Source organism: Ochotona princeps, chromosome 2 (genome assembly GCF_030435755.1).
Source record: "Ochotona princeps isolate mOchPri1 chromosome 2, mOchPri1.hap1, whole genome shotgun sequence".
NCBI lineage: Eukaryota > Metazoa > Chordata > Mammalia > Lagomorpha > Ochotonidae > Ochotona > Ochotona princeps.
This window is the reverse complement of record NC_080833.1, coordinates 79,056,877-79,201,055: the sequence shown is the minus strand read 5'-3', so window position 1 is coordinate 79,201,055 and position 144,179 is coordinate 79,056,877. Positions and strand designations below refer to the sequence as shown.

The 144,179-nt window shown below is 42.0% G+C and overlaps 2 protein-coding genes across 4 annotated transcripts; one reads left to right on the top strand and one right to left on the bottom strand.

Annotated features, from left to right (window-relative positions):
* Positions 1–39,343: 39,343 nt before the first annotated feature.
* CCDC18 (coiled-coil domain containing 18) lies at positions 39,344–120,166 on the bottom strand. 3 transcript variants are annotated; one of them, XM_058659254.1, is made up of 28 exons: positions 120,032–120,166; positions 119,251–119,425; positions 117,229–117,390; positions 113,508–113,614; positions 107,550–107,678; positions 101,962–102,058; positions 95,040–95,161; positions 91,473–91,764; positions 87,990–88,114; positions 85,670–85,827; positions 82,614–82,834; positions 81,295–81,405; positions 79,946–80,077; positions 76,649–76,783; positions 76,456–76,533; positions 72,426–72,542; positions 71,022–71,189; positions 64,836–64,978; positions 61,836–61,999; positions 61,427–61,640; positions 57,605–57,704; positions 55,700–55,816; positions 53,228–53,371; positions 51,431–51,634; positions 49,741–49,878; positions 48,477–48,677; positions 45,786–46,253; positions 39,344–39,439 (listed from the first exon to the last, which is right to left on the bottom strand). In XM_058659254.1, exons 1-28 carry the CDS (start codon positions 120,163–120,165, stop codon positions 39,425–39,427), a joined length of 4,371 nt encoding a protein of 1,456 aa, XP_058515237.1. In that variant the 5' UTR covers position 120,166; the 3' UTR covers positions 39,344–39,424. The 3 variants fall into 3 exon arrangements, with proteins under 3 accessions (XP_058515237.1, XP_058515238.1, XP_058515239.1); XM_058659255.1 differs by having other exon boundaries at positions 45,786–46,097; XM_058659256.1 differs by lacking the exons at positions 119,251–119,425; positions 120,032–120,166 and adding an exon at positions 116,472–116,569 and having other exon boundaries at positions 117,229–117,354.
* Positions 120,167–122,837: 2,671 nt separating this feature from the next.
* Positions 122,838–138,063, top strand: TMED5 (transmembrane p24 trafficking protein 5). The gene is made up of 4 exons (XM_004582044.3): positions 122,838–123,067; positions 129,815–129,912; positions 136,486–136,669; positions 137,309–138,063. Exons 1-4 carry the CDS (start codon positions 122,879–122,881, stop codon positions 137,525–137,527), a joined length of 690 nt encoding a protein of 229 aa, XP_004582101.1. The 5' UTR covers positions 122,838–122,878; the 3' UTR covers positions 137,528–138,063.
* The last annotated feature ends 6,116 nt before the right edge of the window (positions 138,064–144,179 follow it).

The following is a 144,179-nucleotide window of genomic DNA, read 5'->3' as shown; positions in this document are numbered from 1 at the left end:
CCCCAGATATGGTTCTCGAGTGCTAGTTAATGTCATGGCCCTGCCTAATGTGACCCCTATGCTGATCCATCATCATGTCAGGTAATAGGATATCATGCTGGACAAGCCCTGAGCCTTAGCTTTTGCATGAACTGGTGTTTGGTGCTCAGCATTGTTCAGTGATTACAAGTTCTTCAAAGGAAGAGTTACTGTCATTGGGAATCTTTAGGATTGACTCAGATCCCAGAAGCACAGTGGGATCAACCTGGAGCTACCTTAGCAGCGATTCAAAGAACCAAAACCCCAGAGCTCCCCATCCAGGCGGCCAGCAGGCAGAGCCTAGCATCAAATGGTGCACTGGCTGCCCGGGGACAGCTCACCACGTGCACATGGTGGCTGGCATGTGGGATCCAGGCACGAGACACCCCATCCTGAGGCCCACCAGCAGCTGGGAGGCTGCTGGAAGTTTAAACCCCCAGGCCCAAGGTCGCACCCCTCCCCAATCCCATTCACTGCCCAATGAGGGCAGTGGGTGGGCTCCAGTCCTACCCAGTCACGGAGACTTCCTCCCTCGGTGTACTCACCCCAAAGGGAGCAGCCCCCAAACCCAGGCTGTCCCGGGGACAGCTCACCAGGTGCACATGGTGGCTGTCATATGGGATCTAGGCATGAGACGCCCCATCCTGAAGCCCCTCCATTCATTTTCTATTGGATGTTGAGTGGCTGCCACATGCTTTAGCCTGTTACGGAATTCTGGCATGTTATTTCATTCAACCGAACTGCAAGTCAGGACTAATATATATACACAAATGGAGCCTCTAAAAGTTTGAGGCATAAGTGAAGGTCCAAGAGCTAACAGGTGATGTGATGAGATGTGAATTCATTCGCATCTGGTGCTTGCCACTCTTCTACAAGCCTCTGTTCTCATCTGTCTTGCCTTGCCTTGCAGGCCTAGTGAGTACAGTGCTTGGAGGGCAAACAGTATATACCTGCAGGGCATATACTGATGTTTCCTCAGTGGACAAGCCTGGGCCAAACCTAGCATTCAGGAATTATCAGAGCATTTATATTTCAACCAGCAGAAACCAACTCAAACTGTTGCAGGTAGAAATGCTAAGGAGAATGCTGGAAGAATGCAGGGAGAAATGCTAAGAACATAAGGGTGTCTCTCAGGCAAAAGGTAGGAGTGTCAGCAGCTAGGCCTCAGAAGGGCTGGAGGTGGGACAGAAGCATTCCTCATAGGCTCTGTGGGAGAGCCCTGTCTGCTCCTTCACTTTCCTCATAGGCTCTGCCTTTTCAGTTGTTTGTGCCAAATGGCAAATGGCAGATGGCAGCCCCAGCTGTTGACTTCTGCTCCAGCCACATGGAAAGATTTACATTCCCTCTGCTCCCAGCCTCAACTCCACCTTTTCCTAGGAAGGAACTCTGCTCAGCTATAGTCAACAATCTTTCCCCCCAGGCTAGTTCCTAAGGCCAGAGAAGAAGGTTGTAGTTGGGGAAATATGCGTGCAATTCTGCCAGCAGGTAAGGGAACTGGTGAAAGTGATTCATTGTCCAACACGTGCTGGCAGGACAGTTTTCTGGGAGGTTTGGGACCAATCCAGTGGTTCCCTCTTCCTCACTTACTGTTGTCCAAGCAAGCACAAAATGTGCTGAGAATGCAATATCATTAGATCGAAGGTACTGCATGAGACAACGAAGGCATAGGCCCTATCCCGCCTAGGGCATATCACTACCTGAGTTAGGGAGACCTGCCCAAGACAGCCTTGGCTTTGGGTCTTTCTACCCTGGAAGCAGGCGATCCTTGCGAGTGAGTCGTGCTGCCCCCAAGGGACCAGGCCCAGGGTAGGCTGCCATTCAGTGGCTGTACTGGTGGTGTGAACTGGGGACCTCATCTGCCCTGGATCTTATGGAAACAGCTGGCTAGGGACCTCAGACTTCTTTAGCCCCTTGCCACCCAGCTGGGAGCAATGAATCAATTTCCTATGACTTGCTGCATGTGAGTGGGCTCTGTCTCACCAGACTCAGGCAGATACTAAACTGAAGCCCAAGATGGAATGGCTGGAAGTGCTCCAATTCTTGGTGCAGGTGACTAGCACAGTGGTGATCTTTGCAGTAACAGTCCTCCTTTTGGGGAGTCTTTTGGTGTAGTGGGGAAAGCTGCCACCTGTAGCATCAGTAGTCCATATGGGCATGGATTCGAATCCCAGCTACTGCACTTTGTATCCAGATCCCTGCTAATGCACCTGGGAAAGCAGTGGAGAATGATCCAAGTGCTTGGACACCAGAATGTATATAGAAGACCTTTGGAGAAACTCCTGTCTCCTGGCTTTGGACCAGTCCATCTCTGGCCATTGCAGCCATTTGGGGAATGAACCAGCAGATGGAAGAGCACCCTCCACCCCGCTCTGTAATTCTAACTTTCAAATAAAATAAGTAAATAATTTTAAAAAGAGTCCTGGTTATTGGTGAACCTGTATTACTGTGTCCGAGACACAGAGCAGTGCTGTAGCCCTCTGGCTCCTGGCCAGATGAATCTTCCTTCCTTGAGGAAAGAAAGTTTGCTGCGGGGAGGGGAGGCAGGTAGAGACATGATTCTTCTGCAGTTACACAGATGAACTTCCTTGATGCCTCTGTTGACCTTGAAGGTCAGCATAAAAGGTAATCGAGAGATGTTGTCGTATATCTTGTCTGTGACAACATTCCCTAGAAAAACAAGCTTTCTCAACAAGTGATAACAATCAACTTCATTCAAAAATAATTCATTTCACTCCCTAAAAAAATTATTTCATTTATCTGACAGGCAGAGTGACACAAAGAAAGAGAACTTCCATCCATTGGTTCATTCTCCAAATGGTTGAAGTGGTCATGTCTGAACCAGGCTGAAGCTAGTGGCCAGAAACTTCATCCAGGTGGATGACAGGGGCCCAGCACATTAGCAGGAAGCTGGGTTGGAAGTGGAGCAGTCAGGAACAGAGGCAGTACAGGATGCTAGCATCAAGTAGCAGCTTAGCCAACTACACTATAAGACTGGCCCCTTGTCTTTATTTGCAATCACCATCCACATTTTGCTATGACTGCTTACCTAAGAGTAAGCTCTGCCAGGCCAGGGACTATTTCTGTATGCCTTAGACTGGCATCTCTAGGCTTTGGCAAGGTGCTGGTGGTCAAATCAGAGACACTTGATAAAGATGTGTGGGTCATAGAAGAAAGTGATTGCAACATGTAAGCCATTAAGCATTATTGCAGATGACTATAAGTTAACAAGTAAACTTCAGCTGAAACATTTTTAGATTCAAAATAGAGAAAGGTACACAGAACAGAAGAGAATGTATTGTATTAGACTATTACCAGCTTCTCCATGAGAAGAATGTAGACCACTCCCCTCCACTGAACAACCCACTATGGGTTGTTCACACATTCTGGAATCCTGGTGAAGTTGGCTTGTGATCTGTTCATCTCCCTCCCTCTGAAGTGGATGTTCTGCTGTTTTCAGCTATATATAGTCAATGTGGTTAGAAAAGGCCCCCCAGGTATCCTAGTAGGTAAACGGAAGTTGCTGAATCAAACACATCTTAAATGACACCTGTGCTGAGTGCTGTGCCTGGCGTCAGAAGGCTGGGGGCAGGGGAGCAGCCCTGACTTGTAAGAGACCAGTGTGAGGCTTTTTCTCAGCTCTCTCTCTGGATAGAGGCTGAAGCCAAACGGCTGGTTCAGATTCCAAAGATGTTGTTCTTTTACTGTATTTACACATCACGGATACAATTCAGACACTCGATGCTGTTTATGCTGTTTCCTAACAAAACTCCGTTTAGTTTCTGTTGACAATCAGCCCTCTGTTCTCGCCTGCCTGTGAGCCCTGCCTAAAGCAGTCAGGCTCCCTGGATCCACTTGACATGTCCCTCCGCGCTGTAGCTGGTCATAGCCCATCCTACTTCCTTAGTCTGTCCACTATGCCATGACTTCATGTGTTCTCTTTCCTCAAACTTTCAACACTTCCTCCCCATCCATATCTCAGGCAATGTCCTGTTTCCTGTTTTACTGTGGAAGGAGAAGCCAGCAGAAGAAAACTGACACAAAAAAGCAAAGCCCACAGTGACCTTTTGGGACCCAATTCCTGAACCTCCTTCATTTATTTCCCCTCTAATCTCGCTGTTACTGGACTGCTGACCATTTTGGCTCTGATTTGCTAGGCCAAAGTTATTCTAATATGAGAATAGGAAAGAAAAATAATAGAGATGGGGGTCGGTGTGATGACTCAATTGTCAATCCTCTGTCTGCAAGCGCTGGCATGCCATATTGGCACCAGTTCGTGTCCTACTGCTCCACTTCCCATCCAGTTCCCTGCTTGGTTTGGGAAAGCAGCAAAAGATGACCCAAAGCCTTGGATCATGTATCACGTGAGAGATCCGGAAGCCGCTCCTGGCTCTGGATCATCAGCTCTGGCTGTTGCAGCCACTTGGGGAGTAAGCCAGTGGATGGAAATTTTTTCTCCATGTAAATCTGCCTTTCTGAGAAAAAATTAAAAAAAAATAAAGATAAAGAAAAAAGGAAAAATAATAGAGAACTAAGTATGAAAACCATAACGTAGTTTATTTCAATTTGTTTCTGTAGTTCCTATACTTCTAAGAGATTTTTTTCCTCTCAGAGTTTGTAGGCTAGAAGATGGGAAGCAATTTCTTCCTGAAATTTAACAGAATTATCCCTCCCTCAATCCTGAACAGCCTTAGAGCCCTTGCCACAGCAGGCTTAGGAAATCAACCTCAATGCCATCCTCAGACTGCCAGCCAGCCTCTTTGTTGATAGAAGATACTGCGTGTCTGTGTAGAAAGTAACTTCCAGAGGCCAGTGCTGTGGCTCAATAGGCTAATCCTCCACCTACTAACACCAGCATCCCATATGGGTGCCTGTTCTAGTCTCGGCTACTTCACTTCTGATCCAGCTCCCTGCTTGTGATCTGGGAAAACAGCAGAGGATAGTCCAGGTCCTGCACCCATATGGGAGACATAAAGAGGCTCCTGGATCCTGCCTGTTTATGGTTCAGCTCTGACCGTTGCAGCCATTTGGTGACTGAATCTGCAGATGAAAGATCTTTGTCTCTCTCTCTCTCCTCTCAGTAAATCTGTTTTTCCAATAAAAATAAGTATATCTTTTTTTAAAAAAGAAAGTGGTTTTTCAGTTTTTGTTGTTGGTGATAATTTCCCATAATAAGACATATATTTTACATCAAGACAGTTCACACACATACAGTCATATGCATGACTAAAACAAAGGTTTCATCAGACCGTATTTATCCTTACCATACACAGTGAGTCAAAGCCCATGGTTTGGAAAATACCATATAAAGGGATAATTAGAGATGTTACTAGACAAAATTCTTAAGATCCCAGGAACATCTAGGTGAACATTAACCTGGAACCCACTCAGCTATAACCTCTCTTGCCCAAGGAGTGGCCACATGCACGACTGGCTGCTCAGCTAGCAATAAATGACTCACAGGACTATCAACTTGGTAAAAAGTAGAGCTGATGTCACAACAAGGAAGGTAAAAACATTCAAGGACAGGGAACTCTCCTTTCTGCTGTTACTTTCTTGGCTTCAATGAGGATAAATGCCACTATCCAAAGCCTTGGCATTACAGAGCACTGGAACTGAAGCCCTGAGGGCAGGAACAAGATAGGTTACAGATCTCTAAGTGGCTTCCTAATTCTGAGACTTAACTGCTTCCACAGATGTTTACCCATTGCTTAATATGTGCCAGGCACCCTCCCAGGAGATACAGACCCAACAATGAACAAGACAAGCACGGTTCTGATGCCTTCAGAAAGCCAGCCTCCAAGCAGAGGGGACAGGCATCAAACTAATAAACAAATAAACAGAATGCAACTGCTGCTGTGGAAATAACTAAAGTCAATTATAAAGAAAAATAGGGGCGACCTACTATCCTTCTTCCCTATTGTTACTACTAATCACCGCTGCAGAAGCAGTGGGGACATACTTACTCTACAACTTGGAGACCACAAAGGAGGCAGTGTGGGCTGAGCTGGAACAACCACCCTTCCAGGCTGTGGAATAGCAGGGATAGGGACCCTAACTCAGGACAGAGCTTGTCAAACCCTAGCACCTGCCAAGGGCCTGGTGCAGCTAGAGCTGAGTTAGCAGAGGGAGGGGAAGTACCTAAGGTTCAGGCAGGAGGGATAGGTGGATGAAGGACATGGAGACCAGAGTTTAGGCTTTTTTCTTCTTCTTCTTCCTAGAAATCTATAGCCTAGGAGACTAAAACACTACTTAAAATGTCCATTTGACTTCATGTGCTTTTTTTAAATTTAAATTTTATTTTTGATAATGTCTATATAGTTGATCAGCATGAGAAGGGTGGAGGATCAAGGGGAAGTGGGTGAGACCATTGTTGACGCATTTTCTTTTCCTTCTTCCTGCATCTGGGAGAGGGGGGAATACAAAAAGAAGAAACGACACCCAGCCTCCCAACCGCCTCAGCACCCAGGTACGGGAACAATTACCTGATGTCATCCCAGGGTCCCTGTAGGAGAGCATTTTCTGAGGGTTCTGCTCAAGTGGTTGCGATGGTTCTGAGATGCTGTTGATATTGCCGCTCCAAGGATGAGGAAATCCTTCCGAGGTCCATTGGCTCACATAGTCCACTCCTAAGTCTCCATTCACCCAGAAATTTGCTGTCTAGCTTCGCCGGGATAGTTGATCAATTTGTTCTGCCCTCCATCCTCTGCAAACCAATGGGTGCTGTGGCCCAGCCCAGCCCTGCCCACCACACATTCAGCCCTCACATGAACCAGGGGGAGCTGCAGCCCAGTTACAGCAACCCCCAATAACTCCCACTGAACTGGCCCCCAAAGAGCTTTGGGTTTTGTCAATGTGTAGCGATCAAAAATGATTTGGATAAGGAAGTGGCATGGTTTTAAAGGGACAATGGATGCTGGGTAGACAGTGTGAGGAAGGCAGGAAAGAAGAATCATAGGAAATGGTTTAGGAATCCAAGCAACAGAAAGGGGCTCAGATTGTGGTGACAAACTCTGAAACTCCATTTTGCTTGCAATAAGTAGGCAATGAAGAAGTGGTTGTAAATATTAACTTAGAAATTTTACTCATTCTGCTTGTTAGACATACGTTTTCCCCATTTTGGCTAAGTCACTGCAATCCGAGTGCCCCAGTTTCTTTATCATTATTTTTTACAGCGCAGAGTGGTGGAGCTGACTGCTCTTCACAACCCAGAACTTTGTAACTGTGGGTATGTGGGAGTGGTTGGAGGGTGGAGGAAATGGAAAGAGAAGAAACTAAGACAAAGAAACAGTCGGTGCTCAGTGCTGGGAAGACGCATGCAGCGGTACACACTGTAACTCCCTGAGAACGTCCTCGGGCTGGGAATGTCTTAGACCTGCAGCATGGTCACGGGCCCATCTTCTTCAGGGAGAAGACCGATGTATAATCTCCAAGTTCACTTCAGAAAGTTTGACCTAACAGTCTAAGAGACCATCAGTTACATAAGGGTCTCAAAACTCTTAGAGCCAGTGGTCAATTCTTAGGCATGGTATGACAACACATCCTAACCCAGACAAGAAGAAAAAGATGTTTGGGAGACTTTAGAGAAAACTGAGTGGAGCCACTTGGGAAGGCAGGAATTTTGTCTTACAATAGCTGAAAACTAAGAGGCTTCCCTAGCCTTAAGACCCCGGGAATTGCTTATTGATGTCTGTAGCCCGCTCTCAGAGAAAACCTTTTCTAAGTTCTTAGTAAAAAGAACAGTGAAACCGAATGAAAAGTGATGCTTTGTGGAAGCTAAAGTTGAACTAGCCTAGCACCCCGGTAACAGCAAGGAGAGTTGTAATAAGCATCACAAGGAAGGGTGGGAACCTCTGCTTTCCCCCTCTGCTGAGACTCCAACGAGAGCCCCAGTAGGAAAAACGGGGCTCCGAGGCTCAGCTGAGCTGTGGTTGGAGGCTAACCCTGGAGCCACACAAAAAGAAAATGCCCAGGACCTCTAGAGGCCATTTGCATGTTGGAAGGAAAACAGGGAGTTGTAGAATCTCAAGTTAAGCCACTTGGTGCAATGCCAGCGTCCCATTTAGGAGCTCCTCTACTTCCAATCCAGCTCTCTGCTAATGTGTCTGGGAAAACAGTACAAGATGGCCCAAGTGCTTGGGTCCCTGCACCCATGTGGGAAGACTCAGATGGAGTTCTAGGCTCCTGGCTTGAGCCTGGACAAGTTCCAACTATCAGAGGCATCTGAGGAATGAAACAATGAATGAAGATCTCTCTCTCTATCCCACTCTGCCTTTCCAATAAACAGATAAATCTTTTTTTTTTCTTTTTAAGATTTGTTTTTCTTGGAAAGGCAGATGGGCCAGAAAGGAGAGACAGGGAGAAAGATCTTCTATCTGCTGGTTCACTCCCCAAATGGCTGGAGCCCAGCTGATCCAAAGCTGGGAACCAGAAGCTTCCACTGGGTCTCCCACATGGGTGCAAGGTCCCAAGGCTTTTGATTACATTCCACTGCTTTCCCAGGCCACAAGACCTGGATGGGAAGTGGAGCAGAAAGGACATGAACCAGCACTCATATGGGAGGTAGAGTATTGGCCAGTTGAGCCACTGTGTCAGCCTCTATGTTTCATTTTTTTGTTTGTTTAAAGATTTTATTTTTTATTTTTATTGCAAAGTCAGACACATAGAGAGGAGAAGAGACAGAGAAGAAGATCTTCCATCTGATGATTCACTCCCCAAGAAACTGCAACGACCAGTGCTGTGCCAATCCGAACCCAGGAGCCAGGAACCTCCTCCAGGTCTCCCACACGGATACAGGGTCCCAAGGCTTTGGGCCGCCCTCGACTGCTTTCCCAGGCCACAAGCAGGGAGCTGGATGGGACGTGGAGCTGCCAGGATTAGAGCTGGTTCCCATATGGGATCCCGGTGCGTTCAAGGCGAGGACTTTAGCCGCTGGGCCGCTATACCGGGCCCTGTTTCATTTCTTTTTTTTTTTTTTTTTTTTTTTTTTTAAAGATTTATTCATTTTATTATAGCCAGATATACACAGAGGAGGAGAGACAGAGAGGAAGATCTTCCGTCCGATGATTCACTCCCCAAGTGAGCCGCAACGGACCGATGCGCGCCGATCCGAAGCCGGGAACCTGGAACCTCTTCCGGGTCTCCCACGCGGGTGCAGGGTCCCAATGCATTGGGCCGTCCTCAACTGCTTTCCCAGGCCACAAGCAGGGAGCTGGATGGGACGTGGAGCTGCCAGGATTAGAGCTGGTTCCCATATGGGATCCCGGTGCGTTCAAGGCGAGGACTTTAGCCGCTGGGCCGCTATACCGGGCCCTGTTTCATTTCTTAAAACTTCTGAGAAGCTGGTTCTCAAAAGCCTCCTTTTGGGCTCAGTGCAAGACCCCGCAGGTCACTGATGGCTGACCAGCTACTGCTGCAGGTTCATGTCTGTTCAGGTTCTTCAGCCACCCTTGTAAACAGCAAGGAGGTTTTCACAAAGAGGAAGGGCAAAGCCTTCATGACATTACTGACATGCTATATCATGTAGGCATCCATTCAGTTCTCTGAAAGGTCCCAGGAATGAATCACACATGTTGCCTTCCACTTCGGAAACAGGCTAAAACTGGTTCCACATGTCCAGCAGGTTGGCCTGGCTTCCCAAAGCTGCTTTGTTACGTGTCTGTGTGTCTGTATGTACATTTCTCTATGAAAATAGCTTAGCCATGTTTCATTTGCCACGAGCAGTTCTTTGCTTGATGATCCTTTTCATCACCTTCCTAAATGCGTGGCTAGTTCACAGGGAAATTCTAGAGGAGGGGTCCCTGTCAGCCCACAAAAACCAACTAATTAAAATGATTACAAAGTCCTTTAAGAAAAGCTCATTAAAAATCAAGAAACAAAATCAATTTTGTACCAGATGCATCAGGTACTGAGTGGAAATTCTTGCTAAAACATAGAAAATGGGGCCCATTACGGTAGCCTAGTGGCTAAAGTCCTCACCTTGCATGTGCTGGGATCCCATATGGGTGCCAGTTTGTCCCCTGGCAGCCCTGCTTCCCATCCAGCTCCCTGCTTGTGGCCTGGGAAAGCAGTCGAGGACAGCCCAAAGCCTTGGAATCCTGCACTCGTGTGGGAGACCTGGAGGAAGTTCCTGATTTCTGGGTTCGGATCGGCTCAGCTTCAGCCATTGCTTGATGAGTGAATCAGCATATGGAAGATCTTCCTCTCTGTCTCTTCTCCTCTCTGTACATCTGATTTTCCAATAAAAATAAATAAATCTTTTTAAAAAACATATAAAATGACCAACACACGCAGACACACACAAAAATAGTCAATTTAATTATTAAAAACACATAGATTTTGCCAATGGGAGAGATACAAGTGCATGCATGATGGGACTCACTGAGGTTATAATGAAGGGTTGTAAGGAAAGAAAGCGTTGACATTCGTGCTTTCCTGGGTCTTGATTCTGTGTTATTAAAGCCATAGAAGGCCCATCACTTAATGAGAGGTAGTGCAGAAGGTAGGACACTGCCCGAGATGCCCAGCTAGAGCTTCCTATCAGTGCCCATTCTGGGTGGCAGCAGATGCAGTTCAATGATGTGGGTCTTTGCCACTCATGCAGCAGTCCCAGATGCAGTCCAGGCTGCGGATGGTGGCCTGGCCCAGCGCTTGGAGCTGTGGGCATTTGCAGAGTGAATCAGGACAGAAAAGATTCTTTCTCTCTCTTTTTCCATTTTGTCTTTCAAATAAATGAAACTAATATAAACATTTTTTTAAAATATTTATTTATTTTAATTGGAAAGGCAGATATACAGAGAGGAAGACAGATAGGAAGATCTTCTGTCCATTGATTCACTCCCCAAGCAGCCGCCACGGCCAGTGCTGAGCCAGTCCGAAGCCAGGAATCAGGAGCCTCTTCTGGGTTTCCCACATGGGTGCAGTGTTCCAAGGCTTTGGGTTGTCCCCCACAGCTTTCCCAGGCCACACACAGGGAGCTGGATGGGAAGTGGGGCAGTCGGGATAAGAACCGGCACCCATAAGAGATCCCTGCACATGCAAGGTGAGGACTTTAGCCGCTGGGCCGCTACAGCACCAGGTCCAAAACAAAATAAACATTAAGAAAAGAATTACCACAACAGCCTTCACTCTTAGCGCTGAGAGAAACAAAATCAGTGAATTAAAAACAGAATGGAAATGGTGATTTCACCTTCCTGTATTCCTTGACCCTTATCAACCTAATCAACTATGTAAAAGTCACCAAAAAATAAAAATAAAAAAAGAGAAATAAATTCCAGACCAGAGAATATCCCTATTCCCCTTAAAAAAGTTTAACAGAGAGACCAGTGAGCAGTGACTATGTCATTGACTCAGACGAGCGAGAAAACACAGGTGCAGAGAAATGGTTGGGGCTGTGCCGTGCTTGGGAAGTGGAGTCAATGGGACCTCCTGATGAAGTGGAGGTAGATACGCACTGAAGACTCGAGTGTGCTGTGGCAGGAAAAGAGAAGAGCTAGCTAGGGCTCCTAGGTGTGTGTCCTGAACAATGGGGTGTATTTTTTGTGTCATTTATTAGGATGGGGAAAGCCAAAACAGAGGCAGACTTGGGGTGAGATAGAACTGCAGGTGTTTGCTTCCGGCTATTTTACATTTGAGATGCGTGTTTCACAATGAATAGACGTATGGAGTAGGAAAGTGGGTATACAAGTCTGGAACTCAGGCAAAAAGTTGAGTCTAGAAATATCAACTTGAATTACATCAGTCTGTAAAGGTTTTTGCAACAATGGGACCAGATCACCCAAGAGATCGTGTAGAGAGAGGGGCTGGAAACTAGCTCCAGGTAGCCTGCCTTTCAAAAAGTTCAGGGGAAGTAGTCTTTCTTTGTATCTGTAGCTGGTCTTTTTAAATGTTTATTTTTATTCATGTCTACATACTTGAAGGGAAGAGTGAGTAAGCAAATCAGAGAGAGAGGGAGAGAGAGGGAAGGAAAGAGAGAGGGGGGAGGGAAGGGCGGAGGGAGGGGGAGAGAGAAGAGATGAGGACATTCAGAACACCTTCCCTGGGAATCTGAAGCATCACGGAAAAGACTACCTGTGGCTGCTCCAGCTGACATTCTCCCTTAGCCATTTGTTCCCTGCTGCCTGCCAAGGCATCCGACGTGGAATGACATCAGCAGTCTTGCACCTTCCAGATTATCATGTACCAGCAGACCTAGCAAATCACACGTGCAGCTACCACGTGCAGCAGCAGAATTCTAGGCAGCTGAGCCCTGCCCAAGTCCTTGAGCTCCCAAATTAGGAGAGGACAATCAAGTTTTCCACAGCCTAGGACATGGCAACAGGAAACTGACACATCTTTCCTCCTTCTCTGAGATCTTACTTCGCAAACAGTTCTCTCTTGCAGTTTGTGCTACCTTCTCAACACACATGATTATCCTGTTACTGACTTCTTCCTTCCTGGGCCTTTCTCGGCCACTTGTAAGAATGCTCCTCCTTTGAGCCTTTCACCTCCAGCTCCCAATCTTCTTCAACCTAGTGTAAAATCTGGCCTTTCCCTTCCCACAATCCTGAAGTCGATTCCATTGAGTTCATCATGATCTCCTAAGTGACAAAGCCAGCAGAACATGCTCTGTCTTTATACATAAGTATATTAAATTTTTAAAGTTCTCCTCATGAGTTTTTTTTTTAAGATTCATTTTTATTGCAAAGTCAGATATACAGAGAGGAGGAGAGACAGAGAAGAAGATCTTCCATCCAATGATTCACTCCCCAAGTGACTACAATGGCCAGTTCTGAGCCAATGCAAAGCCAGGAGCCAGGAGCTCTTCTGGGTTTCCCATATGGATGCAGTATCCCAAAGCATTGGGCTGTCCTCGACTGCTCTCCCAGGTCTCAAGCAGGGAGCTGGATGGGAAGTGGAGCTGCCGGGCTTAGAACCGGCACCCATATGGGATCCTGGGGCATCCGAGGTGAAGACTTTGGCTGCTAGGCCACCTTGCCGGGCCCCATCTTGATTCTTCTTAAAAAGAATCAAGGAGGAGAGCGGATGGGGCTGCCCTGAGAAAGAACGACAGCAACTGAACCAGTTCACACAGTGGGGGAGTTCAGATCTTTAAAGCACAAGTTTCTTCCGCTGGGATAGAGGAGGAACCTCGGTAGAGATCCTGAACGCCAGGAGGCTGCAGCGTTGGATAACCCAGGTGGAACCAGGTCTGGAGTAGGCGAGAGGAAAAATGCCAACTGTGAAAAGTGGTTCAAGATGGAATTTTGATCCAGCATTTGAGTGACAGCAGCATGATCCAACTCCTGAGATGAGAGCAGTAGATTGTAAGAACAGATTTGGGGTCGGCATGATGGCTCGACTGGCTAATCCTCTACCTGCAAGTGCCACTATCCATATAGGTGCATATCCATGACCTGGCTGTTCCACTTTTCATCCAGTTCCTACTTATGGCCTGGGAAAGCAGAATGACCCAAAATCTTGGAATGCTGCACCCACATGGGAGACCCAGAAGAAGCCCCTGGCTTCTGGTTTCAGATCAGTTCAGCTCTAGCCATTGTGGCCATTTGGGAAGTGAACTAGCAGATGGAAGATTTTTCTATCTCTTCTCTCTGTAAATCTTTCTAATAAAATAAATGAATCCATTTTTTTAAAGAGAAAAATAAAAGGAGGACAGACATGTGAGAGTCTGGAGGACAGTCTGGGGAAGCCTTTAAGCTGGTTCTGCCTACAAATCAGTTGAGGAAGTATTGTTGTGGGCTGGTCCCTGGTTAGGTTTGATTCAGGTTCTTGTTTCAGCACGATGGTATGCAAGGACAATACACAAAGGTCAGCAGAAAAGGAAGGTTTATTTAAAGTGAAATGAACACTCAAGGAAAGATGAAGGCAAACTGAAGCTGGGGAGTGGCAATTAGCCGGGATTGGGTTGTTCTTATACCTGATCTGGGGGCAGATGGAGTGGGACTGGGGAGGATAAGGCTTAAGAGAACATTCAGAGAAGGCAGAATGCGGGCCTGGGCTGTAGTACGGCCTACGCCCTGGCTCTTATTTTGGAGCTCTCCAAAGTGGCATGGCATCTGCGCATGATGGGAGTGGGAGTGTTGGCCATGGTGACTTAGTTACAATAACGTTACAACTAACTAAGATCAAGGCTGCGGTTGGCAGCAGCTGAATTGAACACTTCCCATTGTTGCCCTTTTTCAAGTTGTCCATCTGAATCGCAGGGTGTGGCGCTCCGGTGGTGCAGGGGGCGGGGCCAGGGCAGCGCAAGTGCTGCATCCTCTACTCTTCCCTAGCGGCCTCCCAGCCCACAGCAGTCTAGTTCAATGATGCGCACCACTCTCCCTTTCCCAAAACATCCTGAAATTGGCCGGCACCTTTTCCTTTCAAACACACGCCAGGGGTCGTTCCAGTACAGGTGGTCTTCAGCCTAGATTTTGAGAAGCTCCAGCCTAAATCAGAAGGAGGGGGTGGCTAGCATGTTCTACCCTACACATTACTTCCTCTTTACTTTGTTAGTTTGCTCACAATTCCAGGGTCCATGCTGGGCTCAGCTGGGACACAGCAGGAGCCAGGCTTTCTCTCCCCGTGTGGTTTCAGGGCCCCTCCCTGTTTCTTGGTTCTTTTCACGTCGTCACTGCAGCAGTTTAGCCGGCGTTATTACAAGGGCTTCCCAAAGAGGAAGTTTCTAAATTCCTTCAAGTGGAAGCCTAAAATTAGCAGTGTCACTTTTGCTGTAGGCTACTGAGTGAAGTGGGTCACACACTGAGTTCAGTGTATGAACACTGGGGGATGTGGCTAAGGGGTCATAATGCAATGAATCAGCAAGTAAAATAAAAGAAAGAAAAAAAAAGAAAAGAGGGCTATCGGGACATAAAAGTCTAGTCTGTGTTATACATACCACATGGAATTCTGGCAGAGGTAAGGCAAGAATTTAGCCACTAGGTTATTGTGCTGGACCCACCTTTAAAAATTTTTTTTTATAAGATTTGTTTGGGGCCAGTGTTGTGGAATGGTGGGTCAAGTCTCCACCTTCTAGTTCTGGCATCCCATATGGGCACTGACTCATGCCTCAGATGCTCCATTTCTGGTCCAGCTCTCTGCTTATGAGTCGGAGAAGCAGTGGAGGACGGCTCAAGTCCTTCAGCTCCTGAAACCACACGGGAAATCCAGAAGAAACTCTTGATTCCTGGTTTTGAGCAGCCTAGCTCCACCCATTGCAGCCATCTGGGGAGTAAACCAGTGGATGGAAGACCTCTCTCTGTGCCTCTCTATGTAACACCATCTTTCAAATCAAAGTAAAATAAATCTTAAATATTTGTTTATTTACTTGAAATGTGGAATTATAGAAAGAGTAACACACACACACACACACACACACACACACACATGAAGGTTGGGAAGGAGAGGGCTCTTCCATCAGCTGGTTCATTCTCTAAATGGCTGCAACGGCCAGGCCAAAGCCAGAGGCTTCATCTTTGTCTCTCACAAGGTTGCAGGGACCCAAACACTTGGGTCATCCTTTACCATTTTTCCCAGGATATTAGAACGGAGCTGGATCAGAAGGGGATCAGCTGGGACTCAGCTGGCATCAATTGAAACACCAGCATACAAGCAGAGGTTTAATTTGCTGTGCCACAGTGCCAACCCTAAGAATTTATTTTTTTTTTTTAAAGATTTTTTTATTATTATTGGAAAGCCGGATATACAGAGAGGAGGAGAGACAGAGAGGAAGATCTTCCATCCGATGTTTCACTCCCCAAGTGAGCCGCAACGGGCCAGTATGCGCCAATCCGATGCCAGGAACCAAGAACCTCTTCCGGGTCTCCCATGTGGGTGCAGGGTCCCAAAGCTTTGGGCCGTCCTCAACTGCCTTCCCAGGCCACAAGCAGGGAGCTGGATGGGAAGTGGAGCTGCCGGGATTAGAACCGGCGCCCATATGGGATCCCGGGGCTTTCAAGGCGAGGACTTTAGCCGCTAGGCCATGCCGCCAGGCCCCTAAGAATTTACTTTACATATAACTATTGATTTCGAGGTTGTAGAATATTTCGCTTTAGGTACAAAAGTGATTTTCCTGTCACTATCAGAGTCCCAAGCATCATTTAATGATAGTATTTCACAGATCTACATATTTCTAACTATTTGCCATTGTTCTGTTAGGAAAAGGAAGTGGCAAAGAAATACAGACTTCAATTTGAAGAAGCACAGGGAGTCAGGAAGAGAAACTGGGTACAAAGCAAGATGTCCTACATGAAACGTTTTTAAAGATCTTTTGATGCCCAGGGCTGAATGGATCAAATCATAATAATCACGCCTGAGGTCAAGTTGTTCAAAAAGTACCCAGCCAACTGGCAGCTGCGTCTCCTCAAGGATCATTCTGTGCTGGCCCTGGTTCTCACCGCGCACCCAGGGTACCGTACGTGGGCTCCTGGGTCTTTCCACACATCCACCCCTCAGAGCTTTCCACTCACTCCATAATTATTTATAAGCACGTCTGTCTGCCAGACCAGGATTCCAGGAAGGAGCAGAACACACACAAGCCCTGCCCTTGGCCTTACAGTGAGAGGGAAGAGGTAAAGTAGGTGGATAATACCGACTCTGCAACGGGTGTCATGGAGAAGTCAAACAGGACAGTGCAGACTGTTCTTGCGTGAGTGGCAGGTGCACGGGAGGGGGATCTGAGCAGATAACTCAAGGAAGAGAAGGAGCAGGAGTGGAGCTGCGTGCAGAAGCTGGAGCAGGCACAAGGACAATCAGGCTTACGGTCAGAGTGACAGCAAATGCTAAGCATAAATGCACTTGGCCTTCTCTGAGGGTGATGAGGCTGGCCAGTGTGGTTGGAGGCTAGCAACGGGGAGGCCCAGAAGCTGTTCAGGAAAAAGGCTTCGGAAAAAGCCTTTGGAGCTCTGGAAAAAGGCTTTGGTCTTGCTCCAATGGTGATGGGAATTCATTACAGGATAGACTTGTGGCTTTCTGCTAAATGATCTTTCTTGTTTTTCTAAGCCAACAAGAGGATACTGTTGGAAAACAATCAGATGGCCACCGCATCCACTTGGCTGTGAGTTGGCTATAACCTGGATCCGTCAGAGAGCTTTGACTCAGATTGGACTTTGCTGAAGAGGCTGGTGAGAGGTCAGAGAAAGGAGGAGGTGACTAGCACAACAGGGGAAAACCCAGAGTGGGTGCTGAGGGGAGCCACAATGGGAGGAAAAGGGGCAGAGCCGATCACTGCCGCGGGATTCCGCAGAGAGAGCACACTGGAGCTCTGACACCGTCTCCAACGCAAAGGTCTCACTAGTTACAGATCTGATCAAAACCATTCCAGCAGTTGCCCCTGGACAAGTGATTGGGATGAAGAGAACAGAGGAGAAAATGCGAGAATGTCAATGGAGCAGGTATAGGCAGCTCTTGACAGGCTGCAAGATGAAGGAATGCTGGGTCGGGGGAGGCAGAGGCGAGGGGTTGAGGGGTCCGGGGCAGGCAGAGGGCTCTCAGGAGGGATTAGTTAGCACCTAGAAGGAAGCACCCAGCTGGAGCTCTGCTGGTGAGCACAGCGGCAATGGAGCAAGTGCTTGGCTTCCTGCCCAGCTGAGAGACCCAGACTGAAGAATGGGCTTCTGGCTTCAATCTGGTCCTGCCCCAGTTGTTGTAGAAATTTGACAGAGGGGACAAGAGGATGGAAGATCTCTATATTTCTTCTGGTCTAATGCTGCCTTTGAAATAAAATGAAAATAAAGGAATTTTTTTAAAAAAAATCACAGTACTGGGGCCCGGCACCATGGCCTAGCAACTAAAGTCCTCGCCTTGAACGCACCGGGATCCCATATGGGTGCTGGGTTCTAATCCCGGCAGCTCCACTTCCCATCCAGCTCCCTGCTTGTGGCCTGGGAAAGCAGTCGAGGACGGCCCAAAGCCTTGGGACCCTGCACCTGCGTAGCAGACCTGGAGGAAGCTCCTGGCTCCTGGCTCCTGGCTTCAGATCAGTGCAGTACCAGCCGTTGCGGTCATCTGGGGAGTGAATCATCAGATGGAGGATCTTTTCTGTGTCTCCTCTTCTCTGTGTATCTGACTTTACAATTAAAAAAAAAAAAACTAAAAAAAAAAAAAAAAAAAAGCACAGTGCTGGAAACTGGCATTATGCCACAGCAAGTTAAGCTGCTAGCTGTGACAGCAGGGAGAGACCGTCCAGATGTAGGAGGGGGCGTGGGGTGGGCGGCAGGCTGGTAACTTCTGCTCTTCCAGCGCAGCTTGTTGGGAGAGAGACACTATTTGGAGGTCCAAGGAGAGAGGAAGGATAGAAAAGTAATGATGGGGGGGGGGGGCGGTTGTCAGAGACAGTGTTACACTTCTGTGTTAGCCCAGGATCCTAGCACAGTGCCCAGCACCTAGGAGGCACCAGAAGAAAAAACAAATCAACCAATTCATTTATTCAAGAAGCAAAAAGAGAGGGACAGAGAGAGGAGAGACAGGGCTCCCAGCTGCTGGCTTACTCCTTACTTAAACACCTGCAAACACAGCTAGGGTTAGGTCTAGACTGGCTGAAGCCAGGAGTCGGAGATGCAATCCAAGTGTGCTTGGATTCATTGGGAGGCCCCTCCCCATGTGCCGGGGAGCCTGGTCCCACGGGAGGGTGTCCCTGCAGACACCTCGTCCTAACTGCCTTCCCATGTGTGGTTCACAGTGCTTTCAGGAGCAGGAGATTTTAAAATCAGGGATGAAAAGAAGCGGGAGGGGGGGGGGGGAGAGAAGCACTTGAGACTATATGAGAGAAGGCAGACAGAGTCAGAGAAAAGCAGACAAGAGAAACCCAACCCGGGCGAAGCCAGGCAGCAGAAGCGCCTCCCTGTGGGCCCTGTGTGCAGTGGGTTAAACTGCCACCGCCGCGGTGGACACCTGTCTGAGCACAGGTTGGAGTCCACATGCAGCTCCCCAGTAACGCACCTGGGAAAGCAATAGAGGATGGCTCAAGTCCTGGGGCCCCCGCACCCACGTGGGACACCTGGGTTCTGGCTTCAGATCGGCTCAGCTCTGGTCATTTAGGGATTGAGCCAGCAGAAGCTCTCTCTGTAACTGTCAAATAAATCTTTCTCTCGTTTTTTTTTTTTCTTAACAGTCAATATTGTTTTGACCACTCAACTGCATAAGAGAATAATATGACAAACTGTCACCCAAAAATGATGGTAATAATTAAAAATAATGATTATGGCAAAGGGACAGAGATAAGAAAGGCTGAGAAAGAGGACTGGGATGAAGCCCACAGACACTACATTTACACTGGGGAGAGACCCATGTGCTCACAGCCAGCCCTGGTGCCAAACTGCACACAAGTGGAAACACACGCGTGTACTATCTCCGGGATCATGCTGCCTTTCCAACGCAGAGAAAAGGGGAGCATGGGAGAGCTACTCTCATTGTTTGTTGCTTGTCGCCCCCTTGTGGCTATTTGTATTTCTTGCACGTGGGTCCTAAATTATTGATATTTCAGGTTAAAAAAAATTTTTTTTCTCCAGCACGCATTGGCAGCATAGCTAAGGCTAGAAACTGGAGAAAATATATGTGTAAGTGGTATAATTCAGTTCTTGGGGCTAGCGTTGTGGGCTAGGGGGGTAACATTGCCACCTGTGATGATGGGTGCTAGTTTGACTCTTGTTCTTGTTTTGAAAGCAGCAGAGGATGGCCCAACTGTTTGTGCCACTGTGATGCATGTGGAAGAACTGGGAGAAGCTTCTGGCAGGTGGCTTTAGCCTGCCCCAGCCCTGGTGCTTACAGTCACGTGAGGGGGCTGAACCCATTGGAACACTCTTTACCCACTGCGGAAAACATAGCAAAGAACTCAAGTGCAGATGGAAGATCTCTATATTCTTCCATCTCTCTAAGTTTTAAACAAATTTAAAATTTTTTTTAAAAGATATATAATTCAGTTATTTAAAACAAGTCAAGGGCGCGGCACAGTAGCCTAGTGGCTTAAGTCCTTGCCTTGCACACACTGAGATCCCATACTGGTGCTGGTTCTAATCCCGGAGCCCCATTTCACTTCCAGCTCCCTGCTTGTACCCTGGGAAAGCATTTGAGGACAGCCCAAAGCCTTAGGACCCTGCGCCCACGTGGGAGACCCACAAGAAATTCCTGGCTCCTGACTTCGGACTGGCTCAGCTTCAGCCATTGCAGCTGTTTGGGGCGTGAATCAACGGATGGAAGATCTTCCTGTCTTTTCTCCTCTCTGTATATCTGATTTTCCAATAAAAACAAATAAATCTCTAAAAATATATATAAGCCAAGTGTGTCAATGAAATGGCTGTGAAGAGGGCAACAGCAATCAGGCCAAACGGGAAGGTTTTTGTCTCTTCCCATTTTCCAATATTTTCATTCATTTCATCAAAGTTGCAATGAGTCGATATGAGGCCACTTATACAAGAATGCCTGTAGTCTGAAAGCCATGAGTCCTTCCTATGGCTCAGACATAGGGATGTTCCTTTTATTTATGCAAAGTTAGCTTTGCGCAGAGCTTGCTCATCTATTTTTCTGGTTTTGCCATTTCATCCGGTGATAAACATGACGGGACGATTCTGCATTTGAGTTCTTTACCGTGTTTTCCTCACTGAGTAAGGAGTATAAAAATGGATTCAGCCCCAGCAACCCGAATGGTGTCTTACGTAATTTCCTAGCTTAAGGCATTCTTCAGACTGGGAAAAAAAACAAGCCATGGTGTTGACAAGATTCCTGGGAGATCAGCTGCATTTCTGAGACTGCAGGATTAGGTCAGACCAGGAGAGTGAGACAGCAAACCCACTAGCAGGTGGTTTGGGCTATCCTGGTGAAACAGCACATAAACTGCACCGGATGCAACAGCCGAGACAATGGAAAGACAGGCTGGACTGCAGGTGTTTCTAAGAGCGCATGTCCCAAGAATGACAGGAGTGAGAGCTGAAGGAATTGGAACCAGAGATGTCCACGGTGGCAAACGGAGCAAATGGAGTCAGTATTAACTGAGAACCAGAATATGAAAAGAGGACTGAGCACTGGTGTGACATGATGATTCAACTGGCTAATCCACTAATTGCAAGCACCAGGATCCCATATGGGTGCCAGCTGCTCTACTTCCATCCAGCTCCCTGCTTGTAGCATGGGAAAGTAGTAAAAGATGGCCTAAAACCTTGAGACCCTGCTTCCCTGTGGGAGACCCAGAAAAAGTTCCTGGCTCCTGGCTTCGGATCTGCTCAGGTCCAGCCATCATGGCCATTTGGGAAGTGAACCAGCAGATGGATAATCTTTGTCTCTGTCTCTCTTTCTCTCTGTAAATATCTGTTCCAATAAAAACAAGTAAATCTTAAAAAAAAAAAAAAAGACTTGGTATTGTGATTATTGTGATATGATTTGTATACCCAGGGAGACGTTTTCAGAAAAGCATCAGAAATATAGTTCTGGTATTCAAGGTTGAGTTTGGCATTTGAGAAAAAGACTTAGGAGCTCATGTCTGCAGATGAAGATGTGGGAGTTTACCTGGTCATCATGTAAGCGTGCTGGAGGAACAGAAAGTGGTTTAAGGAACTAGTACAACATGTAACAGTGGACGGAGGTCCCAAGATAAGAAGAATGATGGGTTAAGGGGGCGAGAGATGGCATCTGAGCACAGGAGGAAGATCAGCAAGGCCTGCTGCGCTGCACCAGCAGATGCATTCCACAGTTTCTTTATCCGCTCCTCTCAATGGACACGTGGGTTGTTTCCATGTCTTCACCAATGTGGATTGTGCTGCTACAAATACAGTGTTGCAGGTCACCTTTTTATATGTAGATTTCATGGATATATTGGATATATTCCCAGGAGTGTGATAACAGGGTCATACGGTAGATCAATTTTCAGTTGTCTGAGCACTCTCCATACTGACTTTCATAGCGACTGCACTAGTCCACACTCTACCAACAGTGAAGTAGGGTACCTTTCCCCCCACATTCCTGCCAGCAGTGTTGTTAATAGATTTCAGAAAGTAGGCCAACCTCACTGGAGTTAGGTGGAACCTCAGTGCAGTTTTCATTTATATCTCCCTGACGGCTAGGGAGCCTGAGCATTTTTTCATGTGTCTATTAGCCACTTGAATTTGTTCTTTTGAAAAATGTCTGCTCATTTCCTTCACCCACTTCTTAACAAGGTTGTTTGTTTTTCTGTCACTGAGTTTCTGGAGCTCTTTGTACATCCTGGATATTGGTCCCCTATCTGTTGTGTGGTGTACAAAGATTTCCCCCATTCTGTTGGTTGCTTCTTTGCTTTGTTGACCATTTTCTTTGCTGTACAGAAGCATCTTAGTTTGGTGTACTCCATTTGTTTATTTTGATTTTGACTGCCTGTGCTTTTGGTGACTTTTCTAAGAAGTCTCTCCCAATTCCTATATCTTGGAGAGTGCTTCCTATGTTTTCCTCTAACAGTTTGATGGTTTGTGGGTGCAGATTTAGATTCTTGATCTATTTAGAGCTGACATTGGTATAATGTCGCTCATATGGGTCTTGCTTCTTAATTCTGCAAGCTGCTATTCAGTTGTCCCGACAGCATTTGTTGAATAGACCAGGCTTTTCCCCTGGATTGTTTTCAGTTTTCTTGTCAAAGATTAGTTGTCTATACATGTGTGGGCTCCTTTCTGGTGTTTCTATTCTGTTCCACTGATCTTCTGTTTCTGTACCAGAACCAGGTTGTTTTGATGACCACTGCCCTGTAGCATGTCTTGAGGTCTAGAATTGTGATTCCTCCAGTTTTGTTTTTATTCTTCAGGATAGCTTTGGCTATTCATGGTCTCTTTTATTTCCTGATGAATTTTTGTATCATCTACTCTATTTCTGAGAGGAATGCTGTAGGGATTTTGATCGGAATTGCATTGAATCTGTATTACTTTTGATAATATGGACATTTTGATGATGCTTATTATACTGATCCAGCAACATGGCAATATTCTCCATCTTTTAATGTCTTCTATTTCTTTCTTTTCAAAAAATTTATTCTGGATATGAACTGTACTACTGCAACAATGTTGAGGAATTCAACATGAGGGGAGGGCATGGGAAGAGGTTGGGGGAATCCCAGAGCCTATTAAACCATGTCATAAAAAGAAATAATAATAAAACATTATTTATTTTTAGTTGAAAGGCACATTTACAGAGAGAAAGAGAGACAAAGAGAAATATCTTCCATCTGCTGATGCACTCCTCAAATGGCCATAATGGCTGGACCTGAGCCGACCCAAAGCCAGGAGCCAGGAGCTTCTTCTGGGTCTCCAGTGGAGGTGCAGGATTCCCAGGCATTGGGTGATCCTCTACTGCTTTCCCAGGCCACAAGCAGGGAGCTGGATGGGGAGTGGAGCAGCTGGCTCATGAACCAGTGCCCATATGGAATACCAGTGTTTGGAGGTAGAGGATCAGGCAGTTGAACCATTGTGCCAGCCCCTATTTCTTTTTTTAATGTTTTGACAAAGTGTAGAGAAAGGGATTTGGAAGTAGAGTGGGAGGGAATTGTGGGAAGGTGAGTAAGAGATGCCGGGGTCATTTCGTCAGGCTCGTGAGGTGGATTTGAGTCATCTCAGTTCTCCCAAGTGATGACACCTTTACAAATTGTAAAGTTCCTTGACAGACGGAAAATTTATCCTGTGCCTTGGGAACTTTTTTCTGTATCTGCTATTCTTCAAATGACTTCAGTTCAAAATAATCTTTAGCCAAAGTGTTCTATTTGTGGGAGGCTAAGTCCGTTTGAAAACAGGCAAACTTTCTGTCAATAAACAAATAAAACTTTGTCAGGGAATATCATATAGGCCAAACATTTGTCATAGTTCTTTCATTTTTCTAAAATTCAGAGGAATCAGACACTGTTTGCACAGCTTATTGTATAGACATTTTCCTACTGATAGAATTGTATCTATAGTCTCTTCAAACAGCCTTTATTTCAACATGAGGAAATGGTTTGTTGAGTTCCTTGTTGAAGGGAGAGTGACTTGAACTAAACGCTTCTGTTTTCTTAACATCCCAGACAGAGTGACTATTGTACCATGCTGAGGACATTAACTTCTGACATGCACCACAATGTATGCAGCTATCCAAGCTTAACGAGGTGAATGGAATTATGGCCAGGCTAGGAAAATATTACTGACAATGCATTTAGCACCCAGCTCATTTTGTTATTATTAGGGTAAATTGCTTCTCACTATGGAAGCACATTTCTTTAACCCCTCTGAAGATTAGATAATTGGCATGTTGTGCCAATCTATGAAAATGCCTACTTTGCAATGATACTATCGTCATCCAGAAATATTCAGTTCAGGTCTTCAGATGTTAGTTGGTTAAGTACTGTTGCATAAGTTTTCTCACACATTCTGTATTATTTAAGGCATAATTAGAAAAGAGTTGTTTTACTTCTTGAAAAAGATATTGTTTGAAAGATTAAGCTATGGTTTTATTATCAAGTAAAAAAATTCAGACAAGATGCTGAGTTTATTGGACCTGGCCCTATAGCCTTGTGGCTAAATCCTTGTCTTGCATTCACCGGGATCCCATACAGTTACCAGTTCGTGTCCCAGTTGCTCCACTTCCCATCAAACTTTCTGCTTGTGGCCTGAGAAAGCAGAGCATGGCTTAAAGTCTTGGGACCCCAAACCCATGTGGGAGATCTGGAAGAAGCTCATGGCTTCTGACTTCCGATCGGCTCAGCTATGGTTGTTGTGGCTACTAGGGGAGTGAACCAGCACTTGGAAGATCTTTCTAAAAAAAAAAAAAAAAAAAGATCTTTCTATTGCTCCTTCTCTCTGTAAATCTGTCTTTCCAATAAAAACAAATAAATCTTTTTTTAAAAAGATGGTGGGTTAATTTTTTAAAAAGTGAAGTGGATAATTTTGAAGAACTGGCTAGATACAGATTATATAAAAAGTATTATTGTTGTTATTATTAAAGATTTATCTGTATTGAAAAGTCAGATTCACAGAGGAGAAGTGATTCACCAATAGTCATGGGCACTGGGGTTGGGAGCAGGCCAGACTTGTCCACAAAGGCCAAGACAGAGAGGGCAGACTGTGCTAGGTAAGGACCAGCATCCACTGGCGTATGTGGGATCTGGGTCTGAGAGTGGGCCTGGTGGGAGAACTTGGGGAACTCCTCTGGTAGGCCATCACTCCCGCTGGTGAGCATGAGTCAGGGCTGGGTGTCGCTCAGGACAGGCAGGGCTGCTTCATTTGTCAGCACATGTGTGGGTAGGGTCTAGGGGTAGACTGGGCTGGGCCAGGCCAAACCATAACACACTGGCATGCACTGGAGCCAGGATGTAGTGCGAGTCATGCCGGGCTAAGGTAGGTTACCACAATTACCTATTTGCATGAAAGCTAGGAATGGGGGCAGGCTGCACAGGACTAGGTTTTAGCAGTTACCAGTAGGAGCTGGAACTGGGGGCCAGGCTGTAGTATGCAATGACAAAGGCCAAGACAGGTGATAGGTTGGTCAGGCTGGGTCAGAGCAACCACTGGCACATGCAAGATCTGTGGCTAGGAGGCCTGGTCGGGAAGCTAAGGGGACACTCCAGCTGGACAATGGTTCCCTCTGGTGAATGCAAGAGAAAGAATGGGGGCAATAAACTGGGCTGGGCATGGCTACAGTATCCTTCGACATGGGTGTGGACTAGGTCTGGGGTGTGCTAGACTGGGCTAGGCTCCAGCACCTACTGAACCATGCAAAAGATGAGTCTTGGGGTGGACCAGGCAGGGCTGGGCTGTAGCACCCAAAAGTAAAAGCCAGAATAGGGTGTGGGCTGGCTGGGTAAAGCTGCTTTACCTGCTAGGACAAGAGGTGGGCCAAGTCAGGCTGGGCCAGTATGTCCCATATCCCATTTGGGACAATGAGTGTTGAGCCTAGCTCAGCCCAACAGATCCCACTGTCCAGTTCACACACCAGTGGGAGCAGTGGCCCAACAGGGGAAACCCACAACTCCCCTACTGGGCTTGCCTGCCATCCCAGGTCTTACATGTGCTGGTGGGAGCTGTGACCCATACTGGCACGGCCCACCTCACCTCAGCATACACCAGTGGGTGCTTCAGCCTGGTTTAGCCCAGCCTGCACCCAGTTCCAGCTCATGCTGGTGGGTGCTGCAGCCCAGCCCAGCCCAGCCAGCCCCCAGTGCCAGCCCTAAGGAGAACTGGCTGGTGTTACGGCCTAAGCTGGCCTGTCCTGCACCCATCCTGGTTCTCAGATCTACCAGTGGTGTTTTGAACTGGCCCAGCCTTGCTTGCCCCCAGACCTGACCCACACATATGCCAGTGGGTCCTGTAACCTGACCTGGTCTGGGCAGCTCTCAGCCTTGGTTCTTGCACTCACCTGCAGGAACCTAGCACGTACCCCAAGCTTCTCCCAGTGGCATATCTCATGCACACCGGTGGGTCCTTGGCCATGTGGGTGCAGGGGACCAAAGCTTTGGGTCATCCTCCACTGCTTTCCCAGGCCAAACAGGGAGCTGGATGGGAAGTGGATCTTTTTTACCTACTGAATGATCTTTGTAACTTTGTGGAAGATCAGTTAACCATATATGAATGGATCTATTTTTGTACCCCAAAGTTTGATATTGTGGTTTCCCACCACTAACTGTCTGATTTTGCTTTTATTTTTAAGGTTGTTTGGATTGTTAAATTCTTAAAATGTCAACACAAATCTAAATTGCACTGGCTTGTGAACTTCATACATTTTTTAAGATTTTAAAATTTTTATTTATTTGAAAAGCAGAGTTACAGAGAGAGAGAGAAAGAACAATTTTCCATCTGCTGGTTCATTCCCCAAATGGCCACAGTAGCTGGTACTGTACTAGTCCAAATCCAGGAGCCTAGAGATTCTTCCAGAACTACAATGTGGGTGCAGGGGTCCTAGCAGTTGGACCGTCTTCTGCTGCTGCTTCAGGACCATTGGCAGGAAGCTGAACTGGAAGTGGAGCAGCCAGGACTTGAACCAGTGACCATATGGGATGCCAGCATCACAGATGGCGACTCCCAATGCTGGCACCATGGCATGAGTCTACAGAAAATCCGGCTATGGTCCTCAATCAATTATGTCTACAAATAAAAAGTTTTTTGATCGCCCCTTTATTTATTTTGATTGGAAAGTCAGATATACAGAGAGGAGGAAAGACAAAGAGGAAGATCTTCTGTCCTATGAGTCACTCCCCAAGTGGCCACATGGCTGGAGCTGAGCTGATCTGAAGCCAGGAGCCCAGAGCCTCTGGGTGTAGTGTCCCAAGGCTTTGGGCTGTCCTCGACTGCTTTCCCAGGCCACAAGCAGCGAGCTGGATAGGAAGCGGAGCCATCAGGATTAGAACTGGTGCCCATGTGGGATTCTGGCACGTTCAAGGTGAGGACTTTAGCCACTTAGGCTATGGCGCCAGGCCCCTATGATCCCTTTCAAATCTGGAGTCTTTTAATATTATTTCTTCTTCTTTATAACCCTGGTTAAAACTTCCATTAAATGTTGAAAAGAAATGGTGAGGGGTTAACATTACGGTCTAGAGGATAAAGCTACCACCTGCGACACCAGCATTCCATATGGGTGCTGCTTCATGTCCTGGCTGTTCTGCTTCTCATCTAGCTCTCTGTTCATGCATCCAGAAAGCAAAAGACGGCTTGAGATTTTGGGACCCTGCACCCACCTGGGAGACCCAAATGAAGCTTCTGCTCCTGGTTTCAGCCCGACTTACTGGTAAGTGCCATCCTGTTTTCAAACCAATGAACCATTTTATATGCTCATCAAGAATGCACAAGAGTTTCGATTTTCCTACATCTTAGTCAATAGTTGTTATTTTTTCCTTTGTTTTTAAATAATGGTCATCTTAAAAGGTGTAAAGTAGGCTGTGGTTTTGATGTGCACTTTTTTATTATTGAGACTGAACATCTTTTTATATCCTTATAACCACTTTTTGGGGAAAAATACAAATTCATGCCCTTTGCCCAATTTTAAATTAGGCTTTTATATTTTGGCTGTTAAATTTGAATTTTCTGTATTTTTTTTTAGATATTAATCCTATATAAGACACATGATTTGTATATATTTTATCCTAGCATTTTAAAAAAAGATTTATTTGGGCCCGGCGGCATGGCCTAGCAGCTAAAGTCCTCGCCTTGAACACACAGGGATCCCATATGGGCGCCGGTTCTAATCCCGGCAGCTCCACTTCCCATCCAGCTCCCTGCAGTTGAGGACGGCCCAATGCATTGGGACACTGCACCCGCGTGGGAGACCTGGAAGAGGTTCCATGTTCCCAGCATCGGATCGGAGCGCAACGGCCCGTTGCGGCTCACTTGGGGAGTGAATCATCGGACGGAAGATCTTCCTCTCTGTCTCTCCTCCTCTGTGTATATCTGGCTGTAATAAAATGAATAAATCTTTAAAAAAAAAAGATTTATTTATATATTTGAGAGACAATTACAAAGGGGTGGGGGGAAGACAATGAGAGACAGAGATCTTCCATCTCCTGGTTCATTCCCCTTATGGCTACCAACGGCCAGGGCAGAGCCAATCTGAAGCCAGGAGCCTGGAACTCCATCCAGGTCTCCCACATGGGAGGCAGTTCCACTGCTTTCTCAGCAGTATTAGCAGGAAGCTGCATCAGAAGCGGAGCAACTGGGACTTGAACTGGCACATGTATTGCAGGCTGGCATCCCAGTTGGCAGTTTAATCCAATGCAAAACACTACCACTGCTCCCACTAGACCAGAGTATTTAAAATCAGGAATGCATGTTGAATTTTGTCTGATGATCTATATGCACTGAAAATTTGTTCCTAAAAATGGATTAATATGAATTATTTTGATGGATTTTTTTTTAAAAAAAATTATTTTTATTGGAAAGTCAGATATACAGAGAGGAGGAGAGACAGAGAAGAAGATCTTCCATCCTTTGATTCACTCCCCAAGTGGCCGCAATGGCCAGAGCTGAGCTGATCCAAAGCCAGGAGCTCGGAGCCTCTTGCAGATCTCCTGAGCAGGTGCAGGGTCCCAAGACATTGAGCTGTCCTTGACTCCTTTCCAACGCGACAAGCAGGGAGCTGGAAGGAAAGCGGGACCACCAGGATTAGAACCAGTTCTCATATGGGATTCTGGTGCATGCAAGGCGAGGACTTTCAGCTGCTAGGCTACCATACTGGGCCCTTGATTTACTTTTAAAAACAATTTTATGAGGGTTGACACAGTGGTGTAGCATACTAATCCTCTACTTACAGTGCAACTGTCTCATCTGCACTCTGGTTTCTGTCTTGGCTGCTCCACTTCCAATACAATTCTTTGCTTGTGGCATGGAAAGCGGTGAATAGCTTTAATCTTTAGGCACTTGCATCCATGAGGGAGACCTTGAAGAAGCTCCTGGCTCCTGGCTTTCGATTGACTCAGTTCTGGCTGCTGCAGCTATTTAGGCAGCAAACCAGCAGATGGAAGACATCCCTCTCTCCGTCTCCCCTCTTTCTATAAAACTTGCTTTTTAAGTAGAAGTTAGCAAATCTTAAAAAATAGTAATTTAATGGATATAATTCATATCATTTATGATTCACTCAATTAAAGCATAAGACTCATGGTTTACAACATCCACTGAGTTGTGCAATCACCATCACAATTACTTTTAGGACATTTTGACTATAAAAGGAAGGTCCATGCTCGTTCATTAGCAGTCACTTCCCAGTTCTGTCTGTATGAGTAAGCTAAGATCGTCACAACAAAACATCAGAGGCGGCAGGTTCAACGTGCAGACTTAACCTCTCACAGTTCCAGAGGTTGTAGCTCTAAGATCAGATCAAAGTGTCAGCAGCAGAGCTGAGTTAAGTCTATTTGCAACACCAAACTCCCTAATCAGAGTGCCGGTTAGAGACCTAGCTGCTCTCCTTTGCATCCACCTCCCTGCTAAAGTGCCTGGGAGGCAGCAGTGATGATGCAAGTACATGTTCCTGCCATCCACGGGGCAGAACAGGATGGGGTGTCAGGCTCCTGGCTTAGGCCTGACCCTTCCCTGGCTGTCGTGGACATTTGTGGTGGGCACTGTATAGATGGAATATGTCTTTTATCCATTACGCCACAATGCCAACCCCTCAAACACATCCACTTCTCTCTGTGTATACCCCTGGGTATACCTCTGCATCTTTCAAAAATATTTTTTAAATACTTTAAAACTGATAGGTCATAGCTTATCTGAATGTATCATTCCTTCTTATGCTGAAAAATACTATTTCACTGTATGGAAACACTGTATTTTGTTTACCCATTCAAATGTAGGTGTTCATTTAATTATTTATACATTTCAGCTACTGTGAATAATGCTATTATAAAAATCCATCAGGCTCGGCAGCGTGGCCTAGTGGCTAAGGTCCTCGCCTTGATCCCATATGGCCGCTGGTTCTAATCCTGGCAGCTCCACTTCCTCTCTATCTCTCCTCCTCTCAGTATATCTGACTTTGTAATAAAAATAAATCTTTAAAAAAAAAATCTGTGTACAAGCTTTTCTAGGAATGGAATCCTGTATCATTCATAACTAACTCACTATCTAATTGCCTGAGGAACTATCAGACTATTTTCCAAAAGATTATACTATTTTATATTCATAATAAGTGTATGATGGTTCTAATTTCTCCACCTCCTTATTATGTCCTATGACTGTTGCAGGCCCCGGTCTCCCAAGGATTAACTCCACAGCTTAGCTTGTTTCTCAGAGCATAACAGGATTGGTAATTTTGGCCTGATACATATAGCCACTGGCTTAACCGCAAGTTCCTGCTTCCTATTGTCAAGTTATCTGCCAAGGGATTGGATAAAACTCAAGGGATTTAGGGTGGCCACTAGAGGATTGGATAAACACTGGGAGGAACTGAAGGGATTTAGGGTTGCCACTACTGGGAGGAACTGAAGGGATTTAGGGTGGCCACTACTGGGAGGAGCTAAGCAGAGTATAAAAGAAAGTCTGGAGTTGCAATAAAGATCATTCATTCTGTCATCGACCGGCATTCGGTGTACTGCGTGTTGCCTTGTCTTGTCTCTCTGCGTTGTCTGCGTTGCAACCCTAGTCCCTCCGCTCGGCTCGGATTACGTGGCGACGAGGGTGTTGCCAACATCTGGAGGTTCCCACCGAGATTGAGAAAGAGAGGATACGACGAAGGGTCGTCCCAAGAGTCTGGCCAGCTGATTCAGGTAAGTGGGACGTATTGTAAGTCTCTCCTAAACTGGTAGGAGAGGGAGGTTCATTTTGAAATATAGTCAGGTTTCAGATTTATTTTGAAGTATAGTTAGGTCTTGGTGTTTAATTTATCCGTTGAAAAGGACGATAAAATGGGTTCTGCCTTCTCACGGGATAAATTGGCCACCGAGCTTGAAGAACTTCTACGTCAACTGGGGATGCCAGTTAAATTTAAAATGATTAGAAATTTTGTTAAAGCCATTCAATCTAGCAGTCCTTGGTTTATTGTTTCAGGCAACTTCAATATTCCCGATTGGGAACAGGTTAAGGCCAATTTACAATCTTGTTTACAAAAAGACCCAGATAATTTCCCCATTGTTAACTTTTCTTTGTGGCGCTTAGTCCGTGATTCATTATTTACTGATAAAGTGAAAGTTGAGAGACAGTTAAGAGAAGTACAGACTACTTTTGAAGGAATCCAGAGGTGGGAAGTTCTACGGTCCTTGGAAGCCTGGAACGAGGTGGCCTCAAGTGAAACCACCCCGAGTGAGACCTCTTCTTTAGAGGAGAGTGAGGTCTCTTCTTTAGAGGAGAGTGAAGCCTCTTTTTCAGATGAGAACGAGGCCTCTTCCTCGGAAGAGAGTGAGGAAAAACGAGATGAGGAGGTTTTCTTAAAGCGGAAAATTAAGGATAAAGAGAAGGTTTTCTTAAAGCGGGAAATTAGGGACATTAAAAGAAAGTTAAAGAAAGCAGGAATAGGTGCACGTTCCTCTGGCAAACTGTCCAGTTCCAGACCACCACCATATGTCCCTAATTTTGTGACCCCTACCGCTCCTCCTGAGGAGGAAACCGCAGGCCATTCACCCAATAATTACCCCACGCGGCCATGGAGTGACGGTCTCACTGATCAGCCTGTGGGTGGGGTTCGATGCTTCCCTGTAATAGAGGTCCCAGTTCGAGGGGGTCCCCCTCGCCGGGAGCATCAGCCCCTTCAATTTAAAGACCTCAAAAATGTAAAGCAGGCTGTTAAAGATTATGGTGCCCAGGCACCCTTTACTCTTGCACTCATAGAATCCTTTTCGAGTTTGAATCTTACTCCTAGTGATTGGATGCAATTGTGCCGCTCTGCTCTCGATGGTGGTGACTTTCTCCTATGGAAAGGGGATTTTCAAGATAGGTGCAGATTTTTTGCTGAGCAGAACGCGGCTGGGGGACACGCAGATCGAAGCCTTGAAATGCTTACTGGCACTGGACCTTTTGAGGGCATCCAACAACAAGTTAATTATGACCTAGGAGTTTATGCACAGATAGCAAATGCAGCCCTTGGAGCCTGGAAGGCCTTGCCTAATGCTAATACAGGAGACCAGCTTTCCAAGGTCTTGCAAGGCCCTACAGAACCTTTTCAAGAATTTGTGGACCGTATTATGCAGGTTGCTACTAAGATCTTTGGTAACGTGGAACCAGCAATGCCAGTAATTAAGCATATAGCCTTTGAGAATGCTAATAAATATTGTCAGGATGCTCTCAGGTTCCACAGAGATAAGTCCCTGCATGATTATCTTAAAATTTGCAGACATATTGACTCCACCCATGCCCTTGGGCAAGTGATAGCAGCCGCTGTTCAACACCCTCAGCCCCACCCTAGGGCGCCTCCCAAAACCTGTTTCAGATGTGGACAGCCTGGACATTTTAAAAAACAGTGCCCCAAACTTCCGCGACAAGGAAGATCACCCCCAAGATCCTTGCAGGCCCCAGATCTTTGTCCAAGATGCCATAAAGGCTATCATTGGAGCAGTGATTGTAGGTCCAGATATGATGCCCAAGGCAATCCCCTATCGGGAAACGGGGTCAGGGGCCCGCTCCGGGCCCCCCAACCTCAGGTGTACGGAGCCCAGCAGACACCTGTAACTTCCGGAACAGCGCAGACTCCTTCCAGAGTCCCTCTCCCACGGCGAGGAGCACAGATATTTCAACCCTCCTCAGAGCAACACCAGGTAGCGCAGGACTGGACCTCTGTGCCACCTCTGGAGAGGTATTGACCCCGCTCCTGGGACCCCAACGGATAAAAACAGGAGTCAGGGGCCCCTTACCTAAGAATACCTTGGGCCTGATCCTAGGAAGAAGTAGTGCTACTATGGATGGAATCAGGGTACTACCAGGAGTGATAGATGAGGATACTCCAGCAGAAATAGAGGTCATGGCAGAATCAGCCAAAGGCACTATAATCATTCCACCTGGAGCTAGATTTGCCCAGCTAATCTTGATCCCCAAGGTTCCAACTGACAACCCCATTCTTAAGAGAGATAGACAAGGAGGATTTGGACATTCTGGCCCCTTGGCATGTTGGGTCTCCGACATGCAAACCCGACCCACCTTACAGTTAGATATAGAAGGGAGAAAATTCACAGGTTTACTTGATACCGGAGCTGATAGTACAGTTATATCCCAGGCACAGTGGCCAAGTTCCTGGCCATTAGAGGCCACCCCAACCGTTCTCCAAGGGATAGGAACTTCTCAGCCACAGAAAAGTGCCAGGTTGTTAAGGTGGAAGGATCAAGAGGGACATTCAGGAGTTTTCCAGCCGTATGTCTTACCACATATTCCTATCAATCTGTGGGGACGAGATTTGTTGAGTGCCATGAATGTTGTATTGACCTCTCAGCCTGTGCCAAATATGCTTAATAGACAGAGATACTTTCCTGGAAAAGGTTTGGGCAGACATCTTCAAGGTGACCCCCAACCAGTCTGTGACAGGGTTAAAAATTAGAGGCTGCAATTGAATTGGTAAAGGAACAGCTTGAGAGAAATTAAAAGAAGCCCATTGTTTACAGGCCTTTGCCTATATTTTAATATAACTCACAAAACAGGCATCCCTTATAATCCTCAGGGTCAAGCCATTGTCGAACGTGCCCTGGAAAGTTCAGCTTGCTCAGCTGACCCTTCAACTCCTGTGTGTCTGTGAAGTCAGTTTAAAGATAACTGGGGAATGCTCATCTTTCATTCGCCTTTTATGTAGCTCCTACAGAGCGCCATTGGCTTCGCCCTGCTAATGAGAATAAAGGCCAAGTAAAATGGAAAGATCTGGCCACAAATAAATGGCGAGGACCAGATCCAGTACTAACGTGGGGGCGAGGCTCTGTTTGTGTTTTTCCCCAGGATGAAGAAACACCTAGATGGGTTCCCGAGAGACTTACACGACAAATCTCCTTGGCTCCAACTCAACATGATCCCACTCCTAATGATGTTCTTGCAGGATAGGAGACCCTGACAGCAGTGGTGCAACTTCCTGATATCCTGCCCATGGGAAACGCAGATCTCCAGCTGCTCCCCGATTTACCATCATATATGTCTTACCCCTGTGAAATGGCATTTAACTGGCAGCATGGATGTTTTAGGAACAAAGCGGAATCTTGGCCATGGGGCTGATGGTCATAGCCATGATTGCAGTACTGTTTAGTCTTCTTTGCCGCCTATGCAGGCAACAAGCCTGGGAGCAGGTCATTATTTGACAAACCATGATGGTTTTGGCTGTGGAAAACCCTAACGCTCAAGTTTGGTGAACTTGGTGTGATGGGCAGCCAGAGACGGGTAAGATCTGGCAGCGCTGATGACCAACCTAAGACAGGGATTCCCCAGGTGGGGCTCCCCATGACGGGTAAGGCGTCAACTGACTGCTAGACAACCTAAGACAGGCGTCCATTAAAAAAACAAAAAAAGGGGGACATGCAGGCCCCGGTCTCCCAAGGATTAACTCCACAGCTTAGCTTGTTTCTCAGAGCATAACAGGATTGGTAATTTTGGCCTGATACATATAGCCACTGGCTTAACCGCAAGTTCCTGCTTCCTATTGTCAAGTTATCTGCCAAGGGATTGGATAAAACTCAAGGGATTTAGGGTGGCCACTAGAGGATTGGATAAACACTGGGAGGAACTGAAGGGATTTAGGGTTGCCACTACTGGGAGGAACTGAAGGGATTTAGGGTGGCCACTACTGGGAGGAGCTAAGCAGAGTATAAAAGAAAGTCTGGAGTTGCAATAAAGATCATTCATTCTGTCATCGACCGGCATTCGGTGTACTGCGTGTTGCCTTGTCTTGTCTCTCTGCGTTGTCTGCGTTGCAACCCTAGTCCCTCCGCTCGGCTCGGGGTACGTGGCGACGAGGGTGTTGCCAACAACTGTAGTCATCTAGTTGGTGTGATGCTACCTCATTTTAGTTTGAATTTGAATTTACATGGGTTATGATATTGAACATCATTTCAGATGCTCACTGGACATAATATGTCTTCTTTTGAACAATCTGCTTAGATCCTTTGCCAACTTTGGGCTGTTTTTCTTTTAACCAGTGAGTTGCATTGACACTGACTCAGTGTTAGTTTAACTTTATATTGTTGAACAGCTTGCACTTGGTCATGGTATTTTCTATATACTAAAATACCTAAGTTGACAAATTTTCACTCAGAATTTTTGTATCTATATTTGTTAGGGATGTTGATCCACAGTTTTCTATTCTTGTAAGGATCTTGTCTGGTTCGTTTATCAAGGTGCTGGTTTTATAAAGAATTTGCAAACTATTTCTTCACTTTTCAATTCTGTGGGAAAGTTTAAGTAGAAGAGTTTGTATAGATATTTCTTCCCCAAGAACTTCACAGATTTCAGAACTTACAATTTTCTTTGTGGAAAGCTTTTAAACTTTAAATTTATTCAATAGAGATATAGATATTCACATTATCTACTTGAGAAATATTTGGTTGTCTTGGGATAACACTAATTATAACAATTGCTTTAATTCCCTTTTAGAAACTCTATCTTATGATGATGTCACTTCCCTTATGCCTGACACTGGCAATCTATACCCTTATTAATCTGGATAAAAATTTATGCATTTTATTGATAATGCCAAAGAGCCAGTTTCTGATTTAATTTTCTCTACTGTTTTTATTTTCCATTCCATTATAACATCTTCTTCGTTTGGGAAGCACTACATTCTTCTATTTACTTTCTTAAGATAAAAGCTGAGGTCATTAAGACTTTCTTTCCTTCCTCTTAAAATATAGGCGTTCAGTGTTATTTGTGCCTCCAATTAGTGAATTAGCTCCATTTAACTTACTATGGCTTGTGCTTTCATTCCAAATACAGTTACTGTTTTTGATTTGTTTTTCGATCCATGGTTGATTTAGACTGTATGATTTAGTTTCCCAAAACTTCCCCAAAGCCATTCTGTTATGGATTTCTAACTTAATTCCGTTGTGTTCAGAGAACAAACTTGATATGTCTTGGATCCTTTTTACATGTATAGAATTTTTCTGGTTAGTTTTGATTGATTGCTTTTCTTACTATTGAGTCATGTTTTCCTCCTTCTTTGCATCCTTTGCGATTTTTGATTAAAGACATTCTGAGTTTTCATTCTGAATAGTTTACTTCCATAAATGAGACTCTGACCTCAGGGGAGAAAGCATTACTTTTCAGCAATCATTTAGTATGGACTTAGCTGTGTCAGAAGTTGGCCAAGTTGGCCTCTGTAAGAAGGGAACAGAAACTAGTGCAGGCTTTGCAATAGTTGTATAGTCAGTTCTAAGTATGAGTATTTAACTATGCTGCCAAAGTGTAAATCAGCCAGGCAATATATAAATAAACTTTATTTTCAAGTCAGGACAGGCCACATTTGGCCTGAGGGATTTAATATGCTAATCTCTGGCCTATGTTCACAAGAGCTATCTCTTCTTTTCATGTAATGTCCTTGTTAAGTTTTTGTATCATTGTATGTTGGTCCCTTAAAATAAGTGAAATTTCACCTCCTTTATCTTCTGATACAGTTTCTGTAATACTGACAATTATTTCTTCCACAAATATTTGCTGGATTTTTCCAGTAAAGCTACCCGAGCCTTAAGTATTTTTTATGAAAAAATGCTGTAAATTGCAAATACAATTTCCTTCACAATAAAAACCTATTAGATTTTAAAGTTCCATTTGGTACATATGGTAAGTTGTGTTGTTCAAAGAATTACTCCCTTTTATCTACGTTAAGTCAAATTTAATGGCATAGAGCTATTCTAAATATTCAATAATTATGTGCATAAATGTATGGAGGATATCACACTCCTTTTTCATTCTGAATAGTGATAATTTGTACTATTTTTTTCTTTAATAGCTTTGCTAGATTTTTTTTGCTTAAGACTAATTTATTTGAAAGACAGAATGACTTGGAGAGAGGAGGAAATTTTTCATCTGATGATTAACATTCCCCATGGCTGCATTAGCTAGGTCTGGGTCAGACCAAATCCAGAAACTAGGAACTCCTAAGTACCTGGGTTATCTTCTGTTGCCTTCCCAGGCACATTGCAAAAGCTGGATTGAAACTGGAGCAGCCAGGACTTGAACCAGCACTCTGATAAGGATGTCAGTGTTGCCAGCAGTGGCTTAGACCCCTATATTACAGTGCTAGATCCTGCAAGTATTTTTAAAGACCAAACTTCTAGGTATGTCAATCCACTTTATTTTTTCTGCATCACTAACTTCGTTTTTATCTTCATTTTTTCCTTCTCTTTTAAAATTTTTTAATTCCCTCTATTTTTAAATTTGTTTTTCTTTGAAAGAGTCATTTTTATTGAAAAGCCAGATTTACAGACAGAAGGAGATTTACAGAGAGAAAAATCTTCCATCCTCTAAATCATTCTCCAATGGCCAGAGCTGATCTGAACCAAAGCCACATGCAGGACACTGGCAGGGAAGCGGATCAGCAGGACTAGAAACAGCACCCATACAGGATCCTGGCACATGTGAGGCAAGGATTTTAGTTACAAGGCTATCATGCTGGGCCCTTAATCTGTTCTTTATTTATGGCTTCTTAGAAACTTAGGTCATTGCCCTTTTTTTTAAAGCAGTTTTTTGTTTTTAACAAGACTGAGTTTTTTTTAATGTTGAAAAGTCAAGAGTTTCAGAGAAATAGGGAGAGGCAGAGACAGAGATCTATCTTCCATTCCCAAATGGCTACCATGGGCAGAACTGGCCAGGCGGAGTCAGGAGCCAGGAGCTTCAGCCAGTCTCCCATGAGGGCTGCAGGGGCCCAAACACTTGCATTATCTGCTACAGCTTTTCCCAGGGAGCTGAATCAGAAGTGGAACAGCAGGAACACAAACCAGTGAAGCTATATGGGATGCTGGCATCGCAGGTGGTAGCTTTACCTGCTATGCCTCAATGCTGGCCACAGGTCACTGGTTTTCTTAAAAAATAATTTTTAAATTTAGAGGCAGAGAGACATGGAGAAGGAGGAAGGGAGAGAATGAGAGATGGAAAGCTTCTATTTGTCAAAGATTATAATGGCTGGGTCTGAAGCAGAAGCTGGGAACTCATCCACATACAGGGCAGAATAAGAGAGGCAGTGAAAAAGTGAGAAAGAAAGCAACTCCATGTTCTGGGTCTGTCCTCAAATGTCTATAATTTGGGCTGGGCTGGAATGAAGCCAGGAATGATATTCAGTCTCCTGTATCAATGGCAGGAAATCGATTACTCGAGCAGTCACCACTGACTTCCAAAGTCTGCAAGAACAGGAAGCAGGAGTCAGCAGCCAGAGCAGAAAATGAAACCCAGATAGTCAGAGGGCAAGATGCAGGTGTGTCTTCATCACTAGGCCAGATGCTCGCCCCAGAGTTTATAAATGTAAAGGCTTACATATGCCATATTAATTGTGCGGTGCTATTTTTCTTCCACTATAAAGCCAAACGTATAAACGAAGTCACTAATTCAAAGTCCATTTCTTTATAACAACAAATCATAACTTGTTCATTACATAAATAATTCAACTAGTAAAACAAAAATAATGCAACTACTCCATAAGATTGTAATGAGGATTAACTGAGTAAATATAATATGCCTAGCATAGTTCCTGCCAAATAAAAATAGTCAACAAAAGCCAGCCACTATAGTGTAATTACCAGCCTGTCACATGACTTTTAAATTCATATTATAGATTTATAAAATTAAGTACTACTAGAAAACCAGCAAATAACATGGTAGCATTATTTAAAATTTGAGTTACACAATGTATTTACACATTTTTAACAATGACTTTTACATGAGCAAGCACAAGTAAGTTTAAACCAAAAATAATAAATCTTTCACTTAAAATATAACTAGGTTTTTAGAAGAAAGAACTCTTTAGAAATATTAAAATATAAAATTTATTCAAAAACAGTAAGTTTTACGATGTATGAGCTACAAAAATAAATAAATGCAGCATATTACCAAAAATTCCATTCTCCATCACATCAGCATCTTCTCTTTCATTATAAATTTTCTCCCTAGAATAACACAAAATAAGAGATTAACATCTGAAATATTTTTACATTGACTTAGCATTAAAAATCCACTTCAATATTCAGAAGCATTTAAAATTAGGCTTTTGTCTGCTGCTTTGCTAGGAACATTGGCAGGGTGCTAGACTGGAAGACAAAGAGTCAGGACTTGAACTGACACTGAGACTTGGCATGCTGACGTCATCATTTAACCTGCTGTATCACAATATTGGCTTTTAAATATCTTAGCTTTATGTCTCTTGTTTTAGTTCTAGATTTCTAGTTGAGGGGCCAGTGCTGTGGTGTGGCAAGTTAAACTTCCAGCACTGGTATCCCATATGGGTGCCATTTTGTGTCTTAACTGACTAAAAATGTGATTCATAACAAGTTAATAATGGACTGCACCGATATAAACAGTAATCCTAGTTTTGTGGGGAAAATGGTAGAAGTGCAAGATTGAACTAGATGTCTTATGTATGTATGTAAAGATTTACTTTACTTGTAAGGCAGAAGAGGAGGCAGAGAGAGGGAATCTTCCATCTAGTTTCTCAATCCCCAAATGATCCCAACAACCTGGGCTAGGCCAGGATATAGCTAGGAACTAGGTGTTCTTCTAAGTCTCTCACGTGGGTACAGGAGCCCAGGGACTTGAAATATCTTCCACTGCTTTCACAGGTGCACTGGTGGGGAGCTGGATTCAAAGTGGAGCAGCTAGGACACAAACAATGACGTCAACAAGCCAAGCAAGTCTCAGTGTCAGTTCAAGTCCTGACTCCTTGTCTTCTGATCTAGCACCCTGCCAATGCTCCTAGGAAGGCAGCAGACAACAGCCTCAATACTTGGGTTCCTGCCATTTATCTTGGAGGCTGGATGGAGCTGTTGTTGGTTTCTGGGTTTCACCTACCCCAGAACTGATCACTGCAGCCATCTCAGTAGTGAACTGGCAGAAAGAAGATCTTTTTGTCTTTATCTTTCCTTCTCTAATTCTGACTTAAAATATGAATTAATAAATCTTTAAAAGGTAATTAAAAAAACATAAAAAGTTTAAATAAAAAACAAAACCATTTTCTAGGGGTGGATATTTGGCTGAGTAGTCAAGACACCCTACTTGCATCCCATATTGGAGTACCTAGGTCCAATACCCAGCTCTGGTTCCTGACTCCACCTGCCTGCTAGGGCAGACCATGAGAGCAAGTGATGGCTCAAATAGTTGGGTTCCTGTCTCCGCTTTGTGAGATGTGGATCATGTTTCTAGTTCTAGCTTCAGCATTTTAGGCATTGTGGGAAATGAAGGAGCAGCTGGGAATTTGGTTAATTTGGTTTCTTCGTCCCAAAGAGAACAAACAGAATACTTCTAGTTGGTAATTCTACTAGATTTCCTTAGTGTACTGATATTTTTCAACTTGGCAATAAAACAATTTCATATACTGTACTCTAGTTATTTGACAGCAGAGGAGAGACAGAGTACTTGCCCAAGCTCCCATCTACTGGTTCAGTCCCAGTTGCCTGTGCCCTATGGCCTGGGGCCGAAGGCAGGAATACAACCCACATCTCCTGGGTGGGTAGTAGGAACCCAGTTACTCCAGTCATCACCACTATCTCCCAAGGTCTGCTGGAGTCAGGAGCTAGAACAGGGAATCAAACTCAGGTACTTAGGTTAAACGTCTGCTCACATCTTCTCTTCTGTATAAATCTTCAATACCTCATTCTTATGCAGCTAATATTCATGAATTCTTATTTCACTAAGAAAAGAAAGGCAAGCAATTAATAAATTATTTTCCCACATTTAACTTTATCCTTCCCACTACAGGGGATGAACTACTATTTGTCATAATTTTATTTATTTTCATTTTATTTGAAAGGGAAAAGATAGAGACATCTTCCATCTATTCACATCCCCTTCCTTGGGCTAAGACAAAGCCAGAAGCTTGAATCATCCTGAGTCTCCCACGTGGGTGGCAGGGGCCCCAAAATTTCAGCCATCACTCCTGTCTCTCACAGTGCTCCACACTGGAGGCTGAAATCTGAAGCAGAGCCAGAACTTGAACTCACTGATTTAGGATGCAGGTGCCTCAAGTGGCATTGTTAACCACTGCACCCAAAGCCTGCCCATATCCTTGCTTTGATCCAGCACCTCTTCTTCTCTTTGTCCTTAAGCCTACCGTTTTACTCTTCGTACACTTTCTGTCCTGAATGATTTTGTTTCCTTGTCTACAGTGTAATTTCTATCCATAAAACAACCCTAAAAACAAAACAAAAAACTCTTCCTTGATAATGCCCTCAGTTCTCTGCTTTACTCATTATGTGGAGAGCTGTCTATTCTTGGTGCTTCTATTTTCTTACTTTTCATTCTCTGCCAGATCCACCCTAATCAGGCTGTATTCCCACAATTACTCTCAAGTTATCCTTACAAAGCTCATCCAGAGCTTCTTACTATCAACTATTAATTATCATCTCTGATGTTAGTTAGCAACATCTGACACAGGTGACCTCACCATCCTTCTTGAAATATACTTTTTCTTTTTTACTTGGCATATGAGATACTACTAGTTTCCCAATTGTCCTCCTTCCTCACAGATTCACTTTTCAGTTACTTTTATTGGGTGATCAGCTTCTTGAATACTAAAACTTTGGGTTTACTACTTGGATTAATTTTTCTACTTCCATTTATTCCCTTGATTTAATGCAGCATCTTAAATATGATATTAAATATCATCTCCATACTGATAGCATCTAATTTTTTTAAGGATTTATTCATTTTATTACAGCCAGATATACACAGAGGAGGAGAGACAGAGAGGAAGATCTTCCGTCCGATGATTCACTCCCCAAGTGAGCCACAACGGGCCGATGCGCGCCGATCCGAAGCTGGGAACCTGGAACCTCTTCCGGGTCTCCCACGCGGGTGCAGGGTCCCAATGCATTGGGCCGTCCTCGACTGCTTTCCCAGACCACAAGCAGGGAGCTGGATGGGAAGTGGAGCTGCCGGGATTAGAACCGGCGCCCATATGGGATCCCAGGGCTTTCAAGGCGAGGACTTTAGCCGCTAGGCCATGCCGCCGGGCCCTAGCATCTAAATTTAAAACTTCATCTCATATACTCAACCATTCATTTATCACTTCCACCTGATATCTAGTGATTTAACATATCCAAAGCCAAACTCATGATCCTCTGTAGGCCTCTGAATCTGCCCATCTCCTAGAATTTTCCATCTCAGTTAATGTGGTCAGTTCTTTTGCTCAGCTACTCTGGTTTTAGAATTCTCACAATCTTCGTTGACTTTTCACTTAAAATCAACGTCAAATATACCTTCAAAATGTATTCAAAAACTGATCTGTTTTAAACTTATCTATCATCTGCTTATCTGAGATTACCTTTTTGACTAATTATTAAAATAGGTTACTAGGTGGTTTGGATTTTTATTTCTTTATCATCTATTCCCCATAAAGTAGCCAGAGCGATTGTTTTAAAAGGGAACAGCACCTTACAATCACTTCCCATCATACCTGAAATAAAAGCTCCAGTTCTTACAGGAGCTTCATGATAATCCTAGACCCGCTATCCTATTTCTATCACCCCTCTCATCTCATCTGCTATGAAGAACTTCAAAAAGTGTATGAAAAGTGGAATTAAAAGAGATTTATTTTGGTAAAAAAAATTTTTGATGGTCAGGAAAGACCTGGATGACATGGTATCCCTGTCACAGTCTATCTTTTTACTAGCTTTTATTCATAACACTTATTCCTGCCTGGCATTACAGTATGTTTACCTCTTTATTGTTTCCCCCACAAAAATATAAGCTCTGTGCAGACAGGGCACTGGTCATTTTTATTCCTATACTTTCAAAAAAAAAAGATTTTTTTATTTTTATTGGAAAGACAGATATACTGAGAGGAGGAGAGACAAAGAGAAAGATCTGTCCACTGATTCACTACCCAAGTGGCCACAACGGCTGGAGTTAAGCTGATTCGAAGCCAGGAGCCTGTAGCCTCTTCGGGTCTCCTATGTGGGTACAGGGTCCCAAGACTTTGAGCCATCCTCAGTTGATTTCCAAGCCACAAGCAGGGAGCTGGGTGGCAAGCGGGCGGCCGGGATATGAACCAGCACCTGTATGGGATCCCAGCATGTATAAGGTGAGCACTTAAGCCACTGGCTTACCATGCCAGGTCCGCCTACACTTTTAGTGCCTACTGCATCATAGATACTCAATATTTCTTGAGTGAAACAAATGACAGAATAAGTGACATAGTTAGAAAGAGAAACACAAGGAGAGACAGAAGGAAGGAGGAAAGGGAGGGTTCACTCCTCATACAGCTGCATTGGCTGGGGTTTGGCTAGGCTGAAGTCAGGAGTCTGGAGCACCATCTGGGCTTCTCATGTTCTGGCACGCATACTGGATGCTATTGTTGCAGGTGGTGGCTTTACCCACTGTGCACCACTTGAGTCCCATACTCACTGGATTTTATCAGGCTTTCTCAGGCAAAATCTCACCAAGATAGAGCTACGTTTGAACAACTTCTCTGTAACTTCCCTCAGCCTCACTGACACTCTGAAAACAAGTTTAGTGGCCAACACCACAGTGCAGTGGGTTAAATTGCTGCTGCAAAGCCATCATGCCATGCAACAGCTTGAGTCCTGTCTTTCCCTACCTCCAAGATAGCTCCCTGCTAATGTACCTGAGGAAGCAGTGGAAGATGACCCAAGTGCATGGGCTCCCATTACCTCGTCAAATGGAGTTCCAGGCTCCTGGCTTTTGATTGGCCTAACCCCAGCCATTGCAGCCATTTAGACAGTGAAGCAGTAGACTGAAGATCGATTGATCGATCGATCGATCTATCTATCTATCTATCTATATTTATTTATTTATTTTCAATTACTTAAAAGGCAAGAGTGACTGAGAGAGAAAAACAATGAATTATCTTCCAGCTAGTAATTTACTCCCAAATGCCTGCATTAGCCAGGTCTGTGCCAGGCTGAGACCAGGAGCCCAGAACTCTGGCCTGATGTCCGCCATAAGGTTGTGTAGTTGAGCCATCATTCATCACATCCCAGAAGGCATTATCAGAAAGCAGCATCAGAAGCAAAGGTGCCAGGACTCAAGCACTCTGATATAGGATGTGAGTTTCAAGAGAAACTTTAAACTGCTGAGAAATAGCGTCCACCCTAATTTTTAAAAAATCAATTAGCTAATTAATTAATTTGGAGGCAGAGACAGCTTCTATTTGCTGGTTTATTTCCCAGATGCTTAGCGATGGCCAGCCCTGGGCTAGGGCCAAACAGGCAACTCAGTAAAAGTGTCCCAAGTGGGTGGGAGGGGGCCAACTACTTCACCTTGAGATCTGCTTTAGAAGGAAACTGGAGCCAGATATTCTCGATATTGTATGAGCGTTAACTGCTAGGTATAATGTCTGTCCCTATGCTTGCTCTTCAATCGGGATTAATTAGTTAAATCAACTTTCTAAAGGTCAGGGATACCCAACAATAACATATTCTAACTCACGGAGACCAAGTGAACAGTAACTTACGACAAAACAGAAAAAGTTCACTTCAAAAGAATTCACTTCCTCTTGATGATCTCACCTTGTATTTCGTTGCACTTACTGCTACCTACTTCTGCATCTCCAACCCAGCTATCCTACATTATCACCTAGAGAAATAGGTTTCTAGTAATTATTTAATATATTTAATCTACAAAGTCTAAAATCTACTTTTTCAAATACTGATTTTTTTCTTGAAGACTTTTGAGTCAATTTTCTGTGAATTTTAGGTCTTTTAAAATTTTTTTCCTTATTTTCCTATTTAACAACAAAAAAAGAATGGGTATCACTAAAAAAGATTAGGTTTTCTATATTCCATTTCAACACTTACATTACATGCCCATGACTTTCTCAAGATAAACACACACAAACAAGAGTTTCATGGGGTGTACTGCGTTTAAACACAGGTTCAGCATTCCTAAACCAAACGTCTGAACTATGAAATGCTCCAACATTGGAAATTTTTTTTCAACACCAACATAAGCAGAAAATGCTACACCTTTAAACTTTTTATTACATGCATAAAAGTGCTAAAATATTGTATAAAATTACTTTCAAGCAACATCTATCAGGTATACATGAAATACAAGTAGATTTCATGTTAAGACTTGGATCCCATCCCCAACATATTATAATATACATACATACATATGCAAATATCCCCAGTTAAAAAAAACCCCTGATATCTGGAACTACTTCTAGCCCTAAGCAATTCTGACAAGCGATGCTCAAACTGTCTATGAATTATTCTCTAAGTAAAAAATGATATTTCCTGGAGATAAATTATTACAACTTTTAATATATGAGCTACATACCTGAGTTAAACCAGCACCTGTTTGCATGGAAGACTTTTTCAATAGTCTCACTTCTTTGTTTATGTATCTTAGCATTCCACTAAGAGTATTAAAGTCATTATTCTCAGAACTATCATCTTCCAGGTTAAACGTGAGAGGTTTAAATGACTCTGTGGGGGCATATATCAGATCCTTCTGGCTCTCTTCTAACGCTGACGGCTGTGCTGACTGCATTTTCTTTAAGTCCTGCAGTAGTTCTTCAGAAAGATCTTCATTACCATGACTTCTGAGACTGAGGTCACTGGCACTGATAGAGCGACGGAGCTTTCTACACTTGAGAAAAGAGGCGTGAGCAGATTTAGCAAAGTGTGGATCTTCATTACCAGATGCAACATCTGTTGTAGATGCAAATGGGACTGACAGAAACCTGATGTTTTCTGTTCTTCCATTTCCAGAAATTTTGGCTTGTAATCTGGTTAATTCTGATTCCTATATATACATAAAAAAGCTACATTGTAAGTATTCAATACATTTTTGTTAAATTAATAATATAAAAAAGCTACATTGTAAGTATTCAATATGTTTTTGTTAAATTAATGAATTAATTATTTAAAGATGGCAATCTTTGTTCCAGTACAGAAATTCTTCTTACAGCACTTGAAATTGGCTTTAATCTTTTACTATTTATTTATCAATCCAGATAAAATTCAGGAATGACTAGATTAAATATCAATTTACTATAGATATTACTTTCAAATTCTCACAAATAAAAACAAAATAGTAAGGGGCTGACATTGTGGCTTAACAGGTAAAGCTGCTGCCTTCAATGCCTGTATTCCACATGGGCACTGGTTTGTGTCCTGGTTGCTCTATTTCTGACCCATCTCCTGCTAATGTCTTGGGGAAAGCAGTAGAAGATGGCCCAAACATTTTGGTCTCTTCCAGCCAAGTGGGAGACTCAGATGAAGTTCCTGGCTTTGGCCTGGCCCAGCCATGACTACTTGGACGTGAACCAGTGGATGGAAGATCTCTCCCTTTTTCTCTGAACACTGATTTCGATATAAATAAATCATAAAAAATATTAACAGAGTTGACCCAAAACAGGGTAGTCTGCAACTTAAATTTGTTTGTTCTTGTGTAAGTCTTTAGAATACCAGAGATAAAAATAAAATGTATATTAAAATACATTTTAATAAAGTAATTATCTTATTTTTATTTATTTGAAAGGCAGGGAAACAGAGATAACAACAAAAAATCATTTGCTGATTTATTCCCAAATTCTTTCAACAGCTGGAGCTGAGCCCCGCTGAAGCAGGTAACTGCCAATGTGAATGACAGGGAAGCAATTACTCAAGTTATCATTTGCTGTCTGCCAGTTTGCATTAGCAGGAAGCTGGAATAGGAAGAAGGGAGAGCCTTGAGCCCAGGCACTCTGATGCACTATTTCTATCACAAGGTTTTGTTTTGTTTACTTACTTATTTTTTAGAGGAAGAAGGCAAGACAGAAAGAGATCTTTCATCTCCTGATCCACTCCCCAAATGGCCACAATGGCTAAGGTTGAGCCAATCTGGAGCCAGCAGAGCTTCTTCTGGGTCTCTCATGTAGGTACAGGGGCAGAAGGACTTGGGCCAACCATTGCTGCTTTCCCAGGTCGTAAGAAGGGAGATGGATAGGAAGTGAAACTGTGGGACTAGAACTGGCACCCATATGAGATGCCAGCACTGTAGGCAGAAGCGCTGGCTTCTACAGCGCTGGCCACCAATCTCTAACTTTCTTTAAAGAGCTTGATTGACTGACTTGAAAGTCAGAGTTAGAGTAAGAGGGATCTTCCATGTGCTAGTTCACTCCCCAGAAAGCTGCAATGGCCAATGCTGGCCCATATGGCCAACCCTGGACCAGGACAGAGCCAGGAGCCAGGAACTTCCTCTGGGTCTATCATAGGGGTGACAGGGGCCCAAACACTTGTGCCATCTGCTGCTGCTTTTCCCAGGCTATTAGCAGGGATCTGGATCAGGTGCTGCAAATGGTAGTTCTACTCACTATGCCAGGATGTCTGCTCCTCTACTTTTTAAGTTTTAAAGGAACTTTAGTGGGGGTCAAAGCATAGCTCAACTGACTAATCCTTCATCTGAAAGGTTGGCATCCCATATGGGTGCCATTCATGACCCTGGTGCTCCACTTGCCATTCAGGTCTCCGCTTGTGGCCTGGGAAAGCAGTGGAGGATGGTTCAAAGCCTTAGGGACCTTGTACCCATGTGGGATACCCAGAAGAAGCTCCTGACTCCCGGCTGGCTCAGCTCCAGCTGTTATGGCTATTTGGGGTGTGAACCAATGGATGAAAGATGTTTCTCCCTATCTCTCCGTTTCTCTGTAAATCAGCTTTTCCAATAAAAATAAATAAATCTTAAAAAAAAAAACCTTTAGTAACTTCGAAAACATTTTTATCCTTTTGGTACATACACTAGGAATAAAACTCCCTAAAATAAATGCAACTATTAGAAGAGCTTGTATTTAAGCATTTATAAATTGTTTCTTCTGTGTTTATATACCATATACCACAATAATTTTCCAATTCAAAATCTTCTAAGTCAAATGCTGTTTGTTCAAAAAGGTCATGAGTTATATAATCCTACCAAAGTACAACAATAAGAAAAATAACTTATAAATTTACTTTTTCAATGATGTTAGATTTTTTTAATATATTTACTTACTTTAATAAGTAATGCTTCATTTGTAGCTTCAATTACTTCGTTCCTGTCTTGAACTTGCTGATGCAAATTGGTTACAGTGTCCTGAGCTTCTTCTAATTCTAACTTTGCCTTCTCTAACTGTTCATTTAGTTGCTGAACAGAAGTCTTTTGAGAGTCAGCAGAAATCTTCCATTTTGCATGGTTCTCTTGATGTGATACCATCTATAGATTCAAAATTAGAAAAGGAAAAAAAGAAATAGGCTGAAGCTGGCTTTGGCACATTCAGATACTTTTCTGATCTTAAAGTAAATTCTATTTAAAGCTACAAATAGCTGTTTCTCAGTAAATAAAATACTGGGGGACAAAGAAAAGAAAGTAACATAGTCTTAAATTTTAAATGTGATGGGTTCTGCTGTTTTGTTTTTTTGTTTTGGATGAGCAGAGGCCTTCTTTTTTGAAGAAATTTGAAATTAAAAGTATTTAAGCAAGATACAGTCACAGCAGAATCTACCAACCCTTCACATATATGCTACCAAACTCCCTTGAAAGAAGCTTAATAATGAATGTATTTGCAATCCTTTTCCTATAGAAATATGTGGCATTAGGACTAAAGTTAATAATTTATTTAGCACAAAACAAAGATTACTTGTATTAAATACAATCATCTTTGGTAATGCCTTTAATTTAGTTTTTAAAAAAGATGAAAAATTCTGCTCAAATTCGTAATATTGCCCCTTCCATAAAGCTCAGGACACAGTGATAGATAAAAAGGGTCTAATTTTGCTTCTTCATTTGACTTACTACCAGGACAAACACTAGAAGTTCTAAAGTATTACAGAATCACATCACATAAAATTGTTTATGTTATCACTTATTACATATATGCAATTAGTTTTTTGCAAGCGCCCCTTAATAAATGATGATAGTGGGGACCAGAAGTGGTATAAAACCTGACATATACTAATTCATTTAAGCCACACCCCAACTATGTAAGAACACTGCTAAAATACCCCAGTTAGATAATCAGATGAGGTAACTTTCCCAAGGGTCATACAAGTGCTCAGTTACCAGAAACCAGCCTCGTTCAGGAATACAAGCATAACATTACAGTGTATTAACTCAATAGATGTGAAACATACATTCTGATAGTGTATTTAGCTATCAGAAATGAAGACTACAATGTATTATTCCATAACAAAGATTTACAAACGACACTCACTTTTGTCCACAAATGTCAACTTACTTTGGTGGGGGATTTAATAGAACAAATTAAATTTTTCTTTACCTCCATATGATAAGCTTCTTTTAAAGATTCTACTTCTGCTGATAATTTCTTGATTTCTGCTTGCATTCTTGCTTCTAAATGAGCTTCACGTACTTGAGATGCACCCAGTTCTTCAGCTAAATGATTTCCATGTGCTTCCTTAAAAATGATACATGAGGTCCATTTTTATATTTGGTTATACAAGCTAAGCCAATCTAGTCATGAAGTAGTTTAACAAATTATGTAAACATGTAAAGATAACTTGTTAAATGACATACTTTAAAAATCTAGATATTTAACATACTACTTAGTATTTTGTTTGCTATGATAACATGCACTAATTTACTTTCTGACAAAGTTCAGGATGCTGAATTTGGCAGCAGTAGTTTACTGATAAACTCTTTTTGCTCACCAGATGCATCCCTTGCTTATCGAGAACTAGCTGAGTCTCCAAAGCTACTTGTGGTAGTTGTACTTGTATTTTAACCAGTGGTATTCTATGCAGTGGTCTTCTATCATCTTACATGAAAACTTTCACTTTGTGCAATTTTGCTTTCTATTACATCAGCTAGGTGTGGTCAATCATAGACCAAAGAAAGGTGTTAAATGGCAGATTCCAGAAATAATTCATACATTTTAAACTGTATCATTCTTTTTTCCAAAAAATTATTTCGAACTCTTTGAACTTATCTTAAAAAATTATTTCTTTTTAATCTGAAAGAGCGATAGTGAGAGGAGAGACAAAGAGAGATCTTCTATTGGTACACTTTCCAGCAGGCCACAACAGCAAGGACTGGGCCAGGCTGAAGTCGGGAGCCAAGGATTCCATCCAGATCTTTCACAGAGGTGGTAAGGACCCACATATTTAAGCCATATTCTACTGCTTTCCCTGGCCCATTAGCAGGAAGCTACCAGAAGCAGTGCAACTGGGACTTGTGTTGACCTTCTGACACGGGATGCTTGTGCTGTGGGTAACTGCCCTATTCTGACACCTCACTTCATCCTGCTCTGTCAAGCCAGGATGTGAATTATCCCTTTGTTAAGGACACCCACACTGAACCTGTATACATGTTAATTACTTAGTAGCCATCCTGGTTATCAAATCAAATATCTCAGTATTACAGTGCCTGTGTTCAACTAGGCTTTATCATTAATGTCCCCAAAGCATAACAGTAGTGATGCTCATAACTGATATCTAAAAAAAACTGCATAGTGTTATGTGTATAGGGTTTAGTACTACCTAATTTCAAGCATCTGCAAGGAATCTTAAGAGGTGTTCCCTGAGGATAAAAAGGAATCTGCTGTCGAACACTGATGTAACATAAGTATGCAAAAAGAAAAGCTTTATGTTCTTTTTTCAAAAGATTTATTTGAAAGAAAGAGTTAGACAAAGAGGGAGAGATAGAAAGAGATCTTCCATCACTGATTAACTCCACAAATGGCTGCAACAGCCAATGCTGAGACAGTTTGGAGAACTAATTAGTTGATCAAACCAGTTCTGAAGAATTTCCTATTTACATTACAAAGTTATCTATGAAACAATTTTTCATTATAAAATTATAGTAAAATATATTTAACCCTGAATGTACAATTTAGTGGCATTAAGTATACTGACACTGTTGTACAGCATTGCAGAAACACAGACCAAACATTTGATGTCAGAATTTTACAGTTTTTTCAGTAAAGCATTTATTCAGAATTAGGGTTTCACCTTTTCTTTAGAGAGTTGCTTTATATCTTCCAATTCACTGGACAACCTTTCTATTTCTCTCTGTGCTTGGACTTGCTGATGACGGGCCTCCACCAGTTCCGTGTGAGAGTTCTGCATCTGTTCCCGGGTGAGCCTCAGTTCTTGCCCCATATCTATAGCCTCCTTGTACTGACTGGCAATGTACTGTTCTTGCTCTTTCATAACCTAAAAAGTACAAGGTTTCAGTAGCTTTGAAAATGAAATACATTATCTTATTCTCATTTCCTTTTTAATAGGTGAATTTTCCTCTTCTAATTAAATTCCTATGAAATTTAATTTAACAACGAGTATCACTCATGGTATTTAGAAAAAAGAAAATTTTCAATAAGAAAATGTCAAAAGTACTGTAATAAATCAGACTAACTGATATAGATGATTTGGCATAAATTTAATGTACATGACTGTATAACCCTTTACCATTATGAATGTAACATTAAAGGCAGAATAATATGAAAAGAATAAAGAAGTTAACATTTGATTATCTTTGTCAAAGAGGAGAAATATGAATTACTATAGCTCTGATGTATGAAGTGTAGGCCCAGAATACAACTATGCTGTAAATTAAAATAAACTGCATGTTAATATTCCTAGTCCTTGCTAGAGAATCTGAAATAATTGGGCCAGTAACCAGTTATTCCTTCATTGAGGCCCAAACTTACTCTTAGAAACTCCACTTTTTTTATACAAATAATTCAAAACACTTATTTTTGCTTCCTATGTGATATAGATTATTCTAGGCGCTGAGGATATAGGGATGAAAAAAAGGAGACAAAGTGGCTATCCTTATGGAGTTCATATTCCACAGGAACACATTAGTTAAGTCAAACTCAATAAATAACTACATCTGAAGTTTTAGAGTTCAGTATTTAAAAATAGGAAAAGTTACATCCATAAGTGCCTGCAGAAGAAAATTTACTTTTTAGGAAAAGGCATGTGGGCAGAATGTGTTCACTAGTTAACACACAAAAAAGTAATATGAAGTCATCAAAATTCTGGCATAGAAATGCCCTTGCTATAATTATCATTTGTTTATTCCTTCTCTATCTATCTATCTATCTATCTATCTATCTATCTATCTATCTATCTATCTATGATATATTTTATTTTTATTGGAAATTCAGATATACAGAGAGGAGGAGAGACAGAGAGAAAGGTCTTCTGTCCGATGATTCACTCCCCTACCAGCCGCAACAGCCAGAGCTGAGCCAAGAGCCTGGAGCTTCCTCTGGGTCTCTCATGCAGGTACAGGGTCCCAAGGCTTTGGGCCGTCCTCTACTGCTTTTCCAGACCTCAAGCAGAGAGCTGGATGGGAAATGGGGCTGCCAGGATTAGAACCAGTACCCATATGGGAAAGTTCTTGCAAGGCGAGGACTTTAGCCAGTAGGCTACTGCACCAGGTCCAAAAGACTGTATTTTATTAACACTTGTTATCTTTAATTCTAATACATGATGGATTTTCAATTACTATTTATTCACCAAATAAGCATGTAACTGTCGATTTATTATGTGCGTGATAGTATGCCAATATCTGTAGGGAATAAAAGCATAAAAGACACTGTCCTTGCTTATAACTAGTCTATCAGAACTGGAAATTTTAAAAAATTGAGGGAACTAATAGGTATCTAACACAAATAACTAGCCTTTAAATACATAGAGCACAACTTTCTGCATATTAAATCTGAATAATTCCAAGAATAAAAATTCACTCTACTCTTATGAAAATACGAATTTTTACTAGATGGAAAATAATTTGCTTACACTTTCCATTTCTTTCAACCTTTGTTGCATTCTTTCAGTTTCTTTTTTCTGTTGACTTATCTCTTGCTCATTCTGTAGCATTATAAACTCTTTTTCTCGAAGTTGTTCTTTGGCATTTCGCAATTTTTCATTCAAATTTTCTATCTGAATTTTAAAAAGGTGAACATTAATGCAATTAAAATAAAAATTAATCATGCCTGTGTTCCAAGTAATTTGGCTTTCAACACCCATCTAAAATATCTAAAGCAAAATATAAAAATGCACTTTTCTTAAGACAATCATATTTTGGAAATAAGAATAAAGATTCTTGTGCTTAATAAGCTGATTTTTTTTCCACTATAAAAATATATTAAACAAGATTGAAGTCTCAGACATACCTGCATAAGGAAGTCAGGGTATGTTAAAACAATAACTATTACATAATCTTATGGATAAATGTATAGGTAATACATGTGTAAGAGAAAAAGTTAGAGGACACAAGGGTTTCTTTTTTTTTTTTTTTTTAAAGATTTATCTTATTTTTATTTCAAAGTCAGATATACTGAGAGGAGGAGAGATAGAGAGGAAGTGGAGCTGCCGGGATTAGAACCAGCAGCCATATGGGATCAAAGCGAGCACCTTAGCCACTAGGCCACGCTGCCAAGCCCAAGGGTTTCTTTATTCTTCAAAGACAGAGAGACAGACACAGAGATTTGCTAACTCTGGTCCATTCCTCAAATGCCCACAACAGAGTTGTACAAAGTGACTTGATAGCACCTCTCAAGATGTGTACTATCAAGAAGCCAGAGTGGAAGCTGAGGCAGGGCTTGAACCCAGGTACTTGAATATAAGTTGTGGGCATCCCAAACAGCAGCTTAACTGGTGAGCCATGACACCCAAACTGCGTTCCCTCTTCAGGGAAATTGGATTGGAGCCTGTGGCGTGCAGCTGTGGTAGGGGTCTTCCTGGCTGCTGACCACTGACTGGTGCTGCAAGGGGGAAAGGTGTTTTCTGCCCACGTGTTCCAGGTTCACACTGTCTGGGGACTGAGACAGGTATCTGACTCTGTATATTGTGTGTGGCTTGCCTCCAGATCCCAGACAGAGATGGGAACTTGCTGGTCTCCCCTATAAAAATGTTCCCTTTTAAGGGAGTGGTGACAGGGGAAACAGGCGAGGTAGGATTTAAGGTGCAGTTGCCAGCAAGCTGCCTCAAAGCCCTCTAAGGCAAGGGTTCCATACTCAGCATTGTTGGTGCTGGTGCTCCTTTGTCCGACTCAAGAAAGGTCAGACAGCCCGTGCCATCTGGACTTGCAGCTTCCCAGTTCCTCCAGACTGTGGTGCTGAGTTCCCACACCTGCTGCATTTTCTGCACTGCAGGATACTGTAGCACTTGAACTCCGGATGCCTTAGTTCTTATTCCAGTAAGGTCATCTGGTGACCCTAGCATTCCTTGAGGTTGATGCCCATTGCTCTGCTGCTGCTCTGCTGCGGCCCATTGGGGTCAGCATTCTTTAGAGCACATTCAGGTCAGATTGTCAGTAGGGAGATGTGTTTTCATCCTAGCTCACGATGCCCACGGTCCCTTTCCAGTTCTAAATGCCCACGGTAAATCTAGAGGATGTGGGCTCCTTACAGACCACTCAGCTTCGGCTGCAACATGTACTGAGACACACCTCCCTAATGCAGACATTTTGCTTACTATCTGTGCAACAGCACATCCTCAGGCCCAGCCTGTTCTGGTGGCTGCTCTTACACAGCTCCACCTCCTCCTACTATTGCTCAGCCATTGAGTTTGCTTCCTGTAGACAACCCTGTACAACCTACCAATGGTCAGAGTACTCATGGCTGATGCAGGTAACTTCCTGATACTCACAGACCGAGTGGGAGGGCAAAGCCCGCCTGGTGCCATGATATGCTTAAGTAGTTGGTCTGAGTGTCACAGTCCTGTAGGTCATGGTAAAATTTGTCCCACCTGGATTACCAAGGGCTCCCTGGAGAAGCATAGAGCTTTCAGGGTTTAATCCTGATACTGCTTTATGAGTTTCCTCCCATTCACTTTGTACTGCTGGGCCATGCACATATATTTATTTGCATTGCCATCCAGCAAGATAAGATGGAGGGTGGGAATGGCAAGACAACTTTTGCTGGCCTACATGCAAAACCCTTGGATATTTTATTTGTTTCCTGGGACACCAAGAGTGACACAGAGGGAGAAACAGCAAGATACCATGCTGTCATGTGACAGTTCACCCTGAAATAACTGCAACAGTTGGCTGTGGGCTGAAGCCGTGATCTAGAAAAAAAAAATATAATCACTTGAGCCATCACTATTGCTTGCCAGGGTCTGTACTGGCAGGTAGTCAGGAGCTAAAGCTGGAAATCAAAGATACTCTGATGTAGGAATGCTGGCATCTTAACTATTACGCTGAATGCCTACTCCCCAGACTTACTATTTTTAAGCAATTTAAAATACATAACTTCAAAAAGTTACCTGTCTGTTGCGTTCTTGAAGTTCCAATTCTGATTTCTCCAGAGTACCCTCTAATTTGATTATTTTTTGTTCCATTTCTCCTCGGTGCTCTCGAATAGTCATATCCAAATGTGTAACCTAAATACAAATTATTAAACTGCTGTTCAATTTTAAAAAAAGATTTTATTTTCTTTGAAAGTCAGGGCTACAAAGAGAGAACGAGAGATCTTCCACCTGCAGGTTCACTTTGCAAATAGTTGTCACAGCTGGGGCGAGTCAGGTCAAAGTAAAAAACCTAGAACTCCATCCAAGTCTCCCAGAGGATGGCATGGACCCAAGCACTTGGGCCATTTTCCACTGCTTTCCCAGGCGCATCATCAGGGAGCTGGATCAGAAGTGAAGCAGCTGCAACTCCACATGCTCATGGGATGCAGGCCACAGACAGAAGCTTAGCTCATTGTGCCACAACACAGGTTCCTGCTGTTCAATTTTTACTCTGATAACAAAAACTGTATGCTTTCTGAACTATTTATAGAAATATAATTTGAAAAATTCATCTCAAACATATTATTTGTAAAATTGAAAAAGTACTCATTCTTCGCTAGTACTGATTCAAGAGCTTCAGAATTATTGTAGACACTGAACAACATATATTTATAAGTGACAAAATGATTTAGATATTATACTAAATAAAATCTTCTGGATAAATTGGCTCCTCAAATAATTACCTGAGAAAGCAATTTCTTTAATTGAGTGATAAGAGATCAGTCTCAGGTATACATAAAAACATACACCTCTATGGCTCAGATACTGGGACATGTGCTGTGGTGCTGCACGTTAAGCTGCCCCTGGGATACCCACATACCGCATCAGAGTGCTTACTTTGAGCCTTGGCTATTCTGCAGTTAATATACCTTCCTGCTACTGCACCTATAAAACAGCTAAGTAGGTGAAGGCTCACATACTTTAGGTTCCCGCCACCCATCAGAAAACCCAGATGGAGGTCCTAGCTCCTGGCTTTGGTCTGCCCTACCTCTGGATGGTGTGGCTATCCGGAGAGTAAACCAGCAGATGAGTAGAAGATTTCTCTTGTCTCTCCCTCTTTCTCTGTTACTCTGTATACATACATACATTCACCATATTTATTTGAAAGGTAGAGTCACAGAGAAACAGAGAGGTCTTCCATCTGTTGTTTTTCTCCCTAAATGGCTGTAACAGAAGGCTGTGACAGGTTGAAGTCAGGAGCCTGAAACTCTTTCCAGGTCTCCCACATGGGTGGCAGGAACCCAAGCACTTGGGCCACCCTGTGCTGCCTTCCCAGATGCATTAGCAGAAAACTGGATGGGAAGTGAAGCAGCTGGGACTCCAACTAGGGCCATAGGAGATACAACAGACTTAGGCAATAGCTTAACCCACAATTATGCCCCAATCTTGAAAATAAAGCTCATAGGCTAAACTAATCCTCACTCTCAAAATTTACTTGTAATAATATCAAGATAAAGAAAAATTATATATTTCTATTTTTAAGTATTTATGGCAGATAAAAATTAATATACAATAAAGTGCCGATATTACCAAAAATAAATGACCTCTGTGTCTCTGTGATGTGTGCTAACAGAAATTTCATTGAGAAGTAATTAATAGGCAGGCATTTAGCTGGCTTACTTGCCAGTTAAGATGCCTGTCTCTGTAACACAGTACCTGGTTCTAGCTCCTGACTCCAACTTCCTGGGAGGCAAAGGTAACTGCTCAAGTCAACAGGTTCTCGCCACCCATACGGGAGAAGACTGAGTTTCCAGCCCGCAACTGTAGCACCCCAGTATTGACTGCATTTAGGTTGTGAACTAGCAAGGTAGAATTACTCTAATTAATTAATAAATTAGACAAAAACAGACGCACTGCTAAAAACAGTATTAGAAAATCAACCTGTGCTGCTCTTTGCTTTAACTCCCAATTTCTCTCCTTAAGAGCCTGATCCATTTCAAGAAGTTCTTGCTTTTTGTCTTCAATTTCCATCTTGCATTCTCTGCAATTTATCAAATGTAAAAGATCAAAGCATGTGGTAAGGAATATTAAATTTTTTCTAAAAGTTAGACTAAAAAGTTACTTTACCTTTTCATAAATTAAAAGCAACAAGAATTGTAGTTGTAATTCTAACTTTTGATGCTTTAAAAATATGATTTTAGGTTCGGCCATGGGGTTGGGGCAAAAGAAGCTCCCTGCAGTGTGGTGGCTGTGGGGGTGCCCCAGCCAGGCCGGAGCCAATGCTGGGGACTCAGGCCAGGGTCACAGCTGCCAGGTGGTGACCGATTCCTAGGCTTTCTCCAGGCCTAAGAGATCTCTTCCCTCAGGGAAAGTACACCATGAGGGAGACCTGGGAACTGGATTAAGGACCTGGCTCCGCCCTGCTGCTATCAACTTGTAGCAGGAAGGGTTTGGGCAGTGTTCGGTCATAGGGTTGGGACAAAAGCAGCTCCCTGTAGTGTGGCAGTTGTGGGGGTGCCCCAGCCAGGCCGGACCCAATGCTGGGGACTCAGGCCAAAGTCACTGCCAGCAGGAGGTGACCGAGTCCTAGGCATGTGGGCAGCCAGTGCACCTACTGGGTGTGAGGTTCTGCCTGCTGGCCGCCTGGCGGCGAGCTCTGCGGTTTTTAGGATATGTAATTGCTGCCTAGGGACATCCAGGGATAAGGCCAGAGACTGTAGGTGAGGGATGAATTCTGTGTGATTTCCAGCAATGGGGGTCACAGAACTTTCTGGCAAGCATGGGGACTGAGATCTGGTGGTTTGGAGGGGAGAGTCCATAAGATTTATTTGGGCCACATTGATTCACCAGCCCAAATGGGAATCCTGAGATGGGCTGTTAGCATAGAGCATCACTGACTGCCACACACCAGTCCACACGAAAGCTATGGATCGGGGTCTGTCTGGCAGGGCTAGGTACCAGTACCAGGCTGAATGGTGGAATAGTGGACGGGTCACACTTGGCAGGGTCAAGACACTAACCAGCATGCGAGAACAGGTTGGGGTACATTCTGTTGGGGAAGTGTGGGCTGAACCCTGTGGAAATACAAGTCCCGCTGGTTAGCTCACGAGCTGGGGTGGTGATGGGCTAAGTTAGGTGTGACCATGGAAACTGCCATTACTTACGGGTAAAGGAACTGACAACATTCTGGGCAGGTGAAGGCAGCAGCACCCAAAGGTACGTCCTAAAATAGGATGTAGGGTGGGCTGAGCTGCAACTGGAAGGGGGTGGACCAGGCAGGGCCAAGCAAACCTCAACTCACAAGAAAGAACAGAAATCAGGATGGAGCAGCACAGGCCATGCAAAGCTAGTCTCTTACACTGACTGATCTGCATGAGCTACAGCAAGCTACTAGGCTACAGCATCGAAGGCAAAGGCTGCGACAGGTGAGGGGCTAAGCCAACTGGGTCAGAGCAACCACTGACACACGTGCGATTTAGTGCTGGGAATAGGCTCAGTTGGGGAGCTGTGAGAATACACCCTTGCTGGGTTAGAGTTCCCACGAGAAAAGTGCGGGGGCCAGAGTGGAGGCTGCGTTCTGGTCTGGATATGGCTGTAATCTCCCGTGGCACAAGTATGAACTGGGGATGGGTACACCTAGCCGGGCTAGACTCCAACACCATCTGGTGCTTTGGAGAACCTGAGTAGATGTAGGATGGACTAAGCTAGGTCTCTGCTCCTACTGAGCCATGTGTGAACAGAGTCTGGGTATAGATGAGCCTTGGCTGGGCTGAAACTTCCAACAGTAAGAACTGGAATGGATTGAAGGCCAGCAAGCAAAGGCCACTGTTCCTAACATGACAGGAGTTGGAGTAAGTAGGGTTGGCCAATGGATCCACCAGTATGCGCAAGATCTGGCATAGGGAGAGGTTCTGATGGAGGAACTTGGGAAACTCTGCCAGGACACAGTCTCTGCAGGTGAGCACAAGAACCACGATAGGGAGCAACCCAGACAAGGCCAGAGAAAGATGCCCAGCGCATACATTTGGCATAGGTCCTGGCAGACCATGCGAACCAGTTCACATCACCCGCTGGCAAATCCAAGTACCGGAATAGAGTGTGGGTCAGGCCAGGTTCGGTCGTGACACAAACCAGTGCACATTATGGAATGCCAAGGTGAGGTGAGCCATATCAGATGTGGCCACAGTGCCCAAACAGCAGATGTAAGAACCAGGGAGAGAAGGAGCAAAGCTGGCAGGGAGAATGTGGGCTCCCCTGCTGGACAACCAATCCCACTGGAGAGAATCAGTTGGGACAGAGGCAGACCAGACCAGCCTGGGCTACAACACCTGTTAGCCTCATGTGATCTAGATCAGGGAAAAATCAGGTTGGGCTGACTGTTCCTACTGGTGCAGTGTAAGTCAGAGTGGGATTGGGTTGGTTGGCCTTTGCTGCGGCATCAGCTGGCAGAGGCTGCCCAGAGGTGTAAATTCTGTCAGGTTAAACTGCAGAACCACCTGGAGAGTGCATAATAGGGAGTGGGAATGGCCCAGTAGAGAAATAGTGGGTATCTCCCTCTTGGGTTACCACTCCCACTGGAGAGCATAAAAACCAGGACAGGGGCAGGGGTGGCTAGACAGAAAGGCACCTGCCAGTACGTGTTTGGGCTAGATAGTAGGGTTGGTTGGGTTGAACTAGGCTTTGATACCCCTTGACATATACAAGAGCTGAATGGGATGTGGAACAGAATGAACAAGTCTGCAGTACATACTGGCAAGCATGGGAGCCAGGGTAGGGGGTGGGCCTGGTGGAGGTTATTGTGAGTTGCTTTGACTAAGCTGCAGCTCCCACTGGTGTACGTAAAGGTCAAGTGTGTGGTGGGCAGGATCGGGCTGGACTGCAACACACATGGGTTCGCGTGGAAGACAGGTCTGGAGACAGAACTGACCCAGCAAATGCAACCACTAGCATGTGCATAAGCTGATTGGGGCAACGGACTGTGCCAGACCCTGTACTGACAAGCACACACAAAATTTAGGTCTGGGATCACCTCAGATGAAGTTTCTCTGGGGATCCCTCCAATTGAATTGCTGGACTCAGAACCCCAACCATGAAGAGACTATGTCAGCCAGTGGATTCTGAGCAGATTTCATTGTGCTTGAAACGGTGAGATGGGCAGCAATTCAGAACTGTTGAACTAACAAAACTGCTTGAGCAGGACCCTCGGAGCATGCCCCACATCGGGGACCTGGAATGGTTGGGAGGCTGGGTGGGGCTTCTCCCTTTGTTTCTCCCCTGATCCCAGATACAGGAAAAAAATTATGATATTAGTTTGGAAACAATGGTCTTACCCACTCTGCTATAGCCCTTGACCCTCTGTACCCTAATCAACTATGTAAGAGTATCAAAATTAATTAATTTAAAAATATGATTTTATACTCCAAATAAAGATTAGAAAAAATATTTTAAAGCAAAAAGACACACATGATTAATTCAACTTGAAACGGGCCAAATTAAAGAAATAATTTATAAGGAAAATTAATAACACAGGTTTTAAATACAACGTTCTAAAAAGGTAAAAGTTAATTCAGACTACAGTACTCTAAATAACTTAAGCTAATTGTTAAATTATTTCCAGGTCTCAAAGATTGATTAGGTATACGTATTTCTTAACTTATAATTTTCAGACACACATCAGATTTACAAAGAGAAGGAAAGACAAAGATCTCTATAGTAATAAAGTGAAATATGTACAACTGTGATATCATTTAGTTTTCAACTCACCTAATTTCAGATGTAAGATCCTTTATAGTACTGTATTTTTCCTCTAGTGATAACTGAGCCTTTTGTAGCACATCTCTCAATTCCTGCAGCTGTCTTAAAGTACTTTTCAATTCTCCATGAGCATTTTGTAGTTCAGTCTCAAGCACTTCCTGTTTCTGCAAGGCTTCTGTTAGTTCAGACTCAGTGTGGTGCTGTAATTTTTCCAACTCCTTCGCTATTAAGAGGAGAAAATAATTTTGAGAATGTTATTAAGAACTTATAATAATAATAATATGCAATTTTATTAATCATAGGGGCAAAATACTGACCATTTTTATGCTTTCCAGTCTCACCATTTTAAATTCCCACTTTATTCCATTTCTTAGGTACAGACATACAGGAAGCTACGTTCAGCTAACCTGTTACTCACCAGTGTTTGCTTTCTTCTCCAGCTCTATCTTTGTCTGATCTAAGATCATATCTAATTGAGAAAGATGCATTGTTTTAGTTTCTCCATCTCGTTTTAAGTACATTATTTCTTTTTCCATTTTGGATAACTCTTCTTTGTACTGATCTGTCTCAAGTTTTACTTGCCTAATTTAAAACAAACAATAAAACAAGTATTTAGAAACTAACCAATGGACATATTTTCTACTAAACAAAACCTGCAAGATATACAAAAGAAATATCAGTAAAATATCCAGTCTTTTCTTCTGGGTTGGATTACCTTTTTCTTAAAAAGAAACAAACAAAACTTACCTGAAAGGCAGAGTGACAAAGAGAAAGGGAGAAACAGAGACTGATTCACTCTCCAAAAGTCTGCAACAGCTTGGATTAAGCCAGCCACCAGGAGCCAGGAACTCAACGTGCTGTCTCCCAAGATGAGAAACAGCAGGCTTGCTCAAAATAGCAAGGCCCAAACTGTCATTACAATGAGATGCAGGAGTCCCAAGCAGCAGCATAACCAGCTGTGGCAGAACACCTCCTTTGGATCACCCTTTCTTTTTTACAATCTAATTGAAAAAAATTGTTTTGAAAGATATATTTACAAGAAAAAGGAGAAACAGAGAAAAAGATCCTCTGTCCTCTGATTCACTTCCCAAGTGGCTGCAATGTCTGCAGCAGAGCTGATCAGAAGCCAGAAGCCAGGGGATTCTTCTGGGTCTCCCACATGGGCCCAGGGTCCTAAGGCACTTGGTCTTTCTCTACCGCTTTCCCAGACCACAAGCAGGGAAGCAGGGAACTGGATGGGAAGTGGAGCAGCTGGGACATGAATCAACATCCATATAGGATCCTGGAGAGTGTAAGGCAAGAATCTAACAACTAGGCTACTGTGCGGCACTGGATTTTATTTTTTTAAAAATATTTTATTTTATTTTGTTTTAATTTAATTTAATTTAATTTTAATTTTTATTTGAAAGGCAGAGTTACAGAGGAAGACAAGGATACAGAGAGAGAGAGAGAAGTCTCCCATAGCTGGGTCACTCCCCAAATAGCTACAATGACTGAGGCTGGGCTCAAGATCATGGAGTTTCTTCTGCGTCTTCCATGTAGGTACAAGGGCCCAAGCACTTGGACTATCTTCTGCTTTCCCAGGCACATTAGCAGGGAGCTGGATCAAAACTGGAGCAGCTAGAACTTCAACTGGCACGTATACAGGATGCTAGACCTGCCAGAGGCTACCCTACCAGACTGTCAATCCCATCATTTTTTTTTTAAAGATTTATTTTTATTACAAAGTCAGATATACAGAAAAGAGGAGAGACAAACAGGAAGATCTTCTGTCGGATGATTCACTCCCCAAGTGACTGCAACAGCTAATGCTGAGCCGATCCAAAGCCAGGATGCAGGAACTTCTTTCAGGTTTCCTATATGGGTGCAGGGTCCCAAGGATTTGGGCCATCCTAGACTGCTTTCCCGGGCCACAAGCAGGGAGCTGGACGGGAAACGAGGCTGCCAGGATTAGAACCAGAGCCCATATGGGATTCCGGTACATTCAAGGCGAGAACTTTAGCCACTAGGCCACCCCGCAGGGCTCAAGTTAGTTGTTTTAAACCTAGAAATTTATTAGTAGCAACAGCATGTTTTCTAGCTTTAAAGGGATAATGGATCCCTACACCAATAATCTTCCTTGCTTTATAGATATGGAAACTGTAGGATCGGGTTTCCCAACTTAGTTTGTCCTAAGCAAATTACAATATGAAAGCTCCTCTACCTACAGAAAAATCAACACACTGAGAATGTTTTAAGTCCATTTGTTGGAAATTGCAAAGTTATGCTTTCACTAATTAAAAAACTGTTAATGTTAACCTCAATAGCAGGCAGAGTTCACGGTTCCTTTCTGTTAACATTTTGTTAAAATTATACTACTATTGTTACTCTTCTGACCTTTAAAATTTAAGTTTTGTCTCTTCCTTTCTCTCTCTGTAACTCTGATTTCCAAGTAAAATAAATAAATCATTATAAAAAGAAAAATTTGCAGTGTTATTCATATTCATAATTCAACAAAACAATTGCTGAATGCTATGAGGTACAAGGACCTAGTTGTTGCTAGCTGTTGTGGAAAATCCCACAATAAATCAGTCATGATTCTTAAAGGATTTACAAAATAGAAGAAAGGTAAAATATATTAAATTATAATTTTAAAATATATACGTGAGGTGGGACCAGGGTGATAGCCTAGTTGCTAAAGTTCTTGTCTTGCATGTGCCATGATCCCATCTGGGCACCAGTTTCTGCCTGGCTGCTCTAGTTCCTGTCCAGTTCCCTGCTTGTAGCTTGGTCAAGCAGTGGAGGATGGCCCAAAGCCTTGGGACCCTGTACTCCTGTGGGAGGTCTGGCAGAGGTTCCTGGCTTCTGGCTTTGAATTGGCTCAGATATAGCTTTTGTGGTCACTTGGGAAGTGAATCAGCACACAGAAAATCTTTCTCTTTGTATTTCCTTCTCTCTCTGTAAATCTGCAATTCTGATAATAAAACACACACACATGAGTGGCCGGTGATTTGGTCCTACTGGCTAATCTTCCTTCTGTAAGCACCAGCATTCCATATGGGAACCAGTTCTTTCCTGGCAGCTCCACTTCCAATCCAGCTTCCTGCTCATGGCCGGAAAGCAGTGGAGGATGGCCCAAGCCTTCTGCCCACATGGGAGACATAGAAGAAGCTCCTAGCTCCTGGCTTGGATGATTTCAGCTCTGGCTGTTAACAGCTATTTGGGAGTGAACCAGCAGCTAGATGATCATTCATTCCATCTTTCCTTCTCTCTGTAAATCTGCCTTTCCAATAAAATTATATATATATATTTAAGAGATATAATACAGGGATAAATTAACTCATCAAGAAAGGCTTCACTGGATGTTGCCTGATTTTGAAATTCAGCTAATACTGATGCTGCAATGGGAAGATTAAGAAGATGAACACTGACATTTTACCTGGCAGTACCAGTAAGCTCAATAACTTTCTGCCTGTTCAGATCTGCTTCATGTGTGGCTGCTTCACATTTTTCCTCCATTTTTCTCAATTTTTCAGCTGAACTTTCCCTTTGTTTCTGAAGTTCTTGTTCCAGTTTTGATACCTAGTAAAGCAGTTCAAAATCTGGTCAACAGTATTCAGAGGTAAAGCACAAATAAGCAGCCAGCCTTAAAATGATTTTCAAGATGTATTACAAAATTCAAAGTACACAGTAAGTAATGCTTCAAAATATAAAACTATTTGTAAATAACAATTTCATTCATATATATTGAGAGACAGACGGAGCGAGGGAAAGGTTGAGGGGGGAGAAATGGCTACACAAGAACACTAAAATAGGATTTAGAAGAATTAAGAGAGTAACAGTATCCTTTCTTTTACTGTTCAAATGTGAAATGTTGTTTTTTCTTTTTCTTTCTTTTCTTTGGACATATTATTTTTCTTTTCTTTCTCATAAACAAACTCATAAAAGGAAAGATTCCTGGGATCTCCTCCAACTTAAAACTTTAAAACTTGCACCTGCTCAACGCATTCTTCCTACTATCCTATCACAAAAAGGAGTTAAATTGATTCATGGGTATTGCAGATTTGATTTCTTACCCACTTTCTCAGGAATCTCATATTATTGAGATTCTCTTCTGTAGGTTATCTTCCATCTCTCTAGATTTTTCCCCCTTATATTAGCATTTAAACATGTTCGAGACCCTCTCACTGTAACAAATTTTCTTTTTCAACTCTACCTCTCTCCAGATAATACCATTTCATTCCTCCCTTTTAAAAAAGAAAAAAAGATGCATTTATTTTTACTGGAAAGGCAGATATACAGAGAGGAAGATCTTCTATCTGCTGATTTACTCCCCAAGTGACCACAACTGCTGGAGCTGAGCCTACCCAAAGTCAGGAGCCAGGAGCTTTTTCCAGGTCTCCCATGCAAGTGCAGGGTCCCAAGGTTTTGGACCATATTCAGATGCTTTCCCAGGCCACAAGCAGGAAGCTGGATAGGAAAAGGGGCTGCTGTGATTAAAACCGGTGCCCATGCAGGGGAATCCCTGTGTGTGCAAGGCAAGAACTTAAGCCACAAGGCTCCTGCACCAGGCCTGCCATTCCTCCACTTTATAACCCAACTTCTCACCAATTTCTCTGCTTGCTGTATTACTGTCTCACTTTTTTTTCTTTTAATTCCTCTACTTTTAGCAAACTGCTCATTCCATACACATGAGTTATATCATCAATGGCTTTCAAGCTGCTAATACTGAGGAAGAACCCATACTCCTCATTTAATGTGACACTGTTTATAGCAGGCCATGTACCAATTGTGATTCCTTCCTGAAATATTTACTTTGGCTTCCATGTATCATATCCTTCAGTGGTCTAACCAAGTCAATCATTTGACTTTCCATTTGTATTCTCTCCTTATGTAGTCTCTGGCATTTCATATTTCCAATGAACATTTATGACTATGATCTCAAAGTTAACCTCTTTTCTTTTGAATTCAATATTTAGCCTACTCTTAAAGATTTATTTATTATTGAAAAGGCAGATTTACAGAGAAAAGGTAACACACAGAGAAAGATCTGCAATCCATTGATTAACTCCCCAAATGACCATAAAGGCCAGAACTAAGCTGATTCAAAGTTATGAACCAGGACTTTCTTCTGAGTCTCCAATGTGGTTGCAGGGTCCAAATCTGCCCACTCTTTTCTCTAAAACCCCTCATTGCAGATCTTATTATAAATCATAAACTGATAAGATCTATTCCCGTATCTCAAATTTGAAGAATAAAATAGAAACAATATCCAGGTTAAAATGGAAAAAAAACATAATGTACTCATTCTATTCTCTGATTAAACAGCACACACATAAGCAACAAGAATCTAGATTTAGTAAGCTAAAAGTACCTAACATCAAATCTGTAAATTGGGGAAATGAGAGGCAAAAGAATATATACTGGGAAACTTCCAATGGCATTCAAGAAAACAAAACATTTTTTAAAGCAAGGATCACAAAGATATAAAATTATCAAGTTAAAAACTCAAATGAACCCCAGAGTTAACAGGGAGAAAAACATAAAACCAATACAGAAATGAAAACTATCTTTTTTGCTAATTATTTTTATTTTTATGTTTACACAGTTGTTTAGGTTAATAAGGGTTGAAGGCTACAGGAAGATAGATGAGATCACCACTTACACATTCTCCCCCCCCCCCTTTTTGTTCTTTCCTGTATCTGGGGGAAGAGGGGAGACAAGGAGAGAAGCCACACACACTTCCCAAATGCCTCTATACCCTAGGATGGAGGACAGCCACCTGACACCACCCCAGGGTCCCCAATGTGGGGAATGCTCTGAGGGTTCTGCTTAAGAGGTCTTGATAGTTCAACAGTTTTGAATCACTGCCAATCTCGCCATTCCAAGCACAATGAAATCTCTCCAGAATCCACTGGTTGATACAGTCTACCTTAAAGTCTCCATTTGCCCAGATGTTCACTGCCAACATTTGGCTGGCGTAGTTACTTGATTTGTTCTGTCCTACTTCCTCTGTAGTGGAACCAGGTGTCCTCTGCAGACTCCAATGTACTGCCATACCCTCTGTGTGCATCAGGATATGCTGCTGACTGCTCCATCGAAGCCACTGAGGAGGCCCAGCTCTGACACATGCACTCCATGGTCAGACCATGGAACCTGCATTTCTCTCCATGGTTGGGGTTCTGAGTCCAGCAATTCAGCTGGGGGATCTCCAGAGAAACTTCATCTGAGGTGATCCCAGACCTAAATTTTGTGTGTGCTTGTCAGTACAGGGTCTGGCACAGTCCGTTGCCCTAAACAGTTTATGCACATGCTGGTGGTTGCATTTGCTGGGTCAGTTCTGTCTCCAGACCTGTCTTCTCCACAAACCCATGGGTGTTGCAGTCCAGCCCAATTCTGCCCACCACACACTTGACCTTTACGTACACCAGTGGGAGCTGCAGCTTAGTCAAAGCAACCCACAATAACCTCCACCAGGCCCGCCCCCTACCCTGGCTCCCATGCTTGCCAGTATGTACTGCAGACTTGTTCATTCTGTCCCGCATCCCATTCAGCTCTTGTATATGTCAAGGGGTATCAAAGCCTAGTTCAACCCAACCAACCCCACTATCCAGTCCATGCACATTCCAGCGGGTGCCACTCTCTGTCTAACCACTCCTGCCCCATCCTGATTCTCATGCTCACCAGTCACGAATGATAACCCACAAGGGAGGTGTTCACTGTTTCCCTACTGGGCCCATTCCCACTCCTGGACCATGCACTCTCCAGGTGGTTCTGCAGTTTAACCTGACAGAATTTACACCTCTGGGCAGCCTCTGCCAGCTGATGCCGCAGCAAAGGCCAACCAACCCAATCCCACTCTGACTTACGCATGCACCAGTAGGAACAGTCAGCCCAACCTGGCTTTCCCCTGATCCAGCACACATAAGGCTAACAGGTGTTGTAGCCCTGCCCAGCCTGGTCTGTCCCCATCTCACCCCATACTCCTCAGTGGGAGTAGTGCCCCCTATAACCTCCATACCTTCTTTGCTCCCTCCCCCCAGGTCTCGTGTATGCTGGTTGGGTACTACAGCCCAGTCTGGTATGGCCTGCCTCACGCTGGCATATACCAGTGGGTGCTGTAGCCTGGCCGGGCCCAGCCTATCCCCAATTCTAGCTCATTCTGGTGGGGGCTACGGCCTAACCCAGTTCAGCCCAGACTAGCCCCTGGTCCTAGGCCTCATGTGAACTGGCTTGTGCTGTGACCAAATCTGGTCCGAGCCACACTTCACTCTGGTGCTTAGATTTGCCACTGGGTGATATGAACTGGCACAGCCTGGTTTGCCCCCGACCTATGCCAAATGTATGCTGGTGCGTACCATTCCCTGGCCTGGTCCAGGCTGCTCCTTATTGTGGTTTTTGTGCTCACCTGCAGGGACTGTGTCCCAACAGAGGAGTTCCCCAAGCTCCTTATCAGAACCTCTCCCAGTGCCCGATCTCGCACTCATCGGTGGGTCCTTTGGCCAGACCAACTGACTCCACCTCCTGTCCTAGCAGGAACAGTGGCTTTTCCTGACTGGCCTTCACCCATTCTGGTTTTACTTTTGGGTGTTACAGCCCAGTCTAGCCTGGTCCACATGAAGATACAGCTCACACATGGCTCAGCAGGGGCAGAGACCTAGCCCAGTCTGTCCTATACCTACACTGGTTCTCACAAGCACCAGTGGGTGCTGGAGGATAGCCCAGTCTGGCGCACCCCAGACCCGTCCACACTTGTGCCAAGGGATACTGCAGCCATGTCTAGACCAGGACAGCAGCCCCAACTCTGGCCTTTGCACTTATCAGCGGGAACCACAACCCAGACATGGCATCCCCTTTGTTTCCCAACCAGGCTTGTTCCCAGCCATAGATCTTTTGCATGCCAGTGGTTGCTCTGAGCCAGCTTGGCATAGCCTCTCACCTGTCTTGGCCTTTACCTTTGGATGCTGTAGCCTGGCCTGACCCGGCCTGCCCGCAGTCCCAACTCTCACTGGCGGGTACTGGAACCTGGCTATGGTCAGTCTGCTCCCATCCCTGGCTCATGCAAACAGGTAGGTATGACAGCCTAGCTCAGCATGACCCAGCATCCTAGGATAACTCAGCATCCTAGTTTCTACACTTTCCAGTGAGCTAAGATTTCCTCAGCCTGCCCAGTCTGCTCCCTTTCAAAACAAACCCACACATTTGCCAACACTGTAGCTACCTTGCCCAGCCTGCCCAAATCCCATGCCTGGAGCATATGCTCACCAGTGGAAGATATGATCCGTTAGAGGAATTTCTCAAGTTCCCCAACTCAGCCTACTCCCAGACCCAGGTCTCATGCATTCCAGCTGAGGCTAGGCCCTTGCCCCTTCATCTTGACCTTGTATGAGTTGGTGAATGTGTGACCCAGTCCACTCCACACCCTGTTTTAGGATGCACATGCAAGTGCTGCAGCCTGGACCTGCTCAGACTATTCTCGGTCCCTGTACGGGTGAGTGTGGCAGGTTCCATGGTCACTCCTAGCTTACCCCTTCGCCACCGCAACTCTTGAGCTGAATGGAATACTACACAATGAAAATTAAATTCAACATGAGTTTTGGTGGGAATATTCAAACCACAGATAAGGTTGAGGACGATTCAGTCAACACAGGTATGGGATGAAGTACTGGCATCACATATGGGTGCTGGTTCGAGCTCCAGATGCTCCATTTCTAATTCAGCTCTTTTCTTATGGTCTGGGAAAGCAGTGAAGGATGGTTCTAGGACTTGGGCCCCAACACCCACATGAGGGACTTAGAAGAAGTTCCTGTCTCCCATCTCTGACTGTTGTGTCCATTTGGGAAATGAACTAGCAGATGAAAGATTTCTGTTTCTGCATCCCTTCCTCCCTCCCACTCTGTGGTTGACTTTCAAGAAATAATCTTAGAAAAAAAAAGGACCAAGTAAAAAAAAAAGTATACTAAGATTACAGGGGCAAGATTATAGGGAAAATTAAAAATCTGCACACTTCTGAAATTCGATTTTTTTTCAAAAAGGAAAAATATAAAATATTTACATAACTCAGATAAATTTTGTAGTGAAAGAAAGAGAAATGATTAGGCTCTCATATAAAACTACACCTTCTCACTGGAGTAGCAACTTATTTTTAAAAGTAGCATGGTTATTTTTTTTTTTTGAGATTTTCTCTTAGTGCACTGTTTCGTCATTTTTGTTAGAGAATATCACAGCATGTCTTTATCTTTTTTTTTTTTTTTATAATCCATTTTATTGTATTGTTGTTGACAATCTTTACATAGTTAACTATAGTTGAAGGAAACAGCATGTCTTTATCTAACACAACAAATTAAAAGAGATAATGACAGATATCATATTTGGATTGAAAAGAGAGACTGAATAAAGACACCTAAATTTTAACTAAATTGAGTGGATGGAAAATCTGCCCCAGTAAAAAAGTAAAGGTCAGACTACATGGGAACACAATATTGATATACAATATTTCTTATTATGTAAACTCTGATATTATCAAGCAGCAATTTCTACAACCAAAAATCCATTAATGGTTTAAATTATTTCTACTTCATACTAATAAAACCATTCTTGAACTATAACAACTGAAGAAACATACCTGTTTCTCAAGTTTAGTCTGAATATCTTCTAACTCTCCATTTCTAATTGTCTCTTGTTGCAACATTTGCTGCTGCTGCTGAAGAGTATGTTGCAGGATAACATTTTGCTCCAACGTTTCTTGAAGACTGTGATTTTTTATCTTTAGCTCTTTTTGCAAACAATATACCTAACAAATAAACACACACATATATTTTTCATTGTAATTAAATGCTTTGATAGAAAGCAATAAAATGCCAAAGCAGTCTTACAATTATCCCTAGTTGTAATGTTGGGCTACTTGTACCCACACCTGTCTTGAGGGAAGAGTAGCGGTTCGTTTCCTCAAAGAAGGATGCATTATAATGCCTGGTTACCAGGCTGATTTGGGTGCCTGGGCATGTAGTTTCTGAAATGTTCTTAACCAATGAAGTTGTTTTGGTTTGGCTGGACACTGAAATATGCTATTTTGATATTTCTAAACTGGTCATGTTTCTCTTCAACTTGCCCAAATAGTTGCAGTGGCCATGGCTGGAGCTCCAGGCCAAAGCCAGGAGCCCAGAACTCCATCTGGTTCTCTCATATGAGCAGAAGGGGTCTAGGCACTTGGAACACCCTCTGCTGTCTCCCTACATGGATTAAAAGGGAGGTGAATTAGATGCTGAGCAGCTGAGATTTGAAGTAGCACCAATATGGGATGCTGGTGTTACAAGTGAATGCTGAACTAGCTGTACTACATCAGTTCCAGCAAGCTGAATTAATAAACCTAATTTACAATCATTCAGACAAAAAGAAACAAAAATAAAATAAATTTTGAAAAGTTTTACACCTTCAAATCTAAAATATTCTAAGTATTACTAATTTTATAACATAATTAGTGACATAAGTAATTATTACTCTGATTCCCTAAACTTAAAAAAGAATTTTAAGATCATATTTTATGACATATTGAAATGCTTATCCCTCAAATATAAAATTTCAATTAATATTTTGCTAGATTTAAAAAAATTCCAGATACCAAAAGACATACTTTTGAAGTATCTTAAAAATACTATCTGAAAAAGAAATAAGTTGATGAAATGGGCATTCAGGTTAGCAGTTAAGATGCCAGTTAAGACCCTGCATCCCACATCAGTGTACCTGTGCTTCATTCCCAGTCCTGCTTCCTGCTTCTAGTTTCCTATTAATGCAGACCCCTGGGGGACAGCAGTGATGGATATCATGACTGATTCCTGCCACCCACATGGGAGACCTGACTAAGTTCCCAGCTCCCAGGTTCAGCTTGGCCAGGACCCAGCCATTGTATGCCAAATTGGGGAAGTGAACTAGAAGAAAGAAGCTCTCTCTCAAATAAATAATAAAATAGTTAAACATTTTTAAAAAAGGATAACTTAAAAAATACACTATAAAGAAAATGTTCATTTACCTCTTCAGATTTCTTCTTTAGCTGTTTTTCAAATTTTTCCTTATTTCCTTCCAACTGATTCAAATGCAAGGCAAGTTCTTCCTTACAAATTTCTAATGCCGAATCAAGCTGTCTGACCTAAGTAGAAAAATAAAGAAAAAGGAAAATGAGTATGAACAAGGCTTACTACATGCTGAGCATCTTGCAGATTTATCTCCTAATGTTAATTCATGTTCCAAAAAATAAAGATTTATGTAGTCCTACTGATACAAAAAGCTATTAAAAAAGATGTATTGAGAAATATTTTCATTGCAAACTAGGAAACCAAACAATGTAATACTGAAGAATGAAAAGGGGGGCTAGAACAGTGGTGCAGCACGTTCAGCCGCTGTCTGCAACGCTGGCATCCCATGTGGGTTTGAGACCTTGCTGCTCCACTTCCAATATCCAGCTTTCTGCTAATTCACTTGGAAAAGCATTGGAAGATGGCATGATAGAATTCTAACCTCTTGGTTTTGGACTGGCCCGCCCTTGTAGCTGCAACCATTTAAGGTGTGAACTAGGAAACAGAAGATCTCTCTCTCTCTTGCTTACTCTGTATGTTGTGCATGTCACTCTATCTTTCACATAAATAAAAAATAATTTTTAAAGGAGAAAAAAAGGGCCCAGCATGATGGCCCAGTGGCTAAATCCTTGCCTTGCATGCACTGAGATCCCATATGAATGCCAGTTCATGTCCCAAGGGCTCCGTTTCCCTTTCAGCTCCCTGCCTGTGGCCTGGGAAAGCAGTCAAGGATGGCCCAAAGCCTTGGGACCCTGCACCTGTATGAGAGACCTGGAAGAGCTCCTGGCTCCTGGCTTCAGATCAGCACAGCACCGGCCATTGCAGTCACTTGGGGAGTTAATAACCTGATGGAAGATACTTATCTCTGTCTCTCCTCCTGTCTCTATGTATCTGACTTCGCAATAAAAATAAATATTTTTTAAAAAACTTGGTTTGTGTGTTCACATAGCTGTAAATGTTTTGTAAAACATCAACATTAAAAGGGCAACTCAGTATCATTTAACTTTGCTTTCACTGAACTAATCCAAGGGGCAGGCGTCATGGTGTGGTGGGCTTTTAAGCCACTGCTTGAGATGTCCACATCATGTATTTTAGGGCTAGTTCAGAAGTTGTAGCTACTCTTGAGCTTCTGGGTCAGCTTCCTGCCAATGTATTTAAGACATAGTGGCTGAAGGGACAAGTGTTTGGGCTCCTATCACCCAGGCAGAATAATCAGAGTTTCTGGCGTTAGCCAGGCCAGCCTTGGCAATTTCAGATACTTAAGGCATGAACCAGAGGACAGAAGAATTTTGTCTCCTCTCTCTGCTACTATGTCATTCAAGTAAATTAAAAAAAATAGTTGCGGCCCATCATGTACACACACATGCTCCATATCCTACTATTACTAAGATTCTTGTTTCTTCATTTTTTTTAACTGTACTTTTCAGTTCTCAGGGTATATTTTTACGCTTGATGATAATATTCCAGGAGGTGAGAAAAAAGGATCAGTAGAGTGTTGTGTGGTGAGTTAAGTCACTGCTGGTGATACTGGCATTCTGGTTAGAGCTTCAGCTACTTCATATCTGTTTCAATTCCCTGATGGTTTACCCAGGAAAGCAATCCATGTGGGAGACCCGGATGGAATTCCTAGCTCCTGCCTTCAGCCTTGCTCAGACCTGGCTATTGTGGTTGTTTGGGAAATGAACCAACATATGGTATATCTCTATAAGAGAAAAAGGGAAAATTGCTCTCTCTTACAGATATTATAAAATGTTATCAAAATGATCATTTTAAAAATTATTTATTTTTATTAGAAAGGCAGATGAGATTTAGAGAAGAGACACGTTTTCCACCCACTGGTTCATTTCCCAAATGGCTGCAACACCTGGGACTGAGCTGATCCAAAGCCAGGAGCCTTTTCCAGATCTCCCACATGAGTCCAGGGTTCCAAGAACTTGGGCCATTCTCTACTGCTTTCCCAGGTCACTAGAAGGGACCTGATGGAAGTGAAAAAGCTGGGACATGAACTGGCATCCAGTGCTTCCAAGGCAAGGATTTAGCCATTCAGCCATCACACCAGGTTCCAAAGTAATCATTTTTTAAAAAAAGATTTATTTATTTTTATTGGAAATGTGGATATACAGAGAGGAGGAGAGACAGAGAGGAAGATCTTCCGTCTAACAATGACTGGAGCTGAGACAATCTGAAGCCAGGAGCCAGGAGCTCTTCTGGGTCTCCCACATGGGTGCAGGGTCCTAGACCTTTGGGCCATCCTCGACTGCTTTCCCAGGTCACAAGCAGGGAGCTGGATGGGAAGCGGGTGCCCATATGGGATCCCGGCACATGCAAGGTGCACATGCAAGGTGAGAACTTGAACCACTACACTATTGCGCCATGCCCCAAAGTAATCATTTTTAAATTAACAGTTTATGAAGGGTATCACTACTGGTTAACAGTCTTTCTTAAGGAAGAGAATTGGAAATTGGTATGCAGAGAAAAATAAATGACTGTCACAGTATTACTAACTCACAATTAATGTTGCAGCAATTCATTCTGCCAAGGCTCATCCCAAATGCGACAACCACTGACTGCAAGGTTAATGAAGAACACGACATTCATAAGGCCTCAAAGGTTAACTAAAGTTTAACCTTGCCTTGCAAGTGCTAGGATCCCATATGGGTTCCAGTTCATGTTGCAACTGTCCTACTTCCCATCCAGCTCTCTGCTTGTGGCCTGGACAAGCAGTGAAGGATAGCCCAAAGCCTTGGGATCCTGCACATGGGAGGCCCAGAAGAGGTACCTGGCTACTGGGTTCGGATTGGCTCATCTCTGGTCATTCTGGTCATTTGGGGAATAAGCCAGCCAATGGAAGGTCTCTCTATCTCCCTTTTCTCTATAAATCTGGTCTGACTTTTCAATAGAAATAAATAAATCCTAACACAAATTTTTTCATGGAAAATTGAATTGTAGGAGCTCATTAGGTGCACAAATTTAAAAATTCATGTACCTGAGGAATCTTTAAAAAGTTCATTTAAAAACCATGTAAGGTTTTGAATCTGTTCACTCTCCAAATGCCCACAATACAGAGTTAAAACAAGTTGACGTTAGCAGACTAGAACTTAATTGAGGACGCTCATGTGTGCAGCTTGGAGCCAAGTACTTGGACTGTAATCTGCTGCGTCGCAGAGTGCACATCAGCAGGAAGCTGGATCAAAAGCAGAGGAGTCAGAACATAAACTCTACAGGAGGGATACACTGCACAAAAGGGATGATTCATATTCTGAGGCAGGGAGCAGAATAAAACTACCACACCACTCAACTGATCACAACAACCAGTTAGGTCAGGTAGAAGACAGGAGCCAGAAGTTTCTTCCAGGTCTCCCAAGTGCTTGGGCCATCCTCTACAGCTTCCCCAGGCACATGAGCAGGAAGGTGGATTGGAAGTGGAAGTCAGGTCTCAAACCCGATGGGATACTAGCACTGCAGGTGACAGCTTGACCTGAACGCCAAAATGCTGACACCATAGTCACTTTTATCAGAACAGAAACCCGAGGCAATGTAGCAACAAAGCCTGTTTTGAACCATGAAGACATTCTACTGACAAAATCATAGTTTGGCTATATATTCTGGATCTCCTAATTTATCTTACTGCAGAATTGGTCAAAAAAAATTGGGTTGTCTTTAGTTCTGGCTCATTTCACTTAATCCATTAATTCTTTATTGGTAATAATACTGAGCAAAAAGTATAGCTAAAGTTAAGAACATTTTTTAAGGTTAAAGAATCATCTTTAAGACAAAAATCAGCTAAATAACCCAGAAGGTAGATTGTCAACTAACAAGAAATTAAGATAATAATAATTCACTTTGAATAACATATATTTACAGAACTAAGTTGAGTTCTCCTCTTAGTTGTCTTCTATGGATATCATTTTCACAACTTTCAGGAAAAAGTAAAAATGTTTAAAAACACCTCCAACAAGAAAAAAAATCTAAATATAGCATACTCACCTTGATTGTTTCTTCAGATACTTGGTTCTGTAATGCTTTCAAAGCTTCATCTTTCTTCACATTTTCCTTTTCCATTTCCTGAGAATATATGGAAAGTGAAACATAAGGTGTTACAAAATTAATTTGATTAGAACTAAAGTATATTAGACTCATAAACTGTTTTGAAATAGCAATCTTATACAGATGAACTTACCCCTTTGCTTTCTGTCAAGAGTCTATCCAGAGACTCAAGGTGATGCTGTTTGCATATTATATCTTGCTGCAACATGGACATAGTCTTTTCCTGTTCTTTAAATTGCTGGTCTTTTTTCACTAGTTGAGCTTCAAGCTAAGCATAAAAACAGAATTTTCTTATTAGACTTTTTTAAATTCAGGAAATATGAAACATATTCTAGATCCTTACTGATATTTGCCTTTCTAATATGTCATCTACAGGAAACAAATAGCGTTGATGACACCAACTATAACCTTGGCTAATTTCTTTCACCTTCCAGAACTATTAATTTTTTTCATTTATTTAAAAAAAATCTATTGTTAATCCTGTATTTAAGCTTACCACCTCATTACTTATTTTCTGTCTCCTAATTTTCATTCTTCTCTGCTTTTTCAAGCCTTCCTTTAGATTATTTGAACATTTTTAGAATTCTACCTTCATTCATTTTTTTAACTACATCTAGAGTTTTTGTCGTTACTCCAGATTATAATGTACACATTTAAATTTACACAATGTGTTGAGAGCGCCTAACAATCTATGGGGCTGTCTAGCACAGCACCGCAGACCAACGCCCTGACGAGGGCAGCAGTAAACAAGTTCAGGAAGTGTCTTCCCCTTGGGGCGTGGCTGCGTGTCCTGCTTGCGGGAGTGACCTTTTAGCTGATTGGTCACTTCCCACGTGCAGGGGTGACCTTTTAGCTGATTGGTCGCTTCCCTCGTGCAGGAGTGACCTTTTAGCTGATTGGCTAGGTGTTATATATAAGCAGGTTGGGTCCTGGAGCGGAGGGCAGACAGAGAGAAAGAAGGAGAAAGAAGGAGCAGACGGCTTTCCTGTTTGCATGCTGCCTGATGGAATAAAGAGTTTCTACACAGTCACTCAGCATCGGGTTTTCTTCCGCGGGTCCGGAGATTCCCCGACAACAATGTATTTTTAAAAACTTATGTACTTATTTGAAAGAGACAAACGAAGACAGAAAGAGGAAGGAAGGAAAAGAGGAGGAGAATAAGAGCAAGAGATGGAGACAGAGAGAGACTATCTTCCGTCTATTGGTTCACTCCTTTTAGGGCTGCATGGCCCAAGGCTGGACCAGGTGGAGTCACGAACCAGGAGTTTTATCTGTCTCCCTCAAGTGGCTGGTAGGATGCAGACACTTGAGTCTTCTTCCGCTATGTTTCCCAGGACAGGAGCAGGGAGCTGCATCAGAAACGGAGCAGCTGGGACAAGATCCAGCATCCACATAGAATGGTGGCAACCTAGGCAGCAGCTTTAGCCACACTGCCACAGTAGCGGCCCCTTCACAACATACTTAGAATTAATATTTTGCTACTTAGAAATGTAAAATTTTGTAGGAATATAGGTCCTGGAGGAGGTGCTGTGGTATAGTATGTTAGAAAGTCACTTGGGATGCTATATCCCATATTACAGCATCCTGGATCAAATGACATCTCTGCTTTGTGTCCAACCTCCTGTTAATGGAACACGGAAGCAGCAGATAATGACCCAAACACTTGGATCTCTGTTATCCACACCAGTATGAGATGGAATGCCTGGCAGTCCATTAAGGGAAAAACCTGCAGATAGGCGATCTCTCTCTTTTATGCGGTCTTTCAAATAAATCAATAAAAGTATAAAACTCTGTGTCTCCTCTTTCCTCCTATATATTATAGTTGTCAAATATATTACACTAACATGTTTTACCAGAAATCATTCTTTCAACTATCATCGATAATACAAGAATCTTAAGAGAAAGTCTATTACATTTATGAAAACATAAACTATTTTCTTGCTCTTTCTTCATTCCTAAGGTTTCAAGCTTCCCTTAAGTATTATTTTCTTTTAGAACAAAATTTCTGGTGAAAAATTTTTTTGTTGGATATACACTCCAGTTAACAGGTTCTTTTTCAGCACTAAATCAAAATATTATTCTTTATTTTTTACCTCCATGAGATTTGTAATGATAAAGCTGCAAAAATGTATCTTTATTCTCCCATATGCAGTACTGTTCATATGTTCATTTCTACGTACTCACTTTTCCTCAAGATTTATTTATTTGAAAAGTAGAGTGATAGAGAAAGGTATGTTCACGGGCTGGCTGATCACAATGGAAGCCAGCAATCATAAGATTCTTATCTGTCCCTGGTGGGTGGCAGGGACCTAAGCTCTTGGGCCATCATCCAATGCTTTCCCAGGCACAATAGCAAGGACCTGGATTGGAAGTAGAGCAGCGTCCATATGGGTTGGTAGACTCACAAGCAGCAACTTGATCTGCCATGCGCCATGGCACTAGTCCGGATATGTACTTTCAAGATGAAAATTTTGTTTATGTTTTTAATAAGGATTTTGATATGTTTGAACATCTTATTTGATCTTACCAAATTTGTACATAGATTTTTCCATCAAGTTTGCAAAAATTAAAAAAAAAGTTTGCAAAAATTTTCAATCATTATCTCTGAATATATTTCTGCAACAATCTCATCCTTCTCACCTTCTGAAACTCGGATGGCATGAATATTAGATCACATTCTGTTTTCCACACATCCTTCAAACTATTCAGGAGCCAATACCATGGCCTACTAGGCTAAGCCTCTGCCTACACTGCTGGCATCCCAGATGGCTACCATTTCATGTCTCCACTTCTAATCCAGCTCCCTGCTCATGCCTGGGAAGGTTGTGGAGGAGGACTCATGTAGGAGACCAAGAAGCTCCTGCCTTCGGATCAGCTCACCTCCGGCCAGTGCAGCCATGAGGGTGGGCAGTGGGTCATCGAGTAGATCTCTTTCTCTGTCTCTCCTTTCTCTGTAACTCTTTAAAATAAAAATAAATTTTTAAATTTAAAAAAAAAAGACTGTGTTCAATTATTTCCCAAATCTTTTTTCTCTATTTTCAGACCAAATAGTATCTAAAGTTCAACTGATTCCTTTTTACTGAATGATTAAGCCCACTTAAATCACCTTTTTAATTTAGTCTTATGACTTAGTTCAGTTTTACTTTAAACTCTTTTCTTCTCCCGAGCAGTCCTTAATTAACTGATACTTCTAAGGAAACGTGCCTGTGGAACCACTTTTACTTTGATAAGGTAAAGCATACGATTAAAACTGAAATGGAAGCCATACTGTATTATTAAAAAAAAAAACTGAAAAAATAATTCAGAGGGAACAGGATTCAAATTGCAATTCTTGCCACTAGTTTTTCTGTGTCTCGTCTTTTTAAATAGAAAACAATATGGGGCTAGAAAGGCTTAAGGTTCTTTTTAAAACTAAGTGTGCATTACTTACTCTTTCAATTTGCTTTTCCATTTCTTTATGTTGTTCAAGATGAATTTTCTTCGCTTTTTCAAAAGCTAAACAAATTTTCTCATGCTCCGTATTGATATTGGTTTCCAGACTTCTTATTTTTTCATTCTTTTCCTAGAAACAGAAGATACTTTAGAAAAACAATTAAAATCAGTTTTTTTTAAAGAATTTATATATTTTTATTAGAAAGGCAGAGTTCAGTGACAAGGAGATAAACAGAAAAATCTGACATCTGCTGGTCTTTCCCTAAATGGTGCAAAGGCCAGAGCTAAGCTGCTCTGAAGCCATGAGTCAGGAGCCTCCTCTGGGTCTCCCTTGTGGGTACAGTGTCCCAAGGCTTTAGACCAACCTCTACTACTTTCCCAGGTCATAAGCAAGGAGCTGGATAGGACGTAGAATAGCCAGGACATGAACCTGTCCCCATACTGGATACTAGCAGTTGCAGGTTGAGGATCAGCCAGTTGAGCAATCACGTCAGCTCCAAAAACAGTTTTTTAAAAAGTACATTAGTCAAGGCGGGCACGATAGCACAGTGGGTTAAAATGCTGCCTGGGACACTGGCGTCACTGAACACTGGTTTGAGTCCTGGCTGTTTCACTTCTGATTAACTCTCTGCAGGGTCCCTCACATGTGGGCTGTATTCCTTATTTCTTGGCTTTGGGGAGTTAACCAGCAAATGAAATCTGTCTCTTCATCTTTCTCTAACTCTTTCAGATACATACATCTTTAACACAAAAAAGGAAGGGGATTCAGCATTGCAGCTTATTGAGGAATGCCGCTGCCTGTGACACTGGCATCTAATGTGGAAGCCAGTTCCTGTTTGGCTGTTCCACATCTGATCAAACAACCTGCTAATGGCCTGGGAAAAGCCTGGTTCAGCCTTGGCTGTTGTGGCCATCTGCAGAGTGAATCAGCAGATGCAAGCTCTCTCTCTTCTTAAATACACATTAAAAAAAAGTATAAGTGTCAAGCATTAAATTTGTCATATTCTATTCTTTACAGAATTGTAGGTAATACTTCAAACCAATAAAATCATTATTTGAAAATATTTTCACAAAATGATATGATGTTTAAATTGTTTTAAAATATCAAGACATGTATCAAAGATGTATCATTCTTTCAAGTCTATTAGGACAAAAATGGCAAACCTTAGAAACCAACTTGTCAAATTAGCCTGTTACTTTAAAAATAGCAAAATAAAAACTGAACGATTGGAAGAGTTTAAGTAGAATTTAAATTTTCCAATTTGATGCATTTTATAATAATGAAACATATGGTGTCATCAATTAAGTGCTAAGTGTTAAAATAAATGTATACAAAGAGGCTTTTACCGTAAGTTCCTGTTCTAGTTCTGCATTTTTGGCAGCAATAGAGGAATAAGCAACTATTTTTTCTTCCAGTTGTTTCTCTAGAGTTATTAGTTGAGAGCACTTCTTTGTCATCTAAAAACAAATTGAAATAAATTCAAAATCATTTTTTAAAGGCAAAGACTTTGCACTTTAAAATCACTTCGCATTCAAAAACACTGTCTAGAAATCTTTTATCCACATAATTGTATGTGCTTTAAAAATTAATGGGAAATTCATATGAAAACAAATAGTGAAAAGAAAATCAGAGACATGCACTTGCTCTATCTATATATCACACTGGCAATTTAATTCAGACACTTATATCCAAATAGGATATACAACTGTACCCTATGACATTTTTAAGAAATAACTTAAAAACTTACTATTAAAAGGTATTTTATTTCTGTAATTTGGATTCAACAATTAGTTCTAGTGGTAGAATTACTAATGGTTTATTTTCCACCTCTTCCTGTGTCTATAATCAACATTTTCACCAAAACTGCTATTTTTATAATATTTTTCGTTTGAAAGCTACTCATCTTAGAGGTGTGGCTTTCTAAGTGAGCTTTTTCATTATGAATATAAGTTCACAGCCCTGAGCTTTCCCTTAGCTGGGGCTGTGGACTTTCAGACAGAAAATCAGACATCTAAGATGAACCCCAGTAGAAGACTGCAACAGCTGATTTGAAGTTTGACTATAACACATACACATATGGTCCTGGTCCACAACAATTTAATGAGGAACTGTTATCTTGTTCCCACCAGATAATCTCACAGCACATGATACCCCCTTTTCAGAATGTTATTAACAACCCACTTGTATCAGATTCACATGTAGTTGTTAAAAAAAATGCAGATTCCCAAGTCATACTCCCTGACTTCGGAATAAGAATTATTAGAACAAGATCCAGAAATCTGTATGCTTGACAGGTTTCCTAGGTGGTTCCAATGTCTGCAAAAATTTGGAATCTTCTATTACCACTCTTTTCCTTTCAACTACATAATCTAAATTCTTATGTGTTAGCCATATAAATACACATTGTGAAAGAAATAATACACTGCAAAGCAATATTTATTCCATCAAATTTGAGCCCTTTTAATTATACTTTCCTCCCACTTTTAACATAGGTTAAAACACAAAGAGATCCAAAAAATACAAGAATTTATAACTTACAGTAATACTTTTTCATAAAATTGAAATTCATGGGCTTAGCCTATGTGCTTTCTTATAATTTTCACACCACCCTGCAGTGACAGCCCTTTTCCACTTGGTTGGGGACAGCTGCTAATTTCAGGCTTACTTCACTTTCTAGCTTGCTAGAGTTCGAAGCTTTCTCCAGCAGCTCCTCTTGAATTAACTGGAACTGACTAGTTCTGTGAGCCATGTTAACCTTCAAATCAGAATTCTCAGCTTCAATTAGCATCAGCTTGGCACGTAGCTCTTCTATTCCAGAAGCAAGTCTTTGCTTTTCTCTTTCATATTGTTTGTTTGCAGTATGCTGACTTTTATTTCTTATACTTTCTGTTAATAAACATAAAAAGGAAAGTTGTTCTGAATAAAACTAGGAATAAAAATCTACTTAAATACCTGAAAACAAATAAAATTTACTTTCTGATTTAAACAATAATAATAAAGAGAATGAGCCAAAAACGATAAAAAACATAATTAAGAAATATAAGACATTTCCAAAATTAACTGTATAGCAAAAAACAGAAGTTCTTCTGAATTTCGTTCTAGATATGCAAAGACCCTTCCTCTGTATCATAAATTTAAGTGTGTTCTCATCTTTCAAAATTTCATTTTCTGATAAAAATAATTGTTTAGAAAAAAGCTTTTTAAAAAATTGAGCTATTTTCTTAAACTAAAGTTAAACATATTGGTACAATTTGAGATCATTAAGAAAATTTTTTACTCTTTGTAGTCGGAGGTTCAAAAATGTAAAAACAGTGAATCCTGCCCAATGCTATTTTCCTCATCTCTAGACTGGAACATGAGAAATCTATATATATATATTTTTTTCTACATTTATTTATTTTCATTGCAAAGGCAGATATATAGACAAGGAGATACACAGAGGAAGATCTTCTGTCCACTGTTTCACTTTCCAAGGAGCAGCATGGCCAGAGCTGAGCCAATCTGAAACCAGGATCCAGGATTTTCTTCCAGGTCTACCAAATAGGTGCAGGGTCCCAAGACTTTGGGTCACCCTAGACTGCTTTCCCAGGTCACAAGCAGGGAGCTGGAAGTGAAGTGGGGCTCTGGGATTAGAACCGGAGCCAATATGGGATCTCGGTGTGTGCCATGCAAGGACTTTAGCCACTAAGCTACTGTGTCAGGCCCATCAGTATGTTTTTAAAAACTACTCCATTATGACACAAGCTTCAGAAATAAGATAACTCAACTTTCAGAAATATTTTCTAAAATTTTTATTTATTTCAAAGCAAGAAAGCAAAAATTGAAAAAAAAACAAAACAAAGAGCTTCTATCTGTTGGTTTGCCCCCCAAATTCCTGCATTGGCCCTGAGCTGTAGCTGCAGCCCAAATCCAGCCCAGATGTCCCAGACGGGTGGCAGGAAAATTAATCACTGCTCATTACCACTGCTTCTCAGTTCTGAATCAGCAGGAAGCTGCACACAGAGCTAGAAGTGGGTGTCTGCAGTTCAACCTGCTAATCCTCTGCCTGCAAAGGTCAACAACCTACTTAGGCGCTGGTTCCCATCCAGCTCCCTGCTTATGGGCTTACAACCACGTGGGAGATCCAGAAGAAGCTCCTGCCTTCTGGTTTTAGCGTAGCTCTGGCCATAATAGCCATTTGGGAGGTAAACTAACTAATGAATGAAAGATCTTTCTGTCTCTCCTTTTCTCTGTAAACCTGTTTTTCCAATAAAAATAAATAAATCTTAACATGAGTGACTACATCAGAACACACACAGAAGCAAAAATAGGTAGAGATTCACTTTGCCTTCAAGGTTTCACAGACAGCCATTTCCCACTGCTTTTCCACATTCACAACCCTTCACATTTTAAGCTGTCATTGACTTTATTCTCCTGTGATATCAGAGAGTTAATGATATATTTATTACCATGTGTAATAACTAGCACTGCTTTGGTAATAATATTATTTGATAGGGTCCGGCATAATAGCCTAGTGGCTAAAGTCCTCGCCTTGCACACGTCGGAATACCATATGGGTGCCAGGATCCCATATGGGTGCCGGTTCTAATCCCGAAGCCCCACTTCCCATCCAGCTCCCTGCTTGTGACCTGGGAAAGCAGTCCAGGACGTCCCAAAGTTTTGGGACCCTGCACCCGTGTGGGAGATTGGGAAGAGGTATCTGGCTCCTGGCTTCAGACTGATTCAGCTATAGCTGTTGTGGCTATTTGGGGAGTGAATCAGCAGATGGAAGATTTTCCAATCTGTCTCTCTTTATGTCTGTCTGATTTTCCAATTTTTTAAAAAAAATAGATCTTTTAACAATTAAAGAAAAAAAAACCTTAAAATCAAAGAGTCAGCCTTGTGACATGGAAAAGTAGGCCACCACTTGTGACTGAGGCATCCATGTCAGAGCAACACTTTGAGTCCTGGCTATTCCACTTCTCATCAATCTTCCCGCTCTATGTGCCTGGGAATGCAGCCCACAAAAGGCCAAAGTCTTGCACACCTGCTATCCGTAAGGGAGACCCAGCTGGAGTTTTAGGCTCCTGGTTTAACTATGCCCAGCCTTGGCTATTGCAGCCATTATGGGGAATGACAGAGCAAATGGAATAATATCTCTTTCCCCCTCTGTCACTAATCCTTTCAAATCAATCTTAGATGTAAGAATCTGCAACATAAATGTTTGCTTTAAAGAAGGTTTAAAAAGAAGAGAAAAATTCAAACAAGGGTTTAAACACATAGAAAAGCAAACATCTGGGAAAAATGATCAAACTGCACACTTGAAATGGGCACATCTTATCTCTGAAAAACAGGAGGTCCTGACACAAATATCAAGGTCTCTGCAACCCAGCTGGGGATCCTGCATTGAGTTCTGGGCTCCAAGCCCTGGCTTGGCCCAAAATGGCTGCTGTAGGCATTTGGAGAGTGAACCTGTACATAGAAGATCTCTATTATTCAAGAAAATTAAACAACAGGCTTATAAAAATTCCTAAAGGGCTGCATATTTCTGGATATGATTTAATAAATATTTTTAGAAAAAATTAAAAATCAAGGAATTGTGAAATAACTTTTGCTTAATCAGACCATAACTATTAGAAAAATTATATTTACTAAGAAAAAGCAGCTGATAATATTTACTTAAAAAACCAGCAAGAACTTTTGATTACAGTGTATTAAAACAATTCAATATAATATACTCACCTATTTTATTACCCCCTAACTTTACAGGTTCTGCTTCTAAATGATTTAATTTACCAGTTTCTTGACTGTCACCAGCAGTGAGATTCAAAGATAAATGATTTGCACTCAGGTTTGCATGAAGTTTTTGAATTTCCGCCTCTTTTATTGCAAGCTTAATCCTAGCACAAAATAAGTAAAAAATTACTTAAAAAGATTCTCTAAAACTATATCCAAATTTTTTTTAACATTTCAAGTTGGTAGAGATTTTAAAATTTGGATATTAGCAGGATTTATAAACCCTTAAATGCCATTGCAGGACTCTAAATTTCTTTTTTTTTTTTTTAAAGATTTATTTATTTTTATTACAAAGCGAGATATACAGAGAGGAGGAGAGACAGAGAGGAAGATCTTCCGTCCGATGATTCACTCCCCAAGTGACCACAGCAATGGCCGGTGCTGCGTCGATCTGGAGCAGGGAGCCAGGAACTTCCTCCAGGTCTCCCACACAGGTGCAGGGTCCCAAGGCTTTGGGTCGTCCTCAACTGCTTTCCCAGGCCACAAGCAGGGAGCTGGATGGGAAATGGAGCTGCCGGGATTAGAACCAACGCCCATATGGGATCCTGGTGTGCTCAAGGCAAGGACTTTAGGCGCTAGGCCAAGCCACCGGGCCCGGGACTCTGAATTTCTTAAAGATAACTGGTAGGATAATAAATTTGCTTAGCCATTCACAAACTTGAAAGAAACTAATAAAACTGAAAAACATACATACAAGTCCCAGCGTGGCAGCCCAGCAGCTAAAGCCTTCCCCTTGCACGCACTGAGATCCCATAAGGGCACTGGTTCTAATCCCAGCAGCCCCACTTCCCATCTAGCTCCCTGCTTGTGGCCTGGGTAAGCAGTCGAGGACGGCCCGGGACCTTGGGACCCTGCACCCAAGTGGGAGACCTGGAGGAGGCTCAAGGCCCTGGCTTTGGATCACAGCTCCAACCGTTGTGTCCACTTGGGGAATAAATCAACAGAACATCTTCCTCTCTGTTTCTCCTCCTCTCTGTATAGCTGAATTTCCAATAAAAATAAATAAATAAATATTTTTAAAAAGAAAAACATATATACATAAAAAATATATATATATCCATTCTATAAGTCAGAAGTGTCACTTTTATATACTAGATAAGTTTGCCCATGTATAGGTAAAAAAAATGTATTAGGTTACTTTTTATAGTACCGTTTATAATAGAAAAACGAGTAACTTTCCATAAGGAATAAATTATGACACAGAAAATCCCAGACAGCTATTATAAAATGAATGAACAGGGATGGCATCTGGCTTAGCAGTGAAGATGCTGCTGTAAGAAATTCATGTCCCGGGCCCGGCGGCATGGCCTAGCGGCTAAAGTCCTCGCCTTGAACGTGCCGGCATCCCATATGGCCACCGGTTCTAATCCCAGCAGCCCCACTTCCCATCCAGCTCCCTGCTTGTGGCCTGGGAAAGCAGTCGAGGACGGCCCAAAGCCTTGGGACCCTGCACCCACGTGGGAGACCTGGAAGAGGTTCCTGGTTCCCGGCTTTGGATCGGCACAGCATCGGACGGAAGATCTGTCTCTCCTCCTCTCTGTATATCTGACTTTGTAATAAAATAAATAAAATCTAAAAAAAAAAAAAAGAAACTCATGTCCCATCCTGGAATACCTGGCTCTGGTTCCTGACTCTAGCTTCCTGCCCATGTGGACCCTGAGAGCCATGGGTAAATGAGTGCCTGCCATCCACATGGAAGAACTGGACTGAATTCCAGGAAGTCCGGAGCTTGCAGCTCAGCCCAGCTCTGGCCTTTGCAGGAATCTGAGGAATGAACCAGCAGCTGATGCATACAAGCCCTGCCAGTGATAATGAAACTAACTAGATATTGCCATCCATCCACAACCTATCTCAACATGAATGAATTTTTACAAGTGATGCTACATAAAAGAAACAGAATTACAATATGTAGTACGCTTATACTTGTATGTATGTATGTAAGTGTAAATACACACATAATGGCAAAATACATATCTAATTCATGACAGTGAACACTCGGGAAAAATCGAACTAGCCAAAAAGAGCAAAGGGTACTATACATCCTGCAATATTTATTTTCTATGTAGAGACAGATTTGAAACAAATACCACAAAATGTTAAGGACAACCAATTCTTTGTTGTAGAATCACCAATATTTATTTCAATACTATCTAAACTTTCTTGATCATTTTAAAAAACCTCTCACCTAAAGATGTTAGTTTAATTATCACTTTAACTAAAGATGTTAGTATAACTTTGGTATACACACATAATTTAAACTCAGTACCTTAACTCCGAAATCACCAACTTATTTGCCTCACAGCAGCCAACGCAACTGTCTTCCTTGCTTGATAAACTACTTGTCTGGTGTTTTGGAAGAGATGATTTAAAACTAAATATTTCTCTTTTCAACTGCAAGTTTAAAAACAAACACAAGTAAACTTAGAAGTATAGGATACAATTTTTTACACAGAAATCCAAGTCTGAAAAACTATATGCTATTAATGGAAGCAATCATATCCTGGGATAGGAGAAATATGTCATGAAGTATTAAAATAGAAAAACTATAATGGCTTAAATAAACATGAGTTTATATAAATACATCAACATGAATACATCTCATATTGAGTGAAAAATCATGGTGACACACACACTATTTTCAAAAATATGCCCAGAAACATATATGTATTCATACATGCCTCTGAATGTGGCAATATTTACTGCCCAAATGAATTCTAGAATAGTTGTTATTTATGAGGTGGGAGAGAATTGGGTCTAACAAGACACAGAAAGGTTTTATCTGTAAAATTTTATCCTAAAAAATCCTGAAGTTAATATGGCAAATTATATCCCAGATTTTGTGAATGCTATGCTACAGTGGTCTCTGTACTTTCTGTATGATTAAATAATACAGAAATTTTTACAGTTGTGAAAAGGAGCAAGGTAAACTGCCTGTCTTTAAGCTACAATTCATCATCACATTATTCATTGTACTGTATTTAGCATGATGACAAATATATATTACCATCCAATATACAGAATCATACATCAAAAAATTCTTGACACTTAGTTTAGATAAGAATGTCAATTAAAGCGAATACCATTTAAAAATTAAATGAATACCATTTGCTTACTTTCCAACTTCAAACACATACTATATCTAAAAAGTCTATTTCTTTTATATATATATTTTTTTATAATCTATTTTATTGTGTTGTTGACAATCTTTACATAGTTAATTACAGTTAAAGAAAGAAAAAGAAAAGAAAAAAAAAAGGTTCAGGGGGATAGGGAAGTGGGTAATACTATTATGTCCACATTGTTTCCATCTTGTATCTGAGGTAAAGGGGGATATTGAGGGGGAAGCCCCACCCGGTTTCCCGCCCACTCCAAGTCCCGGATGTGGGGCATGCTCTGAGATATGTGCTCGAGTGGTGTTAATAGTTCTCCGGTTATGAATCGCTGCCAGTTTCGCTCGATGAGGTCGTCCACTGATTGATATGGTCCATCATAAAGTCTCCGTTTGCCCCATATATCGCTGCCAACATATAGCTGAGATGAATGATTGATCTGCTCTGTCTTCTGTCTTTTCTTGATTAGAGATTAAAAAATATAAAAGAAAAGTCTATTTCTTTTATATTTTTTAATATTTATTTTATTTTTATTGGAAAGTGAGATATACAGAGAGGAGGGAAAAAAGAGAGGAAGATCTTCCATCCACTGATTCACTCCCCAAGCGATTGCAATGGCTGGAGCTGAGCCAATCTGAAGCCAGGAGCCAGGAGCCTCTTCTGGGTCTCCCAGACGGGTGCAGGGTCCCAAAGCTTTGGGCCGTCCTCAACTGCTTTCCCAGGCCGAAAACAGGGAGCTGGATGGGAAGCGGGGCCACTGGGATTAGAACCGGCACCCATGTGGGATCCCGGCAATGTGTGAGGCAAGGACTTTAGCCACTAGGCTACTGTGCTGGGCCCTTACATTTTTTTTATTTTGAATGTTATAGTACAATTTCATAGGGTCTCAGATTCCCAAATTCCCATCCCCCGACTGATTTTCCCTATATTATAATAATAGAATAGTCCTTCAGAAGCAGTACATTTAAATGATCAGCATCCTAGGAAAGCAGATATGGCAGAGGGCTGAGAGGCAAGAATCATGCTGTAATATTAATTCTGCCACTTACTAGATGAGTAAGTTATTTATTTTCTTAAGTATATTTTTCTTTACTTCTAAAATGACGTGATACTGTTTTTGTTTAAATAAAATGATGATATGGAAATAGATGACTTATAAGATCTTTTCAACTGCATAATTACAGGGTATATATAAAAGTTTAAAATCAGTAAGAATCTAACATCTATACTGCTACACATTCACACAGGAAGCCAATCATGACATATTTAGTTCTAATTTCTTCCTCATTTAACTTTGTTTTATACATATTATTAACAAATTCTTGGCATCTTCTTCCCAATTGTTATGTTTATGTAACAAAGATAAAATACGAAAGACTATTATAGTAACAATACTTTAAACTTATATGGCATTCTAACCCGTACAACAAAGTGTCTTAATATCAGCCAGTAGGAAAATGTAAATTAAAATTCATGACCTGAGTTGACTTTAAGGATATAGCTAAAAAAATTAGTGAAACAGGTAAGAACTCGCAAAAATACGGAAAAATAAGAATCCTAATACATTGCTAGTGAGATTGCAAAAGTGCTGTACTCATTTGGAAAACAATGTGGCATAAATTTACTATTGGACCTAGCAATTCTATTTCAAACATCTACCCAAAAGAGATGAAAACATGTTCCCACAAAGAACACCATATACATCTGCATAAGAGCATTTCTTACAATATCCTAAAGCACAATATCCTGTTCACCAATTAAAAAACAGATAAACCAATGCAGTATGTCATAATGAATAATATATAGCTATACATTACAACATGAATGATTCTATTCAAATGAAATGTCCAGAAAATTAAAAGCATGACAGAAACTATTACTGGTTTCCTAAAATTGTGTGTGTTACAGGGAGGGAGTGTTAAAGGACCAAATCACAAATGGGTCCTGAATCTTTTGGTAATGATAAAAATCTTTGAAAACTTGATCATGGTAATTATTACAAAACTCATGATCTTACTAAAAGGTACTAGATAATAGACTTAAAACGGGGAATTTTTTTCAATATACTACAGATACTTCAATAAAGATATTCAAGTTCTGTATCATCCTCAATAGATAGTATCTGAAAGGCTAGGAAAGAATAATAGTAGAAAAGTGTGGGAAAAAATAGGGATTAGGTAGTAAAGAAACTGGTAACTCAAAGTACAGACAGGTAAGGAAAAACTGAAACTAATAAAACCACTGACAGGGGCTGGCACTGTGGCACAGGAGCTAAGCCAGTGTCTGAGGCATGAGCATCCCACATGGGTGCTGGTTTGGGTCTCGGCTGTTAGACTTCTGCTGCAGCTCCCTACTAATGGAAAGCCCAAGTGTTCCCGTCTTCCCCACTTGAGAGATTCCAATGAAGGTCAAAGCTCCTGGCTTCAGCCTGGCCCAGCTCCGGCTGTTGAGACCATCTGGGGTGTAAAGCAATATATGGAAAACCTCTCTCACTGTGAAACTCTGACTTTCAAATAAATAAATGAGTAAAAATAAATAAACATATGTATGTATTTTTAAATTATGGTCTTTTATACTTTAGAAAAAATTTTTTCCAATACATAATCAAAGCTGGCATGTTTCCCTTCACAAATACTTACTGGCAATTGGGATATCAGCTTTTCTAAACTACTCAGCTCTATCCTTGAACTTTCAATTTCCTGCTGACACAAATCCAATCGCTCATTCTGTGTTGCAATGCGGACCTTTAATTCTCGGTTTTCATTCGCTAGAGAAAATTTTTCTCTAAGTATTTCATCTTTGTTCTCTAATTCACTCTCTAACTTTAAAACACTTTGTCTTGATTCAGTTAGTTGTGCCATGACTTCTGAATTCTTCACTGCCATAAGTCTTAATTTTTCTTTCCCACTGTTATTATCTTCTTTTAACTGCCTATAAAGAAAAAGCATTGAAATGAAAACAAAATATACATTCAGATTCATTACTCACAGTTAATTTCACCTTACACCTTTTCAAGCCTAACTCTGAAAGAGTCCTTGCTCGCAGGCATCACCCTCTGCTTGAAACGCCTTGCAACTTCAGTTGGTTGGCATTATTATTATTGTTCCTTGTTTATAGATTAGCAAAAAACCAGATTTTCGGGCCCGGCAGCATGGCCTAGCGGCTGAAGTCCTCGCCTTGAAAGCCCCAGGATCCCATATGGGCGCCGGTTCTGGTCCCGGCAGCTCCACTTCCCATCCAGCTCCCTGCTTGTGGCCTGGGAAAGCAGTCGAGGACGGCCCAAAGCTTTGGGACACTGCACCCACATGGGAGACCCAGAAGAGGTTCCTGGTCCCGGCGTCAGATCGGCACATACTGGCCCATTGTGGCTCACTTGGGGAGTGAAACATCGGATGGAAGATCTTCCTCTCTGTCTCTCCTCCTCTGTGTATATCCGGCTTTCCAATAATAATAAAAAATCTTTAAAAAAAACGCCAGAATTTCTCAGTGTCTCACAGTACATGGTAAGGAATGAAAGTTCTTTCTAAATGTGTCAGGCCGACATTTAATTCCAAAATTTTCGACACAATATTTTGCAGGTATCAAAATTTTTAGGTAGTGTAAGGAAAAGTATGAACTCCTCCTGTCAAAGTTAACCTGTAATTTACTGTTAACAACTTAATAAGTAATATTTTTAATGTAAACATATAAACATATCAAATGTTAAAATAATCTTAAGTTTATTACATTTACATATTTGATTTTTTCACATTTCTGAAATTATGATATTCACTAGTTACTAAGCAGTAGTTGCAAGGTAGCTTCATTATCCATGTATACATAAACATGAATATGTTTCTGTAAGAAGGAAAAATAAGCCAGGAGGTAACAATGGAGAACTTTAAGTCTACAGAAATCAAAGGCTGTGAGAAGTAGAAATGGTGGTAAGTCAGACATCTATGGAAGGAATTCTGAAGTAAGCGTTAAATAAACTGGCTCTACATAATTGCAAAGTTAGTTTAAGAATCTAACATTAAGGAATTTTTGATTAAAGAATCATTTTCAAAAAACCCCGCAAAAGATATTTTTGTTTATTTTGAAGACAGAATTGCAGAGAAACAGAGACAATTATCTTCCATCTGCTGGTTCACTCCCCAACTGGTCACTCAGCTGGGGCGGCGGAGCCTGGAACTCAATCCAGGTTTCCCACATGGATGGTAGGAGCCCAGGCATTGGGCCATCCTCCAATGCCTTCCCAGGCAAATCAGCATGGATATGGATTGAAGTGGAGCAGTTGGGACTAGAACCCACACTCATGTAAGATAGTAGTGCTGCAGGCAGTGGCTTTATCTGCCATGCTACAATCCTAACCTCACAGGAATTCTACTAAACATTCTATCAGCATTGATTTCTTTTAAAGTTTTATAGATCAAGTATTTCTTTACTTTTAAAAGATATGGACCGGCATGTCAGCACAGCAGAGAACATCACAAGTCTATAGTAGAGGATGGAAAGCAAAACGGGTCGGACAACTCGCCTGGCCAAGCTCTGCAATAAGGGTCTGCAAAGCTGTGGATGAAATGAAGTGGAAGATTCACCACTGGTGCAACGAAGCCAACAGTGCCTCAGAATTATCAAAACCACTTACACAACTGTGGTAGATTACTCCCCACATGGGGTCTCCAATGTGTCATCAAATGACTGTCCACCATTAGCATGTGCTGATGTAGTCTCACCATAAGAAGCGGTCACACCCCTTCCCCACCTCTGCAGATGCAGGAGAAAAAAAAATACAAAGAACCGAAACATTTGTTCCACTCCTTTTCCTCCATATCTCAACCTTAACCAACCTATCAGGAGGCCCACACAGACATGCATCCCTCTCAACTATGTAATATTAAAAAAATAAAAATTTAAAGAGATACTACACATCTGTGTTATCTTTAAGCATATGTAAACACACGAAAATACTCAACATTACTACTAATATATTTCACTGCACTTTAACTTCAGAAATGAACTCATTAAAATGTATGTTTAAAAACCTGTAACTTATAAAAACAAAGAACAAATTAAAAAAACCTAATTTTTCGTGCTTGGTGCAATAGCCTAGCGGCAAAATCCTCGCCTTGCATACACCAGCATCTCAAATGGCACAGGTTTGTGTTTTAGCTGCTCCACTTCCCATCCAGCTCCTTGCCTGCAACCTGGGGAAGTAGTAGAGGATGACCCAAAGCCTTGGGACCCTCACCCTAGTAGGAGAGCAGAAAAAAGCTCTTGGTTCCTGGCTCCCGGCTTCAGATCAGCTCAACATCAGCTGTTAGAGCCATTTGGGGAATGGACCAGCAGACGGAAGATTTTTCTGTCTCTCCTTCTCTCAGTAAATCTGCCCTTCGAGAGCTAAGTGCAGTAGCCTAGTGGAAGTGCCTAAGTCCTTGCCTTGCATGCACCAGGGTCCCATAAGACTGCCAATTCATGTCCTGGCTACTCCACTTTCCACATAGCTTCCTGCTTGTGGCCTGGAAAAGCAGTCAAGGATGGCCCAAAGCCTTGGGAGACCCAAAAAAAGCTCCTGGCTTCAGATCCACTCAGCGCTGGCTGTTACGGTCACTTTGGGCATGAACCAGCAGTGGAAGATCTTTCTCTCCTTTTCTCTGTAAATCTGCCTTTCCAATTAAAATAAATATCTCTTAAAGAGAAGATTTATTTCTTTTTATTGGAAAGTTAGATATACAGAGAAGAGGAGAAACAGAGAGGAAGATCTTCCATCCAATGATTCACTCCCCAAGTGACCACAGCAGCTGGAGCTAAGCCAATCTGAAGCCAGGAGCCAGGGGTCTCCTCTCAGTCTCCCACGCAGCTACAGGGTCCCAAGGCTTTGGGCCGTCCTTGACTGCTTTCCCAGACCACAAGCAGGGAGCTAGATGGGAAGTGGAGCTGCCTGGATTAGAACCGGCGCCCATACAGGATCCCAGTGACATGCATGGTGAGGACTTTAGCCACTAGGCTACCACGCTGGGCCCCTAAATAAATAAATTTAAAAAAAACAAGCAAACAAATAAAGAAAAAGCAAAACTAACTCTTACACCTTGGAAGCAATTTTAGTCATGAAGCCCATACTTCTACACAATGCAAACCCATGATTACTACAATTTATAAAAGATTATGGCTTAAAATTTTTTTTCAAATTTTTATACAAAAGCCCTTTCCACAACAGTATACTGTACCTTAATTTCTCTTTCAGAATTTCAAGTTCACTTTTATATAAACCACATTTTTCTTGCAGCCTTTTATTTTCTTTCTCACAGTTAATCAGGTTTTTCTCTAAGACTTCTTCCTCAGCTTGAACCTGAAACAGTAAGTTGTTTTTAAGTGTACATACTAGTAAGGTCTTAAGTTTTAGTATTTCCAAGCCGAAAATGTAAGTTTTGATTTCAGAACTGAGCAGAATAGGTACCTAAATATTTCACAGGTTTAAGTCTTCAGTCATACAGTGAAAAGCAGCATTCATAAGAAAGGGAGGAGGAGGAAATTACCAATTAAGAAATCCTTAACAACATCTAAAATAAGCAAAAAAGCACGGCCGCTTCAAAAAAAGAAGAAAAGGACTATGGACCTAAGTGACACAGCAAGCAACTAACACAGACATGGTTGCATCTAAGCCACTGAAGCCTAGTCAGAGTACCAAAGTACTAGATGCGTGCTGATTTGTGTCCTGGCTGCTCCACTTCTGACTCAGCTACCTGCTAACACACCTGGGGAAGGAACAAAAGATGGGAAGCCATGTGCAAGACCTGCCAGGTACTCTATTCCTCCTGCAGAGGGCCTTTCCACAAATTTTTTTCTAATATATTCCATTCCAACATAAACTTTCAAAAACAGCGATCTGATTAATTTGCACCTAAGGTTTCGCTATCTGGTACCAGGGCTGTGGAACAGCAGCTAGACACTGACTGGAATGTTGGCACCCCACATGGACACCAGTTCTAGTCACAGCTCTTTCCCTTTTAGTCCAGCTCCCTGCTAACGAACCCAGGAGAGCAGCAGCAGAAGATGTAAGTGCTTGGGTCCCTGCCACACAGGAGAGCTGAACTGAGTTCCAAGCTCACGGCTTCCCGGAGGCCTTTCCCCGACCACTGCAGCCATTTGGGAAATGAATGAGAAGACAGAAAATCTCTGTCTCTCCCTCTACAATCCTGATTTTCAAATAAATAGATCTTTTTAAAAATATCTAATATTCACACTGGTTAGTAGTATTTAACAGTTTTACTCAACAGAATGCCAAACTCAGTCCGTTCCCTTAATTTTAGCACATAATATGGTTGATGAGTCTACATGTTGTTACTTTAGCAATCATGTTTCACAGTAACACATCCCTTAACATCAATATATCCTGAATAATGCATCATTAGGTGATTTTTATTATTGTGGAAACATGGAGAAGACAAAGATGCCTATGAAGCCACTAGGCAAGATGCACATGTTCTGTCATTAACTTAAATATGACTGTGCACAGCATCACTATACTTGGCTGCAGCTTATTTTCTTTACTTTCTTTTATTAGTTGGTCTTTTTTTAAATTCTCTCTTCCCTTTGTGTACTTCCACTTCGAAATTTTTTTTCTCACTTCAATTATGTTAACAGAAGCACTACACCACATCTTCTGAATTCCTCCCATCGGTCTCATGCTATAGAAACCATCTTAGTAACATCTTAGTTTCTAAGACCAAAGATGTTTCATCAAAAACCTTCATTTTTCTTTTTTTTTTTTAATTATTTATTATTTAACTTCATTAATTACATTGTATTATGTGACACAGTTACATAGATACTTGGGTTCTCCCACCCCTCCCCAAACCCTCCCACATGGTGGATTCCTCCACCTTGTTGCATAACCACAGCTCAAGTTCAGTTGAGATTCCCCCATTGCAAGCGTATACCAAACATAGAGTCCAGCATCTTATTGTCCAGTCAAGTTCTTCAGACCCTCTCTGGTCTGAAGATAGAGCTAGCAGAGTATCATCCCAGTCAATTGAAAGCTCCAACATACCATCAGCAAAAATTTACATCAATATGGAATTAATTGACATAGTAATGAGTAACCAATATGTTAAAAGTAAATGCAAGTTCCCAGCCACCTTCTGTGACCACCTCACCTACACTTCAATTTTAGTTTATACACAACATATAACATTCAAAACATAACATGTTATACATAACATCATATCATCTTAAATTAAGGCAAACATGTGGTATTTAACCTTTTGTGATTGGCTCATTTCCCTTAGCATTATGGTTTCCAGTTTGGCCCATTTGGCCACAAAGAACTGTATTTTGTTTTTTTTAATAGCTGAGTAGTATTCCATGGAGTAGATGTACCATAGCTTTCTTATCCAATCCTCTGTTGATGGGCATTTTGGTTGCTTCCATGAAAAACCTTCATTTTTCGATCAATCTCCCACCTAAATTCTTCTGTGCTTTTATCTACTTTCTCCCCTTAGGTGAAAAATCACATTCTTTTTATTTATCTTTATTATTATTATTATTATCATTTTATGATACAGTTCCGTATGCTCCTGGCATTTCCCTATTCCCTTCCCAATGCTCCCATGTAGTTTCTCTGTATCATTACTAAAGTATAGTTCTTCATACACAGTCATATGTCCATATTTGTGGGCATGGACAATGGCAGAGCATCCAGCATCCTATTGTCAAGACATAGTAAACAGTTTCATTGTGGAGAGTCTGTCTTTAATCTGGAAGTAGAGATGCATACTGCATTGTATACTCACATCTGGATGTCAGTCTCCATTTCACACTTACTGTACATCCCTTTAACTGAAGTCACAATACAGAATCAACAATAGAAAGAAAAATAGAAATTTACAATGCCATGAAGTTAAATAACATGTTACTAGATATGGCAGTCTCCATTAGACAGCTACTATACATCCCTTAAGTGAAAAGACACAAAATCAACACCAGGAAGCAAAAAAAAATTAACAACACCATGAAGTTAAATAACATGCTACTGAATGACGAATGTGTCACTGAAGAAATGAAAATCAAGAACCTTCTTCAAGAAAATGATACTTCTGTATGATCTTTGAGTCATGGAAGAATTTAATCAGAAGAAACTGCTTTGAACAAAAACAAAAAAATTAAAATCCATGAGATACAGTTTCACTGATTTTTGTTGGTGAAATGTGTCTCTTCTAGACAATAAATAGATGGGTTTTGTATTTTAATCCAGTCTATTAATCTATGACATTTAATTGAGCCTTGGCCATTTATATTCAGGGTTAATATGTAAGGGTGGTAATTTGGTCTTGGAATTTTAGGAATAGGTTGTTCACTGATTTAGTCTTCTGTTGTCATTTTATTGGGATGTTCCTCACATTTCCCTTTGGTTTTCTTGGGTGCTATTCCTCTTCTCTGTCAAGAGAAAATCCCATCTTGAAGTATCATTTGTAGAGCAGGTTTAGAAGAGGCATATTCTTTCAACTTTTCTTTACTGTGGAAGAATTTTATTTCATTTTAAAAGATAAAAGAAAGCTTTGCTGCATATGTTATCCTGGGCCGACAATTTTTTTTCTTTTAGAATCTGGAATATGTCACTCCATTCTCTTTTGGCCTGTAGAGTTACCTGTGAGAGGTCTCCTATGAGTTGAATTGGCATACCTTTATATGTCAATTTATTTTTTTCCATGTGCACATTTAAGGATCTTTTCCTTATGTTCAATTGAAGAGAAGTTGATGATCATGTGCCATGAAGATCGCTTTTGATCAAGGCTGTTGGGATTTCTGTGCCCCTTCTGGATGTTGTTTCCCAATTCTTTCTCTGGATTAAGGAAATTTTCCCTTATTATTTCATTAAATATATTTGTAAAACCAGTTTCTCTTTCTGTACCTTCTGGGACTCCTGTAACTCTTATATTTGGCCTCTTAATCGTATGTTTCAATTCTTCAATACTTTTTTTGGCCTGATCCAGCTCTGCTTCCAGCTTTTTGTTTGTTTCCCCCTGGGACAGGAAATATCTTCCAATCCTGAGATTCTTTCTTCTGCTTGCTTCATTCTATTTTGGAGACTCTCCACTGCACTTTTTTTGTTTTAGATTTTTTTTTATTGTTATTGGAAAGCCGGATATACAGAGAGGAGGAGAGACAGAGAGGAAGATCTTCCATCCGATGTTTCACTCCCCAAGTGAGCTGCAACGGGCCAGTGCTACACCGATCCGATGCCAGGAACCAGGAACCTCTTCCGGGTCTCCCACGCGGGTCCAGGGTCCCAAAGCTTTGGGCCGTCCTCGGCTGCTTTCCCAGGCCACAAGCAGGGAGCTGGATGGGAAGTGGAGCTGCCAGGATTAGAACCGGCGCCCATATGGGATCCCGGGGCTTTCAAGGCGAGGACTTTAGCCACTAGGCCTCGCAGCTGGGCCCTCCACTGCACTTTTAATTTGCTCTACTGTGTTCTTAATTTCTGATATACCAGCCTTGATTTGCTTTCTTGCTGCTATTTCCTGTGTGACATATTCCTTAAATTCTTTGAACTCTTGTATGTGCTTCTCATTGCTGCTCAGAAGCTTTAAAGTGAGTTTTCTGAATTCTGTGTCCCCCATTTTCTTGATGTCTTCCTCAGTTAACTCTGAGGTTGGCACAGGGTTTTACTCCTTTACAGGGGAGTCTTCAGTAATATACGTTGTGTCTTTGTGTATTCTTTTGCTCCTAGTCATTGTACTTCTGGTTATCAATTCTTCTCCTTGGGGCAGGTTTCTAATCTGTGTCACCCGCAGGTCTACAGTTCGATTTTACTTATTGCAGTTAGTACCTAGCTCTTTGTTTGCAGCCAATTGTGCCACTACCTGCAGCAACTTCCTGTTCTGGGTTCTTATGTTAGCTTTGTACCATGGTCTGTGTAGCACCAGCTCCTGGCTCACCACTCTCCACCTCCTATGATATCATGCTGAGGTTGCACTGTTGTCTCTGCAACCTTTCTCCCACTTCCGGTTGGAGCAGGTCCCAGGATTAAGGAGATAGCAGGTGTCCTGTTTAGCTAGGCTGTTGGTGTTGCTGATCTTGCTGGAACCTGTTGGCCATTAGGTCTGGTGCCACATGGACCTATTTGAACCCATACGATACCACAGTCAGTATTATTTTCCTTGGGACCAGTGCAATCCACGGAACTCAGTGAGTTCTTGTGAGCTCAGCACATGCACAGTTCACTGTTGTCCCCTGCAGTGCTAAAATTTCTGCCACACTGTACAAAATGGCACCTGACGTACCACTACTAGAGTTCTTGATCTGTTAGCCGTCAGGTCGGAGGTCTACCCAGACCGGTTTTGGGAGGAACCTGTAGAATGCCACATTGATGCAGTTCACTGAGTCAGAAAAGCTTTCCCTCCCAGCTTGGCGTATGCTCAGTCCTTTCCCTTGCCTTTGCCTCCTTATGCAAAATGGCACCCAATTCAGCTCTAGGGGACTAACTGGGCTGTGAAATCCATGCTATTCTCGCACTGCCCTTCTGGGGTCTGCCGCTTTGTCTCTGCTCCTGGTCAAATCAAATAGACCAGCAGGACGGACAGTTCTTTGTCTTGGGTTCACCTCCTGAACTCCCAGTGAATGCCCCTACCCACCTTGTTGCTGGTGGAGTTCCAGCTACTGGTGCAGTTCAGATTGCTGTTAGCCAAATGCCACTGCTCACTGCAACATCACACCATTGTTTTCACTGCTTTCCCGTGTCTGTCAGTCTCCAGGTACCCCTCTGCTGTTGTTCTGTCCTCTCCTATTCCCTGGAATATGTCCTCTCTGCTTCATCCTGATTAAATGTTTTTCTGTCCGTTTAAATGTGTCCTTACCCTACTCCACCATCTTGATCTTCCCAGATTTTTCTATTAAAAAAAAAAAATCACTGGGATGATGGTATGACTTACTAAGTTAAGCCACAGCCTGCAATGCTAGCACCCCATACGGGTGCTAGTTGTGTCTCAGGTGCTTTACTTCCCATCCAGCTACCTGTTGATGTGCCTGGTAAAGCAGTGGAAGATGGCCAAGGTCTATGGGCCTGTGCACTGACGTAACCACCTGAGATCAAGTTCCTGGCTACCAGCTTTGGCCCAGCCTAGCCTTAGCCACTGCAGCCATTTTGGGGAATGAATCAGCTCTGGTTCTCCATCTCTCGCTCTGCAACTCTGCTTTTAAACAAAATTTTAAGGGGCTGCAGGTGTGGTACCAGCATCCCATATGGGAACCAGTTCAAGTCCCCTCAAGATGAAGTCTCTGATATCAGTTCCTCTTTATCAGCCCTCTCTTCTGAGATCAGTATCTGAATATTCAACTTTTGTCCTTCATTCATATAGGTGTTATTACCACATGGTATTACCTAAAGATATTAAATGAATGTATAAAACTCACCATATTCCTACAAAAAATCAGTTCAAAAATGTTTGCTCTGAAAAGCAGTTCTAAGTCGCATTCTGAGTGGTAGGCTGAGGGAGACCAATTGATACTTCTGTAATCTAACTCGGCCATCATTTTCAAAGGTGATGAAAATGAATTTCCTGATCTAATTTCTCTAGGTCTATTCTCGACTCACTGCCCCATCTCTCTACATATTCTATTCCTTCTCTCTACTTCTTTCCCTCCTTGAATAAGATAGTTTCTGCTAGTAGAAAGACTGATGAGGGGTCAGGAACGACGGCTTAATGGCTAAATCCAATCCTTATGAACTGGGATCCCATATGGGTGTTAGTTTGTGTTCCGGCTGCTCCACTTTCCATCCAGGTCCTTGCATGAGGCTTGGGAAAGCAATGGAGGATAGCCAAAAGTCTTGGGTCTCTGCACTCATGTGGGAGACCGGGCTTCAGAATGGCTCAACTCTGACCATTTTGACCAATTGGGGAGTGGACCAGCAGATGGAAAACCTTTCTGTCTCTCCTTCTCTCCACAAATCTTATCTGCCCTTCCAAAAAGAAATAAACAAAAAAATTCTTAGAAAAAAAGACTGATGAACGTTATCTTTCACTAATATTTATAAATTCTTTAAGAACTGAATCATGATGAAATCATGTTTTTCTCTTCTAGGATCATAAACATATTTTATCTTTAGAATATGTACAAGAAAACAAGACACTAAAGCTATGAAACTATTACCTTTTCCAGTTTTTCAGCAACTTTTTCTTTATATTGTTGGAAAGCTTTACTCAGTTCTTCAGCATTATTTAGTGCTTCATTTCTCTGCCGTTCAGCTCTAAAGATTAAACGGTGATGATGAGCCAATATTCAGCAGTTGAACAATTAAGAATAATTAGAAAGAAGCATATTTTTGTATGAAAAAGATTATTAGGCTTAAACTGTAAAATAAAGACGATCATTTTTTGCTATCAATATGAAAATCACAAAATACCTCTAAACCATGCAATATACATAAACTCTTGGATGTTGTCATGTTTTATTTTTCCATCTTACCTGGGAAAGATATATTAGTGAAGGAGCCTAAAATTAGATGATAAACTTTTAAACATTACATACAAGATGAGAATACTAAAGATACTCCTCAAATTTTGTGACCCATGTAACAGTAAATTCTGAAAAAGATATTTCAAGCAATAGCTTCTGTTTATACTAGATATGAAATATGAACAAATAAAAACAAAAATACTCAACTATCACCAAGTAATGCTTAAGCCCAACCTTGCTGCCTCACTTCTTAGCTGACCCTGACCAAGACTCATTTTTACACTGATTAAGAATACTGTGTTACTGGCTTATATTCAGAACTCAATGAACAACACCTGCTAGCACGGATGTGGGGAGAAAGGCACCCTCCTTCACTGTGGGTAGGAGTGTAGGTTAGTACACCCATTGTGGAAACCAGTATGGAGAGTGCTTGAAGAATTGCAAATAAACTTGTCATATGACCTAGCTATCCCACTCCTAGAAATAAACCCAATAGAAGTGAAATCTGCATATGAGAAGGGGATCTGTAATCCTATATTTGCAGCAGCACAATCTACAATAGCAAAGACATGGAAACAATCCAGATGTGTGTCCAAAGAAGAGTGATTAAAGAAACTGGTACATCTACTCCATGGAATATTATTCAGCTATTAAGAAGAATGAAATTATACTATTTACAACTAGAAGGTCCCAACTAGAGACCATTATGCTCAGTGAAAGGAGTCAATCACAAAAGAACAAATACCATATGTCCTCTCTTACATAAGAAAACCAGCATGGAAAGTGTAACTTCAATATTCCGATCCATACTGTTTTTTGTATGTTTGTTTGTTTTTTGGTTGTATCCCATGTATTTTGATGCTTTTTATTTCAGTTTTCTTTATTCCAAATAATTTCTTTTCTCTTGTCGAATTCATCAATGGCTCATAGATTACAAGGTGGCATCATTTTTTCAAGAGACTTTTGTGTTTCCTTTTTGTCACCCACGTGTTGGTTACTCAGTGTCACATTTTTTCATGGTTGTTATTGTTGAGGCTGTTGTTCTAACTCATAGCAGTTGTTGATCTTGTTTTATGGCTTCTCAATTATGGAACTGTATAGTGATGGAGTACTGGGGTCTACCATATCCAGATGTGGGGGTATAACAGAACATGCATCCCTGCTTCCAGGGATACTGAATATATAAATTATTTTGAGAAAATCTTACTCTTTCTAAAAGATTCACTCATTCAGACACTCACAGCCACATATGTGGACAATACTGGGGTTTCTATTCTATTTCTTCTTCCTTCTTTTACTGATTAGCTAGGCAGATAGGAAATCCATTTTGTTGATTTTTTTTTTCAAAGAATCAGCTCTTTGATTCATTAATTTTATATATTGTTCTTTTGGTCACTATTTGGTTTATTTCCTTCCTTATCTTGATTATCTCTTTTTTCCTGCTCATCTTGGGAAGATTCTGATTCTTCATTGGCGCCTTCAAACATATGGTTAACCCATTTACTTGGTGCTTTTGTAAGTTTTGACATAAACACTGACTGAAATAAGCTTTTTTCTTAATACTCCTTCTTTGTGTCTAATAAGTTTTGATATGTTGTACTGATGTCTTCTTTTAGCAGCACATTATTCAGTATTTGCATATCTTTTGGGGTATTTTGACTTGTCAGTTGCCAGTTTCACTCCATCAGGGTCAAGAAGATGCATGTGGCCCAACGTGGTGGTCTAGTGGCTAAAGTCCTTGCCTTGAATGTGCCAAAATCCCATGTGGGCGCCAGTTCTAATCCCGGCAGCCCCACTTCCCATCCAGCTCCCTGTTTGTGGCCTAGGAAAGCAGTGGAGGACAGCCAAAGCCTTGGGACCTGCACCTGTACGGGAGACCTGGAAGAGCTCCTGGCTCCTACCTTCAGATTGGCTCAGCTGTGGCCACTGTGGTCACTTGAAGAGTGAATCAATAGACAAAAGATCTTTCCCCCGTCTCTCCTTTTCTATTTATCTGACTTTGCAATAAAAGTAAATAAATCTTAACAAAACAAAACAAAAAAAAGAAAAACCCAAGTTAATGCTGGAGACAGTGTCTTAAAAAAAAAAAGATGCATGGTATAATTTTGATTTTTTTTTTTAATTTGTGGAGGCTTGTTTTGTGCCTGTACTATGATCAATCCTGAAGAAGGTTCCATGCACTGATGAAAAAAGGTATTCTGTATCTTTAGAATGAGACATTATATAGATACCAATTAATTCCATTTCTTGTATTGTGTGGGTGAACTCTGTTCTTGACTTTCTGAGTTTCTATCTCATCAATCTGTCCATTGAGGTTAGTGGGTCCTCAACTATTATTGTATTGGAGTTTATTTTTCCCTTTAAATCTGTATTTTTTTCACAGACAGGTGCCCTGGCATTTGGTGCTCGTACATTAACTATCATGATTTCTTCTTGCTGAATAGATCCCTTGAGAATTATGTGGTATCCTTCAACTCTTTATAACACTTATCACATTGATGTGCGTATTATCTGATATAAGAATGGCTACATCGGGCCCAGTGGGATAGCCCAATGGCTAAAGTCCTTACCTTGCACATGCCGGAATTCCATATGGGCACTGGTTCGTGTCCCAGTGGCCCCAATTCCCATCCAGCTCCTTGCCTGTAGCCTGGGTAAGCAGTTGAGGACGGCCCAAAGCCTTGGGACCCTGTACCCACATGGGAGACCCTGCAAAGGCTCCAGGCTCCTGGATTCAGACAGGTGCAGCTCTGGCAGTTGCAGCAACTTGGGGCATGAATCAGTGATGGAAGATCTTCCTCTCTATCTGACTTTACATCAGTTCATTTTTCCTTTCAATTACCTGGAATGTACTTTTTTCATTCTTTCACTTTTATTTTCCACAAATCTTTGATGGTGAGATGTATTTCCTGTAAGCAATAGCTATGACATTTATTTTTTGATGTCTGCTAAGCTATGACATTTGATTGATGAGTTTAATTCTTTTACATTCAGGATTAATATCAATAGGTAGTGATTTGGTACTCTTATTTTAGGATTGTTCATTGTTTATTTCATCTTCTTTTGCAGTTTTATAGGGACGCTCACTACATTTGCCTTTGGAGTTGGTATTCATTTCTTTTTTGTCAGTAGTACATTTTTAAGTAACATTCGTAGAACAGGTCTGGCAAAGGCAAAGTCTTTCAGCTTTTGCTTGGAAGTATTTTCTTTCATTTTCAAAGATACAGGAAATGTTTGCTGGGTATGTTATTCTGGACCGACAATTTTTTCCACTTTAGGATCTGCAATATGTCACTGCATTCTGCTCTGGTCTGTAGAAATTCCTCTGAGAGTTCAGCTGTGAGTTTGATTGGGGTTCTTCTATAAGTCATAACTGACTTTTTTTCATGTGAATACTTGATATTTTCTTTCAGTTCAAACTGAAGAGAGCTTGAATATGATGTGTTTGGGCAAGGATTGTTTTTAGCCATTCTATTGGGAGTTTTGTGCCCCTTTTGCATTCTGTTTCCCAATTCTTTTCTCCATGTTAGGGAAGTTCTCAATGATTATTTCACTGAATACATCTTTTAACTCAGCTTCTCTTTCTGTGTCTTATGGAACTCCCATTACTCTTTTTTTTAATATATATTTTTATTATATTATTTATGTATCTGAGGTGAAGGGGGATATTGAGGGAGAATCCCCACCCAGTCTCCCACCCTCCCAAGGTCCCAGATGTGGGGCATGCTGAGATACTTGCTCAAGTGGTCTTAATAGTCTTCCAGTTATGGATCGCTGCCAGTCACATCCCTCCCAGCTCGATTAGGTCATTGAAGAAGCCACTGATTGTCACAGTCCATCATGGAGTCTTCATTTGCCCAGTATTTCGCTGCCCAACGTTTAGCTGAGGTGGTTGACTGACCTGTTCCGTCCTCCATCCCTCCTAGCCAGGGCTGTGAGTCCAGCAGTTCGATTGGGGAGATCACCAAAGAGACTTAGAGGTATTCCCAGATCAGATTCCCGCATGTTCCAGCAAGCTCCGGGTCCGGCACAGTCCATCGCCACAATCAGTTGGTGGTTGCAATTGCTGGGCTGGCTCTGTTCTCAGTCCCGACTTGCACTGGAACCAAGGGTGTTGCAGTCCAGCCTGGTTCTGCCCAGCACGCACTCGACTCTTTCATCAACAAGTGGAGTCTGCAGCCCAGTCGGGGCGACCCACAATAACCGCCACCAGGCCCGCCCCTCACCCTGGCCTGCCAGTATACACAGCAGACTAGTCCAGTCTGTCCCACTTCCCATATGGCTCCAGTACCTGTCAATGGGCATTGAAACTTGAAACTCCCATTACGCTTATGTGTGGGGTTTTTTGTTTGTTTTAAAGACTTATTTACTTTTATTGAAAAGGCACATACTCAGAGACAAGGCGCTACAGAGAGAAAGATATTCCAAGTGCTGGTTCACCCCGCAAGTGACCGCATGGCCAGAGCTGAGCCAATCCAAAGCCAGGAGCCAGGAGCTTCTTCTGGGTCTCCATCATGGTGCAGGCTCCCAAGGCTTTGAACCATCCTCTACTGCTTTTCCAGCCAACAAGCAGAGAGTGCGAGGGGAAGTGGAGTACCCAAGACACAAACCAGCACCCATATAAGATTCTAATGGATGCAAGGCAAGGATTTAGCCACTAGGCTATCACACTAGGCCTTTCTGTATTGCTTTTAAGCAGGTTATGCAATTTAATTTCAGAAGTAAATAAATGTCATTGCAATGCTAATAATTATCAGTTTCCTCACAGGTTGAGCCCAATTTAGAAGGCCATACAAAAATTCTAACGGAAAATAAAAAAAAAAATTAATGGATAAAAATCTTTAGCTATTCCACTGCCAAATTTCTAACATTATTTCAACCCCAAAATTGACTAAATTAATATTTTATTTAAGATTTATCTACTTGAAAGTCACAATTACAGAAACAGAAGAAAGGATAGGGTGATCATCCATCCACTGGTTTACTACCCAGATGGTAGCCAAGCCTTGACTGGGTCAGACTGAACCAGGAACCAGGAGTTTCTTCCAGCTTTCTCAAACAGGTAGAAGAGGCCTAAACACTGGGGCCATCTTTTTCCAGGCTATAGCAGGGAGCTGGATCAGAGTACAGCAGCAGTGATTAGAACTAGCACCCATATGGGATTCAGTGTTGCAGGTGGCCGCTTATCTGCTATGCCATGCACCAGGCCCTGTCTAGAATTTTAGATAATATGTACTTTTAGTCTCTTTTACAAAAACTATTTGTATTAAAAACACACATACCTTTTTCCTTGTTTAGTTTGTTCAAGTAAGTCCACCTTCAACTTTATACATTCCTCTTTGCACTGCTGTAAACTCTGTTCCTTTTCAATCACCATTTTTTGACTCTGTTCTAATTTATTCTCTGCCTCTCTGTAAAATAAATGGTATTTTAAAAAGACTATTAATATGGTTACTCCAGGTGTACAAAATGAATTCAACATTAGTAATCCTATTACCAATCTGTTAGTTAAAAGAAAGAATATGAGATAAAGAGTATGTTCAATACCTTGAACTGAAAGATTTTTCGATGTTTATTTATTTTTAGAGATTTGCTTATTTATGCTTTTAAAAGTAGAATTAAAGAGAGGAGGTTCCTGGGCCCAGCGGCGTGGCCTAGCGGCTAAAGTCCTCGCCTTGAATGCGCCCCGGGATCCCATATGGGCGCCGGTTCTAATCCCAGCAGCTCCACTTCCCACCCAGCTCCCTGCTTGTGGCCTGGGAAAGCAGTCAAGGATGGCCCAATGCATTGGGACCCTGCACCCGCGTGGGAGACCTGGAAGAGGTTCCTGGTTCCCGGCTTCGGATCGGTGTAGCACCGGCCCATTGCAGCTCACTTGGGGAGTGAATCATCGGATGGAAGATCTTCCTCTCTGTCTCTCCTCCTCTGTATATCTGACTTTGTAAAAATAAATCTTTAAAAAAAAAGAGGAGGTTCATCAGCAGGAAGCTGGATCAGAAGCACATTAGGGGGCCCAGCGGCATGGCCTAGCGGCTAAAGCCCTAGCCTTGAATGCGCCCCGGGATCCCATATGGGTGCCGGTTCTAATCCTGGCAGCTCTATTTCCCATCCAACTCCCTGCTTGTGGCCTGGGAAAGCAGTCGAGGACGGCCAAAAGCTTTGGGACCCTGCACCCGTGTAGGAGACCTGGAAGAGGTTCCTGGTTTCCGGCTTTGGATCGGCACAGCACCGGCCGTTGCAGTCACTTGGGGAGTGAATCATCGGACGGAAGATCTTCCTCTCTGTCTCTCCTTCTCTCTGTATATCTGACTTTGTAAGAAAAATAAATAAATCTTTAAAAAAAAAAAGCACACTAGGGATGTGAATTAGTGCTGCTGTGTGGGATACATGTGACTTAAGCAACAGCCTAACCCAATATATGACATCCACACCTAACTCTTATATACATATAAGGATTTATTTATTTGAAAAGCAAAGTGCCATATAAGAGAAAGGGAGAGACAAAGATCATCCATTTGCTGGTTCACTCCCCAAGATTTGGCCAGGCTGAAACCAACAGTCAGGAGAGTCTCCCACATGGGTGATAGGGGCCCCAGCACTTCAGTCATTATCTGTTGCCTGCCCAGGCACATTAGCAAGAAGCTGGATCAGACGCAGAGCTTAATCTATCGTATCATACTAGCCCTCCTAATTCATATTTAACAAAAGCACATAAAGAAGCCGGCAGCCTTTATCACTAAAAACAGAATCAACAAGCTCTCCAACTAAACACTATCAAATCCAGCAGAGGAGGATAATACTTATTAAGACAAAAAAAGACAAAAGGGTAGGCCTGAGCCAACTGGCCTGCCAGGTGCTCAGAGCTGGAGAGGGCCAACTAGCCCCGGGGGGTGTGCTCCCAGGAGGCATGGCTAAGGTTGGGTGGCCCGGGCCCCTTGTCTGGCCATGGGATGGGAGCCAGGTGAGTCAGTTTATCCACGGACAAGGCTAAGGTCTGGAGATTTGGGCCCATCGGCTCGCCATGTGCTCAGAGCCAGGTGAATTGGTTTGAACCAGGCGCAGGGTTTGGGTCTAAAGACCTGAGCAGATCAGCCTGCCGGTTGCTGGAAGCCGGAGGGGGCCGGCTAGCCCTGGGGGTGGGCTCCCAGCTGGCAGGGCTTGGGCTGGGTGGCCCGAGGGCTTTGCCCAGTGCTGTTGGCAACTGGACCGGTCAGGGGAGTTCTTTGGGGGGAACACAAGGACCTTTAAAGTTCAGACTGAAACACCAGCCCTAGAGGGATAGCATAGCTGGGCTAGTTAGTATTGACCAATGCCTAATACCAATCACTGGTGTACACTAAAGCGAGGGACGGAGATCTACTTGGTAGGGCTAGATCACAGTACTTATCAATGAGTAGAAAAAGGGAATGGGTAATGTTAGGCTGGGCCGTGGCACTGACCAGCATGCGAGAGAACTAGGTCTGGAGACAGATTCTGTGGGGGATGTGTGGGTCCATCACTGTGATCTGCAATTTCAGCTGGTTTGCTTGGAGCTGGTGGTGGTGAAAGGCTGAGCTAGGTATGACCATGGAACCCCTCCAACACTCATAGGTACAGGGGTTGTTAACAGGTTGGGTTGGCCCAGGCTGCAGCACCTGTAGACACACCTAAGAATACAGTGTGGGACAGGCTGGATCACAACATCCATCACTCACACATATACAACACGGACAGGGTAGCCAATGACCAGTAAGGGCCTAGCACCCACTGACATGGGTGAACTATGGATCTGGTGGGGGAACTAGGGAAACTCCCCTGAGAGGCTGTTACTCCTGCTCATGAGCATGTAATTCAGGCCTGGGTGTTGGTCAGACTGGCAGGGTAGCTCCATCTGTCCACATGCAAGCGGGGTAGTTTTGGCAGAGGGTGGACTGGGCAGGGCCAGGCCAACCTTAGCTCAATGGCAAGTGCAAGAGTAAGGCTGGATTGCAGGGCATGCTGGGCTAGACTACCACACCTGCTGGTCTACATGAGTCAGGGATGGGAGTTGGGCAGGAATAGGTCATAGCACTTGCCAGCTAGAGTTGGGAATGGGAGCAGGCTGGGGCAGGCCAGGCTGTAGCATTCGATGACAAAGGTCAAGACAGAGTATGGGCTATGCAGAGCTGGGCAAGAGCAACCACCAGCATGTGTAAGATCTGGGGCTGACAACAGGCCTGGTTGGGGAATTTAAGGGATGCCCTGGCTAGACTGTGGTTCCCACTGATGAGTGTGAGAGCCAGAATGGGGGTAGCGGTCTGGGCTGGACATGGCTGCAATGTCCCTTGGCTTGGACAGGCTCTGGGGAGTGTCAAACTGAGCTAGACTCCAGCATCCCCTGGTGCTTGTGAGAGCCAGAGTGGGTGTAGGACAGGTTGTACTATGTTTCTGCTCCCACTAGGTCACATGAAAGCTGTGTCAGGGCATGGAATAGGTGTGGCTGGACTGTAACACCCAATGGTAAGAACCAGGTTGGATACGGGCTAGTTCAGCAAGGCTACGGTTCCTGCTAGGACAGGAGGTGGACTAAGTCAGTCTGGACCAAGGACCCACTGGTGTGCCAAGATCTGCCACTGAAAGGAGACCCAATAGAGGAGTTTATGGATCTCCCTTATCAGGGCACAGTCCCTGCAGGTGAGCACAAGAATCAAAGCAAGCAGCAGCCCAGAGCAAACCAGGTTACAGTACCTGCAGGCATACATGTGGCTTAGGTATGGGGGCAGGCCAGACTGGACCAGTTCGTAAAAACCACTGGAAGATAAGAGAACCAAGATAGGCTACAGGACAGGCTGCGTCTGGCTGCAACATTAGCAAGCTCACATTAAAGCCGGGACTGGGGGCTGACTACACAGGATTGGGCGGCAGCTTCAACCAGCACAAGCTGGAACGGGGGGAAGACCAGGCCAGGCCAGGCCAAGCCAGCAAATGCTGAGGTGAGACAGGCCATGCCAGACTGGGCTGCAGCACCCACCAGCACATGCAAGATCAGGTCAGGGAGTGAGCCTGGTAAAGAAGTAGTAGGGAGTCCACTGCTATGCCACTGCTCATGCTGGTGAGCATGAGAGCTGGAACTGAGGGCAGACAAGGCTGGACAAGGCTACAACACTTACGGGCCTACATGTGAACTGGGCTGGGGGAGAGCCAGGCTGGGCTAGTCAAATGTATCCATTAGTACAGGCATGAGCCAGAATAAGGTCAGGTGGTTGGACTTTGCCACAGCATCAGCTAGCAAGTACTGGGACTGGGGGCATGTCCTGTTGAGCTAGATAGCAGAACCACTTGGAGTGTGAGATCCAGGGCAGGAAGTGGGCCCAGTGGGAGGTTGTGGGTTCCTCTATGATGTACTGCAACTTCCACTGGTGAGCAAGAGAATTAAGTCTGGGTCAGGCCTGGCTGGACAGACGGTGACACACTGGCATGAGTTTGTGTTGGAGGGTGGAGTCAGTTTGGCCGAGTTAGGCTTCACTGCCCAATGATGTATATGAGATCTCAATGGGATGTGGGGCAGACTGGACCAGTTCACTGAACATGCTGGCAGACACATGAACTAGAGTCCGGGGAGCAGTCCAGTGGAGGGGGGGGGCGGGGGGGTGTTGCTCTGACTGGGCTGCAGCTCCCCTTGTGGCACATAAGGGCCAAGTACGTGGTGGGCAGGGCTGGGCTGGGCCGGGCCCTGGTATCCATTGGCTTGCTTAAGACAGAGGGCAGAACAAATTTATCAACTACCCCAGTGAAGCTTGACAGAAAATTTCTGGGCCAATGGAGATTCAGAGGTGGACTATGACAACCAATCGACCTCGGAAGAATTTCCTCATCCTTGGAGCAGCAATACCAGCAGCATCTCAGAACTATCGAAAACACATGAACAGAATCCTGAGAAAATGCTCCATAACGGAAAACCTGGGATGACATCGGGTAGCAGTTCCCTATCCCCCGGGGAATGCAGCGTTTGGGAGGCTGGGCATGGTTTCTGCTCTTGTATCTGCCTCTCCCCAATATAGGGGAAGAAGAAAAAGAAAATATATAAACAAGGATCTCACCCACTATCCCTTGACCCTCGACCTTCCCACCCTGATCAACAATGTAAACTTCATCGATAATAAAATTTTTAAAAATAAATTAAATCATAAAAAAAAGATAGAAAAGGGTAGCATTGTGACACAGTGCCTAAGCTGCAACTTGCAACACTCCGGCATCCCATATCAGAGGCATTCCACATTAGACTGTTGGTTCAAGCATTAGTTGTTGTACTTCCAATCCAGCCTCCTGCTAATGTCTCTGGGAAAGCAGAAGATAGCTCAAGGAGTGTCATGCATAGAGGAGACTAGGGTGCAGTTCCTGGCTTCTGCTTCAGACTCAGCCAAAATCTAGCTGTTGAGGTTATTTGGGGAATGAATTAGTAGATGGAAGATCTCTCTCTTGTTTTTTCCATTTCTTTCTGTTGTCTTACCTCTTGAATAAAAGTAAAATAAATCTTTTCCTTATAAGTTCCATATATATAAATAAAAAATATATACACACACATAAAGATATGACAAGATATGGGCCAGAGTTGTAATGGAGTCAATTCATTGCCTGCAGCACTAGCATCCCACTTGTGTGATAGTTCGAGTCTCAGCTGCTTCATTTCTGCTTTAGCTGTTTTTTTTTTTTTAAAGATTTATTCATTTTATTACAGCCAGATATACACAGAGGAGGAGAGACAGAGAGGAAGATCTTCCATCCGATGATTCACTCCCCAAGTGAGCCGCAACAGGCCGATGCGTGCAGATCCGAAGCCGGGAACCAGGAACCTCTTCCAGGCCTCCCACGCGGGTGCAGGGTCCCAAGGCATTGGGCCATCCTCAACTGCTTTCCCAGGCCACAAGCAGGGAGCTGGATGGGAAGTGGAGCTGCCAGGATTAGAACCGGCGCCCATATGGGATCCCGGGGCTTTCAAGGCGAGGACTTTAGCCGTTAGGCCACGCCGCCGGGCCCTGCTTTAGCTCTGTTAACGTGCCTGAGAAAAAAGCAGGAGATGGCCCAAGTTGTTGTTCCCTGCAACCACATGGGATACCTAGAAGTCGCTGGTTTAATCTGGTCCAGCCCTGGCCATTGTGGCCATCTGGGGAGTGAATCAGCAAATGGAAGCTTGGTTTTTTTCTCTCTCTGATAACGCTTTAAAACAAATAAAAGAAAATTTTAAAAAGAAAAACAAGCAATACGATTTTAAATCTATTTACCTTAAAACTTTATCTTGGGCTGAAACTTCTGCTTCCAAATTTATAATTTGTTCTTCTAAGATTGGAACATTGGCTGCCTGTTGTTCAACAGACTCAAGCCTGGAAACCTAAAGTATAAAAACAATTTTAAGAGTATCATGTTTCAGATAACAAGTTAACTTAATATGGCTGCTAGCTTTCTTCCTATCAGATGAGGGGGTTGAATAGGATTTCATAATCACTGGTCAAAAGTAAAGCTCATCCTTCAACTAGCACTCTCAGAAAGCAAACTACTGCCATCACTGAATCTGCCAATACCATTTAAGAAAATTCATTTCAAATAAGAAAATTTAATATTAAACTATAAAAACCATAAGAAAATATTTATATGAATTGCTATGACTCAAAGACCTAATTTTCAAATACTTGGCTAAACAGCTAAAATCTAGGTAATACAGAAAAGTGTAGTATTCCTTCCTCCTGGAAGACACAGAAAGGGCAGCTCATGCAGCAGGACAGAAACCTACAACAGTGTGGAGAACTAATGAGCGGATGGAAGATCCAGCTCTGTCTCTCCCTCTCTGTAACTCTGCCTTTCAAATAAATAATTAAATCTTTAAAAAAAAACAGAGAGAGAACATTTTCAGACAAAGGAGAAACTGGAATATATGCTCCAACTACAGGAAGAATAAATCAAGAAAAAAATACACACAGGATTCAGTAAACAGTATCTCACAGCTACAAAAGCATTAAAGGAATCCCAGGAGGACAATTGGACTGTGGGTCTACAGAGCAAAGCTCTTAAACAGATCAGGAAATTAGGCTCCATACTGTAAGTATAAACATTGCCAAAAGGTATCATTAATACTGATTCAAAACGGAATTTCCACAAAAAACTTCCTCTCAGTAGCATATAAGCAGTATCAAATGTTCACTCCTGCCTGTGAAAAGGTAGCTTCCTAAAAAGATCATATTTGATCAGTTTAGAACGCGTTGAGATGGGAAAACCAAATATCTGTACCTGTCACACTACCTGAAACAAACTGTCACTGGAACATTAATATGCCAAGGACCCAAATGTTACTAGTTTAGAAGTTGCTAAACTCTTCTTGTATCTATTTTATGACTTGAAAGAATAAAGAAACTGTCCATAGGGCCCAGCGGCATGGCCTAGCAGCTAAAGTCCTCACCTTGCATGCGCCAGGATCCCATATGGGCGCTGGTTCTAATCCCAGCAGCTCCACTTCCCATCCAGCTCCCTGCTTGTGGCCTGGGAAAGCAGTCAAGGACGACCCAAAACTTTGGGACACTGCACCCGTGTGGGAGACCTGGAGGAAGTTCCTGGCTCCCGGCTCCAGATCGGCACAGCAACGGCCGTTGCGGCCACTTGGGGAGTGACTATTGGACGGAAGAGCTTCCTCTCTGTCTCTCCTCTCTGTATATCTGCCTTTCCAATAAAAATAAATAAATCTTTAAAAAAAACTGTCCATAGTTGAAGAAAAATTAAAAACATAATTAACATTATAGAAAACAGATACATCACAAAGAAATCCAAAGGATAAACTCATTTCTGAAAAGGTAGGGGACAGGTATTAGGCCTCATGATGAAGACATTGCACAGGCTGTTTGTCTTCTCCACATCCTTACAGTTGTGCCTGGGTCTGACTCTAGGATCCAGCTCTGCATTCCAGCTTCCCACCAGAGCAGAGGCTGGGAGACAGTAGTCAGTTCAAGCAGTTGGTCCCTCATCATCATCCATGTGAAAAACCTGAACTGAGCCCCTGGCTCTCAGCTTCACTTTCTATCACAAAAGCTGTCTGTGAGCTTTTGAGAGTAAACCAATAGATTCAGGAGAACTAACTATCTCTTCAAACAAATTAATTTTGGGGGAAAGAGTTTTTTTTTAATTGGAAAGTCAGATATACAGAGAGGAGGAGATGAAGATTGTTCATCCACTGGTTCATTAATCAAATGGCAGCAACCGCCAGAGCTGAGCCAATCCGAAGCCAGGAGACTGGCCATCTTCCGGGTTTCCCATGCTGGTGCTGGGTTCCAAGGCTTTGGACCATCCTTGACTACTTTCCCAGACCACAAGCAGAGAGCTGGAAGGCAAGTGGAGCAGTGGGGACATGAACTGATGCCCATATGGGATCCTGGTACATGCAAGGTAAGGACTTTAGTCACTAGGCTACCATGCCAGACCCAAATAATTAAATTTAGTTCAGTGGCTAAATCCTCGCCTTACAAAGCAAGGACCCTATATTGATGCCAGTTCTTATCCTGGCTGCTCCACTTCCCATCCAGCTCCCTGCTTATGGCCTGAGAAAGCAGTAGAGGATGGCCCAAAGTCTTGGGACCCTGTACCCACGTACCCACGTAGGAGAAACTTGGAAGAAACTTGCTGCTCCTGCTTTGATCGGTTCCACTCCGGCCACTGTGACCACTTGTGGAGCAAACCAACAGATGGAAGATCTTTCTCCGTCTTTTCTTCTCCTATAGATCTGCCTTTCCAATAAAAGTTAAATTAAAATAAATAAAAGATCTCTCTCTGCCTCCCCTTTCTCTGTAACTCTAGCATTATAAAAAAAAAAAATTTTAAAGGCAGACCTCTTAAAAAAAAAATCAAGAAAACCAGTATGCAGCAGTTCGTTTAGCCTTACACATTCTGGGACTTCAAGCTATTGCCAAAACGAAATCAAGGTAAATTATATTTGGTGCAAAAAAATTCAATTCCATAGTTTTCTTCATAAGGCATGTTTTTACAAACTTTCTGATGACCCCTCAGAAACTATATGTATATCTACATCAGCACATACAAACACAGACATGTAATCTTTATAAAAAGCAAACCAGCAATACCGCACATGTATGCACTGCTCTGCAGCTATCAGCACAGTACTGTGTGTGCATTTACATATATATATTCTTTGAACCTCTGACATGGATAATATGTACTCTCTCCTTTACTACTTGTGAAAGTAATACCTTAATACAACTTGTAAAACAGTGGGAGCCAGCACTGTGGTTTGCTACTTGTTCAAGCACCAGCTGCTCCACTTCTGATCCAGCTATAGCTATTGTGCCTGACAACACAGAAACATGCAACGTGGATCCAGCCACTCACATAGGCGAGCTGGATTGATTTCTGGGATCCTTACTTGAGCTGAACAAGCCAAGACTGCTGCAGACACCTGCAGAGTGAATCAGCAGATGGGAAACTCCATCTTATCTGTCATTCTACCTTTCAGATAAATAAATGAAAGATATCTTTTTAAAATGGGGGGATTATTAAGTTACAGTATAATCACATCAATGACACAAAATGCTAATCATAAAAGAAAAGGATCAATGGGAAAGCTATGCAAACCCACCAGAAAACAAAGCAAAAAACAGGAAAAAATAAAAAGTATTCAAAACAGTCTGAATGCAAGTACATAATAAAGCATTACAATGGTTTCATTCGAAAGTTTTCAAAAATGAGAAAGTTTTATGCAAAAACTTACGAGCCATCATATAATTTAGTAACCTTAAAGACTTTAAGCTAACTTAAACAAAAACGCAAAAACCATAAATTTCCCTTAAGTCATTTTGATACAAAATTTAAAATTTGATTCTATAACATTATCCTCAAAATTATAAACAACACATTAAGTCGGTAAAAAAAATTAGATATTTTTCCAATTATGACTCTTGAAATGATTAAAATTATTTTGTTAGTCTACTCATGACTCCAAATACATACTTTTGCTTTTGACTGTGTTAATTCAAAGTGAACAGATTCTATTTTAGTCATTAAAGAATGATTCTGTGTGACCAAACAAGCATTTTGTTGCCTGAGTTTATTAAGTTTCTCTCGAAGGCTTTTAATCTCCTGATCCACAGAACTAGAAGCTGAAAAAGGAGTCTGAAAAATAAAAAACTATTTTGAGTTATTTCATAAAAGCAGTACATATAATTAATTCTAAATTATATTTAACTATCAACAAAAGAAGTAGCTCAGAAAATGAGTTAGGATATTTAATGAAATTGACAAAAATCATTCTCTTTTTCCACTGCTAGTGGAAATATGAACTACTAAGTACAAACTGGAAGACATCAGTATACTCTGGAAAACTACTTGATATTATTACACAAAGCTAAAGATGCTAGCAGTCAACAATACCACTTTTAGGTGTCTACCTGAGAAAAAATTTTAGACTTTTGCATCTAAAGATAAAAAATTATTCAGAGCTACACTGTCCATTGCACAACAAATAGAATCAACTTGATATCCAGCAACAATAAAATGGATTACATATATATACATATATGTATATACTCTTTAATCTGTATATATGCTTTTATCATACATTTTTATATCATAAGTTGCTTTAATTTGCATGACAGCTGTGATGTTAAAAACAATTCTTTAATTTTATTTTGTAATATACGTATATAAATTAAAAGTCAAGATTATGTAAAAGAAAAGTATACATTGAAATTTCCTTATTCTTTCACAAACAGGTAACCAGTTTTAAAAATGTGTTTTGCATTCCAGTAATCCCACTTGCATATGTATGCAATATAAATTACCCACTTCCCTATACTGTGTATTACATGCACTACTTTGCATCTTATATTTTTAACTGGAACAACACATATGGGCAATCTCTCCATAATCAAGACATTGAGAAATTCTTACCCTCTTTTTCCCTCTCAACTACACAGATTATACTGCATGAATGCACTACTGTCTATTCAATCAATCCACTATTAGTAAACACTTAAGGCACTCCCAGCATTGTTTCGACACACAATGCTTCATCTTGTACTTGTGCAATGTGTACCTACAGGACAGTTTTCTGAAATGGAAATTCCAAATCAAGGTCAACATATCCGCAATTTTGGGAAACACGGCCAAAAGCTTTATCAAAAAAGTTGGCATTTTGTATACCCATCAGCCATGGAAGGCCATTCCAAAATCACCTTTGATGGGCATCACCAATAATTTTTCTTTTGTAACTGGTTATTTGACTTTTTATTTACGCTTACTGCAAAGCCCAATGTCAACTAAGGTCTATACAACACACAATATGAAGGATCAGTAATTTGAATAATGACAGAATTGTCCAAAATTACACACTCTTTATAAATAACTTGAATTTATTTTCTAAAACATAGTCTAGGCTTTTTTACATTTCTTCCTAATTAAAGAAAATCTCTCAATCACTTCTGAGGTGGAAAGAGCAAATTTTCATCAATAAAAATTATGATGTACAAATATAAGTTAGAATAAAGAATAACAACAACAAAAAAACAAAGCAGAAAGGGAAATTATAAGAAGGATGGGATCAACACAGGAAGGTGGAGAATATGACAGAATAAAAGATATTTTTATTTTTAGACTAAGAAAAAATACCCAATATCAAAAAAACTTATGGGCAATGAAGAGAGAATACTTCCATGCTATTTCACAACACTTGATTTAAGCTAAAAAGAAGACATATTTTGCTTAAATAATTGACCACCTACCATATACAGTGTACAGCGCTAAAATAAAGGGGATTATAATTTGTGAAAATGACATTCTGTTGAAAAAAACTAAAAACACTGAAGTACCTCACAATTACTATTTTCTTATTACAATATAAAAAAACAACAACTTAAACTTTTGAGCACTACATAGAACACAAATAAGACATTAAAAGAAAAAAAAGTCAAAAAAACATTTTAAACATGTCAAAAAAAATGTTACTTTTAAGTAGATAGGTTTAACAACAATAACCTTATCTCTTGGCTTTTTTTGAAAATCAGTATTGCTACTAGCCATTTTACAAACTTTTTTGAAAGGTGAGTATTTTGCAAGTTCAGAGTGGCCAGGTTGAACAAGATCTTCCAAAATGAACCTTTCACATCTTGAGGGATCAGAGATATTGTCAGAAATTTCACTTGGACTAACACTGGGGGAAAAAGAGAAAAAAATGCATTTATTTCTTAGTTGAAGTATTTACCATATGCTTCTAAACATTAAGTAAGAAAATAAAAATAATCTAGAATGCTGCTGACAGTTAAATCATAGTTATGAACAAAAGGAAGTGTTTCCACTAAATTTTAAATCAACTGTAACTTGGTTGAAACCAGGAATCTACATATTTCCAGGGCCTGTACACCAGGATTACGACTCAAAAACAGTCATACATATCAATAAGATCAGTAAAGCCCCTCAAACATGTATTCTCTACTATCAGGTATTACACATTAAAGATGTAACAATTTGTAATTACTCTAAAATTTAGATATTTTTCCTAAGTCGATTTTATTAACAAGTATAGAAAATGATTCCTTGGGGGGAGGGTACGGGGAAGGGTTGGGGGATCCCCAGAGCCTATGAAACTGTGTGACATAATGCAATGTCATTAATAAAAAATATATATATTTTTAAAAAAATGATTCCTTATTCCAGAGACCTACTAGAAATACAACATACATAAAATAATGAAAGCCCAACAAATTACATCAGTAAGTTAAACACATACTATAGACTTTATTTGATTTTAATTACTTACCTGGATAACTCCTCCCCTAAACTCTGCAAATTCCATTCTGTAATTTTGAGCTCATGCCTTAAGCAAGCAACATTTGCAAGGAGGCTTTCCTCTTCATTGTCTTTATTATAGTAGTCTGATGAACTAGATTCCATTTCTTAAAAAAAAAAAAAGACCCCTTGACAAATACTCTGTGATGTTAGTCAAAATACTCTTAACAAATTCATTTATAATTTTGTTTGTTTCAAATGTGAAATGTTTCATGGTAAAACAAAATAGAAACACAGTAACAATGACTCTAAAGTGTAACATAAGGCCAATCATTTCAAATTTATTACCATTTCAATGGACAACTGTTCACTTTAGCCAGCATTAAGTGATTTGAGACACTCCTTTTCTAAGTATTTATAATCTTCCCCCAAATTGAGGCAAACTATTTTAATTCCATGTTAAAGACTGTGTAACAAAGATTAAATTCCTCAAGGTCGAAGTATAAACAGTAAAACCACACATTGAATCTCCATCTCCAGGATCCAAAGACCTTTCGATTATGTTAAACTGTACTTTCTTATTTATTACATATCAATTTCAATATGCGTGTTAACTTTTATAATCACATTACAAGCTCTCAACATTTACTAATTATGTTAGACACTCATATTTTCTTATAAAGCAACTATCAAATTAAAATTATCTCCTTCTCCCATCAATAATTACAAAACTGAAAAAAATTCCAAAATCAGTAGCAGGGACAAAAATGACATTTGACTTATTCAACTCACAGAAACAGAAGAGAAAGGCTTATGTTTCTTAAACTGATGAATGTCTCAGGATTGTGAAACACAAAATCTCACCACTGTAAATAAACAATAGAAAGCTAAGGCATTTGAGTTTTAATAATGAAGGTCTTTCCACATAACCTCAAAAATTATTCTTCTTCCAAAATTATCTTTTTAGTTGCATCTCTCCCATTGCTTTTGGAAATTTTATTTACAGGACAGGCACGATCTTCTGTGCCCTGGCTCACCTTCCAAGTGCCCGCCTCACCCAGGGCTGGACCAACCCAGGACTCCTTTGGGATTGCCCACGGGAATGCAGGGATCTTAGTACTTGAGCTACCATCACTTCAGCTGTTAGAAATGCTGGCTAGGAAGCTGTAGGCCGAAAGGTGGGTTAAGGGTCCAAAGGGGCGCTGCAGGGCACTGCACCAAGTGCCTGCCATCTTCAGCCATAAAACTCGTGCCACCTCCCACATTTCAAAATGTTAGGAGTCCCGTGTATTATGATCTTTGTAAGACGCTCCATGCAACCAATGAACAAGTGGTATATACCAAACTGCCCTTCCTTTCCCGCACCCAGCCAACACCGCGTACTACATGAATCCAAAAGCAGTCCTAATTCCTCAGGCACAGGAAGATTTAAAAGAAAGATTTTACCTACCAGAAGAAAACTGTCAGAAAACTCAAGGAGATGCTATGTAATCCTAGCCAACTTTCCCCTTATGTGTCCGCAAATTTGCTCTTGATTACATAACGGGGCTCTCTCAGACAAAAGTCAATGAATCAGGTCCCCATTCTGTTTTATTTAACATTTCTAGCTCCTGTGAGACAGGGGGGCGGGGGGAAGGAAGCACTGGGTAAATTCTAAAATGCTGTTCAGTATTAAATGCCTCACATCAGGTTTTAGATTCAACATTTTCTAGAGTGTGTTCACATTAGGTTCCGCTCAGGTTTTCTATCGCACCAATAAACAAGACATCAAAATTGGCACTCAGTTGTTGCCATTTTCATAGCAGAGCATTTATTTCAATCGACAACAGTTAGTCAAAAACCTGGATCCGTGGTCTGGACCTCACCGCACCTACAGGTCCTGATGTCACGGGTATACATGCATACCCATCACACGAAGGGCAAGTCTGACCCTCTGACAGGATGACCTGCAGACAACATTACGCATTTTGAAAAGCGGTTACATATACATATATACGCACATATACACACATACATACATATACATATGCCTCTATCTCAATAAAGTTCAAATTTCACTCAAACGGACACCCACATCTATATGAGAAGCGGAGGAAAACTTGACATTCGCCTGAGTTTTCCAGTCAAGCAGAACCCTACGGGGCAACAGGCTCAGCAACGCAGCCTGACGCGAAGCGTGCGTCCGGGTTACGGAGAGCAACCAAAACACCCTCAAGGCAGGCCGCTTCCCCCGCCAGCACGAAGCCGCTCACCACCCGAGACGCAGCCGGGGAAAAGACCCACGAAACGACGGCGCACGACGCGTTCCGGGCCGAGCTCGGACGCCTCGGACCCTCGGCCGGGCCTCAGCCTGGAAGCCTCAGACACAGGACGCGGAGTCAGCGCCAGCCACTCGCGACGAGTTCGAACCGCCGCGGGAACGGTTGGGGCCGCGCCTCCTCAGACGCAGCCCCGTCCGCCGCGCAGGCTTGGCGTGCAGGGACGCCCCGACGCAGGGCCTGCTGGGGATTGTGGTCGGCGAGCGTTTTCCAGCATGTTCGCCAAGCTCACAAGGGACTACGTTTCCCAAGATGACGGCCGCGAAACCCCCATTGGTGTAGAGGTAGCATTGGAACCTGGGGTGTGAGGCGGACGGAGTTCGTGCCTGGCTTGAAGGGAATCGGGACGCGGAACGGGCTGCTGTCCCTGCCCTCAGTCCTCCCCTTTTGAGGCCCGGACTTCCCTTCTCAGAAGGAGCGTCTGCCGCCCACAGGGCCGCCACCAGATTCTTAAGGGACTCCAGGTTTCTCCGCTAACCAAGAAGACCACCCCGCCCACCCCCGCCCGGGGCAGGCCGGTATCCTACACACTCGTCCAGCCCAGAATTCGCCAGGGAGGCATGGACGACAAGACTTGGCTGCCCTTCCCCGTGTTCCTTCTGGCCGCTCTGCCGCCCGTGCTGCTGCCGGGGGTGGCCGGCTTCACTCCCTCCTTAGACAGCGACTTCACCTTCACCCTTCCAGCCGGCCGGAAGGAGTGTTTCTACCAGCCCATGCCCCTGAAGGCCTCGCTGGAGATCGAGTACCAAGTAAGTGCTCAGGGTGGACCTGCTTTCTTCTTTGAGTTCACCCCGCTTTTAGAAACTTCTGCGGACAGCCCAGGTGTTGAAGAGGCAGGCGAGGGGCCGCCCGGGAAGCGGTCAGCTAGCTCTGCGCAGGCGTGCGAGGCGGGCCAGGCTCCAGCCGGGGGGGGCGGGGGAAAGGGAGGGTGGGCCAAGACCCCAAAGTTGAGCAGGTCCTGGAATTGACGACTCCGCTTTCTCCCCTTTCCTCCGGTGGGAGAGAGGCCAGAACTGATGATGTCGGTGGCGTTTGTCTCGGTTGCGCAACTGTCCGACTTTTCCAACCAGCACGCGCTCCGAGCCTGAGAATTGCCCAAGGCAGCAGGGACACACATTCTCCCTCCTTGTTGGGCAAGGCGGTGACACTTGTTCAAGTCACCCCTACCACGTGCACTCAGTTGCCTTATTAGAAATCTCCACTTCTTGCACTTCTGTTCTCTGATAGTTAGATAGGATCAGATTGTGTATTACAACTTAGTAACCTTTTTCTGTGCCGTGTGTGGTAACGCCTTGATGGTGTCATTGTTTGCTTTTCAGCATGCCTTAATTTCTGTAGTCATCCTGATATGGAATAATTCTTAGAAGGCAACAGTTCCAGATAACACTGGGGTTGGGGGCAATGTGTTAGTGTGTTTAAGTTTTCAGATTTCTTTTACAGGTTAGTTAGTTTATAATCAAATAGTTTTTCAGGTTCATGTAGATGGATTTTTCCCCCAATTCCAGATTCTCTCACAAAACAAAATAAAAGGTTGTATAGCTTTCTATCCAAAACAACTTTTATATTAGATTCTATATGAATGATAAAACATACAGTAGGTTATCTTAAGTCACACATTTAGTGAAATAATCTAGAACTCTGCATTTTTTAAGACTTTTGTTTTTAAAGATTTACATAGTTTTATTGGAAAGGCAGATCAAATTTACAGAGAGAGGGAAAAAGATCTTTCATCCGCTTGTTCACTCCCCCAATGTTTGCAACAGCCAGAGCTGAACTAATCCAAAACTAGGAGCCAGGAGCTTCTTCCAGGTCTCCCAAATGAGTGCAGGGTCCTAAGTCTTTGGGACATCTTCTGCTGCTTTCCCAGGCCATAAGCAGGGAGCTGGATGGGAATTGGAGCGGGCAGGACACTAACCTGCACCCATATGGCATGCTGGTGCTTGCAAGGTGAGGATTCAGCCATTGAGCCATTGCAATGGGCCAGGATTAATTTATGTTTAACTGATAGATTTTCAAAAAGAGGAGAGAGAAAGGTCTGCCATCTGTTGGTTCACTCTCCAAATGGCCACAATAACCAAAGCTGAGCTGATCCTAAGCCAGGAGTCAGGAGCTTCTCCCATGTGGGTGTGTGGCCCAAGGACTTGCACCGTGCTCCACTGCCCTCCCAGGCCATCAGCAGGGAGCTGGATCAGAAGTGGAGCAGCTGTGACTCAAACTGATGCCCATGTTTGATACTGGCATTGCAGGAGGACAGTTAGTTTACTACACCACTGCAACAGCCTCACAGCATTTCTTGATTTCCAGTGGAGTATGAAAATTGAACGCTCATTGAACAAATACTATGAAGTTACTTCAAAAATCCATGGAAAGATAAGATTTAGTTTGATACAAGACATTTTTTTTCCATAATGCACGATTTCATAAACGGGAACAGTAAGTTGACACAGTTCTGGAAATGCATAGTATTATAGGTGAACATGGTATAGTAGACAGTACAAGTACTAAGTTCATTTATTTTACAAAGAGACATTGTAGATGTAGCACCATTTAAATATATAGATTTATTTACTTGAAAAGCAGAGTTACAGAGGGTTCGTTCCCCAACGGATAGGTCTGGTCTGGGTTGTTCCCAGGAATCGGGAGCCTCCATCCTGGTGTCCTTCTTGGGTGACAGGGACCCAAACCCTTGTGTTTTCCAGTGCTTTCCCAGGCTCACTATTGGAACTGGATGAGAAGAGAGAAGTGTGGCTTATCCTGAGGCTTAGTCCTCCCCGGGGCAGTCTCTTGATGTTGTTGTGTAATCCAAGTCTGTGAAGTTCAGGGTGGGAATTGGAGGGATGTTAAAGAGGCCAGGAGGCTGGAACGTGGATCATGAGTCAGAACCTTGTATACCGTGCTAAGTGGCTCGCTCTGTATTTTGTCCCAGGCCATTTACTACTTTAGCATGTTTTTTTGTTTGTTTGTTGTTTTTATTGGAAAGCCAGATATACAGAGAGAAGAGACAGAGAGAAATATCTTCCATCCAATGATTCACTTCCCAAGTGAGCGCGACGGCCGGTACTATGCCGATCCAAAGCCAGGATCCAGGAGCTTCTTCTGGGTCTCCCAGGCGGGTGCAGGGTCCCAAAGCTTTGGGCCATCCTCGACTGCTTTCCCAGGCCACAAGCAGGGAGCTGGATGGGAAGTGGAGCTGCCTGGATTAGAACTGGCGCCCGTATGGGATCCCGGTGTGTTCAAGGTGAGGTCTTTAGCTGCTAGGCCACACCGCGGGCCCTACTTTAGCATGTTACTGGGTGTAGTATTGAAGCTGGAATTAAGGGAAACTCACTTTGAGGTAAGGAAAACAAGGTAGGAGTTAGTACAATAGTCTGGATAAGAAAACAGTTTGTATTAACTTAAAATAGTTCAGTATTGACCCAGATATTTGAAAGGAAACCTATTTTAAGTACTGACTTCTTTTGGCTAAGAGCTCTTAACTTTGACCTGGGTTCAAATCCGGCTATGCTATTTACAATTGTGTGACCTTGAGTAAGTTACTTCTCACTTGTGAAATGGATAATATAATAGCAAATGCCTCATAGAATTTGTTTTTTAAAAATGAGTTAATAGGGGTAAGTGCTGTTGGACTATGGTTGACATATTATAAATATTCAATTAATAATAATTTTACATATATACCTCGAGTTAAGTAATTTACTTTTTTGTTTATTTGTTTTTAAAGATTTATTAATTTGAATTGAAAAGAAAGATTTACAAAGAAAAAGGGAGACAAAAAGAATGATCTTCCACATGCTGGCTTACTCCCTAAATTGGCCACAATGGCCAGAGCTAAGCTGATCTGAAGCCAGGAGCAAGGAGATTCTGGGTCTCCCACGTGAGTGACAGAGTCCCAAGGCTTTCTGCCGCCCTCCACTACTTTTCCAGGCCTCAAGCAGAGAACTGGAAGGGAAGTGAAGCATCCAGGACACAAATCAGCACCCACATGGGATTAGTCAGTTGAGCTATTATGCTAGGCCCAGCTTAGTTTCTCTTGATACTTTTTATTCTGGTCACCCTTAAAAGGACTGTTTCTCCAAACCTAAGCAGTTGTTTTGATTAAGAAATAATTGCTTCATCTGGTGTGGTGGCCTACCGGCTAAAGTCCTCGGCTTGAACCCGCCAGGATCCCATATGGGTGCTGGTTCTAATCCCAGTCGCCCTGCTTTTCATCCAGCTCCCTCCTTGAGGAATTCTTCTACAGAAAGTTGGGGGGAAATTAGTAATATCGTCAGGATTTCTGGCTGGGTTTGTGGGGAAAAAGTTCCAGTTTCTGTGATCCACTTTGGGAAAGGATGTCTTTTTCTATGTCTTGCTAGGGGAAGCATGAGAGGTGAGAGGTAGGAGTCCAGGAGAATGAAAACTGCTTCTTCAGGCTTTACTTTGGAGTATCCTTTTTGTTTTTGTTTGGTTTTTTTTGAGCCACAATATTAGTTACAAAAATGTCATGGATTAGACAGTCCAGCATTATTCTTACTTAATAAGATATCTTGAAAATTTTTAATTATTGCTTACTTTTCAAGTTTTGGGAGAATTCTTGCAGGTTAATTGTTCAGTCCTACATTATACCAGTGCAAGGTCTTGAAAACTTTAAATGCTAAAATATATACCTTATGAAAAAAAATTACAATGATTCATTTAAAAATGTAAGTCATTATTGAGCCTTAACATTGGCCAGTACTGTCTGTCCTAGGTGCACTACAACTACAACAGTGAATGAAAATATCTTCATCAATCAAGTGTGGAAAGAGTTATTACTCACATCAGCACAAAATAAATGTAAACGTTGTAACATGAACTATGCTATGAAAGCAAGTTGCATTAGATTCTGAATATGTTTGGTAGGAAGACTTGACTTTATGTGGAAACTGAGAAACAAATTCAGAAGTGGAATGTGATCTGTAGAATTCAGCTTTCACTAAGCAGAGTGGCCAGTGGAACAGGAAAGTGAGTAAAAAGGGCAGCATATGCATAGGAGCTAAGAAGTCAGTATACTTTTGAGGGATTGAAAGACAGCAGTACAAAGAAAGAAAATTACTAAAGCAATTTTTAGCAGCCTTTTATTTTAGTTCTTACTTTGTTTAAAATTGATTTATTGGGCCTGGAACTGTGGCCTAACAGCTAAAGTCCTCGCCTTGAACGCGCTGGGATCCCATATGGGCGCCAGTTCTAATCCCAGAGGCCCTGTTTCCCATCCAGCTCCCTGCTTGTGGCCTGGGAAAGCAGTCGAAGATGGCCCAAGGCCTTGGAACTCTGCACCCGCGTGGAAGATCCCGAAGAAGCTTCTGGCTCCTGGCTTCAGATCGGCTCAGCTCAGCTCCAGCCGTTGCGCTCACTTGGGGGAGTGAATCATCAGATGGAAGATCTTCCTCTATGTCTCTCCTCCTCTCTGTATATCTGACTTCCCAATAAAAATAAATAAGTCTAAGAAAGAAATAAAATTGATTTATTTTAAAGTCAGAGATTGAGATTTCTCCATTGCTGGTTCAGGCTCCTCATGGTCCCAGCATCCAGGTTAGGCCAGGCTGCAGCCAGGAGCCAGACTCTTGTCTCTCAATGGAGTGCAGGAATCCAAATAATGGGCCCCATTCTAATGCCTTCCCAGGGGCGTTAGCAGTGAGAGGGACCAAAGGCAGCAGAGCCAGGACTCAAAGCTGCATGCTGATGAGGGATGCTATTTTTACAGTGGTGGCTTACCTCACTGATAATTCACTCTGCTGCGCTCCAGCACCTAGGTTCATAAGGCCTTGAATCTTTTAGAGATTACAGTATGTTAACTTGGTCAGATTTATGGCCAAAAAAATTTACCAGCAAGATAATTGTGCCTATTTGGTACACTTTGTGTATAGGTATAGCATGATGACAGTCTTAAAGTTGCTTAAAGAATTCTTGAAATTGTTTTCCTCAATGCATTACAACTAGAATTTGAAATCTTCTCTCATTGTAACTGTTGAAGCATCTTCTCAGTTTGTGTTGTATTTGGGGTTTATCTCTTTTTTTTCCTGCTACTTCTGCAGTTTCCAGTTTGTGTTAGGATTTTAAAATTTATTCTACCTGAATCTTGTAAGGCTTCTTTAAATATTTTAGTCAAATATTTTCAACAAGTCAGGAGAATTCTCAACAATTTTTTTAAAGATATTTTTATTTCATTAAAAAAAAACACAGATGTACAGAGAAGGAGATACAGAGAGAAAGATCTTCCATCTGCTGGTTGGTTCACTCCCCAGCGTCTGCACAGCAGAGTAGAGCCTATCCAAAGCCAGGAGCCAGGAGTTTCTTCTGGCTCTCCTGTGTGTGTGCAGGCTCCCAAGACATTGGGTCATCCCATAATACTTTCCCAGGCCATAAGCAGGAAGCTGGATAGGATGTAATGCAGCGGCCCATATGGGTGCTGGGCTTAGAGGTGGAAAATCAGCCAGTTGAACCATTGCGCCAGCCCGTTATGTTTTTCATTATTACCTTTCCCCATCTGATGCATACTTTTCTTCTACAATATTTGGGGAGTGAATGAGTGGATCTTCATCTTCCATATACTCATACACTCATTATTAGCTATATGTTATGTTCTCTTTCCTTCCAACTTTGTGAAATCTGCCAAAAAATAAATAAATCTTTAAAAAAAATGTTCAAGTGCTGTGTCTTTTATTTAAAATGTAGGTGATTTAGGACATCTTACATAACTTTTTCGAGTTTATTTCTACTTCAGTAAAAATAAAATTACCTACTTTTTAGTCTGGAATTTAAGGTTTCCATGATCTGATTCTGACTACAACACATTGAATCTTTTTTTTAAGATTTTTTTTTTTTTGAAAGGCAGATTTTACAAACCTAGAAGGAAAGAGAGAGAGAGAGAGAGATCTTCATCTTCCATACACTGATTTAATCCTCAGAGGCTGCAACAGCTGAGCTGATCCCAAGCTACAAGCCAGGAGCTTCTTTCTAGTCATGTGGGTACAAGGTCCTAAGGACCTGGGCCATGCTTTGCTACTTTCCCAGACCACTAGCCCAGAGCTGGATAAGAAGTGCAGAAGCCAGAACATGAACCATTACCCAAGTGAAATGGGAACATTAGCCTGCTCTACCACTGTGTTGGTCCTGCAGTTGAACTTCTGTGTTTCTGTCTACTCTATAGGACTTCCTAATAAAGGCACTGTTTTTGGAAGTTTTTAGTAATATCCATAAGGTGGCACTTCTCACTGCTCTGGCTAAGATGAAATATAATATCCTAAATTTAGGTGGTTGTGAAAAGAATGGATAGGGAAAGGATGGGTTCCAAAAGTGAATGGAATTGAACAGAATGATCTTTCAACTCCTTTCTAGTCCTAACATGCTTGAATGTATTGGCTTTCTTACCTACTCTAGATTTCAAGGAAAAAATATTCTATCATATTGTCTACTTTATGTATTTTTTTTATTTTTCCAATTTGTAATATGGTTTCCTCTTATGTGCTCTTCTACAGGTTTTAGATGGAGCAGGATTAGATATTGATTTTCATCTTGCCTCTCCAGAAGGCAAAACCTTAGTTTTTGAACAACGAAAATCAGATGGAGTTCATACGTAAGTAATCTCTTAGTTGACTTTATTGACTAAATAACAGCAGTAAGCTGTTTGCAGGGTAGGAAAATTTAGCACATCTATAGTACGTATCAGTATTGATGATGCCGTATAAGCAGTTCTTGATAACAAGCCATCTTATAGGTTTAAATATCTTTAGTTGACCATTTTCTTCCGCTTTTTTTACCACTTTGGTTAAGTATGTATAGATAATTATTCCCAGGTATTTCATTCTATTAATTTAAGCTTCCCTTTCTGACTAACTCAGGCTTTCCATTTTAAATAAAAGTATGTGTCTTAAATTCTCTTGAACTATATCTTATGTCATTTTTTTCTGGTTTTCTTTCTTTTTAATTTTTTTAAAGAGGCAGAGAGGGGGCAAAAAACAGTCTGTCTATCCTCTGGCCTGCTTCCCAAACGCTGGCACTGACCAGGAACTTAATCTAGATATCCCATAGCTATGGTAGGGACCCCATTACTTGAGCCATCACCTGCTGCCTCATTAAATCATTGGGAGACCAAAAAAAAATGAGTTTGTTATAGCTTCATTGATATGCCATGCTGGGAATCAAAGCACTTTTTATTTATTACTGTTTTTTTTATGACCAAGTCCTATAAAGTACATAAAGATTTATTTTTATTGGAAAAACGTATACAGAGAGGAGAGACAGAGGAAGATCTTCTGTCCACTGATTTACTCCCCAAGTGGCCGCAATGGCCAGAGCTGAGCCAATCCAAAGCCAGGAGCCCGAAGCCTCTTCTGGGTCTCCCACGTGGGTGAGGGTCCCAAGGCTTTGGGCTGTCTTCAATTGCTTTCCCAGGCCACAAGCAGGGAGCTGGATGGGAAATGAGGCTGCCAGGATTAGAACCGGTGCCCATATGATATCCCGGCGCGTGCAAGGCGAGGACTTTAGCCACTAGGTTACCATGCCAGGCCCCCATAGTACTGTTTTACAGCTGCAGAAACAGAGGCACAGAACAGTTAAATAAGTTTCTAAAATTTACATAGTTCCTGTACAGCAGAGCCAGTAATAGTAGTTGGTAATCCAGCTCCTCTTTTTGAGAAAGAAAGATAGCAAGCTCCTATCTGCTACTTCACTCACCAAATTCCTGCAGTGGCCAGGACTAGAGTGAGGTCAGAGCTGGCAGCCAGGAACATAATCTGGGTTTCCCACATGGATGTCAGGAGTCCAGTTTCATGAGCCATCACTGCTGCCATCCAGGATCTGCATTCCCAAGACGTGGAGCCAGGAATCAGTTCAAACAGTTCTGTAGTCCTAAGTGCTCCACAGGTGTCCGGACTGCCGGGCAGAAAGCTCAGTCCCACAGCATGCACTTAAACACTAGACTGCATGTACACATCCACTGCCTCAAAGGTAGGCAACATGCTTAGCATTAGCGGAACTTTTTAAAGGTATCTGAAATCTCAGTTGTGATTATTTTTTTTTCTTTGCTAAAAAAATTGGTTTATTGATGTAAATGGCAAAGTTAGAGGGAGCTTCCTTCTGAGATACACTCTCCAAATGGCTGTAACAGACAGGACTTCCCAGGCCCAAAGTATAAATCTGAAACTGCATTCCGGTCTCCCACTTTGCAGGGACCCAAGCACTGGGGCCATCTTCTGCTTTCAGACACAGTAACAGGAAGCTGGGTTGGAAGGAAAATATCCAAAACTCAAACAGGTGCCTGTAGGGATGCTGATGTTGCCAGCGGTAGGCTTAACCTAATGCAACAAGTGCTGGCCTTTCTTTCTTAAATGCGTCTTTGGGGCCTGGTGTGGTAACCTAGTGGCTAAAGTCCTCGCTTTGCACGTACCAGGATCCCGTCTGGGTGCCGGTTCTAATCCTGGCTATCCCACTTCCCTTCCAGCTCCCTGTTTGTAGCCTGGGAAAGCAATTGAAGATGGCCCAAAGCCTTGGGACCCTGCACCCACGTGGGAGACCCAGAAGAGGTTCCTGGCTGCTGGCTTCGGATCAGCTCAGCTGTGGCTGTTGTGGTCACTTGGGGAATGAATCAATGGATGAAAGATGTTCCTGTTTCTCCTCCTCTTATATAATTGACCTTGCGGTAAAAACAAATCTTTTTAAAAAAAGTATCTGAGCCTAGCGAGGTGGTGTAGCAGCTGAGGTCCTTGCCTTGAATGCACCAGGATCCCATATGGGTGCCGGTTCTAATCGCAGCAGCCCTGCTTCCCATCAGGCTACCTGCTTGTGGCCTGGGAAAGCAGTAGAGGAATGCCCAAAGCCTTGTTACCTGTCTGGGTGACCTGGAGGAAGTTCCTAGCTCCTGGCTTCAGATCGGCACAACTCTTGCTGTGGCAGTCACTTGGGGGATAAATCACTGAATGGAGGATCTTCCTCTCTGTCTCTCCTCTCTGTTTATCTGACTGCAATAAAAATAAATAAATTTTTTTTTAAAAAATGTAAATTTAAAACAGATGTAATCATTGTCATTCTAGTAGTCAGGGTTTGTCGTTCTAGTAGTCAGGGTTAATAAAAACTATTCCAGACAACTTAATATGTGTTTATCCACTACTGCCTAGAAAAAGGAGTTTTATATCTATGTTTGTGTATATATTTATTTATTTTATATATATATATATTATATATATTTTGGATAACTGAATTAACATTACCCTAGCTCACACCAGAACTTTCATGTATGGATTATTTATGATAACTGTTCAATATGAAAAGAAAATGTATCTACTTTATTTTGGATAATATGTCATTTGTAGTAATAACATTCCTTTTACTAACATCAGTCAACAGAGATCTGGAAACAGATAAATATAGACATGAGTATATTAAGGCATCATTGTTTATTAAACATGCAAATGCTTCTCTTAATTCTTACTCATTTATACTTTCTAATTTCCCCACTTGCAGATTTTGTAAACACTTTTCCTAGTCATCCTGACATGAAATCAAGCACAGTGGATTACCCTGAATTCCTTCTCTCACAGTAGTCTGTTGTACCATTGTTTTTTGTTTGTATTTTGAGTTGTTTTGTTTTTTTGTACCATCGTTTTTATTTTTAAGATTTATTTATTTATTGGAAAGGCAGATATACAGAGAGGAGGAGAGACAGAGAGGAAGATATTCCGTCCGATGATTCACTCCCCAAGTGAGTGCAACACCTGGTGCTGCGCCAACCCGAAGCTAGGAGCCAGGAACTTCTTTCCGGATCTCCCACGTGGTTGCAGGGTCCCAAGGCTTTGGTCTGTCCTTGATTGCTTTCCCAGGCCACAAGCAGGGAGCTGGAAGGGAAGTGGAGCTGCCGGGATTAGAACCTGCACCCAGATGGGGTCCCAGCGCATTCAAGGCAAGGACCTTAGCCATTATGCTATCGCCCCAGGCCCTGTACCATTGTTCTTAAGCACCCCACTTGGTTTTTGGGTTTTTTTTGTTTTTTTTTTTTTTTTTGCATTTCCTGAGCTCATCCTACCATAGAATACCTAGAACAACCCAGTAAGAAAAAAATGAATTTAGTCTACGGCCATACCACCTTGAACGCACCTGATCTCGTCTGATCTTGCAAGCTAAGCAGGGTCAGGCCTGGTTTAGTACTTGGATGGGAGAAAAAATGAATTTAGAGTATCCGTTCTTTGTCATGTAAGATTGAGATTTGCAATCTTTAGCGTCATAAGAACTTTTTCTGCTTTCTGAGTAATTTCACCCCCACTGGAATTCATAGTGCAACTGAATTTTTTCTTTCGAAACAGTCATGTGTATTGTTGACAAAGTGATTTTAATAGTGAATACATTAATCAGAATGGAAAATTTTCCTTAGGAAATGCCCCACATCTGGGTTCTGTTACTCAAGGTTCATGTCATTTCATTGTATTTTGGCATTTTTCCTTTCAAAATTGTTCCGCACTGTATTTATCAGTATTTGTTAAGTCTCCTTCCAAAGGTTTGTCATAATTGTGGAGGATGCAAAGAATATAAACAAATTCTGAACAGTACTGTAGAAAAGTCAGAAAACAAGAAAACTAAGCTTTATCAACACTATAATAGCTCTGCGATCATGGGCAGGGTCCTCAGCCCTGGAGTACATGTACACACATGACACTTCAAACATGTTACGGCTCTTCCCTGGTTTCTTGAACCTCTTTTACCACGTGCATATAATCACTCAATAGACACCTGCTTAGAAAGGTGGAAGTTTGTCCTCCCTTCTAAGTCATTTAGCTGCAATAAGTACTCAGTACCCTTTGATACAGGACATTTGCCCCTAAGCAGACAGGCTTCCAAAATGGATCCAAGTTTCACTTTCACTGGGGATCTTTAAATGAAAAGTATATAGCTTGTGTTCTCGCTACATCAAGCATGATTGTAAATTTCTTTATGTCAACCAAAGGAAAGTACAGATGGAACTTTTTAAAAATTTTTTATATATTTTTAAAAATAATTCTTTTTTATTTGAAAGATTTTAGGAGACAGAGAAACAGAGATCTTCAATCCCCTGGTTCACTCCCAAAATGGGGACAATGGCCAGAGCTGAGCTGATCTCAGACTAGGAGCCATGAACTTTTCCCCAGCTTCCCACATGGGTACAGAGGCCCAAAGCCTTGGGCCAGCTTTTCCAGGCCGTAAGCAGAGAGCTGGATCAGAAAGTGGTACACAAACTGGTGCCCATATGGGTGCTTGCAGGCAGAAGATTAGCTTGTTATGCCACTGCACTAGCCCCTAGACAGAACACAAAGTAATTCAAGTTAATGTTCACTTTAATAAAGATGATGAAATTCAGGATACTTGAGGCTGTAACAGAACATATACTGGACTTGATGGGATAAGAATAATGACCTAGGGCAGCTCTGTCTACAAACCACCCACTCCTTAGATTTCCCCAATTCAAGCTAAAGTCACCTTTAGGAAGCTGAATTAGAATTGGGTGGTAACAGCCCAGCAGTGTGGCCTAGCAGCTAAATTCCTTGCCTTGAATGCCTCGGGATCCCATATGGGCACCGGTTTTTATCCCGGCAGCTCCACTTCCCTTCCAGCTCCCTGCTTGTGGTCTGGGAAAGCAGTCAAGGACGGCCCAAAGCCTTGGGACCCTGCAGCCACGTGGGAGGCCTGGAGGAAGTTCCTGGCTCCTGGCTCCGAATCGGCACAGCACCAGGCGTTGCGCTCACTTGGGGAGTGAATCATTGGATGGAAGATCTTCCTCTCTATCTCTCCTTCTCTCTGTATATCTGACTTTGTAATAAAAATAAAATAAATCTTAAAAAAAAAGAATTAGGTGGTATTAGGAAACTTTGTTAGACATATGTAAACATTAATTGGAAATATCATTATGGAAAACTCACTTTGTAACCAGATTGAGTTAATATATAACTAGGGTATACTGAATTTTTACAAAAGGCCCTTTGTCATTGACAATTGCTGTGACTAACTGGAAGACCCCATAAGCATCTGAGTAAGGAGTTCTGGCAGGAAATTTCTACAAACTCAGTGGCCTTATCAGCATTTGAATTGGTTTTTGACTAGTTTTTTGTTTTCAAGATTTCCTTACTTTGAAAGAGTTAGAGAGGGGGAGAGACACAAAGAGATCTTCCATACACTGGTTCACTGCCCAGATGGCCAGAATAGCCAGTACTGGGCCTACCTGCAAGTAGCAGCTCTATCCAAATTTGCCACATGGGGGACAGGAGCCCACACACTCGGGCCATCTGCTTTCCCAAGCCATTAGCAGGGAGCTGGATCAGAAATGAACAGTTAAGACACCAAATAGAGACCCTATGAGATGCTGGCATCACAGGTGGCAGCTTTCCCTACTATGCCACAATGCCAGCCCCAACTGTTTTCTTAGTTACTGATAGTTTCTTGTAAATAACTAAATAATAACAATTTTGCCATTCACACACAAAAGGTGTTTGTTTCCCTGTTTGGGACCAATTCTAGTAAATGCCCATGAACATGTGAAATGTTTTGTTTAATAAAATTTCTCATTAAAGAATTATTAGGAAACAATTTTTTATATTCTGCCTAATTTAGTTGTCTTGAAATGTGACGGTAATGAAGCCAAGATTCAGTGTGTGTGTGAATGGCATTTATGAGCAAAGGTAATGCCCCTGAGAGTAAGGCTGTGATCGTGGAATACAGACCACACCTCTGGCTTTGGTAAACTGACAAGGATGCACTCACATCACTGGGCTGTCTGCACTTAGGACAGTCCATCACTATTTTTGAAAAGAAAAACAAAGAAAAAAATTAATCCTAATTGCAGGATTAGTTGTTCGTATTTGCAAATAAGTAGAACTCACAATAAAATTACATATATGAATACATATTTACAAATATCTGCATCATAAATGATGCATCTATGTAAATTCTGTTTTTCCAAAAATTAGTTTATCCAGTACATGTCAAGCACATCAACACCACAAATGCTGTAGTGTATTAATTGTAGGTTGCTTTTTTTTCTAAAACATTATAGACTGTCAATACTAACAAATCTGTTGGTCAGTTTTCCAATTATTACAAACCGGGTTGTTTCTTTTTTATCTTTAGTTATTTTGTATTTGATCTAAAATAGAAGTTGAGAAAACCAAATAAACTTTTTTTAATGCAGTGTGGAGACGGAAGATGGTGACTACATGTTCTGCTTTGACAATACATTTAGCACTATTTCTGAGAAGGTGATTTTCTTTGAATTAATCCTTGATAATATGGGAGAACAGGCACAAGAACAAGAAGACTGGAAGAAATATATTACAGGCACAGATATGCTAGATATGAAACTGGAAGATATTCTGGTCAGTATATTTTTTAATACAAAAGTTACAATTAGCATCCAGTATTCTTGCTATGTGATAAATAATTTATCTGCATTATGCAGGAAAATCTGTTGCTTCTTATTCTGTCATACATTCTGTGACATTATTTCAGATCTCATTTTAATCTCATGTTAATGTATGTTCAAATTACCTCACCAGGATCCTATTATAAAAAGCTGTGAAATTAGAATGCATCTTGGTAAGCTTATCAGTGTAATGCTTATACACACATCTAATGAGACAGAAATACTGTATGTTTTGCTAAATCCTAAATTGATCAGACATACACGGTCAAAATATAAGCACACTGCAGATTACATAATCTACAGCTTAAGGTTATCATCAGTTTGGCTTCTTAAAACCTGCTCATTTTCTTTTGGTTGTGAAGGCCATGAAAGTACATTATGTACACAATATATCATTCAAATGTTTTTAGTTTCTACTTTCAAGTAATATTGGTATCTACACCTTAACTGAATTTTACATCCCCTCCCCCTCTATCTTTAAACTGTGTTTGAATTAAAAAAACAAAATACAACAAAAAAACTACCATGAAGAACATTTTCAAAATCCTAAAATTTTGAGCAATCTTTTTACAGTAAAATATTTTATTTCCAGGAATCCATTAACAACATCAAGTCCAGACTAAGCAAAAGTGGCCACATCCAGACGCTGCTCAGAGCATTTGAAGCTCGCGATCGAAACATACAGGAAAGCAACTTTGATCGAGTCAATTTCTGGTCTGTTGTTAATTTAGTGGTGATGGTGGTTGTGTCAGCCATTCAAGTTTATATGCTGAAGAGTCTGTTTGATGATAAGAGGAAAAGTAGAACTTAAAACTGCAAGCAGGAGTACAGAGCATTGGAAAAAAAGAGGATGGAACAATGTAATAAACTGTTAATCAAGACCCATTATCGTGCAGAATGCTTTCAGGCATTATCATTCAGTGTGAAACAAGTATACTTTTAATGTGAAAGGGAAATCTACTTTCTGCGTGGGTAATCATACCCATCTAGTTGTACTTAAGTATACAAGGGGAATATTTTATCAAACATAATTGAATGAAGCCATAGGAATAACTGAAAATATTTCTAATGCTATGTGTCTGTTAAATAACTGGACACCAGGCTTATCCAATCCCAAACAATCTGCTTTTCAGAAGTTCTCTTGGGGCAGAGATTAGTGTGGCAGTGAATAGATACCTCCTTGGATGCCTTCATCCCTTTAGGGTGTCCTTGCATTCTAGTCCCAGCTCTGCTCCCTGCTGACAGTCTGACAGCTTGGAATGGTTCTGGTTGTTGGGTCATTGCCACTTAAGTGGAAGACCCAGATTGAGTATATGACCCCTGGCCGTAGCCTGACCTAGCCTCGGCTGTTGTGGACATTCAGTAAGTGAACCAGCAGGTGGGCGGTTGGTCTCTGTCACTCTGTCCTCCAAATTAGTTATATATCTTTGCAATATATAGTCTCAGTCATCTGAGAATTACCTAATTATGGATTAAATATATCAGTTTTCCTGTTTACATCTTTCCTATATATAAAAACATTTTGAGATTTTTTTCAAACCAGATGCTCATCTATTTCAATGTAAAATGTTAATAGAAAATATATTTAGCCCACATTTCCTGAAACTGACATCTTGGTATTTTTTTTTAAAAAATGTAGTCAGACTTCAATAAAACCATGTCACAACTTTGCTTTGAAGTAAATAAATGATCAGACCCGAAAATAAAATGAAATAAAACTATTTAACAACATCTAGAATCTGACAGAGATCACAGGAGGCTAATTTCTTATATCAACTGGAAGAAGCTGTGGGTTTAGCTTTCTACAGTTACTATTTTGAATATTTTCCAAGTATTGTGGTACTTTTTATAAATGTAAGACCTACTGAAAGGTTTAGCACTGGGTGTGCATACGTATTACAGTTTTTATTATAAATGTCAAAGTGGCCTTTATAATCATTTTACATAATAGTCCCAAGTTACAAGCACCCAATACATGAGTAACCTATATATACTAGTCTGCCATGTAAGTTTTTTGCAGTCTATAGAGCCTTACTCATTTTTCATTGTGAATGAAACAATTTTCAAGATAGAACATTTCTCATATTGTTTGTAACAAATGTACTGGCAGAAACAATCCATGTACACTTTGTATGTAGAGCCCATCTGTACTGTGAGAGAGAAACTGGCATATCATTTACAGTCTACACTCAAGAGTGGTACAGTAAGAAATGTTTCCCTCTGGCCCTAGGCAGAAGAGCTTAGATTTGGATACTCGGAGACCTTTTTTAGAATGATGTAAACTCCATAATCAATTCCTTAAATAAGAAAGTTTCAAATGTCTAATGGTGAAAACCCTGTAACATACCCAGAACAAGGGACAGTAAAAACCCTGTCTGTAAAGAGCCCTCCCCTTTCCCTGTCGGTTCAGTTCATAATAAGCATACTTCTAGTACCCTAATAAAGTAGTTATAAACTGAGATTTCCTATAAAACTGTGATTAAGGATTCTACCTCTTATGTATGGCTGTTTACTACTCTGATTTCTTTCCTAATACTGAATTTGTTACCTAATCGCTCACATGGGTCTGTGCCACCGATTATAAGCAAGCCTGTGGTTCAATAACTTATTACTCTATTTTAAAAAAAATGACTATTTGGAAAACAAATTTCAGAATATTGCCAATTTTATTTTTATAGCTATAAAATAGGATACTTAAGCATGTTACTTTTTAAGAAAAATAAATTTGTAAACAGAACAAGTCTTTTTCTGCTTTATGTGGTTTTTTTAAAATGCCATATCAAGATTAAATTTTTACTAAGTGAATGATCTGACACTTCACATTTAGTTTTGTCTTTGGTTTTTTATCATATTAAGTTTTAAAAGACTGAATAATTTAAAGCCTAGACTTAGCTTTGGCTTGAAGTTTTGCCATTAATTATATACCATTTTGTCATGTGAATATTAAGACACAGAAGATAAACGAGTATTTGGAAACACTTGAGTCTACAGCCATACCACCCTGAATGTGCCCTATGTCGTCTGATCTCAGAAACACTGAAATAAATTGCAAATTGAGGCATTTTAATTATATCCTTACACCTATTTTGTATCTAAAATATTAAGGGAAATGAATTCCACATGTAAAATTTTCATTGTAATGTTTTTCACTTTAAGTGTAATCAGTATTGCTCAAACTGCTTTATATTTGTGAACAGAAGGGCATTTTTAATGAGCAGAGGACTGCATACTTATTATATGTAATAAAATTACTGTCAAAGAAAACTTTATCAATCTTTATAAATACTGTCTACTCTTTAAAACCTCTGGCCTCTAGCTCTCACTATGCTTTCCTCTTCCACTTTGAAACCCCTGGCTCCCTGCAGTCATTCTGTTCTGTTTGCAGATGTGTGTAAATGGTCTCAAAACGCATTGTTACATAAAAGGTGTTCATGCAGATAAGATCATTAGTTCTAGATATGGAATTGTAAATTCCATAGGGAGTTTGTTAGCGACATTATTTCTACACCAAGAAACCTTGTATTAAAAGGCATTTTCACGGTGGAGCTCCTGAAGCTGACTCCTGTGCTTCACTCCTGTGCTTGCAGTTCCTGATACAGCGGTACTCAGGAGACAGCAGACATGGCTCACGTAGTTGGCCACCTGCTACTCATGCTGGAGACCTGACCTCATCCTGACTGCTAGCTCATCTCAGCCCATACTTGGCTGCTGGTTATTTGGAGAGTGAACCAGCTAATAGGAACTCATTTTTTAAAAGATTTATTATTATTATTACTATTGCAAAGTCAGATACACAGAAAGGAAGACCTTCCGTCCGATGATTCACTCCCCAAGTGGCCTCAATGGTCAGAGTTGAGCCGATCTGAAGCCAGGAACCCAGAAGCCTCTTCTGGGTGTTCAACACAGGCGTAGGGTCCCAAGGCTTTGGGCCGTCCTCGACTGCTTTCCCAGGCCACAAGCAGGGAGCTGGATGGGAAGTGGAGCCACCGGGATTAGAAGCAGCACTCATATGGGATCCTGGCACATGCAAGGCAAGGACTTAGCCACTAGGTTATCAAGCTGGGCTGGCCCAGGAACTCATATTTTTTATTACACTTTTTAATCGTTTTTGTCAGGTTGCTAGAAAAATGTGGCTGCTCCCATTTTTGGTAGGATGTAAGGTTGTTGAGCCCCTCTGGAGAGCACTCTCAGCAGCATCTCCTGTAATTTCTTTTTTAAAGATTTATTTATTTTTATTGGAAAAGCAGATATACAGAGAGGAGGAGAGACAGAGAGGAAGACCTTCCTTCTGATGGTTCACTCCCCAAGCAGCCGCAACAGCTGGACCTGAGCCAATCCGAAGCCAGGAGCCTGGAGCCTCTTCCCACGTGGGTGCAGGGTCCCAAGGCTTTGGGCTGTTCTCGACTGCTTTCCCAGGCCACAAGCAGGAAGCTGGATGGGAAGCAGGGCTGCCGGGATTAGAACTGGCGACCATATGAGATCTCAGGCGTGTAAGGCAAGGACGTTAACCACTACGTTATCACACAGGGCCTGCATCTCTTGTAATTTAACAAGCATTTAACATACAACTCAAGCCACTCTTAAAATTTAGACATTCTATAGATCCATATGGTTGGCAGGTATTAGGGATGGAGAAAAGGAAAATTTGGCTTTAGTTACCTAGGGGTAAAATAGTCCTACATCTTGATGATACAAATATATAAATGACAGAACTATATACTGTGTAAATACACACCATAAAAGTGAGTACATGTAAAATCAGTCAAATCTAAGCTCTGTGAAGTATACTGATAGCTTTCTGGATTTGATATACCATTGGAAGCAATGGTGAATCTATTTCAAAATAAAAATTTGAAACAAAAATGTTGAAGCAGAAGTATCACAGTTGAAACTGACTTGGTATATTGAAGCAAACCTACTTAAGTAACATAATTTTACTCCCAAAAAAATATTAGTAAAACAGGTCCCAGCACAATAGCCTAGCAGCTGAAGTCCTCGCCTTGCATGCACCAATATCCCTTATGGGCACTGGTTCTAATCCTAGCAGCCCCACTTCCCGTCCAGCTGCCTGCCTGTGGCCTGGGAAAGCAGTTGAGGACAGCCCAAAGTCTTTGGACCCTGTGCCCGCATGGGAGACCTGGAGGAAGCTCCAGGCTCCTGGCTTCAGATCACCTCAGCTCTGGCCGTTGCAGCTCTTGGGGAGTGAATCAGCGAGCACAAGATAATCCTCTCTGTATATCTGACTTTGCAATAAAAATAAATCTTTTTAAAATATGAAGCAGGGCCCGGCAGCGTGGCCTAGCAGCTAAAGTCCTCGCCTTGAAGGCGCCAGGATCCCGCATGGGATCCGGTTCTAATCCCGGCAGCCCCACTTCCCATCCAGCTCCCTGCTTGTGGTGTGGGAAAGCAATCGAGGACGGCCCAATGCATTGGGACACTGCACCCGCGTGGGAGACCTGGAAGAGGTTCCTGGTTCCCGGCTTCGGATCAGCACAGCACCGGCCGTTGCAGTCCTTGGGGAGTGAATCATCGGATGGAAGATCTTCCTCTCTGTCTCTCCTCCTCTCTGTATATCTGACTTTGCAATAAAAATAAATAAATCTTTAAAAAAATATATGAAGCAGTGAAATACTTCTACTTTAGGCACTGATTCAGTTCTTACAATTTTAAGAGGTGAGATACTATATTCTTCAGGAATCTTATGCCAAACAGGAGAGAATTCAGATTCATCTCCTTCTTTATTGAAGCCATTCTATATTCCAGAATACTGTAACAGCTTTCTGGAGCTGAGACGAGCTATCATGTTTCATGTCAGCATCTCAGGAGAGCTAGTAAGAGTTCTGGCTGTTCCACTTCCCATCCCAACTGCCTAGGAAATGTCCTGGGAAACAGCAGAAGGGCCTGGACGCCTGGGCCCTGCCACCCATGCTCATGCTCATGCTCGTGGCCTCAGCATGGCCCAACTCGGGTAAACTGTCTCAAAATACTGGCCAAAGGTTATGGTAAGATGAACCATATCATGATATATATAATTAGAATGCTGCCAGGAAAGACTGTATGTTTCCCAAGTGTCACAACTGTTCTATAAAACTCAACAGAGAAGCTATCCTTGATGTTTCCTGGAAATTCTTAAAATGGCAAAAGGACACACATTGAAACATGTCAACAATTATTTTTGGCCAAACTGCCGAGAAGCATCAACAGAGACCTATTTATTTAGACAGGGGAAACAGGAAAAATACTACCAAATGTTACATCCTAGGCCACCCAAACTCACACTCCCGTGGTGTCCAATAAATGTTTCATTCATCACAATATAGCAAAACCAAGGTTTAAACTGTGCAGCAAGAAAATTTTGAGCGTTACTCCATCCTATTGATCAGGAAAAACAAATGTCTACCCTCAATGTAGCTGATAAACCCATCTCCGTTTTTTCATTCCTCATTCTAAGAAGTTCTGCTAGTTCTTTAAATTCAGATACAGCAAAAGATGTGTTACCTCTACACTGTGCTCAACTGGGAATATCACACTGTGTAGAAACCACTTACTAGATTCTAGAGGCAGAAAACCGTATTTTAACCTTACATACCATTCAACGCACAAACAGTATTTCCTGATATAAAGATCAGACATGCTTTTTTATTAAAAGTGAACTTTCACAAACACGTGAGTGATACATTCTGACTAAAACCACGTAGTAATGGCAAGTGCAGAAAATCACAACTACACACTAACTTCAGATTATACAGTGGGAGCACTTTCAGAATCTTCTGAGAGGCCTTATTTTTTCCACAGAGCATTATTTTTTACATTATAGTTAAAATACCTGAAGCTCCATTTGGGGGGAAAGAGGAAACAGCAGTATAGATGAAGGATCTCATCCCCTAAATTTCCTTTTTCTTCCCATTCCCTATTACTGCCCTTCTGCTAAATCACATTTTCATTCCCCGGTGAAGTGCTTTCTCCTTTTTGCTGCCAGCCAAGACAAGTGAGAAGCAGAAATAAGACAATTTAAAATCTCTATCTTCTCAATATCATGGTAATGAAGAAGCTACTATCACTAACTACCTTCCAAGCAATTCAAACTTTGATGCCACTTTCAGTGTCAGCAAGAAACACCATCTAGATCACCACGTTATCTTAAGTAATTTTCTTCCCAGGACAGTGTACTGTTTGCACATACCAAACAAATGCAAACCATTTGCACAATGTATTTCCAATCTTTCCAGGTTGGTGTATAGTATGGACTTCCAAATAGGGTACCAATTGAAAAAGCACCAGGAAATACTTTCTGCAAACACTTCCAAGAGCATTGACTTGTATTCCTAAGGAACACAACGGTCTTTCACTCCAAGTACAGGCATTAATAAAATACTTCATCTACTATTAGTATCATCTAGTACCTAAATCATTTCTACACACATACAGTGAGGTCCTTCACAATCTGGATTACTCCCAGCCTC

Bases quoted from the DNA above. Each gene is read 5' to 3' on its own strand.
- CCDC18 (XM_058659254.1), bottom strand. From the start codon at position 120,165: ATGGAATCTAGTTCATCAGACTACTATAATAAAGACAATGAAGAGGAA. The intron at 95,162-101,961 runs GTAATAGTTTCA...TTACTGTTTCAG, and splicing joins TTGCTGAAAAACTGGAAAAG to GTTCAAGCTGAGGAAGAAGT. The intron at 61,641-61,835 runs GTGAGTAACAGG...TCCTCTTAATAG, and splicing joins GGAGAAGAAAGCAAACACTG to CGAAGGAGTTGGAAAAATTA.
- TMED5 (XM_004582044.3), top strand. From the start codon at position 122,879: ATGGACGACAAGACTTGGCTGCCCTTCCCCGTGTTCCTTCTGGCCGCT. The intron at 123,068-129,814 runs GTAAGTGCTCAG...GCTCTTCTACAG, and splicing joins CGCTGGAGATCGAGTACCAA to GTTTTAGATGGAGCAGGATT. The intron at 129,913-136,485 runs GTAAGTAATCTC...TTTTTAATGCAG, and splicing joins AAATCAGATGGAGTTCATAC to TGTGGAGACGGAAGATGGTG.